The sequence below is a fragment of the Punica granatum genome, chromosome 5, assembly GCF_007655135.1.
Source record: "Punica granatum isolate Tunisia-2019 chromosome 5, ASM765513v2, whole genome shotgun sequence".
NCBI lineage: Eukaryota > Viridiplantae > Streptophyta > Magnoliopsida > Myrtales > Lythraceae > Punica > Punica granatum.
Window position 1 is genome coordinate 7578635 of NC_045131.1, and position 140236 is coordinate 7718870.

Sequence of the window (140236 nt, forward strand, 5' to 3'; positions counted from 1 at the left end):
ATATTTGGCAAGGCAAACGAACAATTATAGTTTACTATATGTATATGTATATGTGTATATATATATATGCTTTTTGATAGTGGCTATAGAAATATTTATAATTCATTTATCAATCTTGATGTTTATAAGCCAACCGGTTGATTAAAAAGAAAAAAGAAGAAGAAGAAGAAGGAGAAGAAGAATGGGCAGCCCGATAAGCAAATTTCAAAAGCGGAGGGGCACCAACTTGTGGGAGGAGCGGCCACCACCGCCTGCCTTTTTTTTTTTTTCGGTGTGAACATTGATATCCAGAAGTCCAATTGGATCCCGACTAATCCAATTAAGTCGGTTCAGCCAACTAAGCGGTAAAACTCTTCTAACATAGATTTTCTGCATTTACAAAAACTCGAATCCAAGACCTTGTTTAAGCGGAATAAGCGTCGAACTGCGTGAATCAATCAACGTTAGTTGCATTTATTTAAGTTGGGCCTCCAAATTTGTAACCAAACGCTGCGGTTGAAAACACAGAGGTGGGAAAGTGATTAATTTCCTCCTGCCACTCTGCCAAACCCAGCCATATCAAAGTCCAGCCCACCTTTCCTAGTGAATTTGATTTTTAGGCCAACGCCCCGACATCCTCCCCTGTCCTAAATTTCCCATTTTGCGGAAGTCAATTAACTACTTCTAACTGAAATGATTTTGTCGAAAATAATAGCGTGTCTGCCCTCAAACTTATCAAAAAACTTCATTTTCACCTTTTTTGGGATTTTAGAGCACATTTGAGCGGAGAAAAATTACCAAAAAATATCCACATGTCTAGAAAATACTTTTTTGGGATTTCTTAGTCTTGATCCATTTACCTATTGAATAAATTGTACAAATCAAAGGGTTTTAATCAGAGAAAATTAATGTGTCGTTTTCTATTAAAAATATGAGTAACACATTTCAAAATTCGTTTTACATGTGCATCCCTAGGGAGGAGGAAATTGCTAATTACGTTGTATTGCTTTATAAAAGGGGCACCAGTAAACGGGAAACTAATAAGTGAAACTCGAGGACCTATCTATTAAAAATTGAAGGTCCATTTTTTGGTATCTGGTCCCTCGTGAGTTTCTTGTGATTTTCCCCGCTTTCTAAAACTTGTACATGCTTAGGGGATCTTCGACTGAGCCTAGGCCAATACGAGGTGCTTACAGCTACATTTCGAGGACATGACCTGCAAGACAAGACAAATAATGATGCGGTGTGATGGACGGTTTTGCAAATGATGTTGATTGCTCATTAATTCCTGTCTAAATCTTCTGTATGCCCTTGCTCGGCATCTTTGGCCGAGCGCTTCTCCCCGATGCAACCACAACGTTGATGAACAATAGACAAAGTACAGTTAGCAGGAGATCAAATCACGTTATTTTCACTTCCTAAAATGTCCAAAAATTTCATTTTATTACCCATAATGACAGTGATCATTTCACTGGCTAAAAATCCTCTAAAAATTTCTAACGTTTTTGAAATGAAGATTGGTATTTATAATCCATCTCTTTTCGATCGATAATAATGTTGTTTTAAAATGATAATTTAAAACTCCCAATTGAGCCACGATTTCTTGACAATGGCAACACTAGCTATATATGTAATATTAATTCATGAAACTCAAATATGAATGCACGCAAAAGATTTTACTTAATACTTATCTAACATCACATGACAGAACTTCCCTGAAACGCAAAGTGGGTCAAATAACTCGAATATATACGAAAATATGTACCTTACATTCCACGATGGGCTATGGGTGGACTCATTGTAGGTCACGTTGGATGTGCCTTGAAATTTTTTGTAGGGAATTTCTTGACAAAAAAAAGACATAAAATAAATGCAAATTACATTAAACTTTCTCCAAACACAGACGTGGCCCCAACGCCAAGCTTCGCAATGTAAAGTTTCTTTAATGGGCCCTGTGATTACATTCTCTGTCAACTTTCAAACCTCCGTTCCCAACTGCAAGGCATTGGCATATCTCAACCATCGTCGTCATCATCTCTTCCAGGACCAGATAATCTGGAGTCCGGAAACTCACCAGAACAGTGAAACGAGACTCCCGACTTGACACCTTTTGAGATCTTACAGCGCTATATGGATCTCTGGAATCATCTGATCCATTACTGACAACAGCACAGCAACGCATTTCTCCAGTTCCGGCTGAATCCTTTGTCCGAATCCCGATGCCAATCGAGCCGAAACAGGCATACGACTCGGCCACTCTGGCCCCGCCCCCATCCCCAATCCCCACAGGCAAGGGATCCCGATCAGCTGCCGATGAAACCTTCGTCCGGTACCTTAACAAGTCATTTCACATACCCGATCTGACTCTACCAGATCAACCTCGCTCCCACTCTGCAGTAAACAATCCGGATCAATCACCTAGCACCGTCGATTTCCAATCGGTTACATTAAGAGATCGTGACTCGATTGGGGGGCTCATGAAATCAGCAAGAAATTTTGGTGCATTCCTAATGAGTGGCCATGGGATTCTACACAAGGAGCTGCAATCATCGCTACAAGAAGCTGAACACATTCTTGGTATCGGGGGCGGCGATGTTGAGTTCGACAGGAAGATTATGGGAGAACAAAAGGGCGGCAGAGCAGTGATCCTGAGAGGAAATTTTAGAGAAAGAACGATCAAATGGACGAGAGAACTTGCAGAGACAACAGAGCGTAAAAGGTAGAGGTCAACAGACATTATACACATTTCTCATTGCCTCAAGTATTTTCTAGTTAATTTTCGGATTTTTTTTCCCTTGATGGATTTAAATTTGTCCTGTCAAACATAGTTCTATCTGTTCTTTAGAATGTATCAGCTTCGTGTAATTATGTCACACTGTCAGTGATATCTCTCTCGCACCCCTGATTCGCAGTCAGTACATCGAGGAGGTTGGATACAAACTCGATCAAATAGCGAAGGAAGTGATTCAAGTTTTCTCACAAGGCCTGGCTGATAAGAAGTTGCCTACTGAGGAGTGGGAAGCTACACTTAGCATATTCAGATATGTTCGAGGCGATCGCTCTGAACCCGATACGGATTTGCAGAGAGATCAGAGGAACCATGGAACTGATTCTGATTACACCGTGACAGTCATACTTCCCCTGGAGCAATACACGGAATTAACTCTCAGGTCTGAGACTGAGAGAGGTCCCATGAGGTTCCATTCAAATGCAGATACAGTCGTAGTCACTTGCGGGAAGGAGCTACAGGTAAGGATGAGAATGGCCCTCTTAGAATATGTTCAGTTTGCTGTATTTTAACAACATCAAATAAAAGAATCTCCTTCAATGCCGAAAATGAGAAATTCTGGGATGATCTGCCATAAAACGTAGCGTGAGGAAGCAGATTCTTCTTCATCGCGTCATCTTGTGGTAGCATCATCCAAGACTCTCTTGGGCAAAACAACCAACGTTTTTAACTTAAAGGAAAAATCAGAATAGCCGGAATAAACTGGTTTTTCAACCATAACTTGGTTCCTTTTCATACTTGACACGTAGAATGTCAAATCAGATTCATGCCCATGCTCGGTAGCAAAACAATAATGCCATTAAACTGTAGTTGAACTTGCAGCGAATCGTAATGAGTAAATCAATCCTTGTACATTCTGCTTTCTTTGCATTGGTTCCTGTTGGGATTTGGCATGTAAAATCAATGATTTGGCTTGGGTTCGGGGAAATTTCCTGTCCGTGGAGCCATCCCAAAGACATGGACCATTCTAAAGTCCAATTTCTTGTAATCACATAATCTTTGGATTCTGAATTTTGATATTATCCCTGGCCATGAAACTTTATGAGGCAAATGTGAATGAACTGTTACTTGCGAGGCCCATGAACATGGCCTAATCTTGATGTTTAGCAAGCACTGAGTCAATGTCTTCATTGCCCGTGACAACAGGAATGGAGCCAAGTAGGAGAACTCAAGTGTGCTTCTCCACTGGAACCTGAGTTTCACCGTGGAACTTCTCTTGCCATTGAGTACAGGTGCTCGCTTCCGACACTGCACCAAACTTCAAGAAGAAACGATTGCCAGAAAGTCTCTGTATATGATCAGGTGCTGGTTGTTTTGGTCGTCACCCTTGTCCTCAAATTTCTTGGACACTTATGGTCATGGCTGGTTTGAAGTTCTTGCGTCCTGTCGGCATGGATATGCGATTCACCTCGAGTGATTCTGGATGGATAAAAAGGACGAAAACGTATACAATTTTCCGATCATCATTGTACAGCAGTGGTTGTTTGTTTTGTTAACCGTGAGTGTTTAGAGAATAAGCTCATACATCTTGGGCCCATATTTCTTGCTCCCAAGTTCGTCGAGTTTCCAAGCTAAGATCTGATTCAACATATTCTTCTTCTATCAAATGGCATTCTGTTCCATCCGCACTATGATTCTGTTCATCTTCGAAAAGATATAGAGACATTCATCACGGTAAACTGGCCCGTGATTTACGCATCTTTCACGCGAATAAATTAGCCAATGAAATATACATAACTCGATCGAAATCATGATAGCAAGTGATCACGATGTAACCTAGTGAGAGCAACTAACCCTGCTCGAAATCGGCTCCATAGAGACAAAAGCATGAGCTGGAAAATGACATCTCAAAGTTGAGACGGATTCTTTTGGAAAATAGATAAGAATATTTTTCTCCATAAGGAGAGACGAAATTTCCATTTACAGTTCCGTCTCTCTCAATAGACGGAACTGGAGAAGGAATATTCCAACTCTTATAAACAAGAGATGGATATTTCCGCCTCGTCCTCCATCTCATGTGGTCAATGAGATGAATAAGTCCATCCCTCGCTCCGTCTCTATTTTGAGACGGAATAGTAGACGGAAATTTTCGTCTCTTTAAGCTGTGAGATGGAAATTTCCGTCTCTGCATCGGTCTTTATTTGTGATACAGATACTTTTGTCTCTATGTCTCTCTCTTTCCATCTAGATATTTAAAATACATAATTATATTTTCACCAGCAACATTTTACCCAAAACTTTTTTCTCTCTTCTTTCTGTGAACCCCAACCTTTCTAGGGTTTGAAAAATCTTCAATCCCAAGTTGTGAGAGGTCCCAAAGTTCCCAAATTCAAAGGTTTATCTTCAGATCAAGAGACTCCATCATCATTTCATCCACTAATTTCTTAATATACTATATGGACAATTTCTGAATGTAATGTATAGTCAATTTCGATTATTTGTGTTATACAGGTCATCCGATCTCGAAATCAATAATTTTTTAAGATCATTTATTTTGGGGGGATGGAAAGTAAGACGAAAATTTCTCATCACTTGAAGATAAAATATATAATCAACTTGCCCAAAAATATGAAAAGCCTACCCAAAGAAATCCCTAAAACCCAAAAAAATGAAAAGCTCGCCCAGCCCTATTGCCCCTCTGCTCTTTTCCATAAATCAGAACCCTAAATTCATTTCACTCGTTTTGCCTCTTTCTCTCTCTCACTCGTTCTACCTCTCTCTATATCTCTCTTTCGCTCTCCCACAGTCATTATGCCTCTCTCTCTAACGACATCAGAACGCTCATCAGCTCCCCAACTCATCATTGCGCTTCTCAGCTCGCTAACAACGTTCCTTTTCGGCCAGCAGTGTCGCTCAACTCGCACCACTGGTTGCGCTATTTCACCGTCTCTTTTAGGAGCTACCTTCTTGGAGGGATAAACTACTTCGGCACAACTTAGACATCATGCATATCGAGAAGAACATCTTCCATAACATATTCAACACGACAATGGATGTAAAGGGAAAGACGAAGGATAACAAGAAATCATGGTTGGATTTGCAGGTTCATTGCAGAAGACTTGAGTTGGATTTGCAGGTTCATTGCAGAAGACCTGAGTTGCATTTGCAACTAATGCATAATCAAGATGGGTGAAGTACATTGTCACCTGTGCAAAAGAAAGTTGTAAGCTAGTGGATTGGGGGTCTTCACCTGCCAAACGGGTATTCGTCAAATCTCGCTCGTTGTGTCAACCCTTTCAACGGGATATTTTACGGGTAGAAGAGCCATGATTATCACGTTTTGATGGAACAGTTGCTTCTGATCACATTTAAGGAATTGCCTGACCATGTATGGAAGTCATTGGCTGAACTAAGTAAATTCTTTAAAGGTTTGTGTTCCACGATACTAAGACACAGCGACCTTGATAGAATGGAGTAGAATATCCCTATCATTCCTTGCAAGTTAGAAAGGATTTTCCTTCCTTCATTATTCGATGTGATGGAGCATCTGCCTATTCACTTAATAGAAGAGGCTCGCAATGGAGGTCCAGTTTAATTTAGATGGACATACTCATTCGAGAGGTAATATTACTTTCAATGTTGTTACAATCAAATATATATCATTATATGTTCTGGTTTTATGTGTGTGATTACATGAATTAATTTTCAAAGGCATGTATATGCTTTTTTAGGTTTCTTGGGAAGCTCAAGAGAACGGTAAGGCATGTGGAGGGATATGAACGAGCTGCACAAAGCCATTACATTTGGGAGAGCTCGTGACCATGCTGAGCATGATGGTGGAGACGATGAGGATGACCACAAATCCGATGAAGATGATGATGAAGCCAACAAGAATGAAAGTCCGGCCGAGAGTGACCATAATTGAGTTCATAAGTTATGTAACATGGTTATTTCACTACATGGTCGATTTCGAGACTTCGTGTTTAAGTTGTAGTGTACGGACAATTTCTGAATGTAATGCATGGTCAATTTAGATTATTTGTGTTATAAAGGTTGTCTTGATCTCGAAATCAGTAATTTTTTAAGATCTACTTTTTGAATATTGACGGAAAGTGAGATAGAGATTTATGTCTCATCACTTGAAATCCCTGTAACCCACTTCTACCTACCCAAAGAATTTCCCAAAACCCAAAAAAACTAAAAGCCTGCCTAAAGAAAATCCCAAAAACCCAAAAAGAATTAAAAGCTCCAACTTGTTGGATACCTGCCCGACCTTATTACTCATCTTCTATTTTCCCCCAAATTAGACCCCTTGACTCACTCACAAACCCCTATGTATGTCTCTCGTTCTGCCTCACAATGAAGCTCGCTCATGGCACTCCTCAGTCGCTCACGGCGCTCCTCAGCTCTTGCACTTTTGAACTTGCTCATGGCACTCCTTAGCTCCCTTTTGGCCAGCTCACTGCCTATCTCTCTCACGACAACTCTCTTACAGTGCTCCCTTCCAGCCAACAGTGTCGCCTCTCAGCTTGTTGCTCGAGTTCGCGCCACCTCCAGCCTCTTTCGTTCCCAGCATCCTCTGCTCCATTCAACTCGGCTATCAAGTTCGGTGAACTTTATGCGACAGCCCACGAGCTATCTGTTCCCTCATCGTTCCAACGTAGGCATTTCTCTTCTCTCCTCTGTTCTGCAAGCTCAACGACCACCTTGTTGTGGCCCCGACTTGTTGAAGTCAGACCCAAGCCCCTTTCTCCTTCGATGGCAGTAATGGTTGCGGGATCTCACCTCCTCCACCTAGATCCCAAGCCCCACCGACACCTTGAGCTGAGCCATCTTCCTCATCTTCGAGTCCCTCAAGCACAGCTCTGCCATGAGCATCCGTCGAGCTCCCCTCTTGCGAAGCTAAGTATCGTCGTCTCTCTTTCTTCATTCCCTATTTCGATCTTTTCTATTTCTAAGTCTTTTCTCTCTTTTCTCTATTGTGATTTGCAGCACACCAAAACTCTGGAGGGTCTCGTCTCAACTCAACTTTGACCCTTTCTCAGGGGCAACATCGAACCCAGCCACAAGATCCCTTCCTTGAACCTTCTACATAATCTTGGGGCTCCAACGAGCTCTCTCAAAGTCTCGACATCACCAGCTCCTCTTTCTTACCCCGACCTACAGATCGATCCTTTAGCCTTAAGCGTAACATGCGGAGCCTAGCTACTCATCTCATCTTCAACTCGATGGAGGCCCGAACCTCTACCACCACCTCAAGTCACTCCGCCCCGACCTCACCATTGATGCTGTTGAACATCCTTTCAAAAGCTAATTGATGCTCTTCCCATTCTCTGTGTTTCCCACTCTCGTTTTCCTTCTATCTCTGTCGTTGTATTTCTTCTTTGCAGCCACTTGCCTCTTCCTCTACGATGACCAGCTTTTCACGATGCTTTCGGACCCGACAAGAGCAAGTAAATTCAAAAGGGAGTCCACTATCTAGAGAGTCCACGGTAAGTGAAACCTGCAATTTCACTTAATTAATGTTATTCAAAAGGATTAGTCATTTTGATAAACCTTATTTGCTGAGAACATTTGTTAAAGTTTCAAGAGGCTAGTGGAGTGAATTTAGCATGGTCGTAATGTTAATGAGGCAACTCTTGCTATGCTTATGGTCGATATTAATCGGATTTATTAGTCACATACTCTGTCCCATTTCCTTTACTACAACTGGCTTGTGTGCTCTCGAACATTGTTAAATTTTGCTAGTTTTCACCTCCCATTCAATAATAAACTAAAGGACAAGTACAAAAATCTTTTTGTGGTTTGAGATCGAGACAAATTGCACATTGTGTTTTTGTTATGGACAATTAGCCCCCCTATTGTGTACTCCGTTAACAATAAGGGGTTACGACGTTAGTTTTTTTTCATTTTTAGTCCTTAGTCTTTAGTCTTTTAATGATTTTTGTTCTAAATTTTTTTCTTTTATCATTCATATCCTCAACTTTCTATTTTTTTCATTTTAGTCCTAAAAAGAAAATTGATAGACACCGAGGTCGTCGGCATCCTCCATGGGTACCGTACCGGCAACCTCCATGGAGAGTTTGGGGATGCCAATTGGTGGTCCCAACCCCCGAATCAACAGGGGACTCCGAGTCGGAGTTCCCAATCGATTCGCGAGCTAGGGTCACCAATCGGCAACCCCGACCCCTCCATCAAGGTCACTAGCGTCCTCCGTAGGTACCGATGACCTCTGCGAAGGGTCTGGCAATGTCGATTGGAGGCCTCAACCTACTAATCGATCTAGAACTCTGACTCAGAGTCCTCGGTCAATTTGGGGGTTGGGGTAGCTAATTGGTGGTCCCGAGCCCTCCACCGAGGTCATCGGTACCATAGAGGACCCCAACAACCTTGATTAAAAAAATGAAAAAATGGAAAGTTGAGGATATGAATGATAAATGAAAAAAGATTTAGAACTAAAATGATAAAAATGCTAAAGATTAAGGACAAAAAATTTTTTTAAAAAAAAACTAACGCCATAACCCCTTATAACCAACGGAGTACACCATAGTGGGGCTAATTGTCCCTACCAAAAATACAGGGAGAAATCTGTCATGACTCCAAACCACAAGGGGGGTTTTGTACTTTTCCCATAAACTAATCATTGGATGAGCCTTACTCAAGCTTGCTCTCCAAATTTTCAAAATTAAACGATGGAAGTGAAATGATTATACATGTGTGCTCTCTATATTGACTTTCGGGTATTTTATTGAGGATCTGCTCTACATGTGTCTTTTACATATTCTTTCTGGGAGTTGCAAAACTCTAATTTATTGGTATAAAGGCACCAAGGGTGTTGTACTTACGTGTGCCGTGAGTTAACCCATTTTTGTGGTCTTGCCATGAGAGATTAAAGAGGTGTTGTTAAAGCCCCGTTTGAATTGTAAAAGTAATTTTAGAATCATGATTTTGATTTTAACTCAACACACTACACGACAAAAATACACGTTTCCCAAGTCAAATTTATAATATTATCTCATTTGTCTTTTTCCATAATCAAAATCAAAATCAAAATCAAAATCATGATTCTAAAATCACACTAACAATTCAAACGCAGCATAAGATTCTAAATATGCTTATGTACGCTCCTTCCTATGCTCCATGTTCGTTTGTTCTGTATGGTCCTCCTTTTCCTTAATATCATGTTTGAATGCTTTATGGACCTCTTCTCCCGTTTCTTCTCTCGTTTTGGATGTCCCACTAAGCATCATTAATGGTGAGGAAGTGAGGAAGATCAAGAGAAGGAAGGAGGAAGTGAACACTATTAATGGTGAGGAATTGGGCATCATTAATGGTTAGTTTTCTTAAGTTTTATAAGTTGCAGCCTGTGAACATCCTTTGATCGAAATTGAGTTGAAATTGGTAAATTTGCTAGAAATTGAGCTGAAATTGCTAAATTTTCGTAAGTCTTATAACTTGCTTTGATCGAAATTGAGCTTAAATTGTTGAATTTGCTTGAGCTGAAGTTGTTGAATTGTTGGTCGATTTGATTTGTGCAGATGTCTCTTCGGAAGAAGGTAAAGCGCAAGTAGAAGGCCCTTTCAGCCATCCATACACCTACACCCGCCATCCAAGCTCCATCATCTGTTGCAGACTACATTTTGAAGCTTGAAGCTCAACCTTCCTCTTCAAACCCCGGTGGAACTATTGCAGCGGCATCCTTGCAAGGGGATTTCTTTATGCTTCTCAAGCCGACGATAGTGACAAAGACGATAATGGGGTTTAGGGTGACTACGATAGATCTGGTTCTGGCTCCGATGACTCCGGTGATCACTCTATGGCGGAGGATTTATTTGAGGATGAAGTTTAGATGTGTTCAGTTTACCATTAAGTTGGTGTGAGACTCAATTTATGTTTATGGATTATTGTTCTGTCATTATTTTCTATGGTGTTGGATTATGTTTGCAATGGTGTTGGATTATCGTTTTGTGGATCAAACTTGGATATGATTGGGAACGGATTTGTGGTTTTTGTGGATTTGGTGTTGGAGTTGTTGTTATGGATGAAAAGCAGGTTATGTATGTGTGGATTTGTGGTATGTATGTGGACATATATGTGGTTGTGGACATGTGAAAGCAAATTTCGGTTTCGATTCCGATTCTATATATATTAATATTTTTCCCTTCATTTCAAAAAGAGACGGAAAACTCTGTCTCTTATCTCCCTGAATCCATTCCATGGGTGAGATGGACAAGAAACAGAAAGTTATGTCTCCTATAAAATAGAGATGAATATTTCGTCTATCAATTTGAGACATAAAACTTCATCCTAGTCCATCTCTACAGTTGAAACGTCCATGGAGACGAGAAAGTCCATCTCTCTAGTAGCGAGACGGAAATGTCAGTCTTCAACATTAAGACAGAACTAGAGACGATCTCTTCTATCTCTTCCCATGAGACAGATCTGGAGATGGAAAATTTTGTCTGATGTATAGAGTTGAAATTCGCTATCTCAATTTTCCGTCTCTATCCTAGGCAAGACGGCACATTCTCTCTTCTAATTTGCAACGCAGTTTTTATAGACGGAAATTTCCGACTCTATAGACTGATAGAGATGGAATTTTCTCCATAGAGACAGATATTGGCGGTCTCTGTAGAGCCGATTTCCAGTAATGTAAAGTGGGACGCAATGTGGCTGAATGAGTCAAATATCATATGCAATAAATGGGGAGAATACTACGGCTTAATTTGCATAAATATTTATGGGCCCCAACCAACGGCTGAATCTGTCTTGTTCTCCGTCTTTGAACGGCAAAGAGGAAGAAAAGCCCAAACTGTATGAACAACGGAACATTCGCCCATGGCAGTTCTCCGACCCCATAAATTACAAACACCGACTCATTCCCGATCGAGTGAGTCCCCATCTCCTCTGAGATTCTCCATACGATTTTCTGCCTCCTATATGTGTGCACGTGCACCTAATATATTGCCCCTCCAATTCGACCATCGTCAGTTGATACTCTCATGTATCCTATTTTTCCGGTACAATTGCGAGATGTCTTCAACTATCAGCTTAATTAGACTACTCTTTGCTCAGCATCAGTATATATTTCTTAACTATAAACTGCTTTTGATGAATTTCAAACCCACATACTTTAGGTAAAGTCTGTCAACTGTGACACCGTAGTTTGTCAATCGTTGTTGGCGTGTAATTGTTTCAATGTGCAAAACCAGAATCCACGGAGTCATTGTTGGAAGTCTATCCTTCAATTTTATTCAAATCACATAAATTCAACTTTTTAATTTAATTTAATTTGGTCTGATTCTATCTTATTCAGCATATGCTTAATTTTATTTGTCTAGTCATTCCCGCAGCTCACCGACAACCTACAATTACATCCAGTGTTATTATATTGCGAGAAAAATGATAATTACTAACAAATTAAAAGAATGATTCTCCCATTTTTCAGAAAACAGGAATTATAATTGAAAAGCTAGTAACATCACTTGTCTCTCCAACATTGAGCTATCTTCCACTATTGTCCTATATCAAGCTTATCGTCATAAAAGGTCTAGCACGATAACGCGTTTTTTTTCCGTCCATCAGTCAATTATCGTCATAAAATGGCTTGATCATAACATTAGTTCAAGCAGGAAATCAGAAGTTATAAGTTTCAAAAAGCAAAAGTGAAATCTGATCGGACCGCTGGCTAGTTGTACAAGATTGGAAGATAATTGCAGCCTTTCAAGAGAAGAAAAATTATTTCAATATATATAGGAGAAGAACGTACAAGCTCTTTTTCTTTCTTTTTTTTTTTCGGGGGAACGTAGAAGCTCTTTCTATGTTAAAGTCAAAAGGCTAAAATAATTTATTTAGAAAAAAAAATCTTGAATTTCATGCATGAAAAGGTTTTAGGCATGAAATTGAAAAGGTAACAACTTTTGATTGTGGAGTACTGTCTGCTCTTTCTTGGACAAAATATCCCATGCTTGACACCATACCCATCAAATTATTAGGTACATAAAATATAATTTAATTCAAATGAGATTACTATTTCTTGGTAAGTGCCCTCAACTTTTGCGGTTTCAGTCTTTAAAAAAAAAACAAACAGTGAACGAAATTCAAACATATTGGTTCCTGCTGTTTTTTTTCCTGAACTTTTTTAGAATAATAAATGATTATTTGAAAATGATAAACAGTGAAGGAAAATTTCAAATATATTGGCTTCTCCAATTTTTTATGTTTATTTTACAATAATAGCATCATGAAATAACTGATTAATTAGTCTAAATTAATATCCCCAATTTTCTAGCTGAAATTATTGAAGACATCAGTTTTTATGGAAGAAAAAAAAAGTTGAAGATATTACAGACACTTTTGTATTTGGTATAACTAGCAGAGCGAATTCTTGTAGTCATGATTGGTGAAATCATTGGCCAGAGGTGTGTTTGGTTTTAGAGTTAAGTAGAATTGAATTTTGATTTTAATTTAGTTGTAATGATTGTGTTATTGAATTATGAGAAAAGATGTCAAAAAGTAATGAATAATTGATAAAAAGTAATGATTGTATTGTTGAATTGTGGAAAAAGTAATGGATAGTTGTGAGAATTTAATATTAAAAATTGAATTGAATGGTTAAAAAATTGAAAAAAAAAAGGAAAATGTAATAATTGTGTTGTTGATTTTTGTTGTGTAGTGAGCAGAGCTAAAGTTAAAGTTAAAATTTTTAAAATGCGATTGTAAAACCAAACAGAGTGTTAGAATTGTGTCATGTGTGGCTGCAAATCTTCATCAATTTTTAGATATGCTTAAGCATTAATTATAAGTAACTCCAAGGGCTTTTGGCCTAATGATTAAGGAATAGCTCATATACCAACTCGATTCCGAGTTCGAAACCTCTTGGAGCCACCGAGTGCCTTTGGCGTGATTACCTGCTCCGTGTGCCATTGAGAGTTCACAGAGCCCCCGAGAATTAGTCGAGCAAATCCTGGACACCCCGGGTTAGCAAAATAAAAGCATTAATTATAAGTAATCATCTAACGCTCAGGTTGCGCAGACTTTTTTGCGGTTTTTATTTTATATTGATATTATTGTTTTTATGAATTTTATAATAACAAAAAAATTGAAGTAAATAATCTCATCGAAAATATCTAATATATAAATAAATTGTGGAAATTCGGGAAAAAAATTAATTATGAAAATGTGAAAAAAAAATTTAGGTATATATTAATACATGCGAAGGATCGATCGACCACAAGCCGAGGGTTGCGAATGGAAGTGAATCATCAATCGAATAGAGAGCTCTCGTGAAAAGAGTTTTAATAATACAATGTATAGATATAGATTCCATAAGAAGAAAGTGAAATGATTGCAAAATCTTTCGGCATAAAAAAAAACGATGAATAATATTTTTAATTTTGATTATATGTTTAATTATTCTTTGGAATCAATTAACTAAATCAATCAACTTGATGAATGTATAGAGACATTTATATCTTTTTTTTCAGTGTGAGCTTTAATATCCAAAAACTCAATTGGGCTCCGACTAATCATATATTTTTTAAATTGATTTATGTTACATAATCGAGTAAATGCCCAATTCTAGATTGTTCCAGTGCAGGCTTGTCCTGAAATTGTTAATAATCAAATTAAATATATTATTTTCTCAGTTAATAATTATACTAAATTCATGAAATTTGTCCTTTTTAGCACTTCAGGAAATAAAGCAACGAAGAATTTGTCCCTTTTTCCCCAAATGCTGTCTTGTCTTAGCCAGTTAGCCTTATTATTGCCCCATTAATTTTTAAAAAAATGAAAAAAAAAAAAGGAAAAGGAAAAGGAATAGAAGATATATAATGGGGGGCTTTGTTTAGCTATCTCCATGCTAACCGCTCCATTGTCTGATTCATAAGTAATATCAAGCTTGAATACAAGTTTTGGCGGACAGATTTCAATTTCCATTAATGAGAATTCAATGAAATTATTCGTTCATATTAGACGTTCTAATCGATATATAACCATGCCCTCTTCATGTAAAATAAATTAAAACAGTACAACCTAGTTATCAAGCCCAACAGAGTTTTGATGAATGGTTAATCTTATATGCCAGGGAAATGACATATATGTATAGTTATATGCTGTGTTAAAGGGAAAATTCAGAAAATATGAGTAATGTAAAAAATTTAACAAAATCATCATAACTCTGATTTTGACTTTTATCACAGTTAGGTCACATATTTAATGTATTTAATTTCTTCTTGTTTGTCTTATTATTTGATTAATGCAGAACATGCTGAACATGCTCTCTCATTAATATAGCATGCTTTTTTTAATAGAAAATAGAGCATGCATTATTTTGATGGAAAAGAAAGCATAAATTGCAGCAAAAGCTGAATATACTGCCCAGAGAGAAGTGGAAAATCTAGGGCAAAGAAAACACTGACATATTGATCAGCATTCGTGCACTTTAAGGTACTTGTTCTTCAATTATTTTCACAATTTTGAATAAAAACATGCGGGAATTAGATTTACAAGTTGTATTTGTAGGTGGGGACCTTTTATTTATTCATGCATGCTACCTATTGCGTATTATTCAGGAAATGTCCATTGCTGCCGGTTCTGTATGTTTGTAGGGTATCAACATCAAAATATCGGATCTAATCAGTGATGAAAAAGTTCGAAAATAACGGATCTCGGCTACTTGTCCTCTGAAGATTAATAAGTGGACGATAACCTTGCAAATTTCACTGCTGACCTGACAAAAAAAATCGATTCTTCAAGATATTGTAATCAAGAAGAATGTATGAAATGGAGACAATGAAAACTCCCAGTCATCTTTCGAATCCAGCTTGATTTAACTTTTTTATCACAAATTTACCCAGTCATGATTTATCACTTACTATAAATATATTAATGAAGCAAAAGACTGTATCATTCTTTCGAAAAATAGTGTAAATAACCTTTTAACGCTTGGTCTAGGAATATTGTTATGGATGAAAAAATGCTGAGACAACATTGCCGGAAAAATAATAACAAATTTCAAAATAAGTCCAAGCGATTGAGAGATATATTACACTCCATATTGAAGAAATCACATTTGTAACTATTAAATTCAATGCAAATGATTATTTTAAAAAATCTTTACAAATACTGCTTCTACTTAAAAAGTAAAGAAAAAGTATTTGTGCAACATCCACTCCCGGACGAACTTTTTTTCACATTCATAATAGCATTGTCACGCTCTTTTTTTCCCAAAATTAATTTTCTTACATTAAAAGTATTATTTACTTTTAAAAAAATCTAGATTCAAGTAAAACTTTTAAATAGTTTTATCTGTGCCGCGGTTACAATCCTTAGAGTAAGAAGTGAACTGCACCGTAATGTTGACGCACATAGTATGATATCGAAGCATTTCTAGAATATAATTACACGCAGGCAACCGATTTTTTTTAATTTATATCTTCATATTATATAATATCAGGATTAATTTGACAACTCATTCATTGAGAACTATTTATTTGCCTTACCTCTCTGCCATGCCCCTGTGTCTTGAATTGAAATACCCAATGGTCGATCGAGCAAATGGAATCCCTTCATCCATTGTTTGGCTTAAAAAAGAAAGCAATTTAATATCTCCTTGAGGAAGAGAAACTATGGTCAACTTAATACCAAAACTCGTTTCCCATTGATAAGTGGGATCTCGACTATGCGGAACCTACAATTTCTACAACGGAACGTGAATCTGATCTTTGATTTGAAGATTCGCGTGGTGACGTGATTCTTAGTATGCTTTTTAGCACTTAATTTTTACATAGGTATAATACGTTTTTATGACAAACAAATTGAACAAACATCTCATAGCAAGCATTGCACCGGGAGCTAACCTGGCCTGTTAGCTTAACTAGTAACTCCTCGTCCATACCGAGAGGATTTTAATCCGTCGTTTAATATTCGATTATTCGAAAGGGAAACTTCTTTTGCCGATATTCAAAACATGGACATCATGCAGTAGTCGCATTCACATCACCGTAGCATGAATTCCCAACAGATGAAACTTCCTACTACACTGATAATGTGTAATTCTTCTTTTTCCAATTTTATATTTTCCTTCAAAAAAAAGATAGCGATGAATCATGAAATTGAACGAAAACATGTTGGATTGAATCCTACGACAAGAGATTGGACTGTGAAATGTATCGTGAAGGAACCAAACAGATTTTGTTTTCTCATTTTTCCTGTCTTCTTTGAAAACAGGAATAAACAAAGATGACAATTTGTAAAATTATTCCGAACACAATCGAGATTATCAGCAGAATAATTTGTCATTAAACACAGTATATATACAAATTAAGATTAGCTTAACGATTCAACATTCTCGGTAAGATCACGAGATGGCCTCAGTCTATTCGCTAAAACTAACTCTCGCTCAGTTGTAGATCACAAAGTGACTGCAGTGGATTTCGAACTATACTGCTAGTAAAAGTGCAGTTTGCCGACTGCATCATGGTTACAGCCGGATTACAATTTCATTGTAACCTAATGGCACTGAGATCAAACCAAATTTGCTTGAAAACACTGATAATGACGTCATGGTACTCATCTGAGTTGAGGGAGAGATAGCAAGCAAGAAGCTCCTCCAAGTCCTTGGATGCCCTGATGTCGTTCTCCATGATCATCTCCACCATCGACTCCCTGAAGTCCCTCTTCGGGTCGGCCGACGACTTCACGATGGCGAAACTGTCTGACACGCTCCTCCTCCTCCGGTTCCCTGACCCCGCGCTTGAGCTTGACGACGCCGAGACGCTGCTCTTCCTCTGACTGCCCTGTGTCTTCTGCCTTGGAACGATCCTCGGGGAGTTCGAGTTTATCCGTAGCCTCACGCCCGGCGAGTTTACTGCGAAGCCCCTCACGGGACTCGGTTTTAGGCTGGCGGGGGCGTGCTCTTTCACGGTGATGGTCTGTTCTTTTACAACCTTGACCGACACGGACCGGTCACGGTCAGCTTCCTCCAGCCGCCTCACATTCTTCACCATGTCGGTGAACTTCATAGGCTTTGTCACGATTGGCGGCAGCTCAATCTCAGGATCGAAAGAGCTCTTGCCGACGTCGAAGACGATGTCTTTCAAGCCGGAGTTGACTCCACAGCTGCAAGAAGTAGACCACGACACCATTTGATCAAAAGACTGAGGCAGCTGCGGTGGTTGCTCGACGGAGGAGGACTCCGAATCCGAGTGCGAGTGCGAGTAGGAGGAAGGAGAGCTGGAGAATTCCGTCTCGACGACAGAGATTGGCTCTGTTTTGGCCCAGACAGAGTCCAGAGTTGCCCTGCAGCTGCAGCCAGCAGAGACAGAGGAGCTCACGTGCCTCGGAGGCTTCTTCTTCCTGGACTTCCGGGCATTCGTTCTGCGCTGCTTTGTCGATTGTCTCGGTGTGTTCGCGATCGGGAAGTAACGGCCGTCCAAAAGCTTTGGCTCCGAGGGCGAAACTGAGTCATTGAGGGCGAGGTCTCTGGTGAAGTGGTAGGACTTTCTTGGAACAGAATGCTGATGGGATTTCTGGGCTCTGCCCTCCTGCTGCTGCTGCTCTGTTTTCTTCGGTTTCGGGTCGTGATTTCTTGACGATTTCGCCATGTGCTTGAGCTTGTAGAACCAGGAGTTGGACACCATGTCTGATAGCTTGAACCTGTAATTCCCCATTGATTTCAACTCTCTCTGCCTCTCTGTCTGGAAGTGCTCTGTTTGGTGGCTGAGAGAAACTGAGGAAGAGGGAACGGAATGCTTCTTGGCTCTGTTTGGGGGAGTGGGGAAGAGTGGGATTTTGTTCAGCAATTAAAAGGAAAGGAGAGTGGGGCCATTGAGAAAGAAAAAGGAGAGAGAGGAAGAAAATGCAAAGTTGAAAATCGACCCCATAATCGGTCTACATATTTTTATTTACGAAACATTTTAATTGGTTCTTACTCATTTAAAAGTGATGAATAATACTTGTCGAATATTTTCTCGAGAGGTTGGGGAGTGGAGCCCACTGATGTTGAAGAAACTTTGCTTTCTTGTCTTGTGATGCCTAATCACCTACCAAACAGGATACTTTGTTCCCTAATCATGGTTATTTTTTGTTGATTTTTATTTGAGGAACGCCCATTTATACCGCTAAACCCATCTGAGAGTGCAGCTTCAAATTTGCATGAGGGAAGTTTTTGGCCATAAATTTCTTGTCGGGTGCATTATAAACCTTTATTTGTCAGGACGATATGTTTGATATTACTGTTAAATAAATGATGATTTGATCATTACGATGATAATATTACTACTGTTAAACATTGATTGAGGGCCAATGAATACACTTGATTATGTTGCTTAAGGACACGTGATCAAAGGGTGGTCCTAGTAGGATTTTACCGTACTTTTTAGCAATCAGCTTTCAATAGGAAATTTTCAATTTTTAGGGTCAATTATTTGCGTAACAACGGGTTTGATCATTATAGCATCACATTGGGCTCAAATTGACAACTATTGTCTAGTGATGGCGTGTAGGTACGAATATCAGAGTCCGAGTCCGGAAATAAAAACAAAAATTACTTAATCTTGACAGAGAGCGAGAATCCTTCCTCTTATACTAGACATTCAAACGAAAGAAATGTCGATACAAGAAAATCGATTCACCGTGTCCTGAAAGATCAGATCGGCTGCACTTAGCATTCGACCCACTAGTTCGATGATTAAAGCTCTCCGGCATCACGAGCCACGGAGAATTCTTACATGTATATGACAATGTTCTTTTACTCATTCTGGGAAAGTGGAACAATCCTTGTTAAGAAATACTAGAAGGAACCGCGTTCTGTGGGCTGCTGATTATATAGCGAGTGATGATAAGACCCTTTTACCAGCTTCAATCGTCCGTTTGCTTTATAGGAATGGTCCTTCGGGAAAGAGATGTGAAGAAGGAAATGACAAAAATCTAAAGACGCTTTTCCGCGAGTGCAAGATCTTCGGGATTATATAAAATCCAACATAGAAAATTTCCCCTGGCCCCATCGATTTCCCGAATCGGACGTCACGTCTGCCGAAAATCTTGCTTCGGTTGATGAATATGTTGATTGTCGACCAGTGATTAGATTGCCGACCGTGATTAGAGTATCAGGTAATAAATTAAGAGATGTGACGCGGTTGGTAAATTTTTAATAAAAGGATTTTATAGGCAGAGCATGGTTCGAAAGTAAAGCTCATTGGAACTACGTCATGTTAGGGTAAATTGATACCCAAGTGGAAGTTTAGTTTCAACTATTAGGTGATGACACCTTATGATCTCTACCAAATAAATTTGTCGGGCAATTAAAACCATATATAAAATTATGTTTTTAGGGAGATGTCAGTACACTGTATTGATTGGGTTCATTTTATCAAGTGAATTAATTTGGCAAGATGATGAACACATGATTAATCAAAGTCTGGACTTGGGAAAGAGAAGAGAAGAAACAAAATCATATTGATGCTGGAACCTTTCAAATTTGTGCAATTAAAATTCCCTATATATGTTGCTCATACAATAATAGGACTTCAGGGAATTTTAAGGTTGCGCTTCGTTGATCGGACAAACGAGTGTCGATAATCCATGCCGAAGGATTAGTCAGGGGCATAGCGACTTTGAATATAAAGGTAGGTAGCTAGACAAGCCTAGCTAGTTAATTAAAAAATTATCAGAACAAACTTAGCTTCTTTTTCTTTCTTTTTTTGTTTTTCTCTGGTCGGATTCGAAGTGCAACCTTCCGAAATTAGTTGCAATGAAGCATCGATATCCAGAAGAACGTTATCGTCGGTCAGAGGCGAAGTAGCGAGAGCAGTCCAAATGTCTTGTGATGAACTCGAATGGGGGACCAATTCAATTGTCTGTCATGCCAAAGACAAACTAGGTTTTATGATTTTTGTCTTCGATCTAGTACAAAACGAATGCCTAGAATTTTCTATACGGAACTGCATGCATGCATATCAGGAATCAAGGACAAAATGTGTGTTATACTATGGCCAGGCGTTTGGTGCTTTCCTGGAACCTTTGGCCCGAACTGGACGGCCCTACCGAGTTCGGATTTCACTGTTATCTGCTTTGGATCCGATGCTACGAGACCCATAACGGTGTTCATCGACACTACGTGACAACATGGCCATTCGACAGGAAGAAAGGGCACGCCATTGAGTGTTTATCATGTTGCAGCATAGCTGCCCTCATCGAGATCAGGCTCCATTAGCCGCTCAAGGGCCAGGTGAAACCGAGCTATTATCCATTGCGTCGGGCGCTGATGGTTATGGAACAAGTACGCTTGATGTTCAATGACATGAACATGTTATTTATGGGAGTCCTCTCTTGATGGCATTGACGAGGACGAAGAACGGTAGAAGGAAGCGGAACAGTTAACAGTTATTTACATGAATGATCTTAAATTTTGCATGTTTGCTATCAGCTCGAAACTTAACATGATATCTCAATTATCGCCTTTAAAACCAACTGACTACTGAAAGGGACTGACTGATCATGTCATGTGTATTCATTGATGTGATAATTCTTCCAGATTTCTCAATGTATACGGAGATGAGCAAGCTGGACATACCAGTCAAGATGAGGCATGGCTCTCCAATGCCGACTCTGCAGTCAGCTTTCAACTGTTTCAACTTTTTGGGCTGCGGCCCAATAATTCCCGGCCCAAATAAAAGCCCACAATCTGGCCGTGGCCTTTTTTCGCCTTTTAACTCCTGCTTCTGTTTTCAGTCACAATGGAGGTCTATATAGACCTCATTATAATGAAATTGAAATCTTAACATCTAAAGAGATACCAGTAGTCTCATCATCACGAGAATGAAACAAGCAACATCTTGATTGATAAGCGATAGTATGTACCGCTGCGCTACACTCTCTTTCTCTTAGCCCCTTCTTTTTAAATTGACAGTGATCATTTAAGATTACAAGATAGACTCGTTTAATTTTCCTCTTAAAAGATAAATAATATATTCGTGTTTTTTGAGAGATTTTCTTGTTTTAGTTTTTGAATAAATTTCGGATTGCAATTCCCAATTTTAATCCTCGTTATTTTTCTTATGAACCCTTCTCATTTTCTTTATGCTCATTATCTCCGAAAAAAAAAGTCCTTATTTTCATAATTTTCCAAGAAAAGTGCATCGAAAAAACATAGAAAAATTTTCCCCAATTTTAGAGAAGAGCCCTATTCGAACTCTAGAGGCACTAGATGCTCACGATAAAAATACAACACATTGGATCATGCCCGAGAATAGCAAATTTGAGTCCTTCAAGCTGCCGAATGCATATCGAAATCGTCTTCCCTAGAGTAAGAACAAGATATGGAATTCTCAAGCCTCTCTTTTTTTCTTCTTCTTTTTTTTTTTTGTTAGTTTTGAAAAGAATAATAGGACTCTAATTTTTTAAAGAAATAACTAAGAAATTTTATTTTCCTATTTTTATTTCATTTATTCTCGTTTATTTAATTTTGCCACGCCATTTGAACGCGACTTTTTATGTAGCCTTATTTATAGAAAGACCCTTTTGCCAAAATGGAAAGAAATGGTCACAGTCAGAGGCAGAAGGTTCCTGGAAGCAGCCCTTCTCTGTGTTTGACATTTGACTTTTGGTAATGTTTTTTTATTAGCAAACTCCTCTTTAATCATCCATTTTATTTTTTTCGATTACAAATAAGGTGAGAATGAGACAATGGAAATTAAATAGCATGGCATGAGAGTCCTATCGGTGAGAATTAAATTTTAATAAAAGTTTTGCCAATTTGATCGGTTCATCAACTCTTCGATGGAGAATGACTGATGAATTCTTGTTGCGTTTATCTTTTCGATTGCAACATGTAATCTGAAAAGCGAATGCTAGATCATAGTATGGGCAGAATGAGCTGTAACAGAGATGCTTTTGCATTTTGCATTGAATGTAATTTGTGAATGTGGGCAAAAAAGAGCAGAAAAAAATTACAAAGAATGTGAATGTCATTTACAAATTCAATGAATCAATGTTGATTTTAACTCGGCAGCATTATTCTCGTCGAAGAGCTCACATTCGACATCAGGGTCGTGGTCGTGTACGGTTCCGATACGTCCACAGAATCCAATCCTGCAGCCCATCTCCGAAGTATCCTGAGGAGGGAGGCTGCCTTCCGTTTAGCCCTGGCAGTTCCTGTGCCCATTAGCTCCCAGATTAACCTCTCTATCCCCGGCACTGTCGCCAGCTCTGCCGCTGCCTCTGACCCGCCTTTCCGGCATATCATCACGAGGGTGGAGGCAGCGCTCTCCCTGGTCCGGTCTGACCCTTCCCTGAGCAGCGCTCCCAGTTTTCTGACAGCAGGGTAGGCGGCTGCTGCTGCCATTATGCCGCCCCTCCTAACTACCGCCTCGAGCACTGTCACCGCCTCCTCCTGCAGGGAATTGAGCAGCTGGCACACCATCTCCACCACGCCTCCCTCGATCAGCTTCCCGACTGTCTCCCTGTCACTTGCCAGATTGAGAATCGCCGCTAGGGCGTCCCTCTTTGTGTTGTTGGGACCGTCTCTCGCTAGGTCCGTCAACCCCTTAATGACGCGTATCTTCCTTCCAAGTCGCTTCACGTAGGAGTGCGCGCCGGAGAGGCTGAATATCGTGGCTGCAGCGTTCCCCTTAGCCTCCCATGTCGCCCCTGACCGTAATACCTCGATGACCCCATTGAGGACGCCTTCGGTATCCATGATCCTTGCCTTGTTCGCCTCGAGGATGGACAGGTTGAGGATCGTTGTCACAGCATTGACCTGTAAGCTCGGGTTTGCCAAGCCAACATCAGAACCTAAATACCTCACTAGCAACGGGAGTGCCCCGGCCTCAGCGATACAAGTTCGACTATCAGAGTCCGTCTTCGCCAGCACTCTGAGCTCATAAATAGCGCCATTTGCAGCCTCCGTTGATGTGGACCCGGCCAACTTGTTTATTAAGTATGAAGCAGTCATCTTTGTGGCCTCCAGCGCGGCCTTATTCGTGACCATGCTATGGGACCTACTGCCTTCACCCGGTGGTGTTGTCTCGAACGGAATTCGCTTTTCCTTGCACCACATGGCGATGAGGTTCTTCAATGCACGGTTCGGGATAAGGTCCTTATGGGCCAGTGCCTGCCCCGTCTTGGGGCATGTATTGTGGCCCGACTGAATCCATAATGATATAGAATCCCTATCATATGTCTGCCCCGTCGCTACGACCACGGGGTCCTGCATAAGGTCGAGCGTGATGGGGCATCTGAAGTCCACGGGGACCGCCAAACCGGAGGCTGATTTCCGCCTCCGGAACTCGCTACTCGGGGTAGACCCACCATACAAGACGCACTTCGCGTACCTTACGAGGCCGATCAATGCGACAACCTCGGACTTTGACCTCTCATCGACTTGATTCTGCACCTCCTCCTCCAGGCTCTCCATCTCCTCCCTGCAGCTCGAAGAGTCCCGCAGTCCTAGACGCTCGAAGACCTCTGCGAGCTTCCATTGATCGGGGATAATCTCGGCCTTAATCCTATCGAGGATGGCCACCACATCGAGCCTCAGCTTCTTGTCGGACGAGTCCACGAGCGGCCCCACCGGGGACTTAGAGGAGCACTGCCTCCTAATCAGCCCAACGAGCTCTACGATGTCCTCCCCGAGGCCGAGCTCGGCCAAGGGGAACACGTCGAGCACGGTCGAGAGCTCGGAGGTGAGCTCGCGGAAGTCGTGGGAGGCGGTCTCGGCCTGCATAAGGAGCCACATCTTGCTGCCATTGGAGCAGTCCTCGATCGAGGTCTTGATCCTCTGCAACAGTATGTACATCTCCTCGAAGCAGAGCACCGCCGAGGCGGAGAAGGCGCGGTGGCCGCTCCGCAGCAGCTCCTCGAATAGGACGGCGAGGAGCCGGACCTTGCGGATCATGGAGAGGGAGCTCCAGCGCAGGAAGTACTTGAAAGGCTTGATGTTGGAGATTTCTTGGGAGAGGAGGAGGAGGGACTGGACGAGCTCGGTGTCGGAGAACTTGGGGGAGATGAAGGCCCCGGCGGAGGGCCGGCGCTTCCGAGGCGGGAAGGCATGTGGAGTCACCGCCATGAAACGGAACACGCAAGCAAATCAAGATTCCAACCCGAATAACAAGCAGAAATGATTGAATTGGTGGAGAAGGAGAAGGAGAAGGAGAAGAAGAAGATGATGATGAAGAAGAAATTCAGGAAACGGGTTGGTGTGGTTTCATGGAAGAGTGAAGATGAAGGGACATATCATTACGAGGAGGAGGAGGAAGTTCAATGGGAATGGAATTGATTGATTATATTACAAGATAAGAAATTTGGTCTGGCATTTCTTTATTTGTCGGATCTTTATTCGGTGTTTTATTTAATTAAAATACACATTTTCGGTGTTGGGATGATGAGAGGAAGACGGAGCTGAATGATATGAAATCATTGAATTTCGGCTCTCCGTGTTGCGATTTTTTGACGTGTTTTTTGACCTTTTTTTTTTTGGTCAAATAGGAGATGTACTTGGACAATTATTGAAACTAATCCAGCCTAGTCGTAATCACAAGGTAATTATAGTGAAATTCAAACTCTACAAATGTAATTTTCTTTGCTAATTGCATTATATCTCATGATTTGATTTGTTTATTTATCAGAATGATTGTCGATCATCAATATAAATTGATTCAAACAGTTTGATATCTATTCTTATTAAGTAAAATTTCATATTAGAATATTACAAATGAAAAAAATACATGATTTGAAGAGTTTTATCTTTTCATGGGTCAACCTTGCTCGAATCGGTTTAGTCCGGATGAACTTTCAGATGAATGATTGAAAAAAAAAAAATTGCAGGGTTCATTGCCGTCTCCCGGGGGAAAAACAAGGCAGGAAGAAACAGCCAATAAGGTTAAACCATGGCGGACTATAAAATGCTACCTATATATATACATATATTTATTTATTTATTTTTCCTTTTTGGTAATTCTATTTCAACAAATGGCATGGGAAGTACACGGAAGGTGTGGAACCCACGACGTGTGGTACGAGCTCCGAACTGTTTAAGTCCTATGCTGCGCAATCATGTCTATCCAAAGGTCTGGTAAACGGATAAGAAAAAAAAAACTCGAGACCATGACATGTCACATAGGTAAACCATACCACGAGTCGGCATTCGAGCGAGATAATATAATCCTGACCGTGTAAGTGGCCTCGATGGTCTTTCGGCACGTGTAAACCGGTAAGATTACGTGCATTATCGAGATTGGATTCTGAGTAAGGAGAACACCTGAGGGATGTCAACGACTACAAGTCGTTCTGGGGGGGGGGGGGGGGGGGGGGGGGGGTTAAAGTTCGGGATGCTGGGTCGCAGTTAACGGCGGCCGGCTGCTGGATTGAGTTGGATTGGAACCTTCTCGTTGAAAAATATGATTGTTAATTATTTTTTGTATGATTTTTTTAAATGGAACAAATGCATTTTTTAATAATTAGTCTATTTAAATATTTATTGTAAGGGTGGAATAGTTGAACCATCAATGTATGAACTGGTATGCACTTCAGCACATGGGGCAGGGCCTAGATAATACACAAATGGATGGAACAGTTGGTGAGGTTGGTGACGACTCGTTCTTATCATCAGTCGGAAATTAAACCCCATTCTATTCATTTTTACTTATATTCTGCGAGGCTTTGCCCTTTTCTGCTCTCGCAATTATTTAATGGTCTTAATTCAATCTGTGGGACAAGTTATATGGTACGATAATGAGTAGAGTCTATTTATATGGAAATTCATAATCTTTTTGTTCTTTTTGGGGTACGGTGAAATTGATATAAAATCTTAAAAGAAACATAATCTTTTTTTATTACTTTTAAGCTGTAATTAATTTTATTTAATTCAGTTTTATGTATAAAGATTGCATGGCAATGACTATCCTGTACATAATCCAGCTGGAATCGATTGGATATTCCAAACTCCTTTAAGATGGATATAGTATTGAGAATTCAGAATGCCCCTCAAAAAGGCAAGAAAAATTTAATGATTTTATAAAATAATGAATACTAATTTATCGATGGAGTTTTTGGGATGGATATGAGTACAATCTCATATAAGCACAAAGAGCATTTTATGAGATTTCAAGGTTATATATCCGAGTAGACTGACACACCGTCTCAGGTCCAGTCTATTGCCGAGAGCATCCAAAGTGCACCTCATGTTTAGCCAGAGTGTAGAACATTTTAATGAGAGACTAAATATCAAAATTTATCGGCTCGAAACTTTTAATATGAATATGATTCAATTATTTATAGCCCAATAAAAACTTGACTCGTCTATAGTACATGATGTAAAGTAGAATTGGTACATTAATTATGTACTAAATGTAATAAAATAAAATAATTAAGTTTATGTTCAGTAGAAATTTAATCAATTTAAATTTTATCATCTATGAAATGATTTGTAATAAATAAAATCTTGAAATTTTTATTCAATGAATATAAAAAAGTTCTTACTATAGATCTGACATTCTAAAATATTTTAAAGAGACGAATATAGTTTTTGCTCTTATTAATAGTACATCAATTTAAATATTATATATAGTTTTTATATCAAAAATGAAATGATGAAGAAATTCATATCAGTTACAATATATTTAATCTTTCCTTTGGCTTCATTATAGAAAATTTAAAATTTTAATAATTTTAGTAGGAAATTTACATATGAAAGATTATTTGAATATCGATAGTAAGTTTCATTATAATTTCATGTAGGTATATATGAACTTATTAAAATTACATATCTATACATATCATTAAAATGTAAACGTTAATAGAGGTTAATTTCATAATAGTTTATTATGATATTTATTTTTTAAAAGATAAATTAAATAATTTATATGATAATCGGTTCAGTTATGCCGATATGCCTGACTTTCAATTGACTTTGACTTGGTAAAAGAGTTCAAAGTAATATTTTCATATTGTTTTTTCATACATGAATTTTATAACTTTAAATTATGCATGCAATTCTAAATTTTTTATTAAAATAACTAAAATACGAATTTATCAAGAAGCAATGCTTCGATTATAATATTTTTATTTTAATGTTAATTTGAATAAATTGAGTATATCACAACCCCCACATAGCACAGGGTAGTAAGCTAGTAGTACTAATCAAACTATTGCTCGATAAATAAAGAAATAAGAATATGTACTTACTCATCATCTATAACTCTGTGAAATTATAAATTTACTCATGGACACAATTAATGTCATTCAAACAATTTACTCACTTGAATTGTTGTACGGTCAGTTAATCACCCAAAGCTTTCTTTGGCCTCTACGTTAACGTTCGTACGCTTTTGGACCACCCCTCAAAGAAGGGCCTGTTTGAAGAAGACAGATCCCTTAACCATCGATTTATTTGTTATTGGTGAACATTAGAGATGTTGACCTTGACCAAAAAGTTATAGATTCAATTCTCACTTATACGATTTTTCGTGTCCCTATATTTCGTCTCTCATATTATGCACCCATCATATGTATCCTTTGTATTAAAAAAAAAAGCGTAAAAAGAAGATGGGAGTTTCCTTGAAACACCTATGAAAGAACAGGCAGTAGTTGAGCAGAACAAGATGAAAACAACTCCCTAGGAGGGAAAAAAGAAAAATGGAAACAATTCCTAGTTTTGGACAAAATTGCTGGCGGCTTCGAAATGTCTTCGACTTGTTCCCTCTCAACACATATTTACTTCTCGTTACTACCAAAAACAATGTTGTCTTCATCTTCCAACCAAAGAAATAGCACTAGAATAATATACAAATCTACATATTATAATATATAATATATATAGAGTACATATAATACACTCATTTTTATTTTACAATGAAATGGATAAAGAAAATTTCACACAGAAAAAAAAACTCAAATAATAAGATATTTCTAGTCTCGAGTTTGAATTTTTAGTTGAAGGCTGCTGAAAGTAATCCATTATTATATATAAAAGCCGAAATGCGTGATATAAATGCATTATATTTGAGCTCGATTAACAAATGCTTATTTTCACAATGATTGTCCTTATAGTTTCATTAAACGAATTTTGTCACATTTTTCATTTTTTGTTTGCTCAATAAAATGTCCATTGATGACAAAAACTGGTACAAGGAAAAATGTTTAAGAAGGTACATTATAAAGACAGAAAAAATATAGTAAATTCACCGAGATCACTGCAAATGAAAAATACACATCGAATAGACCATATAATTGTAGAAATCACAACAGTTATTGTAATCGATTATAAATCTCTTGGGACTACATTCTAGATAGACCCCAGTAAAAATCAGAAAATAGAGCATACTGCAACTCATATATAAATTGCTACTACCATGGAAACAAGAAAGCAGAGCCAATAGGAGTCTTTAACCAGTATCTAAAGCAGGAACCCTTCACAAATCTCACTTCTAAACCAATTCAATCAACCAATTCTTAAACTGCTCAATCCCTAGACATTCAAATCAATCCAACTAGGTTCCTATAATCGATTCAAACTAGCGGAAGTCTAACTAATTAATACCAGTTAGACTGTCAAATGAAAGTACCAAACTTCCTTGGTCGATTCAAACCAATGAATGAAGTCAGGGAGTCAAAACATCTCACGTTTTTTAGTTGATCAAGTTCAATGAATAGTTTTCAATTAATCCATATAATTGGTACATATTATATAATTATTATAATTAAGACTATTTTAAAAAATAAAAGATTTACTCAATAATTGTAAAAAAAAAATATTGAGATATGAAACTATTTTATTTTTTATAATTCAATTGTCTAACTACTAAAAATCCTATATATGTGCTATCATTCACGAGTTAAGTACAAATTTCTCGACTTCCCTTTTCCCCTAAAAAATATTTTATCTTCTGAGCCCCAATCCGACCTGTTCCTTTTATGTCAATGTAACACTCTCGATTCATGTCCATTCACGTAATTATTTATTTGTATATGTGTATATGTTAAATATTTATCTATATAAATACTATCATTGTTATATGTTTTATTAGATGGAATGTGTTTATTATCTTGAAGTTAAATTATATTTGATTAAGTAGACTCTCCTTTATTTTGTATAGGTTAAATCTAATCATCTTTTGTTATCTATATATCTATAATATATATATTTAAGTATTATATATTTTAAATAGATACTTCTTTAAAATTAAATATCTCCATTCTCTTTATAAGGTAAAAAAATATTATCTTGGCACTTTCAATCTTATTGATATTATTATAATTTTTTAAAATACAACTTGACTTATATTTGTACAAAATTTCTTCAATACAGCGTAGTGATTTTAGCCCGTACGGTACTACTATCTATTTTTCCCATTATTCGTGATTGATAGTATCTCTAGAAAATTAGTCCTGATCTACAACTATTAGAGTTACGTCAATAAACCGATCGAAGTGGAGAATATTTAATTAACCATCCTACTTTCTTGACGAAGTAAAGAAAATAAGGAAAACTTTCATTTATATCGAACTATGAGTAATAATACTATGTGCGTCTTATCCCCTGTTTCTCTACAATTTTGTTATGGCAAAGGGATTAATTAATCACAACTTGATTGAGAATAGCATAATTCCCAACAAGATAATGAGCGCATGCCTTATCACTACATGATCTCTAATCCCTCTTAATGATTTTTAATTAGTTAGTCTATTTTGTGAGTAAGGTTAATTTAGTTTTTTAATTAGTTAGTTAGTAAATTGGACAACTGATGGTGGTTCTGAGTTTTGGCTTTGGTCATGCATGGGCCGTTTAGCCAACCACCTCCATTATTGAAAGACCCGCCAACAACATTAATGATAAACATATAAACAAAAGAAAGTATTACAAAAGGAATCGAGCTAATGACAAAAAAAAAAAAATATATATATATATATATATATATATAAACTTTTCACATTATAACAATTTTAGCATGAACATTTTTTTTAAACTTTAAAATGTACAAATTTTCGATTTTGAGGGTTCTCCCCATTCCAACGAGTGGGGGCCTCGATTCCTGCTACCACCCCCGATTGGGGTCACCAGCGCTCTCCCCCGATTGGGGTCGTCGGCGCCCTCTGTGGCATCGATTCTGTCCAAATTAACGGAAAATTTGACGCCGTGCTAAAATTGTTATCAAATTGAAAGTTTGTATATTTTTAGATTAAGGCAAAAAGTTTTTATTAGAATTGTTAAAATGTAAAAGTTTGTGTTTTCTTTTAATTAACCCAAAGGAATAATATACGTAGTTGTTAGTACGCGTACATCTACATTATCTATAAAAATATTTGATCTCTGTGTTGTTCCTTCCTTGTACACTTCACCTACACAACAAGCAAAAGCTCTTGATATATACATATATCCTAGTCCTTGTTTATGAGTTATATATATACACAGGACCCACTGACATTGTTTTTAGAATACATTTGTTGCTCTAGGGATTCCTACCCGAACCCAAGTAGGGTTCGAGATGATGTTTAGAACGATGAATCGGGAAGATGTCTCTCCACTAATATTATTCTTACCCAAAGAATAATATTAGTAGAGCGTGTAACACATTTCAGAATCACAATTCAGATACATAATGGATGACCTCTAAGATATATATATATATATATGTATGTATGTATGTATATATCCTAAAATGTGAGTCATGCAGGCATATTATAATGTCCTAGTGGAGACTTTGAAAAATGATGTGGCCGGGCCCAAAGTCCAATAGGGCAAAAAGCAAATTCAAGATGAGCCTCAGTTGACTCCCATCGCATATCTCGTATGTGTTCTTATTCCACTTAAATTAGCCATCCATGCTCCCCACGACTATTTGTGTCCCATTCCCAAAGTTGGCCCTTCTTGACCCAAACCAATAAAGCATTACTTTCCAATAATGGAACCGGGATAGCTTTTACGTGCTCAGCGAAGCAGCGGGGGCTCGCAACATCCGATGATTCGAATCGAGAATCGTCCCTATTCCCAAGTCTTGTGTATGCGTGCCCCGAATCGAATGGTTGCTACTTTTCTTCATTCATAGGAAAGGAATAACTTGCATCCTGCAGAAGGGAAGGCCATAGGATGGAGTGGATAGATGTCCAGCTCGGAATCAAATCTTGATCGAGCCCAAACTGAAAATTCTTAATGGACCTAATATATGGAGGCCGGGCCTTAGCCTGAGCCCAAGGTTAAGCCCAAGTCGCCCAGAGTTTCCATCGGCCTCGGTCACGAGTCGGGTTCGCATGACACTTTTTTTTTTTTTTTCCATTTTTGGCGGTCCGATGGTGTCCGATGCAGCTTACGCGCACCACGGCTATCCACCTCGCCAGGTGAATCAAGGACGAACAGCCGGCCATGCGCAGTTTATAAGGGACTAGCTCGCACAGAGATAATATTTCTGGGTTAAGTCCAAAGGGGAATTTCTACATTTATTTTTTTACACAATAGAAAATTAAGGTTGTTTGTAAATCACATTCATGGAAAAACCAAGAAAACGAGATTATAAATTATTTAAAATTTTTATTATGTAAAAAAAAAATGAATTGTTGCATTGATTTCAAGTGCGAGGAAGTTGGTCAATAAAGGTATTTTGGGTGGATTATGATCTATGCTTCACATTTTCCCTTTTTACTTTGGAGAACTTTCTTTTTGGGGAAAAAAGTGAAATTATTTTCCTTAAGAGAAATGGTTAGTGTCCTACGTGCAATTTATTTATTAGATGAGTACTACTTTAAAGTGTTTTTCTAATATATATTTTGGCCACTTTCTAAGTGTCTGTTTAGGTATTAAAACTAAATTCAACTTTCCTATCTACCTAAAAAAAAATTCAACTTTCCTTTTATGGGAATAAGTCTATTTTTCTAGGTTTTTGGATAATAAAGGATAAATTGGAGGTTTCTACTCGCCCAAGGACTAAGTAAGCAAGCCAATTGTAGCCAGCGAACGAGTCTCCTGCATTGGGTGCATCTCATGATCAAGAAAAACGACCTGTTACATGATGCATGTTTGATATAGGACTTTGTTGCACTGGTTTTCGGGGCAAACACTAGCACCGGTTGTGTACCGATGCCAGATGATAATCTCAACTCCGACGTAATAACCTAGTTTTGCTTTGTCCCACACGCGATGGTCCTTGTTACTATGATATCGGCAACTATGATTCGTGGTGGGGCAGTAACCTTAGCTTATCGAGAATATCATTTCATCAAATCGATCGTAAGTACTCTCGATTGTCTTCCATTGTTCGGGGAGATAATTTTCCGAAACATAACTCGGAAAACGTAAAACCCGTTTTCCAGGAAAATGCTTCAAAACTGAGTGGATGAAGCCCTTAATTTGCTCGAGAGACAAACTGTTATTTGCATGCTTTTCGGCTTTTCTGGCGCTTACAAACATGAGACACAATATTCACGCTTATAAGTTATATACCTCTTTATCTGCTGCTCCACTTTAGGGGACTTGAAGTCAATGATTCAAGGGATTTATCATGCAAAAAGAAAAATGAGAAATATTAACAATTAAAAAAAGGAAAATAATAGAAAGCAAAAGAAAAGAGAAAATATGTAAAGGGATCGAAGAAGAGAAATAAAAAGGATAATAAATTCAAATATGAGATCTCTTTATGCGAATCCTATGGTATACTATGTCAGGAATGGCAATCCAAGGTTAATTGAATATGCCAATGATCATTTAGCAAAAAAGAATATGCCAATGATCATCAAAGGGCATGGAATTTGTTAATTGTTACGTAATTATTTAATTAGCCACATGTCCTCCACGCACACTATAGGAATGGGTATCTTGTTACATGCATTGCCTTAATGCTTTAACAAAGAATAAAGTATCCCTTTGAGTATAGGCCATATATAATATATATAAAGAATAATTTGCCAAGTAAGGACACCTCCAAACCAATTTTTGTTCTCATCTGCAAAATCCTTTTCCCTAACCTAAATTCAGCAATTAACTTTAATTTTGAAATTATTTTACCATTTTAAGTAACACATTACTGTTTGCAACTTCACTTATTATCAATAACTTATCTAAACTTTGGTTACTCAATTTTTTCAATGATGAAGACGCTTACTACCTAATTAAATGTGATTAGTAGATCTTCCAAACCGTTTTTCCTTAATCCGCTTGTCCTATCAGATTATCATCACGTCACATCATCCTATTACTACCTGGTCGTCGCACCATGTATTACACACGAAAAACCAGAGTAGATCGGAAATAATATAAAGATATATCCTTACATGGTACGCTGACTAGAATATTGAAGTCTACTGACTCAGCATGATGAAGCTCTTCCGTTCATATTCATCTATGATATTTACCGATATCATCTGTGACTTTTCAAGTGCAGATAAGTCATGTTCATAATTACTGATATGAAGAAATCCATGTTTAGGTGTTAAACCACGTTCGACGGCTCTTTGATTAGTTGGGTTAATTAGCCTGGCCGGTTCACGAACCGGTCTGGTGGTAGTTGACTCCGGTCCGAGACCCGGTTCAGTGAGTCCCCATATAAAGCTGAGATTACCCGCTGCTTCTATTTTCTTCCTTTTCTACAACCTTTCTTATCCTTTCACATTCTCTCTCAGTTTCTTTCTTCGTCAGCACGAACGAACGAACGGACCCAAATCGGCCGGCCGCCGGCGACCACAAACACTCCGTCCCGATTCCTCCGCTTCCGCATTCCGCAGCCAATTCCTCGGAAATGGGGCCTCAATCTGTAAGTCTTGGAATCCCTCAGCTCGTTTCATTGAGCCATTTCATCGCAGCTACCTGAGCTTCGTTTTCTTTTTCCAGAAGTCTTAGGGCGGATCCATGTACGAGCTCGGCATCGATGGTTGAATAGGTTTCAGTGTTAATGTCCTGGAGGATTTGTGGTGTCTCTCCATTTTAGGGTTATATAGAGCTCCGGCCTTCGCTTCAATTGGTTAGGGTTAGGGTTTTCTTTTTTCTGGATACTGTGGAAGGTTCTGGGAGGTGTTGTTGGTGGATTACAGGGCTTGTGATTTTGTTTGGGCATCTATCACGGGGAAGATAGGCGTGGGTTAGCGGATAATGTGTATACTTTGTGTGATTCAGAAGTGGTCTCGCCGGGTTGCGACTATGCTGCCTTGGTTGGTCTTGCCTTTGATAGGGTTATGGGCTCTCTCTCAGCTGTTGCCGCCCGCTTTTCGTTTTGAGATTACTTCGCCGAGGCTGGCTTGTGTGTTTGTCCTATTGGTTACCCTCTTTTGGTATGAGATTTTGATGCCTAAGCTGTCTGCGTGGCGGGCCCGTAGAAACGCTCGGCTTCGCGAGAGGAAGAGGAATGAAGCCATTGAACTGCAGAAGCTTCGGAAGACAGCTACTCGGAAGTGCCGCAACTGTTTGACTCCATACAGGGATCAAAACCCAGGTGGGGGTAAGTTTATGTGCTCATACTGTGGACATATTTCAAAAAGACCGGTGTTGGAGTTGCCAGTGCCACCTGGAATGGGGATGTCTGACTCCGGTATTTTCAAGGATTTGGTTGGAAAGGGTGGGAAACTATTGAATGGGAGGGCGTGGTCCGACCATGGATGGATGTGCAGTCAGGATTGGCGTGACAGTGGGAATTGGGCTGCTGGGTCTTTTGCATCAAAGCCCGTTAATTATAGGAAAAATGGAAATGTTCTTTTTGGAGGAGATGAAAGTTGCTTGGCAGAGAAGTCCTACTCGGGCATTGTTATCTTTGCCAGCAAGCTGCTCACTTCTTTTTTCTTGAGCATTAGGTGGCTCTGGAGAAAGATATTTAGTGGTGGCTCCTCAAGTGAAGATGCTTCATTCAATGCTGAACAAAATGGGATGTTGACCAAGAGAGGTGAGTGCGGTGGCAACTTTCAAGAGAGTAAAAGTGAGAAGGCGCGCAGAAAAGCAGAGGAGAAGAGGCAGGCAAGGCTGGAGAGGGAGCTTCTGGAGGAAGAAGAAAGGAAGCAGCGGGAGGAGGTTGCAAGGCTGGTCGAGGAGCGTAGGAAACTTAGGGATGAGAAGACAGGGACCGAGAAAGATAGTGAAAAAGTAGTATCACCTACAAAGGATAACCATAGTAAGAAAGATGCAGAAAAGAGACGTCATGAGAGAAGAAAAGATAGAGACAGGGGTTCTAGTAAGAGCAACTCCGATGCTGAAGAACTTGAGAGGAGAGTTGCTAAGGAAACTGATTGGAAACACGACTCGGACAAGAAGAGTGAGGCTGATAGTCGGGAGCATCAGAGATCTGTGATGGACAACATTAAGGGTCAGGGCAATGATCTTACCCGTGGTTCAAAGAGTGTCCCAGGTAACAATGTTAACAGGGGCAGTGCAGGAGCTAGATACCTGGATCGCATGAGGGGTACATTGATCTCTTCTTCCAAGGCATTTGGTGGAACTAGTTTCTTTGGAAGAACAGCCAACACTTCTACCACTATTCCAAAAGAAAGCAAGTCTAACAATGCTGTAAATCATGCACATACTTCTGCACCTAAGAGAGACCTGTGTACATCTGAGCGCGTGGCTGGAAAATCAACGATAAATGCGGTAAGATAACTAAATGCTCTAATAATTGCCTGTTTCTTTTCTACTTGTAGCTTGGTCTGCCATCTTTGCAGTGTCCTTACGAGTAAAAAAAAAAGCAAAGAGAAAAATGACAATCTTTTTGTGCTCATGCAAGTTATAATTCAGTCTACCTTGAATTGCTATGTAAGCCTCGATATCTGCATTTTAAGGGATGTACCATGTCTACAATAATATAATTTCTGATATGCAGAACGCTGTAGGTCGGGTGGAAGTGAAACACCAGCACTGACTTTGAGACCTAATCTGGATACACTTTTAAATGGAAATTAGGGATTTTCTTATAATAGCTGTTCAAAGCATTTGCAAAAACTTCTCTATAACTAACATTGAAGTTTTGTGTACACATCTGAAGTCGGAGATGTTTCTGTTGAATCCTCATGTCCTGGTTGTAGATTATTATTCAAGTCAAACAGTATAATCAACCCAGGCACTGATACTTGGTCCATGGGATATGGGTTTTTGGAATTTAAGAGTGTTTAAATTGGAAACCTTTCCCTGTATCGCTGATTCAAAGGATAGTTCCAGGAGTAGGAAAAATAGGAACAGTACACCTTAGAATTTTGAATTTGAATATTGAGAATTGCTAAGGCGGTAAGTGCCTGATGTTCTCCTTTTAGGTAGACCGTGGCTCCTAGAAGATTATCTTTGAATCAGTCATATTACTTGGAGCATTGTGGTTCATTTGTTTGTAAATGATTTTGAATATAATTAGAGGAGGTGACAATCTGGCAATAGCTTTTATAAGTAGTTATTAGGCAAACTAATTGATATGGTATGTGGCATTGTCGGTTGGTTATAAAAGAAATCCAAATGTAAAGGTGATAGCATGTTGTTAAATAAATGTAAAGGTGTTATTCAAATGAAGTATATAAATTATTGTAGTTAAGGCTTTATCTCAAAATGCATGCAAGCTATCTGTGTTCTATGAAGAAAAGAGGGTAACACTAATACATTATATTCTGCTAGAATTATCTTTGTATAAATTTGTAATTTTATGACATGAGCTGCTTTGCTAAGCAAGCTGCGATAACTTAATTTATTACATCTGTGCAGAATCTTAGAGGACTTGTTATAGAGTAATAATTTTAACGCCTAGACTATGATACTATGCATATCACTTTAGAATTCTTCAGTTAAACAAAAATCTGATTTTGATTCATAGTTCAGCGACAGCTAATTAAAGGTTTCAAAAGATTTTGGTTATCCTGTTTATTCAGCAAACAAGTAATTCTTTATGTTGTTGTAATGCATATGCAAGCTATTCAAACAAGGAAGAATATGCAATAGTTCAAAGGTTTTATTGCCTAAATAGGTAGTCACACAATTGGTAGGCACTGATGTGAGTTTTCTTATTTGTGTTTGTCGGGTTACATATGACTAAACCATAGGCTTAAGGAAATATATCAGGATTTGCTTTCTTTATTCTGTTGTATCTGCGCTATCGCGGACATCTTTAAGCACTCATTTTGTGTTTGCAGTTGCTGTAGTTTTGTTGAGCAAAGAAATTTCATATGTGGTATACAGGCTGATGTTTTTTCAATGATTCTAATCTTAGTTTGTCCGTATTTGGTTGAGATCTTGCAGAATTGGCTGAATTGTTGGTAATTTTTTCATGCTGCAGGTTCCTTTAGAACCGCAACCAATCCCTGCACCAAAAAAGTCGTGGCAGCAGTTGTTTACTCGGTCAACCCCTGTTCATCCATCATCTAACCCAAGTGTGATAAGCAGACCTAACACTAAAATGCCAGCTGAAGTTCGGAGCCCCCCATTACCTGGTCAAGCATTGGTGACTCAATCATTTGATAGGCCCATTAGTTTTGGTCTGCCATCTCCATTTCCTGTTTATCCAATACAAAATGTGACTCCTAGCAGTAGTTTAGGTTTCTCGCCTGCTATTGAACCGATTTTTCCTCACCTTGGAGAAAAACCGCATGAAAACATGCCTGAAGAACCGGAGCTATTTGAAGATCCATGCTATGTCCCTGATCCTGTTTCATTGCTTGGGCCTGTTTCTGAATCTCTTGAAAACTTTCAGTTGGATCTGGGGTCTGGTTTTATCTCAGATATGGAGCTGGAAAAGCCTCGCATTCCAAAGACCTCTGCTATTGCTTCTGAGATTAGCAGGCCATCACCGATCGAGTCTCCAATGTCACGACAACGGATAGTTGATGACAAGCATGGTAGTTCTATTCGTCTTCCTACCACACCAAAGTCACAGGAGAAGCATAGTTCTCTAGTGGAGGATGTGAATGATGAGAAAACATGGCAACTGTGGGGCCCTTCTCCTCTCGGTCAGGATGGTTTAAGTATCATAGGCGGTCCAGCTTGGCACTTAAACCCGGATCGTGGCAGGTTGAACAAGGAAGAGTTTGTCCGTCCTCCAATCCAGAGGACTATGGCTTCCCTTTTTACCAAGGAGGATCCAGTTCTCCCCAGTACTTATTCACCGCAGAAGGATTTTCTTGGTAGTGTTCCAAATGGTGAGACATTCAGCCCTGTTGGTATTTCAAATGATAAAGATCCTTGGTTGCAGAAAGGATTTTTCCCACCTGCAGCAGACAATGAGAAGCATTTTCCATTCAAGCGCCAGGAGGAATCTACCCAGAATGATATCTTCTTTGGGACGCCTGCTAGACCTACAGCAACTCATCCCTTTGAGCCTTCGCCAGCTAAGGGTTGGTCCAAGTGAGTACATTTTGAAGTTAATCTTGTTCCATCCTGTATGATAGATTAATTTTATCAACTAGCCTTTTGTCTTTTTGAATGCTCTCTTCTGGTTTCATTACTCAGATTGGGAGAGTAGAACATGTTGCATATCCTTACAAGCTGTCAAAACAATTTCTCAAAATATAGGTTGGGAGCGCTTTAATGCATGATCTATGAAGTGCTGAAATCTAATATTATTATTAACTTGTAAAATCTAACGAGTCGGTTATGTCTGAACCGAGATCAATTTGCTTTTTATTGAATGAATTCATAATGTTCGTATCAGTTGTATGCTTTTCTCGTTCAACATGGATGACCTTAATGTGGTAGTTATGGCTTGAGAACATCCAGCCAAAAGGTTATAGCATGATAACTCATGCATGAGCAATACGGTGTTGCTGCTTTCCATCTGAGTTCTATAAGTGGTGTTAGCTGGAGCTGTTCTTGTGCTGCCCTCCCAAGCGTTGTGATTGTGCTATGACGGTCTCCCTAGTGTTGATTAATCTTCCTCCTAAGATAGTGTCTGCTGCATTTGATTTCTTTTACTTGTGATTGTTTTTCATCTAGCAAGAGCATAGATGTGCGGCCCTCTTCCCTTGTTGATTGGGTATCTAAATGGTTTGGTTTTTTCCGTCGTCGAGAGATGCTTTGGTCAGGAGAATGTCCGATGACTAATTTGCATTAGTTTATGTATTTTTCCACTCTTCTATTTCTGTTCTCAATTGAAAATTGGATACCTTTGCAAGTACTCATGAACTTTGGATTTACCGATCTTTTCTTCCCGTGCAGTAAGGAATGGGCTGTGGCAGATACTGGAGAACTCGTGGGCAATCAATCCGTTGGTATACCGAAAATCGGGGAATTTTTCCCACCTCAGATGTATAGTCACTTTGGAACTGAAAATGGAAAGTGAGACTCTCAGAGGGGGGAAGGGAGAGACTTTTGTAATACTCCTTTTTTCTTTTTTCTTCTCAAAAGAGGCCTGGGATGATATGATGGTAGAGAGCCCTCACCTCCTAGGGACAGCTTTTTGGAATATATAATATATTGCCAAAAACGAAAGAAAGCATTGTATCTTCCTGTTTTGTTTAAGCGGGAGATTGATGTTTTTTGCTCCTGCTTTTCTCTCTTTACTTCAGTTCCGTTTAGCAGCTGTCGGGCTCGTCCCCGAATTGAAAAGTCTGATTTTCCTTGAGCGAACTCGCATACATTTGCTTGTCGATACTCCGTGCTTTGTTCCGGAGGTAGTAAAAAGGAGGTCGTCACCTTTCGGGGATTTTCACGATCTAGTATTGCAAGTCTTGTGCCTATACTCCCGAGTCCAGGAGGAACAGAGTACAACGATGGTTAATAGGTTCATTCCCTAACTACCTGCCAACATCCCTAATTGGGATAACAACATGGTATAACGTTGATGCATTATTTTTTATAGAAATGAAAACGATATGCACCAAAGGGGCACCGGACTTGCCTCTCATGTATGTATGTATATATTATGTCCTCTCTATATACATGTATGTATATGCGAGGTGTGAACTCCATGGAGCTCATGCATTACGCCCAATAGTAGGAAATATATTTATTTATTTGAAGAGTCAAAAGAATAAAAAAAAATATTATTAGAAAGAAATCCAAATTTTGTACATTACCATATTTTATTAGAATATATTTATTTAAAACTAAAGAATTCAAAAACTCCCATTTTATTAGATAATACTATCTAAAAACTTAAAAAATTGAGATTTATTAAAATCACTTGATTTTTCCTATAATCGCATCAAATTGCTCTATCTTACTAAAATTAATTAAGAGTGTTATATTTTTGTTCGTTAAGTAATAAATAGCAATATGAATGGTAAGAGTATGATGCTATTTATCGTCATTAAATTAAATTATATAATGCGCGATGGGAGTTCTTATCTCTTCACATCTTGATTGGTCTAATTGTTATATTTGGTGTTTATGCATCTCATAACTTAATCACCATAACTTTTTTAGGTCTTAACTCTCTCAATTTATTATACATAAGACATGCAAAAGATAAAAAAATAAATAACAACAATTAATACGTAATTAAATTGATATATTTATCGGTTCAAAAAAGTAAAATAAAAAACAATGGATGAACTCATTTTAACCTTCTTTATATCAATATTTTCTAATGTTTAGATTGGTCTTAACCCGTTTTCATATTTATAATGTGGTGATCGACCTAGTTTAAGATTTAATATTAAAAGTTCAAGGATTGAACTTTCAAAAACTCATCCAAATTTTATGAAATATAATAATACTGAAGCTATTCTATAAATATTTTAAAATTATTTTATAGATATAATCATTCAGTTTTTAATATTTAAATAAAATTGAAGTTATCGTTGAATAATGTTATAAACAATTTAAATATTAAAAAATCATATTTATTCATTAATAATGGATTTGAGAAAATTCCAATGACTGAGCCGTTAGGCACTTTACTTTTTGGGTCCACTTTCTTAATAAGTTGCGGGCATCACATAATGCAAATTTTTAAAGGTTAGGGACATAATAATGTATTTTACTCTTTACTATTATTATTATTATTATTATTAGAGTAAATTGACAATTCACCCATCGAGATTGATGTTATATCAAATCAGATCTTAAGAAATTTTTTATATCAAATTGAACATTGACAGATTAAGTGTATAATAACTGACCCCTTCCATTCGTCTACCATCCAATAGTAAACGAAAACATCTAATGTGACATTATTTCGTACTTTTTTACTTCAATTTTGACATTGATTTAGTAAATGTACATTATATTATCCATTCCGTCAAAGAGTTCTGTCGAATTTTTATATAGATGGAAGGAGGAATATGATGTAAATTTAATAGGTTAAAGTCAAAATTAATATATATATATTTTTATGTCAAATTTGATGTAACATTGATCCCGCAAATTGCTAATTTATTATTATTATTATTATTGTTATTGAAGTTTTATCATCTTCTCTTGTTTTGTGTTGTCAATGCCGGCGGTGTTGTATGATGAAGAAGACGACGACGAAGGCAACCACGACGACAAACAATCCAATTCGAATTCGAATTCGAATTCCAATTCCCAACGCATCTGAAATTTGATCAGTCGAGTAGCCGTATCCTCTCCACCGTAGAAAAAGACCGGAAGTACGATCATATTTTGGCAGAAGGAGACTGAAGCAGTCATTCGATTTCGATCCAGGGCGCAGTTTTCTCCCGGCGTCTGACTTACAAAGAGCATTATTAGCTGCACTTGCGGCAGAAATGGCCGACATCACCGTTATCATGGGCGTCACCGGCGCTGGAAAATCGTAAGGAACAAATCAGATGCAAAAAGCCTTCTCCTGTCTTTGTCCGTCTCTATGTTTGTGTGATGGTGATGATGCGGCGATGGCGGTGTTTGTTTCTGAACAGGACCATAGGGGAGATGCTGGCGAAATCCATGGGCTGTCCGTTCCTTGATGCGGATGATTTCCACCCTCCCTCTAATAAAGGTGAGAATCTTTTGTCTCTGCTCCTCCCCCCACGCCATTGTTTGATCGGTTCCGATTGTCATGGATGCTAGAGAAGATGCACCGGGGTATCCCTCTCTCGGACGAAGATCGGATCCCGTGGCTCGAGACGCTGCGGGACGCCCTACGCGAGTTCCTCCTCAAGGGGAATGCCGTGGTTCTTGGCTGCTCCGCTCTGCAGAAGCACTACAGGGAGATCCTTAGATCGTCCGATCCTGACTATCGGCCGGGGATGTACGGGACTTGCCGGGTGAAGCTCGTGCTGTTGGATGCCAAGCCCGAGGTCCTCACCGCTCGGCTCAAGGCGAGGGCTGCTCAAGGGACGCACTTCATGCCCGCTTCGCTGCTGCAGTCCCAGCTGGAGCTGCTCCGAATCGAGGAAGACGAAGGAATCAGGAAGGTCGATGCCAGCCAGACCCCTCAAGCTATAGTAACCAGCATTCTCCGGTCGGGGCTCTCGAATCACAGCCATGAGCTCTGAACGCCATATCTTTGCATGGAACAGGCAGAGTATAAATTTACTGAACCTACATGATTCTTTATTTTAGAAGGAGAGAATTGGCTTTGGATTTAGCCAGACCGGGTTGGTTCTATCCCGCAGTTGGCCAAGTCATTCTTGGCTTCGTTCCGACCGGAGCTCAAGCTACTGTACAAGGTGAATGCTCATAAGACAAACTGCATCGACAAGTAGAAAGGCCTTCGAACGTTCACTTCTAGTTCCGACGACGTGAATGTGAACGTTTCAGGCCACTATCAGTGCTGAGTTTTGGATAGAAGCTTCATTTAGGTAAGGTAGTGGCTCGACCGGCTAGCGAGCAGAAGCATGAATTGATGAATTAAGCATTAATTTCTGGTAATGTAGGCTCGATGCTTGGAATCACTTGAGAAATGACCCTTCGTGCTGTAACTCAGAACAAGTCAAACGAATAAATACATAACCAACGACTATATGATACAACAGAAGAGGCCTATACAGCTGAGTGTTTCCATTAAGTGCAGAATCACATCTCTTGTTGGGGATCTCCCCATTTCATATAGTCGTATGGCTCAATTAGCACAGGACGAGAGACAGCCCGTAGATATTTTAAATGAGCGCGCACACAGAAGCTGGTTTAATGCATTCGTCTATTATACTGTGACCTCAAACTTCACGAGTAAGAGAGCACCACCACCTCCTCTGTAGTGGGTAATGCAACTTCTTTGACGGTTGACAATGCAGAGAAGGCATGAACTGCAGTGCAGATATCGGTCTTGTCCAGAAATTCCTCTGCATTGGCAATGATTAGAGGGCCATACTCCAACAACATCCTCTTGCACTGCCAAAAACCGAACGATTCGAGATCAGAATAAGTGACAGTTAAATCGGCGTGCCAAGTGAATCTTCAGTCCATACATCGTAGTGGTCTTGCCCCAGTTGCCAACTACATAACAGCATTCTTATGAGATATATAGAGACAATTTGTTTAGTACTAGCACAAAAAAGCAAGTTTGAGTCCCACAAATAGAGCTACTGACTGCACAATTAACTCATGAGAGCTCCCGCTGTGATCTGATTTTGACTGAACGAGAGTCATGAGAAGATATAGCATCGTGAATCAGATTCTTTCACATGATAATTTCAGTTAATGTTTGGACACACAGCTAACATTAGTTGAGTTATCGGGGGAAGGTGACGAAGCCAGAAGCTGCAGTTTTACCTTTTTCACGTAGTTCTGCATGGAATTACAAGCCTTCAGAAGTAGCTGAATTATGTCCATCTGAGATACGAAAGAACGGTGAAGTTGATGGAAAAAGTTGCGGGGAAAATATCAGCAAACTAAGCCTTGCAGATTCTCTGGCTGTAGGTTCAGCGAACAGATTTGAACGTCTAAAATCTTAAATTCTTTTCTTGAGTAATACACATATCGGAAACAGAGCTGTAAGAAAAGTGACATATATAGTCGGATTATCATATTAACGATTAGTTGTTCATTGACGCTTAAAAGGGAGCACAAAAACGGAGCATAGAGATGGTTTCAGTTGTTAGGACCTCTAGATAGTAGAACATAATTAAATGAACTTTGGGAAAAGATGTGCTTATCTTTGCATCAAGAAATTCATTCAACATCAAAGCTCCGTGCATAAAACAGTAGATTGCCAGAATCTTAAGAGCAAACATTGAGCAAAATATTCAAGTACAAACCTGGGTATCAGGATCTTTCAACTTGTCCATTAATTCCGAAACAGTATTCTGACAAAATTCACAGCTATCCTCCTTGATTTGTGAAGATATTATTGCCACTTTTTGGCAGAGGTCCACCTTCTTACAAAACTCCCCAGGTTGAATTGAAGAGATCTCGTTGAAGAAGAGAGGAGCATAATGGTCCACCAGAATGACGCACTGTACAACAAGAAGAACAAATCGAAACTCAGAGCACTTTTTAATAGCAGATCAGCTCAGTGTTATTATAACCAAGAATCCTTGGTTGGACCCCGACGTGATCGTCAGATGCAAGTGTCTTTCCTATTGGGTGATTCATAGGGTTCTCTATATAAAAGAATATATTTGACATTTTCATAGAACAATGTAAGTATCCCAGGTGAAGATATTATAAATTGAAGAGTTTAAGTTTTACAGCTCGCACTAGCTTCATGTTCATATTCTTGGCAATCACTACATGTGTCCTTCAGGATGCTCCGTGTGTCCAATCGAAACAGCATTCGTGATAGTGCAAAATTATCTATTGACTAAACACTTGCAAGTTTCATGGGCCTGACCAACAACCAATTGGCTATAAAACGTACTATGAAGCAGAATATTAGATATAAGGGAACCATACAACGAAAGAGGAATGTCAGGGTATGCAAAAATCTGATGCAGCAGATGACAGACATGTACGTGAGAGAGAGAGAGAGTACCTCTGCCTTAAATGCATGCAGCTGCGAGCAGCTTAGGTGAAGAAGCACAATGATCTCTGTCTTGGTTTTGTTTTCGCTCAGGTAATCCAGAGCCATAGTGGCATATTCCTTGCACAAAGTGCACACCTTGTCATTCCTAACCACATAAACCTGTTCTGGGCAGTTCAATGCTGAAACATGTAGCAACATATCATTCTCTAAATGCAAGAGGAAAGAGATACAACGTCCTAAACTAAAAGCAAGAGGAAAGCGTGCGCACTGCGTACGGCACATGGAATTAGGCGATGTTATGTAATAGCCGAGTGGTTATAATAACTAAAGGATGCCAGTTTTTGGATACATGAAACATGACCTCGCTAGAACTGGTTCGTTTATCATCATTTAGAAAATATTACTAACAAAAAAGGATTGGAAAGTAACATCACCATCGAATTGAATTCCTAAAAGTACCTTCCAAATTATGGGGCAGTTGTCTCGCACTAGAGGTCCCCAGGGTACCCAAAACCACAAGAACGAAAAACCCGATCCTCACATCCATGTGACCTGTAGACATGATAATCAATCATCCAGAGAAAACATTAGACAATTGTGAAAAAGCTTCCAGACCATATATAACAACAAACCCTTTTATTAAGCAGGACACTGTATTTCTGCAAAATACATGATTCCGAATTGATGACGTAGCCAAAAGAGCGGCGTCAAGTTCCTGCTCGACCACATATTTCAGAGACACTACCCATCTCATGCTGAGAAGCCCGACATATGTAGATGCAAGCAAGGGAAAGAATTACATATTCATCAAGAATATCATAGATGAGACTAACTTACATCAAAGTCCTGCTTTACATGGACCAGAAGGTTGAATTTCACTTCAAGGGCAACATCACAAGCCAAATCAAACCGAGCTCGAGGAAGGCTTGAAACAAAGAAAACCAGATACAGCAAACTGACAGAAAGGCTACGAAATTGCTCCGACAAGAATAAGTGTCACAAACAACCCTCACAATCAGCAGCACAAACAGAAGACACTCACGCCAACAACCTTCAACCATCCCAGAGACTAGCGAAAGAAGCTAAGCTAAGCAGAAAAGGGACAAATAGAGAGACCCACAATCGAATCATCAACAGTTTGTAACAGGCGAATTTTTTGTTTATTTTCACCGTTGCCCAGACTCGGAGAAGCTCAAACAAATTTGTACGGCAGTAGCATGCAAAGGTACCATTTTTACCTTTGAAACAGGGCAACCGCTGTCTCGCGAGAGAGAGAGAGTGAGAGAGGGAGAGATACACAGAAGGAGGAGGAGGAGGAAGAGCTATGTCTGACTGTAAGCAAGGCGTTGAAGGGTAGTTGCTTCGGTTGTCGCTGCTGCAGTCCCAGCTGGAGCTGCTCCGAATCGAGGAAGACGAAGGAATCAGGAAGGTCGATGCCAGCCAGACCCCTCAAGCTATAGCAACCAGCATTCTCCGGTCGGAGGCTCTCGAACCACAGCCTTGAGCTCTGAACGCCATATCTTTGCATGGAAAGCTAGGCAGGCAGCGTATAAATGTACTGAACCTACATGATTCTTTATTTTACAAGGAGAGAAATTGGCTTTGGATTTAGGCAGCCCGGGTCGGTTCTATCCCTCGGATGGCCTAGTCATTCTTGGCTTGGTTCTGACCTGAGCTCAAGCTACCATACAAGGTGAATGCTCACAAGACAAACTGCATCGAGAAGTAGGCGGCCTCCCAACGTTCACTTCTAGTTTCGATGACGCGAATGTGATCCTTTCAGGCCACTATCAGTGCTGAGTTTTGGACAGAAGCTTCATGTTAAAGGTAAGGTAGAGGCTCGACTGGCTAGCGAGCAGAAGCATGAATTGATGAATTAAGCATTACATTTCCTGGTGGAACTCGGAACAAGTCATTCGAATAAATGATAGTTTGCTAACTAATACCCGAAAAACTATGTGATACGATAAAAGAGGCATATACAGCTGAGAGTTTCCGTTAAGTACCGAATCACATCTCTCGTTGGGAGTCTCCCGAACTCCCCAGTTCATGTAGTTGTTCGGCTAACTTAGCACTGGACAGAGAAATACAGACTGTAGATATTTTAAATGAGTGCACACGTAAAAGCCGGTTTTATGCGGTCATCTATTATACTGCAAACTCGAGCTTCACGAATCAGACAGCACCACCGCCTCCTGTGAAGTAGGCAATGCAACTTCTTTGACGGTTGACGATGCAGAGCAGGCACGGATTGCAGTGCAGATATTGGTATTCTCCAGAAATTCCTCTGCATTGTCAATAATTAGAGGGCCATACTCAAGCACCATCCTCTTGCACTGCCAAAAACCGAACGATTCAAGATCAGAGAAAGTGACAGCTAAATGTGTGTGCGAATTGAATCTTCAGTTCTTACTTCGTAGTGGTGCAGCCCCCATTTGCCAACAACATAGTGACATTCTTACGAGATTTATAGAGAGAATTTGTTTGGTACTAGCACAGAAGAGTAAGTTTGTGTCCTACAATTACAGCCACTGACTACACTATTAACTCATGGGAGCTCTGACTGTTGCCTATATTCGACCGAACGAAGCGATATGGCTTCGTAAAATCAGATTCTTAATTTAATCGGCATGATAACATCAGTAAAATGTTTGGACAGATAGCTCCGATTAGTCTTGTTATCAGAGTAAGGTGAGGAAAGACAACCTGCAGTTTTACCTTTTTCACGTAGTTTTGCATGGAATTACAAGCCTTCAGAAGCAGTTGAATTATGTCCATCTGAAACACGAAGGAATCATGAAGAACGTCTTGTAGTTGATGGAAAAAGATACTAGTAGTTGGGCAAAAAATCAGCAAACCAGCCTTTCAGATTCTCTGGCTGTAGGTCTAGTGAACAGATTTGCATGTCTAAAATCTCAAAATTATACACATATCGGAAAAATAGAGCAGTCAAAAAGTGACTTCTACCATCGGATTTTCATATTAATGATTAGTTGTACATAGATTGACGCTTCAAAGGGAGAAGAAAAATGGAGCATAGAGATGGTTTCAGTTGTTAGAACCTCTGGATAGCAGAACATAATTAAATAGATTTTTGGAAAAGACGTGCTTATCTTTGCAGAGAAATTTCTTTGACGTCAAGCTCCATGCATTAGATTGCCAGAATCTTAACAGCAAACATTGAGTAAAATATGCGAGTACGAACCTGGGTATCAGGATCTTTCAACTTGTCCATCAATTCCGAAACAGCATTCTGACAAAAGTCGCAGCTATCTTCCTTAATTTGTGAAGATATCATTGCCACTTTTTGGCAGAGGTCCACCTTCTCACAAATTTCCCCAGGTTGAAGTGAAGAGATCTCCTTGAAGAGCAGAGGAGCATAATGGTCCACCAAAGTGATGCACTACAAGTATCAGGAAGACATAGAGATCAGACTAAGATCACCTTTTGATAGCATATCAGCTCAGCATTCGGATAACCAAGAATGCTTGGATGGAAGCCAACGTGATCATCAGATGCAAGTGCTTTTCCTTATTCAGTGATTCATGCAGTTCTCTATATACAAGAATAAGTTGACATTTTCATAAAACAATGTAAGTAACACAGGTGAGAAGGTATTACGAATTGAGGAGTTCAAGTTTTAAAGCTCGCACTAGCTTCATTTTCATATTCTTGGCAATCACTACATGAATATTAGATACAAGGGACCATACAATAATAAAGGAATGCCAGGTACGCAAAACTGATTCATAATCTTGATGTTATGGAGGAGACAAAAATCGGTGTCTCATGCAGCAAATGGCAGGCATCTATGTGAGAGAGAGTACCTCTGGCTGGAATGCTTCGGGCAGCTGTGAGCAGCCCATATAAAGAAGCGCAAGGATCTCTCTCTTGGTGCTGTTTGCGGTTAGGTAATCCAATGCCATAGTGGCATATTCCTCGCACAAAGTGCATACCTTGTCATTCCTAATCCTAACCACATTTCCCGAACCTTGTTCTGGGTAGTTCAATGCTGATACAAGGAGCAGCATTTCATTCTTTAAATGCAAGAGGAAAGAGATCCGAGGTCTTAAACTAAAAGCAAGAGGAAAGTGTGCATACGGCACATGGAGTTAGGAAATGTTATGTAAGAGCTGAGTCGCTATAATTACTAAAGGATGTCAGTTTTTGGATACGTGAGACACGACTCTGCTAAAACCGATTCGTTCATCGTCATTTAGAAAATATTACTAACAGAAAAGGATGGGAAAGTACCACCATCGTATGGAATTTCTAAAAGTACCTTCCAAATTACGGGGCAGTTGTCTCGCACTAGAGGTCCCCAGGGCACCCAAAACCACAAGAACGAAAAATCCGATCCTCACGTCCATGTGACCTGAAGACATAATAATCAATCATCCCAGAGGAAACATCAGACAATTGTGAAAACCTTCCAGACCATATATAACAACAAACCCTTTTAGAGACACTGCAAAATACTTGATTCTGAACTGATGATGTAACCAAAAGAGCAGACAGAACGTCGAGTTCCGGCTCGACCACATATTTCAGAGACACTACCCATCTCATGCTGAGAAGCCCGACATATGTAGATGCAAGCAAGGGAAAGAATTACATATTCATAAAGAACATCATGGATGGGACTAGCTTACATCAAAGTCCTGCTTTACATAGATCAGAAGGTTGAATTTCACTTCAAGGGCAACATTACAAGCCAAATCAAACCGAGCTCGAGAAAGGCTTGAAACAAAGAAAACCGTGATGGGATACAGCAAACTGACAGAAAAGCTAAGAAATTGCTCCGACAAGAATAATTGTCACAAACAATCCTCACAATCAGCAGCACAAACAGAAGACACTCACGCCAACAACCTTCAACCATCCCAGAGACTAGCGAAAGAAGCTAAGCTAAGCAGAAAAGGGACAAATAGAGAGACCCACAATCAGATCATCAACAGTTTGCAACAGGCGAATTTTTGGTTTATTTTCACCGTTGCCCAGACCCGGAGAAGCTCAAACAAATTTGTGCAGTAGTAGCATGCAAAGGTACCATTTTTACCTTTGAAACCGGGCAACCGCTGTCTCGCGAGAGGGGGGGGGGGGGGGGGGGGGGGGGGAGGGGGGGAGGGGGGGGGGGGGGGGGGAGAGGGGGGGGGGGGGAGAGAGAGAGAGAGAGAGAGAGACAGAGAAGAAGGAAGAGGAGGAGGAGGAAGAAGAGCTACGTCTGACTGTAAGCAAGGCGTAGAAGGGTAGTTGCTTCGGTTGTCGCTTCCATGGCAAGGCTTCGCCTTTCCGTCAGGACTGGGGTTCAAGGGAACATTCTGTGCTCCCGGTGCGTGTAAGCCCACGGTCACAACAGCTACAAAGGAGCGTCAGTGGATTGCCTGGCAGTCTCTGAGCTTATATGCTCCGGGTGCAGGGAAGCGCTGCTCAACAAGAGAATTATGTGATAAGATTTTAGAATAGAAATTTAAATTATTTTCTAACTTAAAAAAAAAAAATTGTTCAATATAAATATACAGAACAATTTTATTTTTTGTTCGGTCGATTTTCTTTTAGTGACTTTTGCAATATAAAGATATTGTCCTAACCAATGGAGATTGGACAAGCATAGGAAGTCAGAACCACAGGAAAAATATCCCTATGGAAAATTGACCCATAAAATTGGAAATACATTGAAGATTTTTTTTGATATAGTCGATGTCGTGTCGTGTGCATCCAGCATTTAGTACTATCGATAGGTTGACAGAGGAAACGATTTCCCGATTGATGAACATGCAAAATGTTACTGTTAGTTATCCAGTTAAGTTGTATCGAAAAATCGGCAGTAAAATCACCGACGTAAATAATTTCGAACTCTTTGCTCTCTGTGAAACTGATGGAGTAGCATATGGAAAGCGCAAGTATTCGTGGTCTACTTGAAGAAACAAGAGACCACATGCTTTTCCCATCTTCATGAGGGCAGCTGGTTCGATTCCTACTTTGGTTAAGAGAATTGCGAATAGTGTTAGTGAAAGAATTCATATTTTGCCTACGGTCACGTTCAAGTTAGCGGGATCATCTTTAACTGTCAATGAAGTTGATCCTGCGTGCCATTTATTAATTTCCTATGATATTCAGTTCTATTAGGTGTTTAGTTTGGTAGTTTCGATGTTGCTCAACGAAAATAAAAAATGATTGAGGTTTGAATGAGTAAAAACCAATCAGAATGTTTATAAGTAGGGATTCGTGGACACATTGTGTGCGTCAGTTTCTTATTTTCATGCGTTTTGATTGGGTATTACACTATAAAGTGACTGACTAATAATATTTATTTATTGCTCAACCATGCTGAGAATTGAGATTTTGTCATTTCTTGGGGGACAATATTCGATTTTTTCGGTTTGGATTCAAAGACAATTGATTTTAACTTTAACTTTAACTCAACACACTACACAACAAAAATACACATTTCCCAATTCAAAAATTTTAACTTTAACTTTAACTTAACACACTATACAACAAAAACATACGTTTTCCAAGTCAAATTTATAATCACATCTCATTTATCCTTTTTCACAATCAAAATCAAAATCAAAATCAAAGTAACTTTAACTCTGAATTCAAACAGTTCCGGAACCACCTTATCAGACCAGCCAATAAAAAAAATCCATAACCAAAGGCCCAAAATTGTTTGGGCCAACGATCTCATCTTTTGCCCAGTTTTGGTTATGATTGACGAGAATAATATTTTGGGCTCTATTCATCGAAAAAGAAAAAAAAAATTTGGGCTCAGCTCAATGGAACAAATAATCACTAATATGGATTTAACAAATATCCCACAAGCACGCAGGCATCCTTGAGGAAATGCTTTCCAGCTTATAATTCTTTCTGTCATTACCAATTTGATCTCCCCCCCACCCCAAAGGAACTCGTGCTAAGGACATGTACATGTGCAACAACAGATAGGCAGTTCGGTCATCGGTTATAGCACCTGGGCGTCACTGACTGACTTACCATGGAGTCCAAAAGATCCTTCTTGAAATGATTCGATCGGTTTATGATGAAAACTTTGTAAAGACAAGATTAATGGACAATTCTCTGTCGAATTGTATTACTGATAAGAACATGTACATATAGGCCAAGTGCCAGCTATTAACTAGGAAACTATAGATAACTAGCCTAAAATATGTATATGTAAGATACTCAGAATATTCTTGCTTGATTGTCAAGAATCGTAATATATCGTAATACTCCCCCTCAAGTTGGAGCGTGAGGATTCCGAACGCCCAACTTGCTGAGGAGAAAACAGAATCTATCTCGACCTAAGGCCTTAGTGAAAATGTCCGCCGGTTGATGCTTCGTGGAGACGTGAGCGGTAGTGATGATGTTTGAGCGAATATGATCTCGAATAAAATGGCAATCAATCTCAATGTGCTTGGTCCGTTCATGGAATACCGGATTGGCAGCAATATGTAAAGCTGCTTGGTTGTCGCAAAAGAGTTTTGTAGGCCGAGATGAGTGAACATCGAGAGAAGACAGTAGACTGCGTAACCAAATTACTTCACTGACTGTAGCAGCCATTGCCCTGTATTCAGCTTCAGCAGAGGAACGAGAAACAGTGGTCTGTTTCTTTGTCTTCCAGGATATAGGACTCCCTCCAAGAGTGATGAAATAGCCAGTCAGAGACCGTCGTGTCATGGGGCAACTGGCCCAATCAGAGTCGCAGAAGGCAGAGAGCTCAAAAGAATCTGGCCGGAGAAAAATGCCTTGTCCAGGCGACTGCTTGATATTGCGTAGTATTCTAAGAGCTGCATCCCAATGATCCTGTCGAGGGTCTTGCATGAACTGAGTTAAAATTTGAACAGAATAACTAAGCTCCGGCCTTGTTATTGTGAGATAGAGAAGCCGTCCAACTAGACGGCGATAACGACCCGGATCGGAGAAAACGGCCCCTGAATCGGACGCGAGATGATGATTCTGCTCCATAGGGAAATCAGAGGGCCGTGATCCTAACATCCCGCATTCAGATAAAATATCTATGGCATACTTGCGCTGGCAGAGAAATAACCCCGAATTCATGCGAGAGACCTCAATGCCAAGGAAGTATCGCAAAAAACCTAAGTCTTTGATGCGGAAGCATGACTTGAGATATTCCTTGAATGAGGTACAATGTCTAGACGAGTTCCCAGCAATGATGAGATCATCCACATAAACAAGTACCGAAAGGAACACCGTACCTCTAGAAAAGGTGAAAAGTGAGTGATCTGCTCTAGATTGTTTGAAGCCGAAAGCATACAAAGCATCAGTAAGTTTAGAAAACCAGTTTCGAGATGCCTGGCAAAGTCCATATAGAGACTTATGCAGTCGACAAACTTGTCCTGGTTGAACAGTACCGAGACCAGGTGGAGGAGACATGTATACTTCTTCGCATAGATCACCATGAAGAAAGGCATTATGGACATCCATTTGGTGGATCTCCCATTGCTTGGCGACTGCTACAGCAAGAAAACAGCGGACTGTCACGAGTTTGGCGACTGGGGCAAAAGTTTCGTGAAAATCGATCCCTTCAACCTGTGTGAACCCTTTCGCTACAAGGCGAGCTTTGTAACGCTCAATAGATCCGTCAGCTCGCCGCTTAATCTTATAGACCCATTTACAACTGATGGGTTTCTTGCCCTGAGGTAATGAAGAAAGAGTCCATGTTCCATTTAACTCGAGTGCTCGTAGTTCCTCGTTCATTGCTGCCTGCCATCGAGGGTCTCTGACAGCATCTTGATATGTCTGAGGCTCTGTATCAGAGTCTATAGCCGCCAGAAAAGAAACATATTTATCGGTAGCACCTGAATAAGACAAATATTGCTTGATTGGATAGGACGTACCTGTGGAGTATGATGGAACAGGTGAGGCCAAGTGTTGAGGGGGGTAATGTGTGACAGTGTGGCATATAAAATCTTTAAGATGAGCCGGCGGTCGTCGAATGCGATCTGACCGTCGTACGTGTGAAGAATGAGAAGGACTGGTGATAATGGGCTCAGCTGTAGGTTGAGGCCCAGACAAAATGAAGTTTTCTAGAGCCAAAGCCGGCCCAAGTTGAGAGAAATCCACGGACTGAGGCCCAGGCGGAATAGAGATCGGGTCGCGTGTCCGTTCTGTGGGTATCGGGTCGCGCGCGAGTTCGCGGGTCGAAGCCTTGAAACCCGGGTCGCGCCTCATGTCAATGGACTCCTGATGTTGGGCCATATTTGGGCCACTGATTGGGCCGTGTATCAGCCCTGTGGGCATTTGTCTTGGTGCAGCTGGACTGGGCGACTCCCCCTGTCCAATCGCCGGCTGGTAATTTAACGAGGACGAATCAATGAAGAACGGTGTATCCCGAATTCTTACATCCTGATCATTGTCGTACTGATCAGCAAAAGGAAAGATGTCCTCATAGAATTTGACATCTCTTGACGCAAAAATTCTTCTTGCCTCCAGATCATAAACTCGCCACCCTTTCTTTCCATAAGGATAGCCAACAAAGACACACTTCCTTGCTCGTGCCTTGAATTTATCTTTGGGCATCGGTCTGATTTGTGCATAACACAGGGACCCAAAAACCCGTAAGTGCGAGTAAGTTGGAACCTTTCCAAAAATTACTTCATATGGACTATTTCCATCAAGGAGCTGTGTCGGGGTGATATTAATAAGATAGGCTGCCGTTAGGATGCACTCTCCCCAAAAATGAACTGGTAGTGATGCTTGGATCAATAGAGCCCGTGCCACATTGAGTATATGGCGATGCTTCCTTTCTACACGCCCATTTTGTTGAGGCGTATCGGTGCAAGAGGTTTGATGTATAATACCGTGTTGCGAGAAGAAATCCTGCAACTCTCGAGATAAAAACTCCGCTCCATTGTCACTACGAATGATCTTCGCGACCCGATTAAATTGATTTTTAATGAGGTTGCAGAAATTAATTAAATATCGCTTAGCTTCTGATTTCTCTCGCAATAGGTAAACCCACAATCCTCGGCTGAAATCATCAACGATCGTCAAGAAATAATAAGCCCCGGAATGAGACTGTGCTCTGTACGGTCCCCATATATCCACATGCACTAGTTGGAATAAAAAGCTAGCTTTATTCATACTATTTGGGAAATAAGATCGAGTCTGCTTAGCCTTGTGACAGACCTCACATTCTTTATTCAAAAATTCATTAACTGGTAGACCTCGAAACGGAACATGACGAGATGGATGTCCGAGCCTTCTATGCCACACATCATTCGTCTTGACAGCTGCTACTAGATCAACGTTAATCTTCGATGCCGCACATTTCATATAATAGACCCCCCCTCGGCGCTCACCGATTCCAATCATCCTCCTCGCACGGTCCTGTATGAGACACAATTCAGAATTGAATTTTATTAGACATCCCATCTCATCCGATAGTTGAGACACAGAGATTAAATTGCAAGTGAAATCTGGAATCCATAATACTCCAGACAGATTAATAGCTCCTCCAAGATGCACTCTGCCAACTCTAACGGCTTGGGTTGTCTTTCCATTTGGGATGAAAACGGGGGAACTCCCAATAATTGGAGATGCCTCAATTAAATAATCCGAGCAGCCCGTCATATGTCTAGAGGCTCCAGTATCTATAATCCATTCATTGTTGCAAATAACAAAATCATTAAATAAGTTACCAGTCTGTATTTCAGCTTCGTCATCACCGTTGTTCATTGCTAATAACCGATGAATCTGCTGAATTTGAGCCTCCGAAAAAGGGAACGTAGACTGGGCTTGTGTTCCTCCTAAATTGCTGTTTGTTGCCGTTTGGACAACGTGGGCCTGATTCGCACGGCCCGGCCCAGCAAATCTCCCGGTCTTCTTTCCTGTCTTGGGCCTATTCATCCGGTTCTCCCAATTCGTCCGGTTCTCCCAATTTCTGGGTTGCCCCTGTTCCCAGCTTCTGTTCCGCGATTCCCAGGAACTAGGGTTTTCCGCCGCTTGATGTTTGCGAGCAGAGGCGTGCTGAAGCTCTCCAGATGCCGGTCTTCCGTGAAGCTTCCAGCAGGTATTCCTCGTATGCCCGATTCTATTACAAAAATCACAGTGAGGTCGCTCGTTTCTTTCGCTTCTCTGATCTGTCACCTGCTGGATTTCTCTGCCTCCTCTCGCCATGTACGCAGCAGCCTCCGGTCCTGTCTCTTGGGCACGGATTACAATTCTTTGCCGCTCATCATGAATCACCATCTGAAATACTCGACTGAGAGAAGGAAAAATCTCGAGATTGAGTATATTTGACCGGACTGTGTTGAAATTGGAGTTCAAACCCATGAGAAATTGATGAGCTTTTTCTTTCTCTCTTTGTGCAGCTCGGGTCGCTCCAATTCCACAAATGCATGCACAAGTGCAGCCAGTTTCTTCGAGCAATTGATCGAGTTCATCCCAGAGACCCTTGAGCAATGAGTAATACTCTGAGACAGGTCTGCCATCCTGCTTCAACTGATAAATTTCGCATTTTAGTTGATAAATTCGGGTTTCATTACCTTGGGAGAACCGTTGTTTCAGGTCGTCCCAGAGAATTCTTGCATTCTCGATACAAGCGATGCTTGGTTGAAGATCTTTCTCCAACGTATTTGCAATACATGCAACAACCGTGGAGTTTGCTATCACCCATAGAGCCCTGTTCGGCTCTCCTTCTGCTGGTTCACGGAGGGTTCCATCAATGAACCCTAATTTGTTCTTCGCGCGAAGTGATATCCGCATCAACTGGGACCATGTGAGGTAATTGTCCCCGTTCAGCTTATAACTAATCAGCTGAACCCCGGTGCCATCAGACGAAGTGACGGTGTAGGGAGAAAGTAGTGCAGCCAATTGTGGCTGATTCCCTCCGCTTCCTGCAAGAGGTGCAAGTGTCTGATCACCAGACATGATGCAGAGAAGGTACGTGATGAGCTTGCCCTTAGGCCAACTGCTCTGATACCATGAAAACTTTGTAAAGACAAGATTAATGGACAATTCTCTGTCGAATTGTATTACTGATAAGAACATGTACATATAGGCCAAGTGCCAGCTATTAACTAGGAAACTATAGATAACTAGCCTAAAATATGTATATGTAAGATACTCAGAATATTCTTGCTTGATTGTCAAGAATCGTAATATATCGTAATATATGACTCGAGAAGATGAGTTCCTTTTACCTTTTCGTGCTCTCTTCTAAAATGGGTTCGACACCCAGCCCGTGTTAGTTAATTTCTCCTATTTGGTATCCAATTAGAGATTTGAAGGATTCAAATGAACAGACACGATTGATTCTCTTTATGAGTACTCACTTCCAAGTTCCACCATGAAAGTCAACTTATACCCCCATAGGAACTGAAGATATATGTCTCCAAAATGGCGTTTCTGCTCCTGATCTAGAGGACCCTTTGAGTGGGAATAAAGATCGAGTTTCCATATCCATTATTGGGAATGGCGTAGAGTCCTTTCATCAGTCACTTGCCCACTTTTGTCCAGCTTTTTTGTTTTTCACCCCTAAATTGAACAATATATGTATCTATATATATATATATATATATTGCTCTATGGCCTCTCTAGCAACACAATATAGATAGAATGTATATTTTTTTCGGTGGTCATATGGATAGAACATTTGTACAAGACTTGCAAGTCATTAGTTTTTGATATAGTATCTCACAATTCGGGGATTTGACATTAACATTAGCAAATATTGAAATTTTGCTGCGGTATTGCGATATATTGAACAGACTAAAGATGCATTACTGTTGCAACACATTTATCGTTGAGAAATTTTCCAGAATCAAAACTTAAGTGCTTACTAAATCTGCAACAATTTACAAGAGATTATAACTCACTGAAAACACCTAGCTCGTGATCAAGAGCAAACCAATATCCAAGCGGAATTAGTCTCAATAAATAAGTTGAGAATATCCAAAAACCCGAGAAAAAGATTACATAAAAAAATGACTCATGACTCAGAAATTAACGGGAATAAAGGAAAAGGATGACCTTAGCTAGGGATATATATATCTTGTGATTGAAGATCCCCTGCATGTGGATCGGAGGTTCCCTTGCTGGGCGGCGGCCTTCCCCAAAAGGCTCTCTAAATTAGTTTAGCAGGGTTCTCTTAAATTATAAAATATAAATCAATCGTTATTACAATATCATTATTATGAATTCAATAACACAATTTCACCAGCTTATTACTTCACATATAATTTAATAATAATCACCTCATTGGAACCTTTCATATAGCATATATATTTACATTAATTAGATGTCCCTGTATGTCTCTGGTGGGTCAGATGAAATCCTCCACTCTAAAAGGACATTTGTCTTTGTCTCCTCTTTAACCAAATATAGCATGAATTCATTCATCAAAAAATATATAGCAAGAATTCATGCATATATATATATATACATACACGTATATGTATATATACACAATCCCTCCCACACGCATATATATTTTCAAAAGCAGATAGATAGAGAACAAGGACCCCAAAAAAAAAAAAAGACAGAGAACTTTCTCTATATGGGAATTGGTGAAGTCTGTCCTGGACTTTTGACTTAACAAATCAGGAGACAGCATCTACAATTGATTAACCATGTATGTTACAATATGCATGTGTACTATATACTTGCATGTTGGTGGAATGATGCATCAATTAATTTACAAGAAAGTATATTTTAGGGTTTTGGAAGCTGTGTCGGTATACAGACTCGACGCAGGAATCACATCTAGACATATATATATATATATATATATATATCTTACGTTCGAGGTCTAAAATTCTTCCTAGCTACGTATACATAGCATGAAATCACAATATATATGAAACAAATGAGGGAAAAGGAACATACCCGATCTCTATATATATGCTCGAAATATAGGAATCGGATGAGGTATTTGTTATATATATAACCGGCTGGCCGGTGCATGAACTTGTTATAACCAATTATTCCATTAGCATATATAACATCACATAGTTGACCGTACGAAATGTATCAGCCATATACTAGAGGTTATATCCATATATTCGATAGTAAGTATGGAATAATTAATATAAATGATTAATGGGAATCGAGAGTGGACAGATTGCAGGCTCCATGCAGTGCTTAATTAAGCTTGATAAGCCCTCCCTTTTCTTGAAGTTATTTTATATACACATACGTAGTACATGCATATATGTGCGTGTGTATATATATATAGAATCTGTCTGAAATAGCTTAGTCAGCATACGGTATCTATATATAAATAAATATAAGTTGAGAGAAAGAGTGAGGGAGAAATTATGAATGAATTTTCACATGCAATTGCTTGCGTTTCCACTTGTAAAATTAAAATGTTGCAGAATTTCAGCTACTCAATTACATTTGGCTTGTACGCATCCTTGAGTTGAGAGTGACCCCACCCTCCCCCCCCCCCCCCGGCTGGCTTTCTCCAACTCCCATGGCACATTATTAGTATCTTAACCTCCAAGTATGCGCATGGGGAAACTTAAATTGGTAACTAATTGGAGGTTAATCAAGCATATATATGCCCGTACACGAGACTAGCTAGTCAGGACTTATTATAGGCTCATAATGTTATACGAAAGGCGAAAGAAAAGCCCGCTTCAAGTTGATGGCAGAAATCAAATTTTCATGCATTTTGAAGCCATTCGAAATTGGGTTATCCCAACAATTTGGCTGGTAAAGAAATCATCTTTCCATGCAGTCATGTAGCTTTTAGTAAACAGGCCTTTTCTTCCAGTTTAGTAAATGCAGATTAAAGTTGTTTTTATCCCGCGAGTGAAAAATCGCGGTCGAAAACAATTTTCCGATGGTCTCTTACGCTGCAATTTCTCAACCGCACGGAAAGGTCTAACTGCGGTATTAAAATCGCTAGCTATAATGAGCTCTGTTGTAGTATGTGAGGCCAGGTAATGACATGCCTCATGAGTCATGAAGTTAAAAAAAAAAACAAAATGATATGGCCTAAAATAAGAAAATAAAGTGTGTAAGGAGACCAATATATCACAATAACGCAGGTCACAGGTTTCTGTGATGGAACATTCTTAATGCATTCTCAAATGGAACTGTAAGACGTAAATTTAATTAGCCTTAATAAGTCACAAAATTGAACGATAATTCAAATAGCTATTCGGACAAACAGAATACTATCAAATTAACTTAATTTCATTAGTATAGGAACTTGGAAATTCAAACCGAAACAAAGGCGAAACCGAAAGATACGAGAGAGAGCCGAGTCCTGTGTTAGACACAAACCCCTTGAAACAGAATTGTCCCCTCCTGGGTGCTTGAGGTTATGTGGACAATCGTTTCCCAGGATAAAACGGCAACAAGCGAAGCAGCAGCACAAACAGCAACGCTTCAGCGAACTCGAAGAGAAGCGTGAACACTTTTGAGGTCGAATTTTCTTCTTGTTTTTCAATCGGCTATAGGAAGCAATGGAAGGCAGGAGACTTTTTCTCTTGTCCTCTTTCCTTTTTGCCGTGTGCCCCTTTTATAGACTATGGGTTCCATCCGTTATATGACTCTTCCTATTCTCCATTTATGGGGAATAATTCACATATATTCAATATACATGTTAATGACATTTGATTATTCATGAATGCAATCCATTCATTTCTTGTAACCGCCAAGAAAATCAAGAGTCATTAGCTCGTGAGCAATTTCCTCATTCACCCGTTAGCCATAATTTCCAACAATCCCCCACATGAATGGAAATTGTTTTGTTTCGACTCGTACATAGTGTTCACCAGTTGAACCTGTATAGGATAGGTAGGTGTCACCACCCTTGAACCTTCCCTTGTGAAAATGCATGTACTTTACTAGCAGTCCAATAGACACGATGTCCTTGAATTGTTCTGCTGTTTTGTGTAAAGATATTACACACCTCACACAAGATTCAACTGACTTCCTTCGGTTCTCATAGTTGTGTCCTTTTTTTTGCCATGGAACACCGTTCTGGTTCTGCGAGAGTTTCTGAAGAATTAAGTCCATAAAAATTCTCCTCTAAAGCGGCCTCACTTTCCTCTCACATAGGTGATTTCACATATCATTAAAGCAATTTAGATTGCTAGCCTTATCCGTTTATCACTGTTTCATCAAGGAATGGTCCAGGGATTTTCTCCCCTACAGTGATTTGATTCGGTTCTATAACTTGGTTGTCCCATTGAACTTAGATCTTGGGATCTCCAGTCAGCTAGGTTGGGTGTCCGCTATAAAACCTTTCCTCTAATGGACTTTAGACCCATTCCCTTTGACAACTTCTCAAACTGCTCTTTACTTAACCCTTTGGTTAGCGGATCCGATATATTATCCTTTGACCGCACGTAGTCAATAGATATAATTCCAGTTGAGATCAGTTGTCTAATGGTGTTGTGTCTACGACGTATATGTCTAGACTTACCATTATACATATTACTTTGTGCCCTTCCAATTGCTGTTTGACTGTCACAGTGGATACAAATTGGTGGCACAGGTTTTTCCCATTGAGGAATGCCCTCTAGAAAATGGCGTAGCCATTCAGCTTCTTCTCCACATTTATCCAGAGCAATAAACTCAGATTCCATTGTGGACCTAGCGATAATAGTTTGTTTCGAGGACTTCCATGAAACTGCTGCACCTGCTAGTGTGAACACATATCCACTAGTGGATTTTGAATCCGTTATATCAGATATCCAATTCGCATCACTGTATCCCTCTAGGACAGCTGGATATCTAGTATAGTGCAGCCCGTAATCTCGAGTGTATCTAAGGTATTTGAGTACCCTGACAATTGCCTTCCAATGGTCTCCACTCGGATTACTCGTATATCTACTGAGTCTACTAACCGAGTATGCAATATCAGGCCTAGTACAACTCATCAGATACATCAGACTTCCAATGACCTGCGAGTATTCTAACTGAGAAATACTCTCTTTTCTATTCTTTGATAGATGAAGATTATTGTCTATTGGAGTCTTTGAAATTCCAGAATCATTTTTGGTAAATTTTTCCAGAATTTTATCTATGTAGTGTGACTGACTCAAAATTAGTCCATCTGATGTTCTCATGATTTTAATTCCTAAAATCACATCAGCGAGTCCCATATCTTTCATATCAAATCTTGAATTCAACATATTCTTCGTAGATTTGATCATTCTGTCATCACTACCAACAATGAGTATGTCATCCACGTAGAGACATAAAATGACGTAACCATTTTCTGTTTCTTTAATGTATACACATTTATCACACTCATTGATTTTAAATCCTTTGGAAATCATTGCATTATCGAATTTTTCGTGCCACTGTTTTGGCGCTTGTTTTAACCCATACAATGATTTGACCAATTTACAGACTTTCCTTTCTTTTCCTGGAGCCACGAACCCCTCGGGTTGTTCCATATAGATTTCTTCATCTAAATCTCCATTTAGGAAAGCTGTTTTCACATCCATTTGATGAACTTCCAAATTACGCAATGCCGCAACTGCAAGTATCATCCTAATGGAATTTATTCTTGTCACAGGAGAATAAGTATCAAAATAGTCCAAGCCTTCCTTTTGCTTGTATCCCTTAATTACAAGCCTGGCCTTGTACTTATCAATGGATCCATCTGCTTTCATTTTCCTTTTAAAGATCCATTTGGATCCTAAGGGTTTACAACTAGTGGGGAGATCCACTAATTCCCAAGTGTGACTTCGCAGAATCGAATCAATTTCACTTTTGATTGCCTCCTTCCAAAGAGGTCCCTCAGAGGAATTTACTGCTTCAGCATAGCTTTGTGGTTCATTTTCTAACAAATATGTCAGAAAATCATTCCCGAATGATTTTTCAATTCTAGCTCTTTTGCTGCGTCTAGGTTCAATCTCTTCATCCGAACCCTGCCTTTCATGATCTACGTCATGAAGTCCATCATTCATAGTGCACGAGGTTCGTTTTGATGAACTCGATACCTCATTCAATTTACATGGAAATACATCTTCAAAGAACGATGCATTCCTTGATTCCATTATCGTGTTCTTGTGTATATCGGGAATCTTAGATTCATGCACAAGAAATCGATAAGCACTACTGTTATGTGCATAGCCAATAAAGATGCAGTCCACCGTCTTAGGACCGATCTTTACTTTCTTTGGTGCCGGAACGACTACTTTTGCCAAACACCCCCACACTCGCAAGTGGTCGTAGGATGATCTCCTACCTCTGAATAATTCATAAGGTATCTTTTCCCTTTTCTTTCGAGGCACCTTATTTAATAGGTAATTGCTTGACAATATTGCTTCACCCCACATATTTTGAGGTAATCCTGAACTTAATATCATCGCATTCATCATGTCTTTCAATGTGCGATTTTTGCGTTCAGCAACACCATTCGATTGAGGTGAATAGGGTGCAGTCACTTCGTGTATAATTCCGTATTGTGCACAGAATTCCCCGAAAGGCGTTACATATTCGCCTCCTCTGTCACTCCTCAATCTCTTGATTTTCTTGTTGAGTTGATTCTCAACTTCATTTTTTATAGAGAACAAATTTCTCTATGGCCTCATCTTTGCTTTTCAATAAATATACGTAACAGTATTTTGTACTATCATCGATAAAGGTAATAAAATAATTATTACCACCTCTTGTTGTTGCGAACTTTAAATCGCATACATCACTATGAATTAGATCTAGTGGCTCGGTGTTCCTTTCAATCGTTTGAAAGGGTGATCTTGTCAATTTTGCCTCAACACAAATTTCACATTTGTGCCGTGAATCAATTTGGAATGTAGGTATGTGATTCAAGTTAATTAATCTACGCAAAGTATTATAATTAACATGACCTAGTCTTCCATGCCACAAATCAGGAGACTCAATCAAATACGCAGAAGAACCAGAATTCTTATTGATTATGGTCATTACATTGAGCTTAAAAAGCCCGTCACATACATATCCCTTTCCTACGTACATTCCAGACTTGGACAGAATAACTTTGTCCGACTCAAAAACCATCCTGAACCCATGTTTGTTCAGCAATGACCCGGAGACTAAATTCTTCCGAATCTCAGGTACGTACAATACATTGTTCAGAGTCAACTCCTTTCCTGAAGTCATCTTTAAGACTACCTTTCCTTGACCTTCAACAGCAGAATGGGCAGAGTTTCCCATATAGATCCTTTCCCCAGTGACCGGTTCGAGCATAGAGAACAGGTCTCTATTTGAGCACACATGTCTGGTGGCACCGGTATCAAGCCACCATTCCTTTGGGTTGGACCCAATGAGGTTCACCTCTGAAACCACAGCAGATAGGTTGATGTCTGCCACATCTCGAGCCATTTCATTGACCACGTTTGCTTCATGATCCTTTTTCCTTTTTGGGAGCCTGCAGTCAGCAGATCTGTGACCTTTCTTGTCACAGTTGAAGCATTTCCCCTGAAACTTGGGCTTGAAGACTCCTCCATTCGTACCCAGCTTCTTCTTGCCTTTTTTGTTCTTAGAGCTTTGCCCTTGCTCCATGACATTTACCTTAGCAGCAGGGAGGATGAGATCCTTTCCAGAGTTTTTATTGTCTTCTTCAATTCGAAGCTTGACAACAAGATCTTCCATTGTCATCTCCTTTCGCTTATGCTTCAGATAATTCTTGAAATCCTTCCAACCAGAAGGCAGTTTCTCAATGACAACAGCCACTTGGAAGGATTCACTTAGAGCCATTCCCTCAGCCTGAATCTCATGTAAGAGCACTTGCAATTCCTGCACTTGACTCATTACGGTCCTTGAATCCACCATTTTAAAATCGAGGAATCGTCCGACGAGAAATTTCTTCGCACCGGCATCCTCTGATTTATATTTACGGTCCAAGGATTCCCATAGTTCTTTTGCCGTCTTAAACCCCTGATAGACACTATACAGGGAATCATGAAGACTATTCATGATATAATTCCGGCAGAGATAGTCGGAGTGCTTCCAAGCGTCAACCGCACTGAGAGCCTGCACATCTGACTCCCCCACAGATAGGGTTGGAGCATTTTCAGTCAAAAATCTTGCAAGGTTCAGAGTTGTGAGGTAGAATAGCATCTTTTGCTGCCACCTCTTGAAGTTCAACCCATTGAACTTCTCGGGCTTCTCGACATGGTTCACAGGGACCATCGAGGGAGCAGCCACGTTTTGGCTAACCAAATGGTTAGGCAAGATAGGAGCAGGGCCGGAGCCAGTAGTCTGGCTTCCGTTGGTCGTATCTCCATCGTTCCCCGACGCCATTCGAATCGTTCAAATAACAAAATTCTGTTTCAAGATTGTAAGACGTAAATTTAATTAGCCTTAATAAGTCACAAAATTGAACGATAATTCAAATAGCTATTCGGACAAATAGAATACTATCAAATTAACTTAATTTCATTAGTATAGGAACTTGGAAATTCAAACCGAAACAAAGGCGAAACCGAAAGATACGAGAGAGAGCCGAGTCCTGTGTTAGACACAAACCCCTTGAAACAGAATTGTCCCCTCCTGGGTGCTTGAGGTTACGTGGACAATCGTTTCCCAGGATAAAACGGCAACAAGCGAAGCAGCAGCACAAACAGCAACGCTTCAGCGAACTCGAAGAGAAGCGTGAACACTTTTGAGGTCGAATTTTCTTCTTGTTTTTCAATCGGCTATAGGAAGCAATGGAAGGCAGGAGACTTTTTCTCTTGTCCTCTTTCCTTTTTGCCGTGTGCCCCTTTTATAGACTATGGGTTCCATCCGTTATATGACTCTTCCTATTCTCCATTTATGGGGAATAATTCACATATATTCAATATACATGTTAATGACATTTGATTATTCATGAATGCAATCCATTCATTTCTTGTAACCGCCAAGAAAATCAAGAGTCATTAGCTCGTGAGCAATTTCCTCATTCACCCGTTAGCCATAATTTCCAACAGGAACACCTGCAGACAACAAATTGGAACTACTTCAAATTAATTGAACAATTTAAAAACCAAATGACCTCTCCATCGATTGGGAGCCCGTTGGGATTTTGGATAGCAGTGTACGCACCGAAAAATCAGGAACCAACTCTATGTTAGTTGCAACAATTTGTTGACCAACTAGCCCTTTTACCCAACGGATGGAAACTTGAACTTTAACAACCCTCATAACTTGTATTAATCATAGAAGTTGTACGTGTTAAAAGTAATTTCAGGTATTGACTTTCACTTAATTTCACCACCATTGGCCCATGAAATTAAAGAATCGGACTAATGGTTCCTAAGGACCACATAGGATGATCATGAGATATTTGCCCGGTATTAATTTATTACATAGGACCCCTTCGATAACGACCAAATTAATGTTATAAATGGTCCACACCCGTCATCATGCACTTGAATTAATTCATTACATTCATCAATTTCTTCTGATATGCATTTTAAATAGTCTTGAACTGCAAAGAAAACGAAGTTTTGTTAATAAATTAATAACAAATCATTTAATATTTGATGAAGAAGCGCCCCCAAATAATTAAAAAGAAAATAGCTATCTACTAGATCAGACACTTCACAGGCCAACATCATGCGTACCAAAATGTCGGGATATGCTCTTCACCGTTGATGATGGATTCATCTCAACCAACGAACTCTAATATATAATACATCTTAAATTTTAACTATAAGTAAAATAACAAAAAACTTTTGTGTTAATTATTATATAAAAATCCACGCGTTAATTACACATTATAGTCAGGACCAAAACCGACGTCGGACAGGGCCCATCTCGATCCATAAATGGTCTGATAACAAATAATTGTCGTTAAAAATAAATGTAAGGTGCCTTTTTTCATAACCAAAAATGGGGCACAATAATAAATAGAGTGACGTTTACATGCCAACCAGGTGGCAATCTTCAGTAGAATGCACGCACCCCACGCTTTGTTATTAATGTACACCTTTATATAAATCTATATGTATATGTAGGATGCATACAACTAAAAGAATCATGAATTCTTAATGCAATGGCCAATACGCAGACTCGAGATCGAGAGGTCTTGAATTCAATCATCACCAGAAGGATGTATGTGTTTTTTTATTTCGTTTAATTTCCTATCTTTGTACTAGGCTCGTAAGTCTTCCTTATAATCGAAAAAAAAAGAATCATGAATTCCAGGAAGACGATTTGGTGTAATTGCACAAGCTGCCGCTTTGAATCATGAGGTCTGGGATTCGATTATCATTAGTAGGACTTCTGTGCCCCTTTATTTAGGTTTGTTATTTCTATTCTTGTATTAGGTCATAGGCATCTCTTACAAATTTTTTTAAAAAAATCATCAATTCGAGTCAAACTCCTCCCCAACTGACTGATGAAAGAAAGTATCTTGGTGATTCCCCTCACTATAATATTTTATACGGGTATAAATTAACGTGGGACCAAATTCGATTAGTTTGTGGTCCAATTAATCTCCCACATTTGTGAATTGGGAAGCACAAAATGTAGACTCGATCCCATGGGAATAGTGTTCCACCTCTATATATGCGACGGTGGGATCCTTGATGGAGATTGATTCATAACATATATATACATATGTCTTTCGGAAGCTATGGTGATATGTCGTAGCATTAGCTCGGGTTTGAAATTTAAGAAACACGAAAACCATTAAACTCGCAAGTAAGTTGATTGTGTAGTATTTTCTTCCCTTGGCCTCTTAATTTTTCCACCTGTCTATATATTATACTAAAAAAGAAAAAAATATTCCTATCTGGAATTATTTAATAAAAAATAAGTGGTCATACATCCATAAGAAGTTAATTAATATAAGTAGATATGAGAAGGTCAGAGAACTGATTGTATATACCACCAACTGCCAAGAAGGCCATTCTATTTTAGACCTAGCCAATATCTTCAAGTCAAAAGATCAATCGTGCCTCCCAAAGGGCATAAAGAAAAGAGAGAACAAAAACCAAATTAAGATAATCAGTTGGCCAATTGTCAGCTTCAGAGACAACATTTGATATATGTCATACTGGCTTCTTCTTAACATGTGATTTAAAAAAAAAAACTATTGTACTAGTTTTTCTTTTACAATAAAATCAAACCTCGTGATCTCAAGTTTTATGCATCAAGGAGTATAGAAGGTATATGAATGATATAAAGATAGAAAAAAAAAGGGGGGAAAGAAGTGAGCCTTTAGCTAGGGCATTTAACTTATATATATACTCTCAGATGCTACTCGTCTTCGAGATGGTTATGTTTATTTAATAAAGAAGTAAATATTTGAAAGAAATTATAAAAAAAAAAAATTAAAGGTATGATGTTGTAGATCCTACATTGACATTTGGGGTAGCTCATCTTGGGCAAAGCAAGCTTTAAATTAACAATATCCCAATCCCCCAACACCACCTCCACCATATGCATGATGCCCTGTGCTCACTCCTCTTCCTTCTCCTCCTCCTCCTCTTTCCCAAACCTCTCCTCATACTCTCTCCAATATCCAATAAACCCATTCCTCTCTACAGCCATCTCCATTTCATAATCTATCCAATTACAAGCCCCATAAGAATTCCATATCATCTATAGCCATCAAATTTGAGAGCCAAAATGCCCAACCCAACAACCCCTAATGGTCACAGCCTCAATCATCCCTCTAGGAATTCCCTCCAGCTGATGATCAACCAAGAAGATGATGACAACAAGTTCGTCTCCAAACTCCTCTCAAAGGAGAGCTCCGTTGCCAACCCTTCCTTTAGGGTTTACTATGGAGGTGTTGTTGGATCTGTGCCCTTCATTTGGGAGTCTGAGCCTGGCACACCCAAGCACACATTGTTCACGACTCGTCATGACAACTTGTCTCTCCCTCCCCTCACCCCTCCTCCCTCTTCCTTCCGGAGCACCACCGGGACTAACTCCGATAAACGGCTCCCCAAGAAGGCCGTCAGGAGATCCGGCTTCCTCCACCGGGTTCTGTGGAAGATGGGGATCGTGAAGAGATCGTCCCTGATAGTTCGCTCATCTTCTTCGAGCTCATTGGGTTTCGTGTCCATCAAGCCGCTGGATTACCACCATGGGAGGAGGCGTTTCGCGAGCCAGGGGTCATTCGACTCGATCACCCCGTTCGATGATTATGATGATGAGGACAAGCACGCCAGATCAGTACCCCAGGCAGCTTCATGCTTCGGGATCGGCAGGAGGAACGGGACAGGCCCTCGTGGATGCTATGGGTGGTGACATTGCGCATATAGGCGGATCTAATGTATATCAGGTCATAATTTCATTAGAACGTGATCAGTCGATGAGTTTTTTCAGCATGAACATTGGCGTCGATCGTCTCAAATGGGCCGGAGTCTGAGAGCGCATGCGTGGTCATGAATTAGTTCCGGTTGTAAATTTAGGCGTCGGTGAACCCACCATTTTTCTTGGATAATATATAAGCATGCGGTGGCAAAGGTGCACTTCACATGCCTAATAAATTATACCACATATATGTCCTCTGTGTGTGTGTATATATATATATGGTTTTTTATTTAAAGTTCATCGCGAACAGAAAAACGTGGGGGGTTGCTTCTCGTTTAATTATAGTAAACAAAATTTCGTTTGTCACTTTTATGTTTATACGGACTTGTTTTATTTGCATACAGAGTTGATGGAAGTTTCGAAATGCGGGAAAATAAATTAGTGGATCGTGATATTCCCAATAATACACGTATAGATGAAATTGACCGTTGATTTGGGTGTCTGATCAAATTAAGTTAGATATCTGACTTTTGATAATCTCTCTGCAATCTTATTATTGTCCTCAAGCTCCTGCCAATAATTAATTGACAACATTTATTTCATCTCCTAACAATATATATACAATTAGCTAGATTTCTAACTTGATTTAAGTTTTCGTCATACGCATATTTCTTTTCTTCTTCACATAGAGCCTTTGTCCAACAGAAATATCCATCATCTTATGAATAATTATTCATTAGTTTGTTTAGTAATTTAATTTTTGTGACGATATTACTATCTTTTTGTCACTTCGACTTAGCCATTGAGGGGGAAAAATGGACATACAGCAAACTGCAGAGAAATTTTCTCTACAACTTCGTGTTCAGTTTTACGGACAAGCATGAACCGGTTTTTTTTTTCTGTTTCTGTTTCTGTTTTTTTTTTTTTTTTTTTTTTTGCGGGTGGCATGAACGGGTTTATGCCTGAACTTATATGGATTGCATGAAATCTCAATCTATATACGATGACAGTCAGAATTTCTGAGGCAATCGTTATATTTAGTTTTCATTTCTGACATGTCCCTCTGGAATGAGCTGTTAATGCATGGACTAGGAATGGACTAGGAGATAGAAGACCACTGCCTATGTTCTTCCCATGATATTTATTGTAATGGTCCGATATATTTACATGTCAAAATAAAAATAAAAATAAACAAATTTTAAAAGAATGAGAATGAATAAAAAATGGATTGATCTAAGTAGTTCGGCATTTATTCCTCTTAAATAAGATTTCGAATTCGAATCTTAATTATGAATGAAAAAGAAAAAATCCATAATAAAAATAGTTTTACATCTTAGTTGGCCGATCCGGCTTTATTAAGATTGACTGTTAGGTTCCGGATATCAGGATGTATGAAAAAAAAATGCTTTTTTTTCCCTTCATTATGCACTATGGTATCTGAAAGTCCAATGAGCCTCGACTAATTTCGTCCGAGGTCGGCTCACTAAGGAGTAAAGCTCTCTCAATGTAGATTTTCTTCATTTATATTACTCGAATTCGAGATCTTATTTAAGATAATCAAATGCCGAACTATTTGAATCAACCCTCGATAAATAACAGAATGTTTTTTTTATAATGGCCTATAACATTTATGAGCTGAGGGTGAATATTTTTGTGGCACCAACTTGTCCTTTTCACAACTTATTTAACAGCTTCAATTTCCTAATTTGTGAAAGTGGGCAATGCTAGAGCTATAGCTTTGGCCGTCCATCTTATATTAAAATCTCACCAAAAAATAAATAAAATGTCCCATTTTTTTTTCCTTTAGCGATTTATTATATAATAATATCTTTGTGTTTTTGGGTGATATATAAAGTGATATCTTATAACTTCTACATAGTAATGCATACTTAGTTGTTGGAACTTGGTATGTGTGCTTTATTTGTTATTCATCATTTTTCGTCCACACCACGCAGTGATGTTAGATGGCAGGCAGGTCCCACTGCACTTCAATTTCCTGAATTTCGAGATAATTATACTCCGTTTGGTTTCGCAGTTAAAATCATCAAAATTTTAATTTTAATTTTAACTCAACACACTACACAATCATTTGTCTTTTTCCACAATAAAAATCAAAGTTACTTTTAACTCCGAAACCAAACGCACCATTATTCCTCCTCGCAAACTCGAACCATCACAATTAGTTCTCGAGTCCGTCATTCGTCAGATATCGCATTCACACTTTCCCTTTAAGTATGCCTCATCTTGTACCTCGAAAATGTAATTCGAACTCCCGATCCTGACTGCACCTACCGTTATGTGTTTCTCTGATGATTCATATTTATCGATTACTAATTAAGTCGGCGCCTCTGACAGTATCAGGAAGATGACACACATGAAGTGCCAAACATCGTATCTAAGGTTCGCCCCTAATCTTCATTTTGCACGTGAACTGTCGGCAAGCCAGTTTTAAATGATATACAAAATATTCATCCAAAAAAAAAATGATATGCAAAATCTTAATTGGCTCCTAACCTATTAAATGATCTGATTTTTTGAAGTGTTCGGGTCCATCAAATTGAGTGAATTATCGAAAATGTATCAATAGCTTACAAATATCTATGTTTCATGTATATATACGTATAACTTTACATATCAACCGTGAGCAAAATGACGATAAGTCGATATATCAAGACATGATCGATATAAGAGCTTAAGTTGATAGGTACTGTCACCCACCTGATAGTTAATGTATCAGTGTTTAGTCTGCATCAAAGAAACATAGTAGACAGAAATGTTATTCTGATTCTGATTATAAAGTATTTTCGACTTAATGGTACGTATTCTTATCAACGTCAAGAGAAGATTCACATAATTCTATCCCCAATGCCCTGAATCGAGGCTGAGTTTACGTAAGAAATCAGCTCCGGAAAGGGGAAGCGCCGTCTGGAACCTCAAGAATCTGGCAGTGGCTAGGAAAAATGAGCCGCTAAAAGCCCGACTCACCCAGGATCTGGGACTCCTCATAACCCGAATTTGTGACTTCATGTATTGCATTTGCCAGATAGTTCACGTTGCCCGTTGTAACCCCTGCCATGCTGCAAAACATATCCAGAGCACTTGAGATGAACGATGTCGTGTGCCCATAACCTCTGTTTCCAATGTTTGTTTTAAATTTCAGCAAACCAATTTTTTACAAGGCGGTAGAAGTAGGTGGTAGGATGCCATTTGCAGTTATATATACAAGAACAGCTACAGAGCTTGCAATTATTGAGCATTATGTGATCTCCTGATTCGAGGGCATACAAACCGAGAATATTGGAAAAGAAAAAAAATGAAGAGAAACAAGAATAACCGCATCATTTGTAGAGCTTCCCGACGAAATAATACCTGATTCGGCCATCAGAGGTCATGTATACATGGAACTCCCTTACTAACCTATCTATCTGCTCCGCCTTTAGCCCAGAATAGCAGAACATCCCAACCTGCAGTAGCACTAAATTGTATTAATACAATTAAAGGTAGAAAATTTATATTAGTCCGGCCATCTTTTAAATCACAACCAAAGTAATAATGAGGTGCATCCAGCATTCAATGCCCACCCAGCAAATTAGATGCCATCTTGAAATGGAGCACCCAAATCTCACAGCACGTGGTCAGCAGCCGAATAATTTTCTACTTGCAAGACACTCAAAAAATTCAAATCCGCCTTAGTAAATACTAACCTGGCTTGTTATGTGCTCCCAGTTGAGAGGAGAACCCAATTTTTCGAGACTTTCACGAAGAGTAGCCCTCATCCCTTGAATTCGATCTGCCATAATCTAGAAGGAAATTCTGGTATCATGATACAGGTGGGAAAAGGAAATGCTATACCAAAAAGGGAATGCCCCAAAGATTTAGTTATTACTTTAATTTCTTCCGTCCAGAGCGCCTTAATAGCTTGATCTCCCAAGATTGTCGAGACCAGCAACACACCATGAACAGGGGGGCTCCCATACATTGCCCTTGCTATCTGCTGCAGTTGGCTTTTAATAGCAACTGCTTGCTTAGAATCATCACAAATAAAACTGCAAAATATATTGACTCAGAATTTGACAGTCTGAAAGAACCAGTTGCCCATTTCATACAAATGACCATGGTGGGAATCAAAATACAATTTTTTGCACACACTAATTTTGTTTCTAATATTTAATCAATGTCCTTTCCAGAGTCACTTTTCCCCTTCATAATAATCCCGGTTATCCTGAATCACCCAGTATATTGAATATTTCCAATTCCATACAATTTCTCCAGGCAAATCTCAAGTTTCACAGCAGTCCTTATGCCACTTTATAAGTTAGAGTCTCGTCAGTTCAATTAAGCCAAAATGTTCGGGCCACATAATCTCTCCCAAAAATCACATCCTCTTTTGAATCTCATAAATTCAAACATGTTGTTGGTCTAATTCAATTTGAAAAATTGAGTTAACCACAATGATTGATTGCTCTCAACACAAGGACGATTTTTGGAGAACATTGGCCAACCAGTTTATAAGAAACTTTTCCATAACAGATGTATCAGACTCTTATAGGTCTGAAATTGAACTGGAACTGTAAAATTACCTGAGACAACCAACACGATGCCCATATAGTCCCATGTTCTTTGCGAAGGACTGAGCGCAGGCAACTAAATGCCCATCTTGGAGGAAAATATGGATTGCTCTGGCATCCTTGTCCATAACTCCACTTGCAAAGCCTTGGTATGCAACATCAAAGAATGGAAAATGATTTTTCACCTGAAAAGACAATGTATGGATTAATAAGAGACAACCATAGATGCTAGACTATGACATATGTGACAAAAAAAACTACCTTTAAGTAATATGAAATTTCTCTCCACTCTTCCTCAGTAGGGTCAACGCCTGTAGGATTGTGAGCACAAGGGTGCAATAAGAAGAAGGAACCTTCTGGGGCATTCTACAATCCAAGAAATCGGAGCATCATCATCCAATTGATTGACAATTCGTTCTAATCAATTACACTGCACAACTAGAAGATACATGCAATTTATGCTTTAAAATACGACAAGATCTTTTTTTATTTTTTAATGTAAATAAAGTCAAATTTCTTTATACTATCGGAATGACGCCTTCTTTTACTAATTCATTAAATTCACGAATATTTTCCTAAAAGAAGTTGATCATGTATACAAGAGGACACTCCTGTTCCGTTGGCAGATGAGAGGATTCTTCAGTGTCTGCCATTGTGATGACTAAGAGAGTAACTCAGGAACACAGATTTTATCCCAGAAAGTTTTACAGGGGAAAATGCAACTGCAAGTTACTATGGAGGTGGGATTACCTTAATGTCATTAATTAGTCCCTCAAAGTTTAAATCCTTTGACTGGGGATCATAGTAACAAAAGTTTCTTGCAGAAACTTGGGCATCTCTCCAAATATTGTGGTGGCTGTCAAAAATTGGAGGAAAAAGAAAATTAAATATTGGTAACCAAATTATGGTACGATAATTCCATATGAACTTTCAATTCCTACACACAGTGAATCAAAAACTAAAACGTAAAAGACTTATAAGGAATAAACCTCACTTGGACCATGTGGGAGCAGGAAAATACATATGGGAATTGGGATAGAAGCGCCTTTGGAATTCTGCAAAGAGACGGCATGCACCAGTGCCAGAGAGTGCTTGAATGCCTGCAAACCTCCCCTCCATAACAGCATCCGAATCTTTTCCATAAATCAATTTACAACTCTCCTCCACCATTTTGGAGTTAACTGCAGCAGAAACTGACTCCCTGTAATGCAACTAAAGTATAAGATTCTGGATACTAAGGTAAGTGGGATTACTTCAAGAACTCCATATGCTGAAAAGATGAAATTATATTGCAAAGTGATGCATACTCTGAATGCAAATTGTCAATTCAGAGGTGAGTCATCACAGCAAGTCCGCAGTTAGAGGCACAGAGCAAAACTCAAAACGATTTGCCTAGCCCTCATACAATGTGAATTTGGGAGTCAGTAAGGAGATATCTTTTTCTTGTGCAAGGAGGAAATTCACCCAAAATCTTATAAATTGTGATTCATTAATCCTTTGGAAGGATTAAAAGAAACGGGATAATACACATCCTCAAAAACATCCCTACCATAATCTCGGCGATAAGATAGCATTACATATTGCTAACCTATTATTGTATTTGACTTTCTGGCTGTATCGCATTTGATCAAGACTTTTTCTCTTCGTATGTTGTCCTGTACAGTAACCATCTCTGTACCTCTCTCAGCCTTAAAAAAAAAACTCAAGCGTATCTCCATATAAAGAGAGCTCATAGTATCACGCCATCCAAAGGAAAAAAATCAACTCGATACGCATTTTACCAAGACATTCTTTCTTACTACCTATATGAGCTTGAGTGCATCTGCAACACAAACTGCTCAATGGCGAAGGCCAGTTTCTCTTCTATCATCAAAGCTACCCTTCAAATAGAGCACCAAATAGCAACTAACCATCGGAAAATTATGCAGTCGAGACTGAGAACTTACAGAAACTCACTCCCGGCAATCTTTGCCTCAGCGTCCCGGACGCACTGAAGCACGACGGGCCTTCCCTCGTCATCACGATAAGCTCCCTGCATTCAACAGAACCATCAGGCGCCTCAGCGGAAGCGTCCTTGACCAAGATCAAGAAACGGGATACGTGAGACTCGATTACCACGCCCAGATTGATCTTGTTCGGGCTCGGGTCGGCGAGGAAAGCTTCGGTGACGCCGGTGATGGGGTCTTTGGGAGCTGGGCTCACGTGCTCAAATCGTCGAACAATTGACATGCATCTGCTCCTCCATGCTCTGCCACTGTTACCCACCAAGTTTCTCCACATCATGTGATGTTCCTTCGCTTCTCCTCCTCTTCCACCTCCTCCTACTCCTTCTTCCGATTGAAGTGAGATCAGTTAAGGTCAGATTCAGCATAGTTATATGCGGACCAATGGAGCTGCCAAAGTCTGTTCTTGATTCGATGAATAGATTTTCTCCTCTCCACTTCCGGTGGGCCTCTCACTCGGTTTTCTCTCCTCGGATTTTGAAAAGAGCTGAGAGCGTTGACTACCTAACCTTTGTCGCCTCGGGCATTATTTTTTGTTTTTTTCTTGTCTTTACGAAATTGCACATATCCGTCCTCATAATTCTATAGTTTCGGATTTTTTTTTTTGGGTAAATGGTATAACTTCATAGATAACAAAATGAATTTACATCAGATACCAGTGCCAATTACCCCTGTACAGAGCAGTAAGCTAAAGAAACTCAAATCCCCCCCCCAAATCAACTAAGTGCAGTATCAAAATGGCGAAACATATACCCCACTAGAGTAGAATGTACAATTTTGCATGAGAAGCGGGGAAGAACGGACAACTTTGCTTGCACATCCGAGAAGATCTTTCGAATTATGACTGCCGAAGACGAGACTTGCTTTTGGTAGGTCCTGGTATTCCTCTCCCTCCAAATGCAATAAATATAATGAGTCCAAAGTAGCTTTAGGCAAATAACGTCAAGCTTCTTTCCACGGAGAGAAGAGATCCAGCAAAGTTCCGTATTCCAATCAATATTGGGTCTGTTCAAACCAACACGGGCTAATAAACTTCTCCAAATCCCTTGGGTGACCGGGCATCCAAGAAAGAGGTGATCCCGAGTCTCTAGCTCCAAGCTACAAAATTCACATTCAGCTGCAGCGAGCGAAATTCCCCAATTAAGGAGGCGATCTTTTGTACTCAGCCTATTATGTACACAAAGCCAGCTAATGAAAGAAGATCGAGGGAAATGCCCCCTCAAACCAAACAACACTCCTCCAATCCATCTTTGGACCCCTGGTTCTTAAGCATTTCCATGCGTTTGCAATAGAAAAAGTTTTAGATTTGTGAGCTGTCCATGTGACCCTATCACGATTGGAGGGTCGGATTGTTGCTGCGAGGTCATGGATTAGAGCAGCTTGCGGGTCCGAGCTTCTGGGCCAGTGCCAGCAGCCTTCGACTAGAATTGAACTAATAGTTGTGTGTTCTTTGATTGACGGAAAACACTGGAGTCCTCTAGTGCAGTAGTTGATCAAAGATCCAACCGGTAACCACGTGTCATACCAGAAGGACACATTCGTGCCAAGGCCAATTCGATAGCAAATAAAGGGAGACATCAGAGTCCTAAGCTGCAAGAGTTTTCTCCAGTTCCAAGAACAATCACCAGGTATCCTTAAAGACCAGATACTGCGGCCTTTGATTAAATACTTAGCAGCCCAAGCCACCCAAAGAGACCCTGAGCTCACAAGGAGAGTCCAGAGGTTTTTTAACACGCATACTTTATTCCACATAGTTAGGTCCTTAATGCCTAGTTTCGGATTTCATCCTCATACTTTTTTATATTCCATTATCACCCTTATCTTTGGTCCTTTCCTTTTTTTATTTATTTATTTACAGTGTTAATTAGATTAAGGGCATTGGTCTTTATAGTTGTTATGATTTCTTGATGTCGTCATGAATTATTTTAGAAATTTTCTTACTTTTGCCTTGAAATTTTTCAATTTAAATATTTTTAGTAATAACACGAGACGTTACTTTTTTGCTGATATTAATTCGTACTCTAGTACTGATTTGATTCTGACTATAAGTTTATACCACGTAAAGAATTAACTTGCGTATATCGAAAGTGAGTATTTATTACAAATGACATAGAAGAGACATCAAATTACAACTTTCAGTTACAAAAAAAAAAACAATATAAACACCCCGACTCAAAAAAAAAATCTCCCTTTCACCCAAAAGAAAAAGGACTCTTATCCAATAACAAGCTAAGAAAATATATAAGTTTTTTGTATTTTCCCTCTACCCAAAAAGTTAAACTTTTTTTTTTAAGGAAGAGAGAAAATGTCCATTGACCAGCAAGTTTTTTTTTTTTTTTTGAGGAAAGAAACAAGAAAAAGATCCAACGACCAATGATCAATTAAGTACTCTGCAGTTAGCCCTGATCTGGCCGCTGCTTCCGGTGAGGGGACTGAGGTTGCCCATCTTGATCATGGCACCGGCAAAGTCGGCCCGGAATAAGGCATAGTTGGAGGCGTAGGATGTGACCTGAGAGTCCGTGGAGCCACCGCTGAAGAGCTGCTGGTCGGAGTGGAGCAACCCCTTCTGCACCTGAAGGTTCTTGAAGTAGGCGTTGTCGAACGCGGTTGGGGTGGTGGTGTCGAGCGGCGACAGGTTGTTGTCTCCTCCTGAGCTGGGGCAGCTCGAAGTCAGTGCCGCCGCGAATGTCCCGTTTATGTCGTTGTCTGTGTAGAGGCGGCCCCTGAAGGTCAGGCACCGGGCTTGGCCTATCGTGTGAGATCCTGAAGAACGTTTCAAAAGCCTTAGGTCTGGTGAATGTATGTACTAAAACAAACTTACACAAGCCATGCAATGTGTGTTCATTATTTCATGCACAGCTCGAAGAGCTCGAATAACCTGATAGGGCCACCATCTCTTTGGTTGTGAATCCTTTGTTTTTAAATGAAGTGATGAGGTCGCTAAGGTTGAAACTCGGGGAAGGAAGATCGCTGTTAGCACCGGAAAAATTTGCGGCGGTTGAATCTCTTCTTCCAAGATTGACCGGCCAACCCGGTCCGCCTAGCTGAAGGAGAAAAGGAAAAGAACAGTTTTAGTAAATATGCCCATGCAAATATTCATCGTATATGTGTATATATTATTCATACATAAATAGGATGATATAATTTGGCGTATTGTGCATGAAAATTGGCATATAGTATACGTACAGCAACCACAGCGTCTCTAGCAGCAAGGGCCAAGATATCAGCGCAAGAAACTTTCCCCTCACAAGCTTCTTCCACCTGGGTTTTGATCGTGTCGATCACTTCGTATCCTCTCACGGAATTGGCGTTTGCACCTGCGTTCTTCTCTCCAGTGAAGTTGGTCGTGTCATCCAACAGAATCGACGCATCACAACCCTGTCACGTTAGACATATATTAACATAAGTATTATACTCTAATATACGTATACATACACACATATATATACATGTGAATGCAGGCTGTTTTTTATTTCTTTTCTCTTCAACTCAAATACGTTTACGTGGTAAAAATTATTAGCTCGTTTAGCCGATGGATCGATAGATATACTGATCAGTAACCATCATGAAATAAATAATTTGTGCCCAATATAATCTTTCTATATTAAAAGGAAGATAAAGAGGAAAGCGGAGAGAGCGCAAACTAGGGCAAACGAGACTTGCATTGACAAAGCAATCATGGAAGAAAAGGCGGAGCAAAGAGGCTCCCATGCGGGACTCGTTCTTCACCGCAGAATTCACCACGGCGTGCACAATTGAATAGACATTCGGACATGTCGTTAGATATAAGCTAGGGGACGACAACTGGGAGGACACAGTGCCACTGTGCAAAAAGAGCATAATGAACAAGAAGCAAGACATGAATGTCGCAGTGTTAGGGGAGCAAGCCATTGATGAGAACACTAATTTATTTAGGACGGGTGGTTCAATGGATTGAAGGGGAATTTGAAGGGAGAAGAAGCTATTGGAAGCAGCTTGGTTGTTGGGAGTGGCTCTTTGCCCTCGAAGTCTCAAGAGTATTTATAGAAGGTTTTCAGTGTTATGTTCCTTAAAATAATGAATAAACACCTTACCCAAAAAAAAATGAATAAACAAATGATCAAGGTCAAACTTTGTAAACAACGAATATACAAGCAAATATCGAGTAAGCAACACTCAACCATCGACTAACATCCAATAAAAATACATATAAGTGGTAAGTTCTACAATGACCTCACAGACTTCCACTTATATGTATTTTTATTGGTAGTTACACATAAACAGTATATGAGTAATATGCACTAAATATTTTTTCGAATATACAATTAAGCAAGGGGGTATAGCAGTGACACACGCTTTCGTCTAATAATTTAAAGGTCGGATTCAATTCTCGTGATGAGACTATCCCATGTCTCTTTATTATGTTTTCTATTCCATTATACTAGATTTATTCATATTTTTTGTAACCGAAAAGAAACAAGGAAAAACGTCACAAAACTAAAAGTATGACCAAGAAGAGGTATAGTGCAGCTGGAATTACTTTTCAAATGTCGTCTAAGTCGTCTGATGCAACCTTTCCTCGTCAACTCTTTGTCATGGTTGTAATGCTGCAAGTGAGTCTACCCTGCATGTTCTTCGGGATTGTAGATTTGTGAGATGCATTTGGGAAAGGCTACTCAGTAACTCTGCAAGGTTACAGTTCTTTTCACTACCCCTTCGAGAGTGGCTGCTTTCGAACTTGTGCAACCGCCCTGGATTGCAAGGCTCCCTTGATTGGCCGAGTCTCTTCGGTGTGGGATGTTGACTTTTATGGAATTGGCGGAATAAGGAGATCTTTCAGGAGGGATTTCGTAGGCCGTAAGATGCAGTTTCTCGAATAGCCGAAGCATGTCGCAATCTGTCCTTGCCCACGGTTAATCTGCCCCCTCGGTCTCTAGGACGATCATGGCAATTAATTCGGTGGCACAAACCTCCTGATGGCTTTCTCAAATTCAACACGGATGGCGCTTCACGTGGGAACCCGGGTTTAGCCGGACTGGGAGGTATTATTCGTGATGAGAAAGGTAACTGTGTAAGCGGTTTCCTGCAAAGCATAGGTATCGCTTTGTCCATGATGGCAAAACTGTGAGGCATCCTCACAGGGCTGAGTACCGCTTGGGACTCAGGTTTTCGGAAACTGGTTCTGGAGACAGACTCTTTGATTGCGTAGGACTTAATTCAGGGGAAGAAGAATTGCAACCCTTTGCTCGGGTTTTTGGTGGAGGACATTAAGAGGCTCATTAAGCTGGCATACTCTCCGTGAAGTTTGTGCATGAATTGGTTGGCTCAGCAGACCGTCTCTCTTCCTGTAGGCGTTCATCCTTTATTTTCTATTCCTAACAGCTTAGGTCACTTGTTGTTAGGAAACATCTGGGGGGTTGCTATACCCCACCTTTGCCCTGTTTGATTTTCTTTGGGCTGGACCCTATTAATCTACTGGAAAAAAAAAAAGATCAAACGAAAACACTATCAGTAAGAGGTGAAAATATATAGAATATTCTTAATTTTCCCATAATAGAGATAAAACATCACTACGTTGAACCATCATTCCGACGAGAAAAGAATGCCTTGCATACATTTTTCTCGACTTCAAAATCATTTGCCTGATCACTTATATAATAACATTTTGTAAATTTCGACAATATCCCCTATAGTTTGTAAAATGATCAGCGACACCCACTACTTTCAAAATTAGCCACATACCACCCCCCATTTCGCTGATTTCTATTTTTTTTCTTAAATCGGGTCAAATTTAGTTCGAGAAAGGAAATCAGGTAACGATGCAGTTCCGTGACATGGGATTCACGTGGCAAAGTGAATGTTCTCTTGGTGCCGCGTCAATGACAGGAGGGATGGTGTGTGACTAATTTTTGAAATAAGAGATATCGCTGGTTATTTCACAAACTATATGGGGGTATCGTCGAAATTTATCATTTTATGCATAGGTTTGTTGGATTTTTCGTCCTTATAGACGATCCTCGGTGCGTGCCCATTGTCGATATGTAGCAGAGGAAGTGCACCAAGAAATTTTGATCTTTATCTCTTGCTAAATTCACGAGCCTCTCATAGTGCCCGATTTAGCCTCGTGGATGAGCAAGCGGAGATCAGCTACCAAAGCCATGCAAGGCCACACTAGCTAGGCCTGTATTGATTATTGAATCCATGCAAGGCCGAGTAGTTTGCCCACGTCGGGCCTGGCTAGGCCTCTTTGATGATTCAGTGACATACGCACGGTGACCCATGATGGCGGAAGGTCAAGTTTTTTAGTTTTTTAATACTTATAAATAAAAATAAAAAAATATATATTGAGAATTCCAGTAATTTACTGCTGTTTAGTCAATTTTGTATTGATTGAAATTGAAAATTCAATATGGTGACATAAACTGTGAAACTAAGTTACCCCAAAAAAAAAACTGTCAAACTTAATATGCTAAATACTTAAACCTACGGGCAGATTATGCTTGTGGTTCTTAATATTTAGTCTCGATTAATAAAATGATACATCGAGATCTCACTCAAAACACGCTAGGTTTTATTTTTCTCTATGATTTTCATTTTCTTATATAGAGTTGTCATTTTGTATTAATCTAATAGAAGTCTCCATATTTTACTTAGTCCTTTTCATTTTCATATGGTTTGTACTTTTTTTTTGTTTGGATAAATATATGGTTTGTACTTTGTAGACTCAAATCGTCGCTCAATGTCAATTTCTTGCTAATATATTATATCGCAACAGTGATCAACTCGACTTATCTTTGGATCACCTAACTCACTCACGAAAGTTTTGATGTGCCGTGCATAACCACATATAATGTAGTTTTGAACATATTAATCATGTTCCTTATTTCAAAGTAAAATGTCTAATAAGACAAGGATTAATTAGCTGTACCGCAAATAAACAATCTATTGAGACTTATCCAATAAAAGCAAACAATCTACTGAGAGAGAGATATGGCATAGGAGCTAATTTTGTTTGGTATAAAAGCAATTGCAATCATAATTCTTCTCCACTTCTGCACTGAGATCGTCGTTGACAACTTAAGATGCTCCATATCAGGGGAAATTTCAAAAAAAAAAGGGGAAAAAACCTATATATATTCTTTTCACACATGGAAATAAATAGTCAACGGACGATAGAAAGGTCAAAGGCTTATTGATATTGCAAATCAACAAAAGGGGACCTCCAAAAAAGGTCAACGTGTTAAAAGAAAGTCAGAGCACATTACTTGAAATAAAGAATCCCCTTCTCCTAATACGAAGATCCCTTTCATGAAGAAATTAGTAAGAAATTTTTGTAAAGGGCCATGAGTGACGAGACAGCTAATTTAATTAGGTCGTTAGCACATACATATGCATGCGAGGAGTTTAGTTCGATTGGTCATAGTTAGCATTTGCTTCTGTCGATGTGTTAAGATCGATGTTCTGATGATTACAGATTGGAAGAATGAGAAGAGAAGAAAATTTTTTATTTTGGTGGTCATGTTCTAGTTAGTACTAAGAAATATCTGTCAATTTTGGGAAACAAAAGAAATGCTACAATTAATAATAAGAAAAAAAAAAAGATTTGATATCAACATGAGTTGATTCAAGCAGTTCAGCGCTTATTCTGCTTAAGTAATGTCTCGGGTTCGAGTACTTATGAATGCAAAAAATTCACGTTGAGAGAGCTTTATCCCTTAGTGAGCCGACCCCACTTGATTGGATTAGTCGGGGTCAAATTGAATTTCTAAATACCATGGTTGACGTCGAAAAAAAAAAAAGGATTTGATTAAATACGGATAGTGCCGCTCGAGGGAATCCGAGGCCTGCCGGTGTGAGGGAACTGATTCGAGATTATCTCAGCAATTGAGTGGGAGGCTTTGTGCACAATATCGGCTTTGCCTCTTCCGTTATTGTTGAATTATAGGGGGTTTGGTTGGGACTTGAACTAGCATGGAGTATGGGCTGCAGAAGACTAATGCTTGAAGTTAATTCAACTGCTGTTTGAGGACTCATATGGGGTCAGATCCTGGTGTCCCTATATTCCGTTTATTACTGGCAGACATAAGACAATTTCCGTCAAGAAGCTGGGATATTTTGGTGGAGCATAGGTATCGAGAAGGCAACTATTGCGTTGATTGTGTTATCCAAAAAGCTATTTATATATCTTTGGAATTGCATATTTTTACAATGGTTACCAATAGTCTAGGCCCTATATATCATATCAACTCCACCAATATTATAAGACCGATGCTGATTGAAATCAATGAAAGAGCTCATGAGGTAGGAAAAAAATGTTAAAACATTAACCATCAAAAGAGGTTATAGTGCAGTAGCGCACATCTCGCTTGTTGATCTAGATGTTGCAAGTTTGATACCTAGTGAAATTATTCGTATAAACACAAATTGTATTTCACCAATAAAAAGATCCACCGAAAAAAAAAAAAAAGACTGACGAAATAATATATATAACGAGTGATCGTGCCAACACAGCTACAAGTCCATGCCGCAGTAATTTCAAGGTAAAACAGGGGTATTTTTCCGTTAACAAATTTTCTGGGCGAATTCAGGGATCTTTATTTAACGAGATCATGCACGCATTATCATTAAGTTAAATCTTATAAAAACCAAATGGATCGTAACAAGAAATTACAGTCTTCAACAATATTATTTAAAAAAATTACGAAAAAATTGTGTAATGCACGGAATTAAATTCAACACTGCTAAGATAATTTTCCTTTTATTGAGATAACTATAGCCTACTATAAACATTATTATATTGTAATCATTCGTTAGATTTTTTGAAATATAATGGACGCGTAGCGTGTTTTTATTGAATTAAAAGTCCATCTCAGCTCTATTAATAGAAAAATTAACGTCCGGACCACGATAAATAAAAGGGTTTTTTTTTTTTTGGATAATGATTCTCTTTATTTATTTCATCTCGAAACATACAAGGCAAAAAACCACTCATCCAAAGATAAACAAAAAGCCAACGAAACGAACAGGAAGGCCTAAACACCAAAGAAGAACTCTGTAATTACTTGGAACTGAAAGATCACCCTAAGCCTCCACCTCCAACTCCAAAACACGAGCAGAGTTCGCGAACTTGTTCTTAAATCCCGGGAGGAATAGGAGTTTCATCGTTATCATATGTGTAAGATAAGAGTATTGATTCGCTTTGAGCTTTTGCTCCGATTAATCTACCGGAATGGTTACCTTCTTATCTTGAAAAACTCTGAGATTCCTCCCGATCCACATATGATAACATAATGAGTCCAAAGAAGTTTCAATATGACAATTAATGTCTAACCCTTCGTCCTTTCATTGAGCATATACGTACCCAATCAACCTCGCTTTGCCAATTTACTGCAGATTTTTGAATCCCCAATCTGCAAGTGATGCTCTTCCAAATGGCTTGAGTTACATTACAAGTGAAAAATACATGGTCTCTCGCATTTCATCCGCGTGCCTGCAAAACTCGCATTCGGTAATTGAAGATGTAATCCCCACTTGCCAAAGTTAATCCTTGGTGTTCGGTCTGTTCTACAATGCAAGCCAACAGATAAACGAAACCCGTAACACATGCCCATGAAACCAGATTTCCCTGTTCCAAGCTTCTTTAGAACCTCTCCTTCTAATTTGCTCCCAAGCACTAACGTTGTTGAGTACTTCCCTGAGCTATGATCTGATCTTGATTTGAAATGGTCGATCCGAGCAATAATTGTCGAATTTCAAGAGCTTGCGGATCCTTGCTCCTTGGCCAGTTCCATAGCCCCTCTCTCGAGACTCGACTGACCTTATCATTCCATTTGATTGTGGAAAAGCAATTCAGCACTCTCTCACAATATGTGATAAGAGGTTTAACCGGAAGCCAATTATTAAATGACAACGAGGTCTCCTTACCATCCTCAATTCTATTGGTTATCGATGGCCGAGCCACAACTCTGGGTTGTAGGATCTTTCTCTAACTCAGGCTGCTTTGTCGCCCAGAAAGGGAAATAGTGAAGACAAGAATGATAAAAATAAAAGTCTAGGACAAAAATGACAAAAGAACAAAGATTAAGGACTAAAAGTGTCTTTAAAAATTAAAATGAATATCTTTCACTAAATAATTGTCGCTGCCCCTTTGCCACCAACCAAAAAAAGGGGAGATGGTTCAAGGTTGGTTTTGAACTTCAACGTTTGCCTCTTTTTAAGTTTTGGTCCTAAACCTCTTTTTTTGGTTGAGTTTTGTCCTCAACCCTTTTTTGGGTTGAATTTTGTCCTCAACCCTTTTTTTCTTTCGGTTTATCTTTATTTTTGTTGTAATTTTTTAATCGAAAAAGTTGCTGATGTGGCATTTTGGTAGAATAAAAAATTATTTTACAAAATAAAAGAGGTAAAAAATCAATAGAGAATAGGCAATGGGCCATTGAAATTTGTAGGGAAAGAGGAGGAGGGGCACAGGGGCCTCGTCTGCGACCACCCTACTGACACCGAGGTCACTAGTGATTGCTGGGATTATCGGCAACCTCCTAGGGATAGGCTTGACCATCGGAGATCTCAATGCGGACCGAAATCTCCTGATTAGAGGGAAAGGGGGCTCGATTGGCGAACACCCATCCCCTTCGAGGTCACTGGTAGCTTCTAAGGAACCAAGATCTCTCAATTAGAGGGCGAGGCGACTCAGCCAACCGACAACCCTCCTCCTTTGAGGCCTTCGACCACCTTAAAAGCCACTATGGACCTCAATGGTAGTCGGTAAGGCCCAGTCCATCCCTTTCTTTCTCGCTATAAATTTTGAGCGCTCGTTGTAAAATAACTTTTCATTCTAAAAAAAAAACGCATCAGCATTTTCCGGTTACAATGAAGGCCATGTGCATGAAATGGAAATCTTATAAGTATTGTCATCATGAAAGAGTTTACGCTACTACGCTACACTCTCTTTGATACATCGGTATTTTTTGACTAAAACGTCACAATAGGACTAAAACTGGAATCAAACGAAATAGATCGAGGATAATATCTAACTAAAAATATTTAGGACGAAAAACGAAAAAGGGACAAAGCTTAAGGACTAAAACAAGTCTTTTCCAAAATAATAAAACTACTCATTGGCCTTTTTCTTCGTGGTGTCTAACTCCTCCCTCCCTCCGCGTTCAGCTCAAGCGATTCTGCACTCACCGCCTTCGACCTTGCCCATTAAACTTCCCTGGCGCACAATTCTACGAGCCGCCGCTTCGGAACTCACACTCCATTTCATCGATTCTCGCCCTTCCTTTCTCCCACGCGTCCGTTCATTCAAGTCCGTACTTGACGCGCACGGTATGGTACCTACTTGGTTATCTATATATACACTACAGTTGCAGGAACCGTCCGCCATGATGATCCGCAACAAGCGGCCGCTCGCCGCCGCAGATTTCTTCTTCGGCGAGTGCAAATTCGTCGTTTGCACGTTTTCCCGATAAATGTAACCTCCAGGCAATTCTCCGGCGAAGATGAATCGGGGCGGAAAAAGCGGGCGCTGGATGCGGCGACTGAAAGGCAACACCTCTGGTGGCATTTCAACTGCTGCTTCTGACAGTGTGCGCTCCGCTCTTCCTCTCTCTCTCTCTCTCTCTATAGAATGAGTTCGATTGTCTATTCATCTGAAAGTTCAATGGTCATGAACCTAATTTAGAGTCTCCAATTTCGTTGACGAAGGACAAATTGAGCAATTAGGGCAGAATCAAACCAATTGACTTCTGAGAGGGTGATTGTGGAGGGTGCTGATACTTGCTGAATGATGAATCTATTGTCTGTTGTACCTGCAATTGATGCGTGTTAGACTGAGCTGGTCTCTTGAACGCATGGTGCTTTGAACTCGTTGATGTCGCTTTTCGAATTTAATTATTCGACCAGCTCCATTTCATGAACTTGTAGAGATAATATTAACACGAAAGGTTGAAGATGCGTTCGTGATTCAATCGTTCAAACTCTTTACTTCAAGAAGAAAGGATATAATTTTTGAGATATGAATATATTAATTTTGAACCGAACTGATAGGTTGGAGGACATGGAGCGTCCTTTGGTAGTGGTGATGGGGGATATGCACATAGTAGCAATCAATGCTCTGCCGCAAAATCTATTTTCGGTGCTCCCGGATGTCGCAGACACCTGCATCTGTCAAGTAAATCCTTTGCATCTGCTTCTTCGTTGAATTGGAAGGATGGTCTCCGAGCTGGGCAAAGTGAACCCAGGAGACCTCACACACCAGTGAAAGACATTGGTTTACAACAACCTCAGTCAAGGAAGAAGTCAGTGTCTAAGCGTGACGAGGAAATTTTTCCTTTTGAGGGTGGTGGTGGTAGTAGTTCGTATGTTAGTGTTAATAGGAGGAAGACCAGGATTGACCTGAGACCAAGGTTAGAACAGAACATTATGCGGGATGATGGTACTACTTCAAAATTGGATGCTGCTAACTGTACGAGCCAGCATGATCGACACCCTGCTGATGCTTATTCTGAAACACGGGGCAGGAATAGCCATAAAAGAGAATTCAAATCTCGCAGACAGAGTATAATGGGTAACCCCAGTACGACGAGTTCAGGCTCTCCCTTGGGCTCGAATAAAGTTCTACCATTTGATATTTGTCTGCCTCAAGGAAGAAATTTGGTACTAGAAGATGCTCGAATGTCTGAAAGGGATAGGGCTGAGGAAATATTGCAGACCGCAAAAGAACTTGGGCAAGTACTGAGGCCTGGAATGGTTTTGCTCAAGAAGTATATTGCCCTCCGCGAACAGGTGCTTCTTGCAGGATTAATTTTGTTACTTGGTTCGCAAACTACTTTTGTTTTATCTCTGGGAGAATGCCTACAATAAATTAATGTCTGCAGGTTAAAATAGTAAAAATATGTCGGGAGCTTGGCGTGGGCCCTGGTGGATTTTACCAACCATCTTTCCCGGATGGGGCAAGGATGCGATTGCAGATGATGTGCCTAGGTATGAATTGGGATCCGATAACAAGAGCATATGAAGAAAAGAGACCATTTGACGGCTCGAGGCCACCTGATATACCTTATAGTTTTAGGCAGTTGGTCGAACGAGCAATTGGAGATGCACACGAGCTTGTTGTGGAGGACATGCCATTGAAAAACCCAAGACACATACTGCCAACAATTTCTCCAAACATATGCATTGTAAATTTCTATACTACCAGTGGGCGACTCGGTCTTCATCAGGTTCGTAACAGTTGTCTACTTTTCTCCTAAATTATGCATGCCTATGCGTTTATGTGTGATAATTAAGCAAAGAATCGGACTGTAACTCTCATTGTTTCCTGCATTGAAAATGTTTTAAAGTCCTCTGTGTTCCTTTTTTGGTCAATTCTGTAGGACCGTGATGAAAGCCGGGATAGCCTCGGAAGGGGTTTGCCAGTCGTGTCCCTGTCCGTGGGCGACTCAGCAGAGTTTCTGTATGGTGACACGAGGGATGTGGACGAGGCAAAGACAGTTGTACTGGAATCCGGAGATGTACTTATATTTGGAGGCAACTCTAGAATGATATATCATGGCATTTCATCGATCTACGCCAACTCCGCACCAAAGGCTCTTCAGGATGAAGCCGGGTTTCGCCCAGGACGCCTCAACCTCACATTCCGCCAGTTCTGAATGTTTCAATTTTGTATTCTCCATTTCTTATGTAGCTTGTTGCAATATAAATACATTTTTAAAAGTAAAATACAAAAGAATACTAAGTAATATGTACGATATGCGGGATAAAATACCAAATCAATTTTATATAAGATTATGTAGTTTAAGTTAAATTATAAATTTTTTTAAATTATTATTATTTAGAAGGATATAAAAATCAACTAGGAAATTCTAAAGGTGGTTAGAAATTTTCGATGTTAAAGCTGGAAAGTCATTTAAGAATAAATCTTATAAGATACATTAGTTTTTATTAATTAATTTGATTTTTCCTTATTTACTATTCTTTAAAAAAATGTTTTTAGTTTGTTTTATGCGAACTGACAAATTTAAATAAAGCGAAACTTTATAATTATAAATAAATAAATCAAACTATCAAGTTAAAAAAATGAAAATGTATTTAATTATGATCTTACGTAACATGCGGGCACGGTTGTTGTCGAACCGTTATTCAATCTATATTATTGAAGATATAAATTAGCATTTTCTTTTTTGCTAAACTAAAGTAGCATCTTTTTTTATCAAATATGTAATGACTAGTTCATTGTAACTCAAATTCTGAGAAAATTAAAATCAATTCTACTCACATCAAATGAGTTGCCAAACCATTATTTGATCCTTATTATTAAAGACATATGGAAAATATCTTTTAAAAAAAAGTATGTGTATATATTGAACCATTTTTCTGCTGATCAAAATTTTACAAGAAAGATATAAACGTATGTTGGTTCAAACAGTTCGATACTTATGTCCCTTAAATAAGATCTCGAGTTCGAGTATTGTGAATAGAGAAAATGTATGTTGGAAGAATTCTTATTCCCTGGTGAGCCGACCCAGTTCGAACTAAATTAGTCATGACGTATTGACCTTTCGGATACCAGGTACACATCGAAATTTTTTTACAAGAAAGACGAATATAAACCTCCAGAAATGAGAATCAAGACCCTCGGCACAAATCACTCTTTCTTTGTTCCATGGAACACCAATATCGGACGGAAACACCAATATCGGACGGCAAAACTAATATCGGAGACCCCAGCAACACCTATAAATGTTTGAACCCCCAAACCGAACAATTAGCACATCCATACGCCAACAAAATTAAATGCCTCTTCTTAGGAAAATTGCAGTCTTTTTTATTGGGATCCTTTTTATCATTGAATTCGCGAGGGGTAAGCCCAATATTACCTTGCAGTATGTAATTTGCAGCGGGGATACATTTCCGTACGGCGACCCTTACGGAAGAAGTTCGGATTATGTTATTGTAGATGTCCGAGTTCATACCCCAACGAGTGGTTATGACTACTACGCTACATCTCCATGGCCCGATGCGGTATCTTACGGCCATGCAGCTTGCTATGGTGGCCTTTCACCTAAAGATTGTCAGTCGTGCCTGTTTTCTGCTTACTTGAGACTATCACCAGAATGCGAGTGGCATTCTGGGGGACAGATTCAACTTCAGGATTGTAGAATTAGATATGAGAATTATCAATTCACAGAATAATCCGACAAATCAATCAGATGGATCGCAACGCGGTTAAATTCCATATCAAGCTTTCCTTTGCGTCTCTTTTTGCCGACCTTTTCGATAATTAATGCCCTGCTAATCTATCCATCAATAAAAATAAATGTATTGCTAATCTAATAGTTTGATGGGAATATAATATAAAATTATATTGTAAAACTATGAAACAATTAGAGTTCCTTGATAGTAAAGAATGTAAAGAAAACGACTCCCATATAGTTAAAATTAAGGCCTGAACTCTTATTCTATAAATCTGTCATTAATTGCAAGAGACTATGTCCTATTGCAATTCGTAAAACCAGAATTACGTTTTCGCTTCTACCGGAATATCCTTTTTTTAACTTACTATACCAGAAATATTTAACATCGTGAAAAATTGATACAAATCCGGATATAGATTTCTGCGGCAGAACTTGGGGCCAAGTACTGAGGCCTATAATGGTTTTTTTTTTTTTTTGCTAATCCGGGATATCCAGGTTTCGCCCGACTAATCCCCGAGGATCTGTGAACCCCCGGCGGCGCACAGATCGGGTAATCACGCCAAAAGCCCTCCGGTGGCCCCGATAAAATTCGAATTCGGGATCGGGTGCAAGTTTATGAGCACTTTAATCACTAGGCCAAACCCCTTAGGTCTAGAATGGTTTTGCTCAAGAAGTATAATACCCTCAGTTGCCGGATTGCTTTCTGTCAGGGTGCTTATGATAAATCTCTCCAGGTTCAAATAGTTATTAATATACTTGTGTTTTAGCCGTGGATTGCATAGAATTTTAACATGAGTTATTTTTATAATAAAAGATATTTTTTCGGTACACGCCGGAAAAAAAAAAAAAAAAGTCGAGTCAATGATTTATATACAGTTTTAATAACACATATTCTGTTAAGTTCTTTTTTTTTCATTATTGATCACGTTCTTCCAATTTCATTGAGATAATAATGATAATTACTTCACTTTTTTGCATTATACATGAATTACAATTTACTTTAGAACTAATGGAATATAATACAAACTTAATCTTATTGCAAAATATTTTGATTATTTTATTTTTTTGATGAATTGGATGAATTAAATTGCTTAATAATCAAGATGCTTTCAAAAAATAAATTCTCCATTGAGAGGTTCCTTTGCTATAAAAATGGCGGAGATATATATTTATATATTTTATTTCCTCTTATAACTACAAAATTATATTTTATTATATATACAATTATAATATACGTAGATAAGTAATAGTATAATTCTTCACAATCAAACTAACAGGTTGAATTTCTAAGTTGCTTTTTTTTTATAAAAAAAATACGTTTTTAAAATATTACATGTTTAGATTTTACATTTATTTTTTAAATAGTACAACTCTTTAAATGATATTAATAGATCGAAATTTTATATTCAAGCTCAAGTGGTTTGGATATTTCGATTTAGGTTATTTAATCAGCCACAGTTTTTTTATTAATTAAATAGTCAAATTGACCTTCCAGGCTTCATACTTTTTATTATTATTATTATTATTATAAGAGTGCAACTGTTCAAATTCTTAATCTAATAGGTATATTATATGTAATTTTTAAAATTTTCACTTATATAATAATAATAATAAATTGAAAACTAATTAATCCATAATTATTATTTTCCCATAATTAATTCATCAGGTTCGTAAATCAAAAGTAGCTACTAGCTGGTCTCCCGAATTGGGCATCTATAATTACGCGAAGAATTGGACACTGGACTGCAACTTACATCCAATCTAATCTTTTGAGTCTCATCATTTCCTTTATTGAATAGGTTTATATAGTTCGCTGTAGTTTCTTTTCAGGTCGAACTCCGTAGGATCGTGATCGTGAAAGCTGGGACAGCCTCAGACAGGGATTGAAGAGGAATCTGGGTGTTGGGACCTGAATGAGGTAGACGGTGAAGCCGGAGAGGATGAAGAGGAGACCGATGGGGATAATATATATGGTATTTTATCCCATATATATTATACAATTTACTTTGTATTCTTATTAATGTCTTTAAAAGTAAAACACATTAATAAGAATACAAAGTAAATTGTATAATATATATGGGATAAAATACCAATTAAATTTGTTTGCAGTGAAAATGTCCAAGTAAAATCAAATACTTTAGAGTGTAAATTCTAGAAGTGATTTTACTATTTTTCCCACTATAAAAGCGTCATCTAACCTAATAGTGAAATTTAAATAAAGGGTCATGCAAGTCCTAGTGACGAGGATCAAATCTGATATTTCATGATTCTCAGTCGATGACTCGTGCCTTGTACCAAGACCCTTTCTTCCCTTTAATTGTGGAAGTGATCTATAATTATATAGAAGGATACAAATAAAATGAAATAAGAAAATGTAAAGGCTGTTACCATTTCAATATTAAAGGTGAAAATCATTTTAGAATAAACTTTATTTGTTATATTACTTTTGTTTAAAATAATTTTATTTATCTAATTTTATAAATCTTGTTTACAAAATGTATACATTTAGTCTTTCTATAATTGGCCAAAAAAAAATCTTTTTATATAAATAATACGTTTATTAGAGTTAACCGACGAGTTCATTTTTATTTGTGTTCATAATTAGAAGGTTATCAAAAAATTAACTTTACAATTATAAATAAGTAGTATATCAAGTTAAATAATAAATTCTATTAATTTATGTCAGAAATGATGATCTTGCGTAACATGCGGGTGTCCTAACTATGTTATTTACTTATTTATTATAACTCATATTTAAGAGATTAATTATAAATTAAATGTGTAAATCAATTCAAATTACATCAAATAAGTTAACCACATAAATGACTCAATTTTCTTAATTCTTCCCGGAACATATACGCGCCATTAGAACTTTACTGTATATATACACATATGGATATATATACTTGTTTTTCCCTGCCGAACTTTTACAAGAAAAGACGAATATAAACCTCCATAGGATGAGAGCTCAACTTGAGACACATGACTATATTTCTTAATTCTCCATAAAAACAATGCTAAGAGGAAGACACCTATGACAGAGTTCCCAGTTTGAAGCCACAGATCAAACAATTCTCACCAATCCAGACAACACAAAATGAATGGCTCCTCCCCTTCACCAAATTGCAATTTTTATGACTGAGATCCTTTTTATTGTTGATATCATGAGAGGTAAACCCAATACAGCCCAGCGGTATATGCGTTGCAGCGACGATTCATATCTATACGGCGGCCCTTATGGTAGAAGTTCAGATTTCGTACTTGTAGATTTACGACTTCAGACTCCAGTAAACGGTTAGAACTACTATACCGCATCTCCATGGATCGATGCAATATCTTATGGCCACTCAGCTTGCTATGGTGGCCTTTCGCCCAAAGATTGTAAAGCGTGTTTAGTTTATGCTTCCACGAGTCTATTATATACATTCGAGTTGAGCTACGGGGGACAGATTCAACTTCAAGATTTTAGGATGAGATATGAACATTATCCTTTCATAGAATAGTACAATAAATCAATTAAATGGACTGCAGCGCTGCGGTTAAATTCTACCTGCAGGTTTTTCTGTGTTTATCAATCGCTCACGGTATTAATTTTCCTCGAATATCAAACAAGAGATTACAAGTTCAATTCTCATCGTTAGACTATTTATGCTCATTTAGTAATTAATTAAAATAATAATAATAATAATGTTGAAATTTGGACCATCCAATTAAAGCTGGCTTTTGCTGTAGGAGATTATTTTGATTTTTGCGGGGGAGAATCATTGAAACTCCAATTAGGTTCAAAAGTTTTCCTGCCGGCTTGATCATTAAAAAGTTAAGATCGTAAATTTTCTTTATTCACGAAATTTAAATTCGAAACATTTCTTAATTAAGAAAGAGAGGTTTCAAATTATCTAAACCATTTCACAATTAGATTCAAATGGGCCCTATTCTCCCACTCTTTGAAGTTGACAGGCATCAGGTTCTCCTAAACGGGGAGGGCTTTTCTTCCTAGCCCCATAACCAGGAGATATTTATAAAAGGAATCCAAAGCATGAATCTGTAAACATGACCAACCATCACTAGTTACTTTTACATAGCCAATTAGTGTGCTCGTCGATGAACTGGTCACCGGAAGAGAGCTGACACCGTTATTCACTAGAACATGTACATTAGCGCTGCATGCAATAAGCGGGTGAGCCTGAAACCGAATTGTTGTGGTTGTTGAAGTTCGCCGTATAGTGTGGCATTCAGCAATAGGCTAGTACACACTTGTTGCTCATCATTAGTTACATAGCACAAGATATTTAATGCATTTCCTCGGTAGACCGGATAAATTTGCCGGTCATCTTCGGGGGCATCTGATAAGAACGGGACCATATGGACCTGGCCGTTCCATCCGTTAAAACTATTGCAGTTCCGTGAAGGAAAGCAATCTCAAAAACTTTCTGGCATAATCTCCATTGAGACATATCTTGGCATGTCAGGGAGGAAGATAAGGTACAAAATTCAAGCCACGCAAGCCTTAGCATATAAATATAATTCAAATTTCTCACCATGATGATCAGATAGATGTAGATGTTTCATACCACCCATCCTCTCATCTTTTGTCTTACTACGATTTTATAATATAAATACAATTAGTGTATGTTTTCATAGTGGTAGGTGGGTGGGACCATGTTTGCTCTGCAGAGCTTTCCCCATTTAGCTTTCTAAGCTTGGCAGATCCTTAATCTTACCATTTTCGATTACGACAAAGATTCATGAAATTTGTGACTCGTCATCAAGGAATAGAATTAAGAGAATGATATTAACGTGGATTGATTCAAGCGATTCGACGTTTGTTCCGTTTAAGTAACGTCTCGGACTCGAGTCCTTATGAATGCAGAAAATTAACGTTGGAAAAGTTTTATCTATTGGATCGACCCGGCTCGACTGAATTAATTCGGACCTAATTGGACTTTCAAATGTTGGAGTTTACACCCAAAAAAAATTAAGAGGATGATGAAAAGTCATGCAGAAAATAAACAAATAAAGAATTTGTAAGAGTAAACCGTAGTTTGTCCATAACCTTTAAGTTTAGTGGCAAAATGTCCCATAACCTTTTAAAAATTGCAATACCTCCAAACCTATTAAAAACTAAGCAAAGCACCACCTTGGATACCTTTACGGCCATTTTACTAGACAAAATATAATATAATAATATCAGATTTTAAGAAATAACTTCAAAAATCGAAAATTGAGAAAAAGAAAAAGAAAATCCAAAACCAGATCAGAGAAAGAAAGGGAGTGAGAGAAAGGGGGCGATGGTTGGTCGGCCGCATCAAAGCTTCTGACTGAAAACTAAAACCACCTTTACATGGACCTCCTGAAAACTAAATTACCGGAGGTGACACTTTGCTTCGTTTTTATTAGATCAAACGGTATAATGTAATTTTTTAAAGGTCACGGGGCACTTTGCTATTTGACCCGAAAGTCGGTGACATACTACACTCAATTTGTAGTATAGGTCGAAAGGTAGTGCCAATTCACTCAACTCTATTCGCGGCGTCCAAGAGGTTTCGACCAAACAAAATGATGTACTATAAATATTATATATATATATATATATATATCAGAAATGGGAGAATATTCCTCATTGAACGATGTAATCAATGAGCCAATTATAATAATTGCTAATTTCAACGGATTACTGATGTTTGGTTGTTGCTCTCAAAGGAAGTCCCTCTAATGGTAGATGCTTTACGGATCGTCATCCAATCCAATAATGTTACATCTGATGGCGACTATGCGCTCTCAATGGCAAGCCATGCCAACCTCTGCTTAGGGGAAACCTAGCTGGCCCACTCCCCTCCTCGTCTCAAATATCCACCGATCCTTTCATTGTCGGGTTGGAGAAAACTTTCTAATAACTTCATTGATGACAAAAAATTTCATATCGGCAAATATCGGTTACGAAATAATATCCAGGGCATATCTCCTTTTGGAGGATCATTGCCTTGAGAGTCGAAGGTTTCCTTCCAAGATTTTGCATTAAAAATGAATGAAAGAAGTACATTTTGCTTAAGCTACAGCCACCTAAAAAAGGATGTGTTATTGTTTATACCTCATGTATTATTATCATCATTATAAGTAAACGAAGCCCAAAATAAAGAATGGAAGGAGGAGGTGGAAATCCTACGCGACAATCACAAGAGGGATTCAACTATTAAACAAGCTGTTCATTTGATAGGCATAGCTTTTATCTCTTGTCGAACTCAAACTTGCTGTATATAGACAAGCACCCGTACCTTATCTAAACATTATCACGCACAAATATATTTATATAAGATAAGTTATTGAATGATACTACATTACAACGTGACGTGAGGAAGTACCAATCAAATTGCATGAAATTAGGAACTTTGTGCTAATCACTCGAATAATTGTCATAATTATTCTTAATTAAATAATTTTTATTGATTCTTTCTCATCGCTTCATTTGAGCTAATATCATCTAAAATTTTCTCATTTATATATTGTATCTATCTATACTATTATGAAGGAGAAATCTTTCAATTTCCGTAATGGTCCGTATAATTTAATTTCAAAATTATAAGAGGCATAAAATTAAGAATAATATTGTGTGCGTGTTGCTATATCCTCCTAAGAATAATTAACCTAAAAATTCTCCTCATTTAGAATCTCACTCACAATAGCACGAGAGTCGTGACTTACACAATATATATGAGTAAAATTTTGAATATAGAAGATTTTTAAGCATATCTCTTAAAAGAATTTAACATTTTTATAGTAATTTATACTATCCACCCGCTTATATTCCCATAATTTCTCTCTCCTTCTCTCTCACTCCCATTAATGTGCTTTTCTTACCATCGAAAAAAAATGTGTTTTCTATTCTCTCTTCCCCCATTCTTTCTTTTCTCTCTAAAATTTGACACACCAAAAAATCAACATTGCACCAATTTAATTTAGTTGTCAGCCTTTTTTATTTTCCGTTCTTCAATTACATAATCAGCTTTTCAGCAGATTCATATTTCTTTCATTAATCTTTTGTATACATCCACTCTTAGTAGTAATTCGGCCGGTATTATAATTGCAACCATGCACGTTTGATATATGTGCGTGTAATGCGGGTAGAGCTCTCATATGTATAATTTAGAAAGAGTTCATTCCGTTCATGTGATAATACGGCCAGATAAGTATCGGACTTTTGAAGTGCCACCATAAAAATTGTAAAGAAAAACTTTGAGAATAGGAAATAATCTTTTCAATTAGATAGATATGGGTCCATTTTATCTTTATCAGCTAAGTCGATCGATGTGTTATATGTCTGTTTGTCGCAAGTGCTCCAAAGCCATACGCAGTCGCTTTACTGAGACTTTATTCTTTTCTTGGCTCGGTATGTATTATTGCTATGCTGACTCTAAATCATGGCCACAACTTTAATTAAGCTCAAACTGCAACTTCGATAAGTTTACTGTCCAGTCCTAATAATTATTATAATTTGAGTCGCTATACATACATACATAGATAATCTATATATATATATATATAATACATTTTCATACATGTATCATTCCTTAAGATAATAGCCAGCTAAAAGAGACCCACGCACTGACTTTGATGTGCAACTTCTGGTCCAAAAAAGATCACATGTATGTATATGTCTTTGTAAATAGATGTCTATAAGTGCGTGCAATTATACATGTATCGGCAGTCTTTTATCATCTTTGGGCCCACATGAATTTTGAGATGACTTAAACGTGCCATATCGCATATATTGCTACACGTTTCACATGTGGGCAGTCCTATTCATTAACCCGGTATCATCTTGTAAAGAACTACCAAAGGATATCTCAATCGTAAAATAAATATTAGTTTAATAGAATTTTTTATGAGTATATTAGTTCAATAGATATTCACATGAAAAATGTGTCCAAGTGATGATTCGCTATACATATATATATACACCCTAAGTTGACCTAACCAAGCATTAATTAAACTTCTGGGATCATTAGGGTCCTTTGAGAAATATTCAAATATATGTATGATGAGTGTGTTTAATATTTAATCGAGAATTATAGCATAGGTGCAAAAGCAAATTGTCGTTTTTCTTTTTTGTTTCGTTATCCTGAAGATAATGCATAAACAAATAGATATTTATCTCCACCGAAAATGGAAAAAGATATTTATCATTTTGCGATAGATTCATAATTAGATGATCTTAACACGATGTGAAAAAGCATCAGCAGTAAATTAGTGAAATGACGTTGAACACGCACATGATGTTAAGTAATATTTATGACATACATGGATTCCTTCGGTTTTTTTTATCACATAATTATAAAATGGAACGATTTAGAGTGCGTTTGGATTGAGAGTTGAGTTGAGTTGAGTTTTGATTTTAATTGGTTTGTAATGATTGTATGGTTGAATTATGAGAAAAAGTGTGAAAAAGTAATAAATAATTGAGAGAAAATAATGATTAAGTAATGATTGTGTTGTTAAATTGTGAAAAAGTAATGAATAGTTGAGAAAATTTAATATTAAAAATTAAATTGAATGGTTAAAAAAATTTAAAAAATAAAAAAAAATAATGATTGTGATGTTGAATTGAAAATAAGTGAAATTGAGTTGAGTTGAATATTTTTCTGAAAACAAACACACCCTTAAGATTTCAAATATTTTCTTTTAAACACGCTTTTGGGAAAATGTGATGTGTGCACTGCACGCAGAGTTCTGTGGATCCACGCGAGTTCGTCAAAGGGCTCATGATCCAAGGGAAAATAAATGAAGTCTGCATTATTATATATATCATAATACATTTTTATGTCGTCAATCAATCTCTATCGATCAATTGGTTGTATTAAATGGTATTTAGATGCAACACGGAAATGCATATTGCATACTAATTGACCCTTATTTTTGTCCAAATTGTATATTGATTATATCCATAATTCCATTTAAAAATTGGCAGATTATGGGAGCATATATCGAAATCATTATATTTTATTCTCATTGGATGTGTATGCCGATTTGGCAGAGAAAATTAATAAATTAAAATAGAGCGAGTAGAGAGAGGAAAAGAATGAGTTTGCCACTTCTGCTTCTCCATCAAATTGTAAACTGAAAGTAAACAAATAAATTTCACGAGAATTACATGGAATTTGTTTCATTTACATGACATGGAATATGTTTGGCAGTTTGCCTGCCAAATTGCCAAGCCATATGCCTCCAGAAGTTTCCATCCATCGTTCTTTTATTATTATTATTATTAAAATCAACAGGAAAAATAAGAGAGATTTATAAACTTAATACGATAATAGAAAATGTAACGCAAAGGGCGTAAGAAAGTTGTACCGATAAGTATCGAATCCTAGATTTATTAGTTTCTAATCGGTGACTTGTGCCATTCCTCTGCCCATTTCTTTTTAATTTAAGTAATTAGAGAGAAATAAAAAAGGGAAAATAGGTCATAGAACTTATTAAAATTGAAATTCTATTAACGTAGAGAATCGTATGAGAGCGCTTTGGACGAAATTATGTTGGATATTTCAACTCATATATAGATTTTTTTTATATAAATTACATAGACGTTATTTTTATAATTATGGTTTATATTTTCCTTTTTCGTTATATATAGATCACCTCTATAGCATGTTACTCGAGTCAATGAGTGAGCCATCTGATGGTCTCAATATGTTTCCCTCCATTGAATGCACTTTCTAATATCATTATTAGAAGCAAAAAAAATGTTAATGCATTCATCCATTTTCTATAAAAAAAAATTCATAAGCCTAATAACAAAGGAAGTATAAAACTAAATAATAGGTAATTGTCACATGGCAAGTCCTACTGATCCAAGAGTTGAATCTAAAATATTTTGATAGCTAAGTGAAACGAGTGTTACTATATTATACTTTTTCTTATGTTAATGCACTATTCAATTATCAATAAGAAAACTAAATAAAGCATAAAATTAGTCTAAGAACTAAAATGTCTTATTTTCCTTTTCCTTTCATTTCATCCCATGATCAAACTTGGCTAATTATTTTGGTATCCCTAGGGTTATCTAACATTACAGTATTCAATGGGATATACGCTATCCATACTAAAATTTTAAAGATACACGAGTAATTTGAGACTCAAGAAGGAGAAAAGATATAAGTTGTTATGCGAACCCAATTGTGGTAATCTGAAAATATCAAGTAATCTAAATCGTGATCTCAAGAACATACGTGTCGGTGTGTTTGGTTTTAGAGTTAAGTAGAGTTGAGTTTTGATTTTAATTGAGTTGTAATGATTGTGTTGTTGAATTATGAGAAAAAATGTGAAAAAATAATGAATAATTGAGAAAAAATAATGATTATATTGTTAAGTTGTGAAAAAAGTAATAGATAGTTGGTAGAATTTAATATTAAAAATTAAATTAAATGATTTAAAAAATTAAAGAAAAAAAGAGAAAAGTAATAATTGTATTGTTGACTTTTATTGTACGGTGAGTATGGTTAAAATTATAGTTAAAATTTTAAAAATATAATTGTAAAATTAAACGGAGTAATTTATCTGGCAAAAATCACTTTTTTTTGGTAGGATTGTCGCTGTGTTAGTAGTGGAAGATTCCACCATTGGCAAGAATGAAGACCTTTCTTTTCACGGGTTCGAATTAGTTTTCCTAGAAAAAATTACACGTGGCCTACTATGGGGGTAGTCAACTCCAATTATGGAAATAGAATTCAAAATCTTTTTCTTTTTTGGAATCCAAAATCTCACAGATTAAGGTATGCTTGTTAATAAATCTATGACAGCTCATTCGCCCAGAAAAAAAATTCCAATTCTATTTACATATTGGAAAAATTAGAAAAAAAACTAGACACATCATGTGATTTATAGAGAAAATCTTTATGTGTAACTGTGATAACACATAAGATTATGACACAAGACACATAAAAAATATTAATTTTATTAATAATAAATTATTTTTTTGTTAATAGTAAATTTTTTTCATTCTTATTTATATACTAAAAATGAAAATAATAAATTTTTATTGACTCATGATATTATTACATGACATTTATTTATATAATAAAAATCAAAATAATAAATTTTTATGACTCATAATATTATTACATGACATTTATTTATATACTAAAAATGAAAATAATAAATTTTTATTCACTCATGGTATTATTACATGACATTTATTTATATACTAAAAATTAAAATGGTAAATTTGACACATGATATTATTACATGACATTAATGCATAACATCACCGTCAAGAGTTTCTCTCTCCCCCACACGCGCAATCACATACAAACACACTGTCCTTCCCTCCCTCGCCCCTTCTCTATCATATATGTTGGCATCCTCTTCTTCAGCCATCTCATCTTTCCAAAGCAGCACTCTCTCTCTCTCTCTCTCTCTCTCTCTGAATCTTCGCAGCCTATACTGAGGAGGAGGAGGAGGAGGAGGAGGGGGGTCCTGTATTCTCGGAATCTTTGGCCTTGAAATTTCCCCGCCACGCCTCTCAGCCTCCATTTCCGTACACCCCCCTGAGGAAAAGTGATCCCTGAAAACGATGCAGAGGATCACCGCCGCGAAGAGGGCCCTGGCTGCCCAAGCCCACCGGACCTTCTCCCAGTCGGCCGCCTCCCTCCGGGAACCTGAGCTCCCCAAAATGCCGGCGTTCGATTACACCCCCCCGCCCTACTCTGGCCCCCCCGCGGCGGAGATCCTCGCCAAGAGGAAGGAGTTCCTCAGCCCCTCCCTTTTCCATTTCTACAAGAAACCCGTGAGTGTTCTTCTTCAACCACCCCCACCCATTTCCTTGGCGCCGCGTTGTCCTTCGTCCGAAGGCCGATTCTGAATCCATGATCGGCTGTTCTCCTCGAGGTTATACGAAACCATGATGAATGATGGTGGGAATCGGATCGAGAATCGAGTCGATGGTTTATTCAATAAGTTTTGTGTACGGTCGTATACACTGACACTTTCCCATTGTGACTTCATATCCTACGTGAATCATCACGACCGAGCTCGAAACAGGTTCTCCGTTGTGCCGATACTCGGATTCGAAGCACTGTTTCCGGTTCTTTATAGTCGGACCTTCGCTCTGTTCTCTGTTTTTTCGGTCACGGGCAGAGTTGCTCTGTCTCTGAAAATCCTTAGCCGAGAGCTTTCCATTTTCTGATCGATACGCCTTCATGTGCATACTAATTTGTCTCCCAAGATTGTATGGGAATTAACCATATTGCTGTGGACAGATCAACATCGTGGACGGGAAGAAGCAGTACCTGTTCGACGAGGAAGGGAGGAGGTACCTGGACGCGTTTGGCGGGATCGCCACAGTGTGCTGCGGCCACTGCCACCCCGATGTGGTCTCCGCAGTAGTCAAGCAAATGAACCGCATCCAGCACTCCACCGTGCTCTACCTGAACCATGCCATCGCCGACTTCGCCGAGGCCCTGGCATCAAAGATGCCCGGTGATCTCAAGGTTTGGGAATTACAATACCCCAAGAAGTGCTTTTTCTCGGAACTGCAGTATTTTATCATATGTTTGTTTTAGGTTGTAAAATTTGATTTCTTCAATCATATGTTGATGTATAGGTGGTTTTCTTCACGAACTCGGGGACGGAAGCAAATGAACTGGCGCTGATGATGGCGAGACTGTACACGGGATGCCAGGATATCATATCCATTAGGAACGGGTACCACGGGAACGCGGCAGGGACCATGGGAGCCACTGCCCAGAGCATCTGGAAATTCAACGTGGTTCAGGTATCTTACTGTTCTGCATATATCCTCGAATCATAGTACATGTTTATCTCTGTCAACCTTTCATTTTCATGACGGCCTCTTTGCATAATGGAACCTTAGGAGATTCCCATTTTTGTTTTTCTCTGTGCCCTTAAGACTGTGCGTGACCCCCCCGGCTTAAGTGGAGATTTTAGAGTAGCTATTAGGTGGAGATGTGGACCTGACCGATGTAACTGGCCCCATTAGTCCAGTTAATATGAACATTCTCTTTTCTTGCTTTTATGTTTTCTTTTTTCCTTTTTATGGTTCTCTGGGCCGATTCCTTCTGCAATGCCCTGACCATTTCGTGCATAAATTATGTACACGGAGGCGGACGTCTTCAGTTTCTTTAAAAGCATTGTTGAAAAGCGGCTCACAAAATCAGAATCCAGGCACGACTTCTCGAAATGATCCAAAACTATTTTCACAATACTATGTCGGATTCATCGTTGTTTGGGGCATTTCATTTGACAGCATTTCACCAATATTGGAATCAGATATGAAAAGGAAATGATGAATGGATTAGATGACTGCACAAGAGCCAAATAAAATGCCATCATTGATTTCTATGTATTGCCTCAGTTTCTCCTGCACACCGATGAACAGCGTATTGTATCGTGTATGGTGTAATTGAGTGAAATGGTTCCTTAGCTTCCTTTTCACCTGTGCGCGCAGAGCGGAGTCCACCACACCTTAAACCCAGATCCATACCGAGGAGTTTTTGGATCTGATGGAGAGAAGTACGCAAAGGACGTGCAAGATCTCATCAACTTCGGCACTTCGGGTCACGTGGCTGGCTTCATCTCCGAAGCTATACAGGTAATGTGTATAATATAAATCCACTCAACCGTTTTTCTCTCCTACTTGAAATATTTCAAAGTAAAGACTGTACTGTTCTAAACGCTGTAGGGTGTTGGAGGAATTATAGAGCTTGCCCCGGGTTATTTGCCTGCTGCATACAGCACTATCAAGAAAGCTGGAGGCCTTTGTATAGCTGATGAGGTTCAATCAGGATTCGCTCGTACAGGGAGTTTCTGGGGGTTCGAATCCCACGGGGTTGTCCCCGACATCGTAACAATGGCCAAGGTAAATTGTTTTCTTGTGTTTCTTTCATTGTAGATGTCCTAAGGAAGCATCTCCTGTCAAAAGCCCATCTCGCACATCAAGAGAAGTATGATTTTGCTGATATGAGGTCCTCCGCTCACGATTAGAATCTTTGTCGGGATAACCTTAACACAGGGCATTGGAAATGGGATCCCGCTCGGTGCAGTGGTGACGACTCCTGAGATTGCGGAGGTCCTGACTCGCCGCAGCTACTTCAACACCTTCGGTGGCAACCCAGTCTGCACTGCTGCAGGGCTGGCTGTGCTGAATGTGATCGAGAAGGAAAAGCTTCAGGAGAATGCTCATGTAGTGGGATCCTACTTGAAGGAGAGGTTGCTTTCCCTCAAGGATAAATATGAACGTATGAAAATCTCTCTCCCTCATAAATTAACCAACTGGTATTTTATCTCTCAATGTGATCATTTACGTCTAATAACTGATCCAGCTGCTGCTATTTGATACAGATCTTCTGGCATGATGATCGCTAATTTCTTTGTTTTTTTTACTATTTTAGTTGTCGGGGATGTGAGGGGCAGGGGCCTAATGCTAGGGCTCGAGCTTGTTACCGATCGCAAATTGAAAACACCTGCCAAAACTGAGATTGTACATGTGATGGAACAGATGAAAGGTTCGGATATCACTCTTTCAGTCCCAATGTTAGGCCTCTTAAAAAGTATTTTCAACCTCCTTATCAGACTCTATTGGTGCTGACAGATATGGGAGTCTTGGTCGGTAAGGGAGGGTACTATGGGAACGTGTTCCGGATAACTCCTCCTCTCTGCTTCACCAAAGAAGATGCAGGTATATAATTACATCCTTTTATCAGCATATATACATTTATACTGACGAACTAGCCGAATGCTAACATGATTGCTACTCCAAAGCTTTGATTTTGCGCAACTGACGACTGCTTTTAATGATATTGCAGATTTCCTAGTGGATGCGATGGGCTATACACTATCGAAGATGTGAAGTCTCTCCAGGATCTTAGATATCTGAAAGTGTGTGTGCAGGCTCTACTTCCGATATATCTGGCAACTGATGCGTATGAGTGCCTGCATATTTGCTCATAGCAAAATCACTCATTATAGGCATGGCTCAAGAATCTAGTGGTGAAACACAATTGAGCGATGGAGCCAACATCTCGTTGTCTCTAATTCATGGCCTATGAAATAAGTTTTTGCTGCAAATAAATCCTTTTTCACAGTTCCATGCTCTTGCTTCAGAAACAAGTTGCGCATTTTCTCAATTTCAGTCTCATTATTTTGCTCGGGTTCTTTCGGATAATAAAGCGATGGAGCCAACATCTTGTTGTCTCTAAATCATGACCTATGAAATAAGTTTTTGCTGCAAATAAATCCTTTTCACAGTTCCATGTTCTTGCTTCAGAAACAAGTTGCGCATTTTCTCAATTTCAGTCTCATTATTCTGCTCGGGTTCTCTCGGATAATAAAAACAGCTCCTCCTTTCTATTGGAAACATGCTAAACTCTTCACTGCGGCATGATTACTGACTCTGGTATGGCTCCATTCAGGTCGAGACATGCTTTGCTTGTTCTGTCCTGCTGCAATCTCCTGGTGCAACCAGAGGGTCAAGTTTTCTTACATTCGAATAGCCCAACTGGTGATTCTATCTCCGAGGGCAGTTTGTTCAATCCCGATTTTAAGCCCTGCTTTTAATTCTTAGTGAAATGGTAGTTTCATTCAAAACAAAGACAATCTGTAATGGCTTAGGAGTGACAGGGCCCAACTGGCTAGGAATGCAAACATCCATGCCGGTTGATGAGTGATCGGCAGTGGGCTGAGAGAGTTCCTGACTAATGTATCTGCTGCCCGGTTTTCCATCCCACTGCCGGAATCATCACCATCGCCACGTTACGAACACTACTTATGCTCCAATGAATCACGTCCTCTTGAATTTTTTTTATGGATTCGATGACCCCACGTAGCATCTACATGAATATCGAAACTCATATATCAGAGGATGTGGGTCCCGCGGTGCGTCTAACAATAGCAATTCGGGTAAAAAACATCGACAGGCATCTTCTTGCTATAAATCATCCATCTTCTATTAATCTCTGCTTTCAGGGAAGGCATCCCAATCATAGAAAATGTGTTGAATTTTGGACCTTGTAGGGTTGGCTATAACTATAACTTTCGTTCTCGTGTATCCATGCTTCGAGTATTTAAGCCTTCGTCTTACGTGAATTTGAGGCATCCATTAAAAGCGACTAATCAGGCTCCATAAGGATTACAGTTCATAAATTAAAAGAGTTATCCTACGAGATTCAGTGAATCTCTCCTTCTTCTTTATTTTCTTTGAGGTCGCATTGATCCTCATCATCATTCCATAAACGAGATTGGAAACTTAATGCATTTTGATGACTATTTTAAGGATTTCATCACCCCACTTGCCCCTAATCCAAACAAAAACGTCGTTCCATTAATTGATGCTTTCATCCCCGGACATTGTCAAATTAAATTAAACACGAGATCCCCTCTCATTAACCCCGCAATGGGTGGACATCGGATGAGACAGTGATTGACACGTGGACGGCTAAAACTCCTCCTTGTTCTTTTTTTAAGTCCAATTGCCTAATAATTGAGTTTTAACTTTTCTAACTAGGGTGATTAAGACCTCAATGAGGTCAGTACTTTGAACGTCACATGCCCATGTCATGTGAAATTTTTTTTTTGTTCCCTTTTTACTATGTCTTTTTAACGGTTGTAAAAGGGAATTAATTATAAACTCTGAAAAAAAGAAAAAGAAATAAAGAGTCTCGTAAAATTTTATTGATGGAAATCAAACACATGATTCTTGATTTGAAACCAAGGTATGTGGCTCTTGTTTTTATTAGTTTTCTAGCTAAAAGAAAAGAGAAGGATATTTCGTTCCCGTATTTTAGAAGTTTTCCTGTATCAAATGATGATTTAGTTGTTGTTTTGCTAAATTAGTCAGCTAAGAAAAAGGTGAAAATGCGCTCAATATAATTAGCACGTGTTCCATGTTTCAAAAAAAAAAAAAAGAAGGGAACAACAGTTCTTACTCAACTCAACTAATTAAGTTAAGCTCTCAGCTTAAGCATCCTGTGATAAGATCTTTTGATGAATAAATCCAATTTTCTAATTAAAAAGAACTAACAAAAAACCTGTATTATTAAAAATTCCACCATATTCAACCACTATCTCTTTGTAGGATTCTCACTATAAATAGAATGGTTAGGCCCTGATATATAAAGAGAATGGTTAGGCACTGATATTTTTTGCAGTCTTTAATAATATATAAATTGATTGATGTGCAATATGTTTTGTAACTTTGTAATAATTCGGGTAATTGATTATTCATTTGAAATTTTTATAGAAATATTAAATAAGAGATCTTAGCTTTTTTAAAAAAATGAAAAAGGAATATATCATGTAAAGTTGATAAATTTAATGAAGTGGAGCATGCCTTGGCCCAAATACAAAATATTGGAGCATCCCACCAAAACCCCAACCATCTCATCTCATGTCCAACAGCGAAAAGCCAAGTGGCGAAAAATGTCTACCAATAATGTCCTTTAAACCCCCTCCCCCCCCCCGCCCCCCCCCCCAAAAAAAAAAGGGTCTATCAATAATGTCCATCTCAATTAAAATATTCCAGCAATCTTTCCAATTAGGCACAGATTATTCATATTCATTTAGCATACACAAGTCCAAGCACCTTTTTCTTTAATAAGTATTTGAACAACAATGAGGAGAAAAGAGAGAAAATATGGCCGAAGTAGACCTTTACAAGTCCTCAAGTAAGAATAATTCAAACCTTCTAATTGTGAATTCGTCTATCTTTCATCCAATAAACTGTGTTGGTTGTGTGAAATTATATTTTATTATAAAATAAATAGCCATTTAACTATAAACATTGTTTTAATTTTTGTGGAACTATATTTATCTTTAAGGACATATAATAACGATGAGTTCTTGGTCTGTTGACATAATCATTATATTTTATTGAAAGACATTTTTATAGTTATAATGTTGTTCTTCTATGAATGAGGAGGCAATTTCTTCTATGTATAGGAACTAAGAAGGCAATATGACCTTAAGAAGGCGTATACATATGACGAATATTCTCTAGTTAAGACTTCCACTCCACGGATAAAATACAATACCATTACCATAAATTTTGATTATACACATACGTAAAATTATACATTATATAAAAAGTACACTATTTTTCCAATAAGTGTACATTTACATTTTCGATATATACTGGATTAGTTTTACATAATTTATATTTCCTATATACCGGGTAGTTTTACATACTTTCTCTTGAAACTAAAAGATTTTATCGTTGATTTTATCAGCGAGGCTTGCTGATTGTAATCGAAAAAAAAAGTAATAGTAAATAAGGAAATTATTATAAAAAGTAAATATACACAAGGAATTACTCAATGAATAATTAATGATCATAATTTCACCGAAAAAAATTAATAATTATATTATCTTTTGAAGTTATAATCATAATTAATTGTTATTACAAGAAATAAATACAAGGAATTTGTCAATTAATAATGAATAAATATATTGAGAAAAACAACATCGATTCTCTTCTTCCTCTCTCTCTCTCTCTCTCGACAAAATCCTAAAATCGAAGAGAGCCTTCCTTTCCTTCCTTCCTCTTTTTACAATTTTTTTTTCCTCTGCCGCCACAGTTCACACACACATACAGAAAAGCCGCCTCCACCCTCCCCTCCACCCCCGTCGCTCTCCGCCTAGGGTTTCTAGGGTTCTTCTCGGGGCTCCGACTCGCCCCGCCCTGCTCCCCGGGGGCTTCTCCGAGCTGGATTTTCTCTCCTACCTCTTGCGCATCTCCATGCGCCGCTGGTTTAGCGGCTTCGTCGATTAGCTCCCCCCCCCCCCCCCCCCCCCCCCTGCCGATCCCCCGCTCTCGGCCCCTCCCCTCTCTGCTTTCGCTGCTCATGATTTCTCCATCCGTGCAAACTCTCACACGAGCTGGCAGCTGAGACTGCTGATTTAGCTGTCCGCTTGGTATCGGTGCTTTGGTCTCTCTCTGGGAATCGTTCCTTGGAGTGGGTTTGGCGGGGAATTGGATGGCATTAGGCGATTTGATGGCGTCCAGGTTCTCGCAGTCCTCTCTGGTGGCGTTCGGGTCTAACCACATCGACCGCTATGATGCGTTCGCTTCCTCCAGCAATAGCAATGAAGACAGTGATTTGGTCCCCCACAGGAGGGATTCTGAGGTCGCGAGCAATAGCTATGCAAATGGTGGAGCTCACGCCACCACCAGCATGGCCTACTTGCCGCAGAATGCTGTGCTCTGCGATCTACGGCACGAGGCCTTTGAGGCTTGTGTGCCCTGTGGTCCCTCCGACAGCGGTCTCGTTTCAAAATGGCGGCCTAAGGACCGGGTAAGACCTCATAGTTCAGTTGTCCTGTGCTCGTGTACTGAAGCTATTACCTGCGAATGCTTGTTAACTTTCGCAGTATGAATTAGGGATTCTGATTCTAAATTTGTTCTCCTTTAGGTATGCTAATTGCATACTGCAAGATGAGATTTTGTGGAAAGGGAAGGCTAGTCTGGAACAGCTTGTTTTTAGTTAATATGAGGTCACTAGGAAAATTTATGCGCATTTTGCTCAGAAAGTTGCTGTGTGTTTCCAATCTTTCTCTTTGCGATCTTCGACGGTTGCTGTGACCAGTCTAAACTTTGGCTCTGAATTATGTTCAAACTGCAGGCTGCCTGCAGTTTGAACATTGAAAATACTGGCAATGAGCTTTTGATTGTGATATTCCTGCAGTATGTCAATCCTAGGAAAAAATTTTGGGGGATAGGATACTCATATTTCACTTTTCTGAATGAAATTGATGGCTGTACCATCGAGGATTTTGCAGTGAGCGAATGGTATCCAATCATCATAGGTAAGTTAAAATCATAGGTAAGTTAAAATAAGACCATGCGAATTGATTTCTAGTTAAAGTGCCAAAAATTGGTTTGGATAATGATAAAGAGTTCCCACCTTCAGTACTCTCCATATTAGAGGATTTTTCACAACCATGTCCTTAGAGGTGAGATGAGACAAAGGGGGATTTATCAGGGGTTAGATGCCAGTGTAATGGAAGCTACAACACTGAGCTTGAGCAGTTCATGGCTAGGAAGAGAAAGGACAGAACTTCCTTATTGGAACATAAACCTTAAGCCTGACCAATTAGTTGATCTTGGATTAAAAGTTGAAAGTTGTCATGGTTACTAGAACTCTATTCTGGAGCATCCTTGGTATGGAACTTTACTGTCCTCCAGAATCATTTTCTAGAGCAGCGTGTGTCAATTCTGTATTGGTATTTTGCATAGTGCTAGTTTTCTGGCAGCTGGTTTAGATTATTGAATCTTGGACAACTGGAAAAGTCAAGTGAATTGGGAAACACCCACTTCTTTATTCCTGAATAATGTGGGAAGATAGTACATTTTGTTTCTGTTGCTACATCATGCATATTTTTATGAATTTTCCCAGGGGAAAATATGACAGATAAAGAATAGCGAAGAGGGTAAATCTTACTTTGTTTTATAGCTATAAAATAGGCCATTTATCAAGCGGATCCTTTCTTCCCCCATGCTATGCTGGATAGATGTTTCGAAAAAAGACATCGGAAGAGTCCAAGAGTTTTCCTTTGTATGCAAGTGGAGAGAATGATATCCTATTAGAAGGAAGAGGATTCTGAGGAGGCCTTTATGGCTCTATTACCATTGAATATTTTGTTTTGGTGGGGTTGCAAGGCTCTTATGAGTACATGTCAAGGAGGCCTTTTGCTGCAGTTTCTGAATACTCTGGTCTATATCATCTTCATACTTCGATTTTATAATATTTTCGTCTGAATGCTTTGATAGGAGTTGTGGAGGAAATGTCGTGTTCCTTTTTCTTAAAGATCAGGATGTTACTATGGATAAGTTGATCTCTTTTTTTACTTTATTTTGCCTGAAGAATTTGTCTTGATGTCATGGGAATACAAAAATCAGTTAGTTGGAACTGATATTGATGATGAGTCTGCTTCTAAATGGTTTTGGTGGGAGGGAGAGAGCTTAGAAATGGGCCATGCTTTGCAATACCTATAAAAGAGAAGAATCTTGCAACTATGCTTTCCTGTATAGCTGTGTCTAATAATGTGCATTTTTTCTGCAGATGAAAACAGGATGTGTAGCTATAGTTTTGTGTTTAAACATAAGCGTTGACCCACCTGATGTAATTAAGATCTCTCCCTGTGCCAGAATGGAGTGCTGGATAGGTATATCAGTTAATTGTTAAACTGCAATTCTCTTGTACCATTTTGTATTTAAGTCACTGCATCTATTCAAATTAAATAATTTGGAATTTCAGCGCCTCTCTTTATTCCAGGAATGTTTCTATAATAAATGCCAAGGGCTTTTTCTGTAAATATTTGTATATTTTTAATTAAAACTATATAAATCCAATTGTTATTCATGAATTTTTGTTCGTTTTAATGTCAAACATTTAGCATGGCATGTTTTTACCTTCAAAATGCCTCCATTGCAAGAATCAGAGCAGGGGATGACATCTTCCGAGCTAGAGCATTAGAGAGCGGGGGGGAACAATTGTTCTGAAAGTTTTGCAATTTATGCTCGAGTCATTTAATTTCCCTTACTTAGAAAGGGGAACAAAATCACCCTTAATTTGGTAAACACACCTTCTTTGTGTTTTTGTTAAGATGGGCTTTTATTTCCCCCATTTAAATGCAGATCCATTTTCTATGGCACCTCGAAAAGCTATCGAAACAATTGGAGAAGCCTTGAAGAGACAGTATGAAAGGTGGCAACCCAAGGTAAGGTGTTTCTTGTCTTTACTGATGATTTGATCTCTTGATGTGTGTTGACTCTAACATCATCTGTCTGTTCACCATCAACTGGTCAGGCTTGCTATAAGGATAAACTCGATCCTACTGTAGATGAAGTGAAGAAGCTTTGTACAGCATGTCGCAAATATGCTAAGTCTGAGCGGGTTCTTTTTCATTATAATGGACATGGTGTACCAAAGCCGACTGCCAATGGTGAAATCTGGGTGTTCAATAAGGTCATTTATGCTGCTCCCAAATTTTTCAGCTAGTCTATTTGTTAACAGTTGCTAGTTCCTATCTGTTCCTTTTCATTTCCTAACTGAAATTGTTTTCACAGAGCTATACGCAATATATTCCCTTGCCTATCAGTGACCTTGATTCTTGGTTGAAGACACCATCTATATATGTGTTTGACTGCTCTGCTGCTGGGTTGATTGTTAATGCCTTCAGTGAGGTACTATGGGATGCTATTTTTATTTTGCATTATTTGTATGCATGTAAATGCATTGATCCTATGCCATAATAATTTGTTTGTAATTTTCCCCCCCTGAAGCTTCATGACTTAGGCTCTTCTAGCTCCGTTGGATCTGCAAGAGATTGCATTCTTCTTGCAGCTTGTGAAGCACATGAGACTCTTCCACAAAGTGCAGAATTTCCTGCTGATATATTTACTTCATGCCTCACTACACCAATTAAGATGGCTTTAAGATGGTAAAAAGTAGCTCCTTATATGTCATTTCTTAAGTAAGCTTGTTTCTTTTAACAGTTTAGTATTAGTATTTAAGGGTGATGCACTTTTCTTTCTGGTTACTTCTCTCCCCCACCAATTTAGCTTGCATTCTTCAGTTCTCGTGGTTATCCATTTGCTAAGTATATGCTGTCTGTTCGAGAGTTGGGTTTATCCTCTGACGGCTAAGTTCTTAGGTTCCTTATTCTTTTATAATTCTTCACTTCTAATTGTCCCTTGAGTTACTCCCCACAATTTGCTTTCTGTAATATCTAATTCTGAGAAATCGTGTATCAGGTTTTGTGCTCGGTCATTACTCCGCGAATCTCTTGATTATTCACTTATAGATAAAATTCCTGGTCGTCCAAATGATCGGAAGACACTTCTGGGCGAATTGAACTGGATATTTACTGCAGTAACAGACACAATTGCCTGGAATGTTTTACCTCATGGTAATGCTGTTTCTTCAATATTTGATCATTGATGCTATTTTCCTGTCTGTAATAATTACTCAAATTTTGGGTTCAGATCTGTTTCGGAGATTGTTCAGACAAGATCTATTAGTTGCCAGTCTGTTTCGGAATTTTTTACTCGCTGAGAGGATCATGCGGTCAGCAAATTGTTCCCCAATTTCTCATCCCATGTTGCCTCCAACCCATCAGCACCATATGTGGTAATGCCAGATTTTCTTAGAAGTCTGATTTAAGTCAAGTGGGGTAAACTTGCTTGGGTTAATTGTACCTGTTGTTTTCACTCCAGGGATGCCTGGGACATGGCTGCTGAAATCTGCCTCTCTCAGCTCCCAGCTTTGATTGAGGATCCTACAGCAGAATTTCAGGTTTGTTCTCCAAACCATTCTCATCGAGCATGCTTTATATGTTGTCCTGTTCTTAATAATGTCAATGTTTTCTGTCATTCTTTCAGCCAAGCCCCTTCTTTACGGAACAACTAACAGCTTTTGAGGTGTGGCTTGATCATGGAAATGAGCAGAAGAAACCACCAGAGCAGTTACCTATAGTTCTTCAGGTGTGAAAATTTTCTATTTCCTGAGCTTAAGCTGATGATCTAATTACTGTTCTGTTGTGTTGCAGTCTTTATTTATTTATTTATTTGTGTGATGCATAATCTGGTGAACTGTATATAAACTTCGGTAGTCTGGTTAGGCCTTTCTTTTTTTTTTTTTTAAAACGATTATGTCCTATATACCTTCGCTACTTATCCGTATCATCTTTCGAAATGTTTATTTTGTTGACTTGTCCGAAGACATGTGCCCCTTTGTATGAGCTGATGTGGCTGGATGAGTATATAATGGTTTAGTAATATTTAAGCATCACAGAGATAATTGCAGCAGCTGCACCTTCATTGTAAAAGTTCAAGAGTTTCTAGGTCTAATGATTGACGAAGAAAGCACAATCCATTTGGTTGACATTATGCTTGTTACAGTTGTAAGAAGAATGGACCGTAGATTACATATGATATCTCACCATTATGCAACTGTTGTTTCAGGTTCTGCTCAGTCAAAGCCATCGATTTCGAGCACTTGTTCTGCTTGGAAGATTTCTAGACATGGGATCCTGGGCTGTGGATCTGGTAATAGTTGCTGACCTGGGTGTTGTATTCTCTCAGTATATGCTATCCTTACAGTTTTACCATTGTTAACGGATTAACAGATGTATTCTTCTCTTGCAGGCCTTGTCTGTTGGAATATTTCCTTATGTTCTTAAGCTGTTGCAAACAACGACACCTGAACTTCGGCAGATTCTGGTATTCATATGGACCAAAATTCTTGCACTTGACAAGGTAAAGTTTAATATACTGTCTCGCATATTGTAGCAGTATGTGGAAACCTTGGATGGTAGCAAATATTGTCCAAATATACAATGGATATATTATACAGGATATATAACTATCTGAAAAGTTTAATTTTATTACATTTGGTGCGTGCCAATTCATTGTATCAGCATTATGTCATTTTGACAGAAGAATGAAAGGGGCAAGACATATACATAAGTTCTGGTTGAAGATGTTTATTTTCAATGCTCTTTTTGCATTTCCCTATTTCTTCGTTATGATTATCTTTATTTGACTCTGGAATTCTTGTAATATAGTCATGTCAGGTGGATTTGGTAAAGGATGGGGGACACACATACTTCATCAGGTTTCTTGATAGCATTGAAGCATTCCCAGAGCAGCGTGCAATGGCTGCATTTGTTTTGGCGGTCATTGTTGATGGCCACAGGAGGGGTCAAGAAGCCTGTATTGAAGCTGGTCTGATCCACGTCTGTTTGAGGCACCTACAGAGTTCAAATCCAAATGATGTGCAAACCGAGCCTTTATTTCTTCAGTGGCTTTGTCTCTGTCTGGGAAAGGTTTGGGAGGATTTTACAGAGGCTCAAATGATTGGTTTGCAGGCTGATGCCCCTGCCATATTTGGCCCTCTATTGTCTGAGCCCCAGCCCGAGGTAATATCATGTAGCTTTATCGATTTGTCTTCGGTCTTTCATTTTCCGTCGTCTTGTACTACCTTGATTCTGAAATCTGTTCCAATTCAGGTAAGGGCTGCTTCTGTTTTTGCACTGGGTACGCTGCTTGATGTTGGCTTTGACTCGAGCAGAGATGGTGGTGGAGGAGATGATGAATATGATGACGATGAAAAGATTAGGACTGAAATTAGCATTGTTAGAAACCTTCTAAATGTCGTATCAGATGGCAGCCCACTGGTGAGGGCAGAGGTTGCTGTGGGTATGCTATCTACTTATTAACCATGGTTTCATTTCTGGCTGTTGCTTCAGTAATATGACAAACATCTAACAGCTCTAGCTGTTGTACATACAAATTTTAGACTTAATTTTTTAGGGGAACAAGGAGTACCTTATATTTGGACAATACTGACTATATCCCTTTTCTTTTGGATACTTTGTTTTCCACAACAGCTCTTGCACGGTTTGCTTTTGGCCACAACAAGCACCTTAAAGCAGTTGCTGCTTCATACTGGAAGCCGCACTCTAGTTTGCTGACATCTTTGCCTTCACTTGCTCAAATTAAAGCCCCAAGTAGTGGTTATACCACGCCTGGGAGTATTGTGGGACCATTGCTACGGGTAGGTGCTGACAACTCATCAGTGCGAGATGGAAGGATCTCCTCTAGCAGCCCTCTGGCATCTTCTGGAATTATGCATGGATCTCCATTGTCTGATGATTCATCTCAACATTCTGATTCTGCAACGGTTAATGATGGCATGAGCAATGGTGTCACCAATAATTGCAGGCCAAAACCACTAGATAGTACTATGTACTCCCATTGTGTAGCAGCTATGTGTACTTTAGCTAAAGATCCTTCGCCACGTGTTGCAAACCTGGGTAGGCGGGTACTTGCTATTATCGGAATTGAACAAGTCGTGACTAAACCTTTGAAAGCTGGCTCTATCATACGGCCAGCCGAACCTGCAAAGGGAACTGCCCTTGCTGGACTGGCTCGTTCATCTTCATGGTTTGAGATGCATGCATCAGGTATTAACAATTCGGTCCTCTATTCACCCCCTTCTTTTCACCATCAATCCAGTAAATATCTAAAACGTAACAGTTTCTACTTGAACGTGACAATTTCCCCCCTTTCTTCAGGTCATTTGCCATTGACATTTAGGACGCCTCCAGTTAGTCCTCCTCGACAAAGTTACTTGTCTGGAATGCGAAGAGTTTGCTCTTTGGAGTTCAGGCCCTACCTTATGAGTTCTCCAGATTCTGGTCTGGCCGATCCACTTTTGGGTTCAGGGGGAACAGAACGCAGTTTTCTTCCACAATCAATTATCTATAACTGGAGCTGTGGCCACTTCTCCAAGCCAGTTCTTGGTGGAGCGGATGATGGTGATGAGCTGCAGATTAGAAGAGAAGAGAGGGAGAAATATGCACTGGACCACATAGCAAAATGCCAGCACTCATGTGAGGCCCTTTCCATTGATTTGTCACCTTGGATTTAATGGTGAAATTGGTGCTTGTGCTCATAGTTCCAAATACTTATGATTTCTTTTTTGAATTCAGCTGTAAGCAAGCTCAACTATCAAATTGCTAGCTGGGATACCAAATTTGAAACAGGCACCAAAACAGCATTGATGCAGCCTTTCTCTCCAATTGTGATTGCTGCAGATGAAAATGAGCGGATCAGGTATTTTGGAATTTATTAGTTTATGCTTAGTCTTTACTTAATGGTGTTTTAGACGTACAAATAAAAAGATGGGACAACTATGGAAGCTGCTAGTTTTGGGGTAATAATTTAAGCCCAGCAGTTTCCACCCAGACATAAGATGGGATTCATGTGTACGAATCCCTTTGTTGAGTAATGTCATAATTGGCCTTGTTTGTTTCTAGTGGTTTCATTTTTATATGGCTGCAGCCCCAACCTTTATATATGAACAAATGCTAAGAGTTGAGACATGCCAATGCAAGCACCAGATAATAGAAGTAATACCAGGAGATGCGACTTTTCACTACTTGCAGATTGAAAATGGATGTCTTACTTTGAGTTTGTGATGTCTAATTTGATGAAGTTGGTAGAAGATCAGGCTTTCTCTCTCTCTCTCTCTCTATTGCTGGCCGATTTCAAATTTATTACCGTTTGCTGTGTGCATTTCATTTCTTGGCAGGGTCTGGAACTATGAAGAAGCCACACCTCTGAATGGCTTTGATAATCATGATTTTCCAGATAAAGGAATTTCTAATCTCTGCCTTATCAATGAGCTTGATGAGAGCTTGCTCCTTGTTGCATCATGTAATAAGCTCAATTCATCTTCTATACTTGGTTGCCTATGGTTTTAGGAAGACTTATCTTGACGATGAGTTGTTGAATATGATTTACGATCTTTGCAGGTGATGGGAATATCCGAATTTGGAGAGATTATACTATTAGAGGCCAACAAAAACTTGTCACAGCATTCTCATCTATCCAGGGACATAAGCCTGGTGTGCGGAGTTTGAATACTGTGGTGGACTGGCAACAACAGTCAGGCTATTTGGTAGGTTCTTCTAAATTTGTATCTTAAAATATCATGAGCCTGGTGTATTTGAACTTTTTCTCTCTCCTTTTTGGCATGAATTCGAATTGTTTACATTAAACCAATATTTTTATTTCCAGTATGCTTCTGATGAGATATCTTCCATCATGGTCTGGGATCTTGATAAGGAGATGTTGGTTCATTCTATTGCATCTGGCTCAGATTGCAGTGTTTCTGCCCTGGTGAGCCTTTCTACCAATATTTTTGCGATTTGAACTTTTGACTTCGTTTCATGGATTGGAGAATGATATTTACTTTTAGGTTCATGATTTGGTTCACATGTTCCCCTTGAATTGAAGTTGGTCCAACTAAATAAAAAATGCTATCTACATGTGATTTTGTATGTGTGGTTCCCAATTCCTCTGTATTTCTATGGTAAACAATATCTACACTTTTTTTGTCCAAATCCTGGAGGTGGTGGTTAGATCATAATGCGTTTGATGAGAACTGACTTGATGATACTATTGGGGATTGTGCGTGTGCAGTCTGCTTCCCAAGTCCATGGAGGTCTGCATGCCGCTGGTTTTTCAGATGGTTCTGTTAGACTGTATGATGTCCGAACACCTGAAATGTATGTTTATTACTCCTCTCTCTCTCTCTCTCTCTCTCTCTCTCAGAGGTCAATCTTTTGCTTTGGCTCAGCTGCATTTCTATTTCCAATGTTAAGTATTGCATGCATTGCCATGCTACTAGTCATAGACCTGCCAAATCGAAGTTTTGAGATATCAGAAGTATAGCCATAGTGTTGCTAATAATACTTTATTTCCAGCTCTTCTTGTCTTCTGCTCCCTGTGGGTGAGCTCTCTCTCTCCCCCCCCCCCCCCCCCCCATTTTTGTTTGTTTGTTGGGAAAAGTCTGTATAAGTTGTGAAGGCGATTGTTTCTCCAATGTTGGGTAGCAAACCATTCTGAAAATCTTACATAATGGAAAGAGTAGGACATTTGATGTTGTAAATATGCAAAATTCTGGAACCAACCTGTATTTCAAATTGGTGATATTTTCAGGCTTGTCTGTTCAATGTGGCCTCACAAGAAAAAGGAGAAGGTTGTCGGTATTGGCTTTCAACCTGGACTAGATCCGGCTAAGGTAACTGTTCCTGCATTGGATAATGTACGCAAACATGTAGATACATGAATTTACTGGGAAAGTTACCTAATATTGCGCACTTTGAAATTGAGGTTAAATCAGCTGCCAAATTTTGTTGCCAACTGTGTTTTTAAAAAACTAAAAAATAAAAAAAATTCGGGTGACAGTGGTAACTGCTTTCTATTAAGCACTCATTGTGAACTCATTATGCTGATGTATGGCTTTTCCTTATCAGGTCGTCAGTGCTACACAAGCCGGAGACATTCAGTTCCTCGATATAAGAAATAACATGGGCACTTATCTAACAATTGATGCCCACCGGGGATCTCTCACTGCCCTAGCCATCCACCGGCATGCACCCATTATAGCCAGCGGGTCAGCGAAGCAGCTCATCAAAGTTTTCAGCCTCGAGGGCAAACAGCTCAGCACAATTCGCTACACCCCGACTTTCATGGCCCACAAGATTGGTTCCGTCAGCTGCCTCACGTTCCACCCCTACCAGCTGCTCCTTGCTGCTGGATCTGCAGATCCATTTGTGTCTATATACACCGACGAAAATTCGGAGGCATGATACGACTGGTAACCAGGTTCCTTTCATTATTTCGATATCTTTGGGAGCCTCTCTTTCACTAGAGAGCATCACAATTGTGTGCTCAAGCATTCACCAAAGAAGGTTGTAGATCCTCTGCTCCGTCTCTGGCACACGCAAGCATTTCTCCTCACTGATCAGGGTCCTGATCCATCTCTCTCAAGATGCGTGGGATATTACTGGGTTTGGATGTCATATTGTGGGAAGTATTCATTAGCCTCCTCTAGCCATAGAAGGGCTTCCGAGATCTGTCAATATTTATGCACCTTTACCGGGGGCTGTGGCAAATAATCTGTTATACAGGTAAATGCTTGTAAATAGTTTTTTTTTTCCCCTTGTTTATTATTATTATTATTATTATTATTTTCGCCCTTTCTTTCGTGTGTTAATTGTTTCCTCCCTCATCCCTTTGTGCAAAATATGTAAAAGCGAAATGGTGTCCATCATAATTATTGATTATTCTAAAAAATCAGATGTTTACTGTCATGCGTGAGTGATTGATCCTTCCCTGTGACGTTGTTCGTTCTGTTTGCTATAGGAATATTGTATATGACAAAGAAGCCAATATATACATCAGGCAATTAGAGAAGTTGTCGACAACAAACAATGATGTGAACAGATTGTTGTCCAGCAATAGAATTGTTTGTCCACCAGAATAGAGAACATTCTCAAATTTTCCGACCATTAAAGAAAAAAGTTACCAAGAGCAGTTTTGGTCGGCAACAAAAGAAACATTGTGGACAACAAAAGCCAATCGCCAATGCAACAAATCGATGGATCAAGTGCTCCACAAATCGTAAATGTCTGGATTTTGTGCAGCGAAACCATCCGAACGTATCAGAGCAAATCATTTACAGCTGTCACTTGGGGGAGTTCAATTCATTATAGCATGGGCTGGCTATCAGGAGACGCATTCTGGTCAACAATCCTTCAAACCCTATCTTCTGCTTCTGCCGAAGCTCCAGCTTTTAACAGAATTGGGATTCAATTTTTGTACACATTCCTACGCAATCAGAAGAGGTAACTTTCTGCCTGTTTCACCTCCACCCACCAACCCTATTTTGCCCAGAAATGCCTGACAAGCTCGAGGTTGATGTACCATTTCCCGTCTTATTTCCTTTGTCTCCATTACCGAGCACGTTGAGATCTTCAAACAACCTGTATGAAGGAACGTAGGGTTTTTGACCTGTTGAAGATGGGGCAGACGCAGGACCTGCAGTAACACTTGTCCTGTTATTTACTAGAGGCGGGTTGATGTTTGGAAAAGGTCTCCCCCCTTCAATTGAGGTTTGAGACGACCCCTGCCCTCCAGCAAATCCAAATGGACGAGCTGACATGGGCAGAGACTGCTGATTATCCAAAGAGCTCAAACTGGATGCCCATGGTGGAGGAGGGTACCCATAATTGTTCTGAGGATACTGAGGTTGCATGCGTGTCTGCTCCAAAGGTAGCGCCCGTGGTTGCATTTGTTGCTGAGCCCACGGGGCAATGTAACTGCTATAAGCAGCCTGTCCGGGAATATCAAAATTTGGCTGGGAACTGTATGGATTTGCCTGCCCGTTTGAGGAATTGGGTATAGTGTGCACACTTTGGTTGGAAGGGGGAGTACTAGGAGGATCCTGAGAAGAGACGGAGGTAGTTGTGAGGGCAAGACTTAGAAGGTCAATCATGTCCTGCTCCTTTGTAGTCCTAACAGGTGGAGGCAGATCTGTCAAAACCAAGGCCTTTGAGGTGGCAGTAGTTGGGGCATCTGGCGTCGGAATACGAATTTGATCGGCTGTTTCAGTTGATGTGGGACTCATAACGCTTCCAGTGAATGTACCTGGGGAAGCAGGTGATCTCGAATGCCTACATTAAAAGGGAAGAGTCCTCGTCAAGGAGGAAGAGAAAATGAAACTCCGAAAAAAGATGGTTTTATAGAACATGAGGGCATAAACTGATTGGTTATACGGTCAATATCCAATGTTGGTGCAAAGGAATCTGTTACTGACCTTCGAGCTAGCTGTGCAAAGTCATCGTCCTCTTCCTCCTCATCGACGAATCCCCTTGAGAAAGTGGCAGCAGGGGACTGGGGACTAACATTAGTTCTCGGGCTGATGTCTCTTTTGGTTTCACTCGGTTGGCTCCTCTTTTCAGCTGCTGGAGGGCTCAAACTCGTAGATTGACTCGACACTGTAGATTCAGAGGCAATATCTGTAGCCTGACTTGGAACCACAGAGCCATTGGCTATAGCATCATGCTTTGCGAGAGAGTTCTGCATAACATCAAGCAACTCGAGGCCTCGACCAAGAAGTTCCTCGTCCCTGCACCATGTCAAAATGTTATGACCAGTGCTTGAAACTTGTTAAATTACACTTAAGGAAAGAAAGTACTTGGGATTAGAGATTTACTCGGTTGTGGTAAGCATTTGCATTAGCTTCTTTTGGTTTGCACGACAGCGGTCAATAAGATCAACTACAATATCATCCTTCACAGCCTACAACCACAATTTATGAGTCAAAAACTACAGTGAATGCACGGAAAGGACTAACCATCTCAGGGCACCTACCGCTGCGTCACCGGGATTCATAGCCTGAAGCATGTCACTTAAGAGCTCCACAATATTCTGCATGGATTCCAATGTTGATGCACTACAGAGAATGTCAAAGAAAATGTCGAGATTGTATGTTTGACGTAACATGCATAAGGGAAATAACACCAATACATTGGGAAAGGCTGATAAAAAAAGCAGTGTCTACAGAATAAATCCTAACCTCAGTCTGTCTTTATCTGCTGCCATAGCTTCATCAAGTCTTCTCGACGAATTGGTTGGCATTCCATAACCTCCTTGAGCATGTGCGATAGGATGAGCAACAGGAGGCGTAAATATAGGAGCCACAGGTGATAAGCGTCTTGGGAATGTTACTCCAGAACGCTGTAAAAGAATGATCCTCCAATGAATATTGATGATGAACAAGCAACGAAAATACTGTTGTCTTGACATTTAAAAATTTTCCATCTTCCTAATAGTGTGTCATGAGTCATTCCATCTCAGATGCTACTACATAAGGAGAAAGGGCAGAATTGGGGTATCAACAAATGAAGGCTAACCTAAAGGAATGGCGCTCAGATCCGGATCCTAATTTTAAGCATTATTGCTGAAATTGAAATTAAGTAGGCTGCTGAAAGAGATTTCCCTCCTCCCCCACTTTCTTTCTTTTAATCAAGCCGAAAGAGATTGCACTGGCAATGTTTCACTTAAGGCACAAATTAATTCTTAATTGTGTCTATTGGCAAAATTAACGGAGAAAGTATAGAGATGTCATCAGTGTGCTTACTCTTAATTCATCGTATGCATAGTAATATTGAGGATATTTTCCTCCTTGCCCGCCAAAAGCTTCCTGCCAAATATCTAATAGTGACAGAGTTTTATCCTGCACACTCATCTCTCTCTGCAACATAAGTTCAACAAGGTAACATGGCCATGAGAAGATTTCTCACATTCAACATAAAACGCTCTCAGGAGAAATTGCTCATCGGTCGCTAGATTTTTTAAACGTATAGTCTAGTATTTCAAGTTGATAGAACCAGCAGAACTAACCATAATACTCTCCAACATTTTCAGTTTCAGCAACATGATATGTAATGGTTTTTTTTTTTTTCCGTGACTTGAATTGTTGACAACATAGGTATGAGCAATATTACTTTTATAGGGATTCATTCTGATAAAAGTAATATGTTTGCTAGATGCTAACAGCAAAGCAGTAAACAGGAAGAATTTCTCAAGTACTCACCTTTTTCTTTACAATTTTGACCATTTCCTCGAGTATATTCCTCTCCACAATTTGAAAATGGATATAATCACCACAGTTATTCACCATGGCCTCCAAAAGCTGCAGAAAAGATGCTTCTCTTTCAGGATAATAAACTGTGTAGTGGCTCATTTGAAAATGAACCCGGTTCTTCCCACACTGAATATTTGCAATATATGCATGACAAAGAATAAGATAAACGGCAGAACACTATCTAGTCATGTCTCTCAAACAAGCACCTATATTTCCAACTCGCAAGCTTGTAAATCAGAATTACATAGGTGGTATCTGGTTTGATCAATTATTCATTCGGAAACTACGAATGAGACCCATAGATTCATTGCATATTAATCAACTGAAGCCCAAAAGAGAAAAGTCATCGAAAGTACCGTCAGAGCAAGGAATTGAACTCTAGGATTCTTATGCTGTAGCCTTTTCTTCACTGCTTTTAAGACATCTCTAGCCTGCCTGAGCAATGGGAAGGTGTACACATCAGGACCGTAATTCGAAAGCAAAATTGAAGCAACCGGCAAAAATCTCTCTTTAATAATACAGAAGCAGATTGAGAGCAGACTGCGGAGAGTTTCGTCTCCCTCAGCAAATGAGGAAATTAATGACAGAAAATTTCAATCAACAAATTATGGCATGAACATCAAACGCTCGAAGATGCACATAATTCAGCAAAAAACATAATCATCAATGGATAAATTCAACGTCGAGCAGAGCTGACAGTCCAATACATGCAAAACCTAGAAGCTCCTCTCCTCGTGATGGAACCGGGAACGGCACTCGAGTAAGGAAAACGGCTCGGATTACCCGGGATAAGTGTTGACGAAATCGCATATGTCGATGTTCATAGTCCAGTCAGGGTTGATCAGAAGGTCGCTCGTCGCCTTCTCCACTCGGACCGTAGCTGAGGAAGACGAAGCTGACAACATCCTTTCTCAGGAGACTGCTCCACTTCCGCCGGAGTTCAGCTCCTTGGCTTCTCCGTCCAGCCGAAACCCTAGCGAGAGAGAGAGAGAGAGGGAAGAGTGGGAGAAAGGCCTTCGGAGTTATATGCTGAATTGCAGTCAACCGCAAGCTGCCTTCATCCAAAACGAATCATCCCCTCCCTCCTTTTCACCGCCCCCCGCTCTCTCTCTCTCTCTCTCTCTCTCTCTCTCTCTCTTCCCTTTTCTGCTATGATATGACTCCTTTTCAACGAAACCCCACGCGCCTCCCGCTATTTTTGAGTGCCACGCGCCGCCCGGACGGCCGGTCGCCGGATTTCTTTCTATTATCTATCTGCAAGGAAAATAAAAAAATTCGCCTAAAATTATATTCATATTCATATTCATTCAGATTAAATTAAATTTAATACACTATTTTAACTTATTGAAACATGCTACATATGATTGTTCCTAATATATCTACGCTAATATTCCGCCTTCAATCAAATATGTGAACTATATAATATTTCAGGATTAAATGACGTTTAATAAACCAAAAATATTTTTGAAAAACAGATATAAAATTAAAGAAAATGTGAAATTTGTTAGGGAATATAAAATTGGACCTACTCACAGGTCAATTCAGCATCTTAGGCCTACCTTGATACACCAAATCGGTAACACAATCTTGATGATATATTCCATCCATAATTATGAATACAAATATCTAGATACATGTTTCCTACGATCTTTATAAATACCCTAAAAATTAAGCCTCTACTCAATAAAATAATTTATTATTTTAAAATCTCTATAAAATTATATAGGAAAGTTTATGAAGAAACGAAGAAACCAAAAAAAAAAACTAATCAATAATTTAACACATCGAGCAAAGGAGATTCCGAACTCTCTTTTAGCTTATTAAAAATATAGCATATAGTATGGATATAAATATAGATATATAAAGATAGTAATGATGTAGATATAGATACAACGTAATGTCACTTTTTTTTGGGGGGGGGGGTTTGTTTTACAATATAATGTAGTCTTTTATATTATATTCTACTAATATTAATTATTATATACTATTGATAACTTCTTATGCAAGTTAATATATATGGATAACTGAATTAAACCGAAAATAAGAACAACAGAAGGCGGAATGAAAAGAAAGACGCTCGAACGCTGTGATTTTGATAATTAAACTGCATATTGATATTATATATATATATATATATATAGATAAAGTCCTAACCCAAGAGATTATAAAAGAAAAAGAATTGCAATTTTAGGATAAAGAAAGAAAGATAAGCACGGAACATGAAGAAATTGTCATAATTCAGTCAGTATAAGAGTTCGATTATGACTATACGATAAATTGGGATTACCTGCCGGAAGGGACGATGGATGTCAATGTCAGGTCCCGCGCCAGCAATTTTTTCTTTGTTTTGTTATTATGCCTTCCACTCCACTCATGCCCTAAGCATAATAAGAAACTAGTTTTCTATCCCGTGTGTCCCACGGGTTCGCTTTCATATATTCCTATATCATTTTGTATTGTAATTATTTACATGCATAAAGTTTTCTGATAAAAAATAATAAAAATTTTCAATTATTAATTATAATAAAATGTTTATCTTAACATCTCTTTGTTAACAATTAGAGTAAATTAATAATTTTTTTTGCCACATAGCGAGTTAATTATTATTATAATAATATTTTGAAACTACTTATTTCAATTGGTATGCATCATCATATTTTTGTTAATTATCAATATAGATTGACATATATTAAGTTTAGTAATTAGAATAAACTTCATTTTACTCTTTTTTTAAACAACATTTATGATTTTATTATTTTTAAAATTTTATTTTATTTATGAGTTTAAACTCATAGCGCTATATCATAATATTTTTCGTATATAAGACCATAACTTTTTTAAAAATCATATTTTTATTTATGACCTTAAGACATTTATATATAATTAAATGATCAAATTACATCAATTTTGCATGGTTCAATATATATTTTGCAACAAATAGTTCCAATTAGTAAGCATTATATTATGTGTTTTTTTAATAGTAAGTATATTAAAAAGATTTGTTGTAGATGATGGTAAGTTCATATATATATATATATATATATATTTACTTCATTATCCATTTTTAAATGTGCAAATATTTTGGCATCTTTTGTTTGATTTTTTTTATATTATCATAAATTCATAAACAATAATAAAATCCTTAATCTTATATAGAAATTAGGTTAACATACATACAATTAAATAAATGAAATTCTCTTAAATTTTTAAAATTATGTTCACTAATGAAAAATCATTTATTAATATATGAGTCAATTTTAATTCTATGACCAAAAGTTCGTAGAACTAGTGATTTGTTGTTATTTTTTAGATATATATATATATATATATATGAAAAACTATTTATTTTTTAGTGTTCTATTTTTGTATTTTACGGATTCCATCTTTTCATACATTTATTTCATTTATATAATAATTATATATATTTTTAAAAAATTTGATTATTAAGAATCATAAAAATATCAACAATAGTTTAAAATTTTACACAATAATTTTTGAATAATAACCTTTGATGAAGTTGGACTAATTAATTTATTCAGATTTTTTTGAAATTTCTCTTACAAATTTGATTTATACATTTTTATACTCAATTTTATATATTTTAATTTCTTTCACACGCCAATAGTATATGATTTAGTCTTATATGATCGATTAATTGTTTTTTTCAATATAAGTTATATAATAATATCCCATTAAATATTTTACTATTATATAATTACAAATTGACAATTTTAACCTTACTAACTATGATCCTATTTAATGTAAAATGAAATGAATTTTACTATATATATATATATATATATATAAAATATGGATGGATATGGATTAGATAAGCGTAATCGGATGCCAATGAGCGATGAACCTCACGCTTGTCATATCCGATACCGATGGGAAAAGATGATACCATGTTTTGGCGGACCACCACCGACTGACTACCCGATGCGAGATTTTGTTGGTATCGCTTCATCGTTAGCATGGGATTGAGTTCTGACAATACGAAGTATGTTCTGAATGAATGACATTAAAGTAATAAAAGCAAATCTGTGGGTCACATCCCTTTCTAGTAGTCGGATCAGAAAAGCAGAGAGAATGTTTACGATTATCAACTATCAATATGGATTGATTCAAATATCTCGATGTTTAAATAAGATCAAATAAGATCTCGAGTTAGAGTTTTATGAATGGAAAAAATCTATAATTGGAAGTGTTTTAGCCCTTAATGGGCCGATATAACTCGAATTCGTTAGGTTTCTTGACACTAAAATATACACCGAAAAATTTATTGCACTACAGACCTAATGAGTACATCGTCATTACAATATGTTTTACGACTTCCAAGGTGATGTACATTATCTTTTCTATATGATATAATTCTGAGTCGAAAGGTTCGTTGGAGAAACGAAACAAAAATACGAGCGACGTGACCTGATGGAAAATTCTACCTTCCGTCTTGAATATAATCCAGAGGCAACATTTTCCTCCTCGATCATTCGGGAAGAAAGTACACATTAGCTGTCACTAATAATCACGTGCACTTCACAATCATACCATCAATGAATCCGCGGGACCATCATTGACATTCCGGTATTCCAATGATTCATCACTAATCCCGATTATTCGTCTTAAGGACGGACGAGTCACGATGGAGTAGGGTAGGGTACAGGGTCGGCTGCTCCTACTGTCCATTCAGGGGACCGATCATAGAAGGTTGATCGGTTAGTCGCAGAATATGCGTGGACGAGGAAATTTCTGTATCATGTCTTGTGAAGTGTATCTTTTTTCAAGTTCTCTCTCTAGCAGAAGAGAAACATGGAATGCTGGAAAACCGGAAAAGGGGAAACTAAAGACATTCAATGCAGAAAAAGAGAAGATCGCATAGTTCAATATTATATTTCTTGGGAGACATTATCCTGGAAAATCAAACTCCAGAGCATATTAAGCAAGAATACATGGACCTAATCTCGACCGATCTGGAGAAGCTTACAAGTGCACGAGCCACCTCATATTATCAAGCAGGATAAGCTAAGCAGATTCTCTTCTTCCCTGTATAGTCTCAGATGGCACGGGGTACAACTTATGCCAAAAAAGAAACAAAGAAAAAAAGAAAAAGAATAAGAAAAATCAATGTTATACCACAACTTAAGAAGGAAATTTTACCCGTTAAGAACTTTAATCATCGTTGTCCTTGTCCTCATTGATCTCTTCAAGAATCACGATCAGTGCAGTGATGAAGGCACGGTCGATGTTAGGGTATACTGTCACAGAGAAGGTATCCTTCCCGAGGACAACCTTCTGCACCGTGTGTTTTGTATGCATCTGCATAATTCAATTTCAATAAGAGAATCAAGGGAGAACTTCTACAGAAGATGGAAAACCAAGGGAAACAAATGGGTGAAAAAGAGAATATTGGTCGCTCCTTTTTAATTTCAAATTATACAAGGGCTATCTTTAAAAAACAATGAATTCTTCGCTCTTGCAAGGTCTCATTTAGCAAAGAGACTTCAAAAGACTATATTGGCGGATGCCGGATCACTGTATCCAACTTTAATGTTCAGTCATTGGAAGTGGGCTGCTATGCGAACAGGACTGAACTGGCTGCCACACGAACTATTCCAAATTGAACGTCCATTGAACCAACTGGACCCAAATCACATGATTGTATAAATCCTAGATTTCTGATATAAATAGTGAGATCGTTCCAAACATATAAATTTCTCCAATTGATTAGACCCATAGCAATGCCTGGAAGACTAAAGCCTATCCAGATGTCTGATCCCTCTACTTTTGGGTCTTTAATAGTTGGGACTGATTGTGATCTTAAGGACTATATTTACCTGAGCAATGACCATGGAACTGTCCCCAGCATATATGGTGCATGATCTCTCTAACCAGCTCCCTTCAACCTTAAAGTTGGGAACATCTTCTTTCGTGTTAGCAGCAAGGAACACATCTAACTCGGTCTTGTACTGGATTAAGGATGATTTCTTGGCACTGAAAAGCAAATCCTCAGAGTCCGAGCTTTCTCCCCTGAAAACTTGCCATCGCCGGTGTGCTGTTAATTTCTGAATCAGAAAAATACAAGCAACATTTATTTCTTAACGAGGTTTGTAGATACTTGTTATTCAGATCAGACAAGAAACTACAAACAACTTTCATAATATATATGGGACTGACTAATCACCAAAACTCAAGCAGCAAATTCCCTATTTGTAATGGAAGTATGAGCTATCAGTTATCATTAATTGCATTGTATTATATGCATGTGTTCCAGCACAAAATGAAGGCACACATACTCTGAAGAATATCATATAGGTTCATGAATCTCATTTAGCAACAGGTTGTGTAAAGCCAGTCCAAGGCCGTACTTGGCTCTGTTCGTGAATTTGTAGATGGCAAGCGATGATCCCATACACATAGTCATAACTGGTGTGTTAAAACGAAGTTGTCGCTTTCTTTTCTAACAATGATCTAAGATTACGATTTGGCTGCAGAATAATCAAGTTCAACAACTGAAGATAGTTACATCTCCAACGACCCTCATTACCCATAGAAGGTATAAAGAGATCTGGAGTTTTAACCAATGCATGCCACTATGAATATATTTTTCTTTTCATCAGCAAAAGAAAGAAAAGTACAGTGGTTGCTCCAGGATTTAATTAGTTCAGGCACGAAACTGCAACTCTCCCCTCTTAAATCAAAGCAAAAAGTAGCAAAAGAAGCATAGTTGCCTCACTGAAGAAACATTGCATCGATTGCGTGACTTAGAGAACGAAACAACGAAAATGAACTTGTAAATATCAGTTTCTGCACATTCTGCCATTGAAATGATATCATTCTCATCAGTATATCCACCATTTAATGTTCCCACATCTCTTTACGCTAATGTTCATGGCTCGAAACAACTCCTTCCATTAGCCAAGTTTGTAAGCACATTTTTGGAGTAATTTAAACTGGAGATATACACCCATTAGATCCACAGACAGAGTAGACACGAACAGCCAAGCAAAAAGAGTTCACAAGGGTACAGAATCTCCCCAGATACAGAAAAATGTTTGTTTATTTTAGGGAAAAAAAAAAACCTACGAAAGAGCTAATCGTGGGGCCGGTTCCAAAAGGCTCGGAACTGTTGGATGGGGGACTATTCCCCCTCCAGGCCTCCTGACTGGTCCGACCTTAGGACCATAAGATTTCCTGGTAAAAAGCTTCCGGAACTGCGACTAGAACCGATGGATGGTATCGGTAATTTGTGGAAAGCGACTCCTCAATGAATTTCATTTGTTTATTTATTAATGACAAATGAAAAATGCTTGATACCATTTGAAGATACATATGTCTTTTTCAAGGTGGTCTTGTCCTGTTCTAACACGCTCTGTCCCAAAGGTTTGGCTCCCCACTTCCCTTAATATGATTCATTCATTCCGACATCGAGTAAACTAAACTTGCAGCATTACACCATCTGCTTAATCCTTATGATCTAATGAAATGCAAAAATAGAATTGGAAATCTCAAAAGCACTGCAAGCCATTACAAACGCATTAGACGACAGAGCAGAACTTATCTATATAAGCAATGAGTGGAGGATGAGGGAGGCGTTGGGGACGGGGTGTCGGGATACCTTCTGGCGAAGAGTGGCGACGGGGTGGCCGGCGGCGTCGAGCAGGACGCGCCGGTCGTGGAAGCTGAAGTGAGCGCCCCGCACTCTGAAGACAGTGTTGTCGTCGACGTCTGTAACGAGGAAATTGCCGTCGGTGACAGCGATGAGCTTCCGGACGATGGTGAGATCCACCACGTAGGGGACGCAGAAGGCGGAGCTGACAACCGCCACCGGCCGGGCCATCGCCGGGTAGCTCGACTCCGCCGCCATCATCAGAGACTTGGCCATCCGCGATCGCCGCAATGCGACAGCCAGCCCAGCTGAGAGAGTGGCTCAAACTTACTTTACGGATGGGGATTTTGAGCTGATTTCGTTGACTTCTGGGATTGACTTTGTACACGTGGAGGGCCCATAACGTGCCACGAGTGCATGGACCCACCCAACCCAATCTACTTGATCATGGATCCGACTACTCTTCTATCGTGCATGATAGGAAGTCGCATCGCGTTCGTCTAATTAATGGCCTGTATTTGATAATTTTAAGGGCTTCAGGTTCTTGTCTCATCCGTGACAACATCAACGTATGACTTTCACACTTGCTTGTACATATCCGTGTACTTAAACATTCGTCTTCAATGAATCATATATTCTTTTGCTCATGCAAAGGAGAAAAAATAAATTGACGATGAGGTTTGGACTTCCGCACTCTGAGTCTACTACTAAATACGAGTTCACACTTGGATTTTCACTAGTATATATGAGTATGCATAGACGTGTAAGACCCGCTCTATTATAATATTAAACTTCTCATTGCACCGAAAAGTGATTTGGACATGCTACACTCAAATTTAAAACTCGGTTAAAAATTTAAAAGATCCAATTTGTGGAGCTGCTCTTGTTAGATACGAATGCCTCTTAGAACGGCAAATTCCGCGAGGACTTTCAGGAGAGCTTTGGTGGTTAGGGTTGTTATCGATCGAAGTGTCTCCACACATACTTGTATCTTCTATTGACTATAGTGAAGAAGATCCGTTGTGCCTCTTTTGCCCATGGACATACAACATATGCCACATTGCCAACATGAACAACGTACATCTCACATGTTCATCTCCTATCCCTCCTCTTTGTTTGTGAATCAGATTTATTCGTTCACTTTCTGGACACTTATAATATGGCGAATCCAACTATCTTATATACTTAGAATTTTTGTATGGGTTTTCCGACATATGAATCCAACTCTAAGCAGTCGGCTCCATCCTCCGATACCTGGGTGGGTTGGCTGCAGAGGGTGCCCAAGCGTGCGGTGGCCGGCAGCGACCCGAACCCTAGGCACCCCAGTTTCCTATTAAATATTTTTTATTTGTCCTTTTAATTTCTTAATGTGCAATGCGCATGTCATTTTTAATAATAGGCTATGACTAATTCAGGTCGAGAACTGGATCAGTCCCATTAAGGAATAAAATAATCGAGGAGCTCTAGAAGCATGCATACAAGCTCGTAATGAGGGACGTGATCTTGCTCGTGAAGGTAATGAAATTATCCGTGAAGCTAACAAATGGAGTCCTAAACTAGCTGTTGCTTGTGAAGTAATGAAAGAGATCAATTTTGAGTTTGAAGCAATGATTACTTTGTAATCCATTAATTTTCGTCCATTCTCTTAATTGAATTGTAATTCAACCAAATGCAATCTTTTACTAAAAGGATTTAGCCGAATACAAAGATGCTATTATAGATATGAGATGAAAGCAGAGATGATCGAGGGGTCTGGGGGTGACACTACCCCTTAAAATTTTGACATTATATGCTATCATAAGTTTTTCTTCTATATTCGTCCCCCCAACACGGGATAGTTTCTTTTAGTTATTTAATTTCTCTTTGATAGATCAAATGTATGATAGAAATCCTAATAATTAATAAAGTAGTACGGGTAATCTGACAATAAGTATTAAATCTGAAACATCTTGATTATTATGTGAAAGCGTGCGTTACTGCGCTACATCTTCTTTGATTAATTACAATACTCGAACCCAAGATTTGATTAAGGGAAGATGTGTTAAATTATCTAAACTAACTCACCCTGGCGCTAATTTTCATCATATATAGCTGAAGGGGTTATCTTATTTCTGGTCAAAGCTGTAGGGGTTCTCTTATTCATTGGAAAAATGAAAAACAAACGGAAAAACGAAAACACAAATTAAGGCACAGACAAGGTACAAGATATATTAGTTAATATAAGTCATATGGCTGCGACAGCCAAACCGTATATACCTTAACTTCTTCCTTCTCTGTGTAAATCTTTCGACAAAGTCCCACACAACGAGATTACAACTGAAAATATTCCCACGCAACTCCAGCTGCGTTTTGCGCCACTTCACGATCATTACCGATCTACCAAAAATGCCCTCGATTTGGAGAGCTTGAGAGAAGAAAAAGGGCGGCCAAAAAGGAGATTTTGTTCCGTGAGCCCCACATAAATTCTAGCTCGTGCAAAATACACGGACATGTCAGCACTCTGTTAGCCACTGTATCTCCGTCAATTTGCCATGTCAGATTCTTGGATGGAATCATGGATGGATGATAAATTGCGTGATATAATGAAAGTTGTGTATTTTACAAATAAAATTTTAGTTTGTGATAAAAAGTGGAAAATATGTAAAGCTTGTGATTTATTAGGTCATTTTCCCTAATGTTAATAGCTGCCTGGTCGGTATGTCTAGATGCGAGACATCCTAAACATAGTATGCTATTCGGGTTTTGCTTTGCATATATCTTCCCCAAAAGTTAAGCTAAGATACAGATATAGTAAGATATCAGTTGGTAAATGATCTTTAGGATGCGGTTATGGCATTGTTGTTCGGTCGGGGCTGATGATCGATAATTTCAGATGATGTTGTGCTAAGAGGATTAACAATGTCTAATTACCACTTTTATAAACCGATCCCAAATATTGAGGGCCGCCTCTATGAATTTCCAAGTATCCAATAATCTCATCGAACAAGATTTTCTTTTTCTTTTCTTTTTTTTTCTTTTTTCAATCATAGGGTATATATGGTCGTGTCTCATCACGTAATACCATAGGCATGAATATGCAAGAGCTAGAAAACTAAAGATTGATTGAGACCGGGGGACCACGGCCGCCATTGGGATAAGTCGTCTTCATTATTCAGATTATAGAATTGATATCACTCGTTTTCCGACATTGAAAATTCATAAGGCAAGTTGATGATCTATTGCTTGGCTCCCAAAGTAAAAGCCCCCACGGAAACTAGACTTTTTTTCCAGCTCATTTTTCTCCCCAGTACGTAAGATTTTCTACCGAAAACTACAATTCTGAAAATAAATGAAATAATTCGGCAGAAATATTATACGTACGCTAGATTTTAATTTGGAGTTTTTAATGAATCAGTTTGAATATATCAAATCTAAAATCTTTAGTCCAATATACACATTTAGCTCAAACCGCTCCATTTTCCGTTAGGTCCTTTTTTTTTTTTTTGGCCACCGTTAGGTCTGTTTATCGGGTGATAACATGGACATAATGAAAAAATGGCTAGTTTGGATGAAATGTATATAACGGACTAAATGTTTTAAAATCGATGTAACCAAATCGATTCATTTAGGACTCGAATTCAGAGTTTAGCGTACTTTATATGACTTTCGTTGTAATTATCGCTCCAGCGAATTAATAAACCTGCATAAGATATATAATATGATAAGTGTATTGTGTATAACTAAAATAATGGTTCAACTTTATTGTAATCTCATATACACATACCAATTGCTCATGACTCATAGGCACGCCCCGGATCCTTCTAGCTACGACAGCATATAATGTAAAGCCGAGAGAGAATCGATGAATAAGGTGCGAGGGTCACGATGGGGAAGAAGGGCACATGCACAAGATAAAATAATAACACCCAATTCATATGTTCCTAGAATGTGTAGATTTTCATGAAAACTGTTGCATACACATCCACAATAGCTCGATATAGCTGGTGCTAACATTAGAAATATATAAGGGATTATTTCATTCTTTCATCATCATAAAAAAAAAAGAAAAAAGAATAAATAGTATTTGTGAAAATATGAGAGGTTTTAATCAAAGAGAGGAAGTTGATCAGGATGAAGGGAAGTGAGAAAAAGGAGTTTTCTAGTTCCTACAAAAATGATCGAAATGATTGATCAAATGGGGGTATATATATATATATAATGTAAAATTAAATTTTACAAATAGAAATAGATTGTTAAATTACCATATGATGAAGTAATGTACTATTATGTAGATATATGCACGTGCCCTGCTTCTCCAGCGTGCTCTCTTCACACACCTTCTGTTCTTGTTCTTCTTATGATGAATATGATCATCAGTTCAAGCTCAGAACTCCGCAAGCTTGAACTGATAAGTATATATGCTATATGTCGTGATTAATGAAGCCTTGGCTGGCTTTTATATATGGAGGAGAGAAGAAATTGACGAGTACTCCCCCAGCCAACCAGAGCCAGTGTTTTTTTCTTTTTCTTTTTCCTTTTCGGATTTCCACCATATATGGTATTCGAAAGCCTAATAGATACTAAATGATCTATGTTCGAGCTGGATCATGCCCACTAAAGGATAAGCTATTTATATCGTGGATTTTCTCCATTCAAAAATTCACCCGAGATTTTGCTTGAGGAGAAGAGGCGTTGAACTATCTGAACTAATTCACGTTTTTTTTTTTTCCCTTTTGTTGGGCAATAAGGACCTTCTACGGTCATACATGCAGTAGATCGATCTATTAAATGGACAGAGCAAGAAGGATATCTATTATAACCTTGAAAAAGGAATAAAGATATAGTCGTAATGTAGACTTCGATTGACGATGTTAACTCGAATTCGGATCATTGATTGTCATCCCTCGTTGGGAACGTCACACATTATTTTCTTGGCACGATCCAAACTTTTGTTTATCTGTGGGTTTATAAATAATTTGGTTCAATCGACAGTAATTGGATGACTGATTGTCATTTTTACTAGACCCGGACATGCTCATATTGTCATTTCGAGTGAGTCTAGTTAGATGCTTTTCGACGAGGATCTTATGATTCTTGTCCCATAATCTTACCTTTCCCCTATCCAAATTTCACTTTTGGAAGACAAATCAATGCGAGTGTTTTAGACGCAAATCCAGTTGAAAAACTCTTACATTTGACTGTGCCTTGATGGCTATACGGGGATCTAGATCATGATTAATTAACTGATTAAATCATGCTTTAGTTCTAGTCAACAAAATCTTGTTTTTGTGAGTAACAAATCAAAGGTCAATTTTCATCAGGTAAAACTGAAAATTTCTAAGGACGGATGTGCCAGTCATGGTTGTTAGAATCGCGATTCGAATCGTAGAATCTTACGATTCTACGATGCAAGGGGTGGTTACCGATTCCGATTCCATGGCATGAATCGGAAAGATAGAATCGTGACTGAATCGCGATTCGAATTGCAGAATCGTAGAATCAGACCGATTCTACGATTCTAGTTTCAACCCAAAGTCATATGCCCCCTCTCTCTCCCCCTCATCTTTCTCATTGTGCAACAATATTGCTCATCGGTTCTCTTATTTTATGAAAAGTTTAAAACTTGTCTCCTGACTGTAAGTGATAGGGATTTTGAAATTTTCTGGAACTGTTTCGAATTGAGTTCCGGCCAATTCCTGATTGTCGTATGGTTTGAGATGATTTAGGCTGAAATTTTTTTGACTTTTTTAGATGCAAAGATGATTACAAGAAGGAATAGACCAAGAAGAAGTTAGGGAGAAAAAACAACTTCGCCTATAATATCCGTGACCACGGTACTATGTCAATTTTCATTTGAGGTTTATCATCGTAATAAAAAAATTTCATTTGAGGTTATTGTAGTGGGAGCGCTCTCTCGTGAAAACTAAGCACCATCTGATTTTGACGAACGAAATAGAAAGCAACAAGATTTATCATTTGATTTGGTGTGTATATATATATATATGTTGTTTTTTTAATTTTAGGTAGAATCTTACGATTCACGATTCGATTCTACGATTTACGATTCCACGACTCTCAACCGATTCTAGGTAGAATCGCGATTCTGACAACCTTGGTGCCAGTCATATAGTCGAATGATGGCAATATCGCGGCCTTCTGAGACCATCTTCCATTCTTTTATTATGTAACGCCTCTCTTTGGTGCGACTAGCATATATAAGCACTAATAAAATCTCCATTTGGTTTTGTAACCTCAGATAAACATCCATATTTTTATGTGAGGAAGTTAGCACGCCAACAGCGGGACTACTCGAGCTATATCATGCCCTACATCTGCCGCATCCAGACATGAGATGCACAATAACATTAACATTGCAACTAGCAAAAAAAAAAAAATTGTCTAAGTAGTGTGTAACAATTTTTGGCCCTCCTACTTAATCGCGTCGACACTCGTATGGAGGCAACATATTATCGAACTTTTAATTTTCCAATGACTATGCCTATCAACATTCCTAACGTTTGAAACAACAATTTGTTTGTGCGGCTCGTTGACAGGGCTTCCACTTATTTACACTGATGGCGACGTAACCAACAAAAAGCCAATTAAGTAATTTGAATCTAATTGGAAAGGTCAAATCAAATGAGCTGTACGATCTCCTTTTGAGATATCATCACAAACTCGACTTACAATTCCTCCAGATGTAGTGTCAAATATAGAAGGTTAGTCGGCATCATCACTTTTTGATTTACAAGTGAAAAAAAGGAAATAATTGACCCGAGATGTGGTACAATTGCAAATTGCACGCTCCATATGGCCGGTATTACTTGCAATGCAGGGAGTGCTAAATTCACTGGCCAGAGCCAGCCCGAGTCGATATATACCTAAACTAATAATAGTCTTGCTTTATAAGTTGAAAATATCTAGTGATCTAATTACCGAAAAATAAGTATTAGAATATAAGAAATTAATTGCTTCATTACACATATTGAAAGTAGAAAAAGACTTTAGTGGTAGTGGCTAATGAGGCGATCATCCAGCATAATTTTTTTGGAGCTGGTAAAGTTGCCATTAGACTGCAATTCTTAATGCAAAGGAACAAACCAGATAGAAGCAAAATCCATGACAGTAACTAAAGAAGATTTTTCTCTTATTTAAATTGGTTTTTATATGACAATCATGTATACTGTTTACTCCAATCACATCATAGATAATTTATATACATAACATACACATTTCATATAGCCTTCACCTCATATATATTGAAACCACAAATTAATGTCCAAAAAACTCGAGACTCTAGTTAAATTAATTCGGTGAATACTTGTGCTACTTAACATTTACATCTTATAAAAGTGACTTCTCAGCTAACCATATGCAAACCATGTCCATCGAGAGTTCCGATTATCATGGTACTACTACTGCTCGAATAATCTATGACCCGTAATGAGGAGAAACTAACTAATCTGTCTCTCTCCAAACTTCATCTTAATAATGTTTCACTACGTGACCTTGTAATATCCATATCAACTAAGAGTATATGCCATTCTTGATTTTTATGAAAAAGATGAGACATATCAATTCAGTGGGAAAGCATAGAGGGAATGTATGATTAATTTATTAATTATGATATGATTAAATTTTTAATTGTTATAATTGGTGAGTTGTCTCATCAGTGGAAAATCATAGAGGGAAAGATCACAATGGATGTGCTTATACATTTGTCTCACCTCTCCTGGGGATTATAATGTAGACTGCAGATTTCTCAAATAGGTAACTACTCGACTTTACGAATATCTAATGATATGTATGGCCCTAATTTTAAGTTTGATTAGATGCTTCCTCAGTCCATTATTAGGCCTATTTTGATGTTGATCCTTTCATCCCGTGACACAACTTGTCGGGAATCCAATCGGATGCACAAATAATAATGTAGGTTAATTAATTTATATGTGAACAATGGGTTCTGTGACCTAGACGTTCCGATTCCTTATAAGGGGAAAAAAATTAATTCTGGATGTGAAATATTTCACATGATGTGGTCTAGGTCGATTTACATTGAACAAAAATCTCTTTGTCGATCTTGTTGAGTAGCAATAGCAAGAAGGTTCACACAAGAGATTATTTTTCGAACATCTACGAAACTAGACTGACTATAGTGTTCCTTCCCCTTCAGTGTACACGTGCTTATGAGTTACGCTAACAAATATAGCTTTTGACATTTTGTTCGATCGAGCTGGATCAGGTCAGTGTACTTTGTCAGCCCTTTCAAATTTTTGTTCTTCGTATAGCTTGGTCTACGATCCGG

The 140236-nt window shown here is 38.7% G+C and overlaps 15 protein-coding genes across 23 annotated transcripts; 7 read left to right on the forward strand and 8 right to left on the reverse strand.

The window, feature by feature from the left end:
• Positions 1-1887: 1887 nt before the first annotated feature.
• On the forward strand, positions 1888-4374 carry LOC116207173. Its single transcript, XM_031540053.1, has 3 exons — positions 1888-2698; positions 2892-3228; positions 3914-4374. Exons 1-3 carry the CDS (start codon positions 2199-2201, stop codon positions 4136-4138), a joined length of 1062 nt encoding a protein of 353 aa, XP_031395913.1. The 5' UTR covers positions 1888-2198; the 3' UTR covers positions 4139-4374.
• Positions 4375-16988: 12614 nt separating this feature from the next.
• LOC116209492 (transcription repressor OFP1-like) lies at positions 16989-18533 on the reverse strand. The gene has a single exon (XM_031543143.1). The coding sequence runs from the start codon at positions 18379-18381 to the stop codon at positions 17212-17214; it is 1170 nt and encodes a 389-aa protein (XP_031399003.1). The 5' UTR covers positions 18382-18533; the 3' UTR covers positions 16989-17211.
• A 4049-nt stretch (positions 18534-22582) lies between these two features.
• Positions 22583-25035, reverse strand: LOC116208554 (U-box domain-containing protein 16). The gene has a single exon (XM_031542050.1). The coding sequence runs from the start codon at positions 24774-24776 to the stop codon at positions 22710-22712; it is 2067 nt and encodes a 688-aa protein (XP_031397910.1). The 5' UTR covers positions 24777-25035; the 3' UTR covers positions 22583-22709.
• Positions 25036-34259: 9224 nt separating this feature from the next.
• LOC116207611 (stress response protein nst1) lies at positions 34260-40159 on the forward strand. The gene is made up of 4 exons (XM_031540637.1): positions 34260-34446; positions 34524-36263; positions 37924-38987; positions 39798-40159. The coding sequence occupies exons 2-4, from the start codon at positions 34782-34784 to the stop codon at positions 39919-39921; spliced, it is 2670 nt and encodes an 889-aa protein (XP_031396497.1). The 5' UTR covers positions 34260-34446; positions 34524-34781; the 3' UTR covers positions 39922-40159.
• Positions 40160-41986: 1827 nt separating this feature from the next.
• Positions 41987-43397, forward strand: LOC116207400 (gluconokinase). 2 transcript variants are annotated; one of them, XM_031540318.1, is made up of 3 exons: positions 41987-42339; positions 42443-42522; positions 42599-43397. In XM_031540318.1, exons 2-3 carry the CDS (start codon positions 42490-42492, stop codon positions 43019-43021), a joined length of 456 nt encoding a protein of 151 aa, XP_031396178.1. In that variant the 5' UTR covers positions 41987-42339; positions 42443-42489; the 3' UTR covers positions 43022-43397. The 2 variants fall into 2 exon arrangements, with proteins under 2 accessions (XP_031396178.1, XP_031396177.1); XM_031540317.1 differs by having other exon boundaries at positions 41993-42339; positions 42594-43397.
• Positions 43398-43421: 24 nt separating this feature from the next.
• Positions 43422-47031, reverse strand: LOC116207399 (proactivator polypeptide-like 1). 3 transcript variants are annotated; one of them, XM_031540315.1, is made up of 7 exons: positions 46668-47010; positions 46267-46354; positions 45889-45981; positions 45439-45608; positions 44723-44920; positions 44238-44297; positions 43422-43856 (listed from the first exon to the last, which is right to left on the reverse strand). In XM_031540315.1, exons 3-7 carry the CDS (start codon positions 45974-45976, stop codon positions 43689-43691), a joined length of 684 nt encoding a protein of 227 aa, XP_031396175.1. In that variant the 5' UTR covers positions 45977-45981; positions 46267-46354; positions 46668-47010; the 3' UTR covers positions 43422-43688. The 3 variants fall into 3 exon arrangements, with proteins under 3 accessions (XP_031396175.1, XP_031396174.1, XP_031396176.1); XM_031540314.1 differs by lacking the exon at positions 46267-46354 and having other exon boundaries at positions 46668-47006; XM_031540316.1 differs by lacking the exon at positions 46267-46354 and having other exon boundaries at positions 43805-43961; positions 46668-47031.
• Positions 47032-47297: 266 nt separating this feature from the next.
• On the reverse strand, positions 47298-50801 carry LOC116207401 (proactivator polypeptide-like 1). Its single transcript, XM_031540319.1, has 7 exons — positions 50590-50801; positions 50489-50532; positions 49712-49804; positions 49257-49441; positions 48635-48832; positions 48136-48207; positions 47298-47765 (listed from the first exon to the last, which is right to left on the reverse strand). Exons 3-7 carry the CDS (start codon positions 49797-49799, stop codon positions 47598-47600), a joined length of 711 nt encoding a protein of 236 aa, XP_031396179.1. The 5' UTR covers positions 49800-49804; positions 50489-50532; positions 50590-50801; the 3' UTR covers positions 47298-47597.
• Positions 50802-68621: 17820 nt separating this feature from the next.
• Positions 68622-69995, forward strand: LOC116206947. Its single transcript, XM_031539786.1, has one exon. The coding sequence runs from the start codon at positions 68962-68964 to the stop codon at positions 69586-69588; it is 627 nt and encodes a 208-aa protein (XP_031395646.1). The 5' UTR covers positions 68622-68961; the 3' UTR covers positions 69589-69995.
• A 2242-nt stretch (positions 69996-72237) lies between these two features.
• On the reverse strand, positions 72238-76648 carry LOC116206613 (aspartate aminotransferase, mitochondrial-like). Its single transcript, XM_031539388.1, has 10 exons — positions 76278-76648; positions 76109-76194; positions 75157-75363; positions 74913-75018; positions 74424-74528; positions 74175-74347; positions 73481-73640; positions 73299-73394; positions 72964-73058; positions 72238-72671 (listed from the first exon to the last, which is right to left on the reverse strand). Exons 1-10 carry the CDS (start codon positions 76443-76445, stop codon positions 72563-72565), a joined length of 1305 nt encoding a protein of 434 aa, XP_031395248.1. The 5' UTR covers positions 76446-76648; the 3' UTR covers positions 72238-72562.
• A 1245-nt stretch (positions 76649-77893) lies between these two features.
• LOC116208759 (cationic peroxidase 1-like) lies at positions 77894-80122 on the reverse strand. The gene is made up of 4 exons (XM_031542310.1): positions 79829-80122; positions 79352-79543; positions 79044-79209; positions 77894-78928 (listed from the first exon to the last, which is right to left on the reverse strand). The coding sequence occupies exons 1-4, from the start codon at positions 80054-80056 to the stop codon at positions 78543-78545; spliced, it is 972 nt and encodes a 323-aa protein (XP_031398170.1). The 5' UTR covers positions 80057-80122; the 3' UTR covers positions 77894-78542.
• A 7154-nt stretch (positions 80123-87276) lies between these two features.
• Positions 87277-89927, forward strand: LOC116208819. Its single transcript, XM_031542381.1, has 4 exons — positions 87277-87729; positions 88190-88927; positions 89020-89364; positions 89518-89927. Exons 1-4 carry the CDS (start codon positions 87643-87645, stop codon positions 89791-89793), a joined length of 1446 nt encoding a protein of 481 aa, XP_031398241.1. The 5' UTR covers positions 87277-87642; the 3' UTR covers positions 89794-89927.
• Positions 89928-102703: 12776 nt separating this feature from the next.
• Positions 102704-107156, forward strand: LOC116208488 (alanine--glyoxylate aminotransferase 2 homolog 2, mitochondrial-like). 3 transcript variants are annotated; one of them, XM_031541964.1, is made up of 10 exons: positions 102704-103117; positions 103590-103820; positions 103934-104104; positions 104798-104941; positions 105032-105208; positions 105362-105587; positions 105741-105854; positions 105941-106027; positions 106155-106227; positions 106761-107156. In XM_031541964.1, the coding sequence occupies exons 1-9, from the start codon at positions 102905-102907 to the stop codon at positions 106196-106198; spliced, it is 1407 nt and encodes a 468-aa protein (XP_031397824.1). In that variant the 5' UTR covers positions 102704-102904; the 3' UTR covers positions 106199-106227; positions 106761-107156. The 3 variants fall into 3 exon arrangements, with proteins under 3 accessions (XP_031397824.1, XP_031397823.1, XP_031397825.1); XM_031541963.1 differs by lacking the exon at positions 106761-107156 and having other exon boundaries at positions 106155-106584; XM_031541965.1 differs by lacking the exons at positions 102704-103117; positions 106761-107156 and adding an exon at positions 103154-103294 and having other exon boundaries at positions 106155-106584.
• A 2686-nt stretch (positions 107157-109842) lies between these two features.
• Positions 109843-121006, forward strand: LOC116208542 (regulatory-associated protein of TOR 1). 2 transcript variants are annotated; one of them, XM_031542033.1, is made up of 23 exons: positions 109846-110636; positions 112404-112506; positions 112979-113061; positions 113151-113309; positions 113411-113527; positions 113627-113784; positions 114098-114252; positions 114329-114473; positions 114560-114638; positions 114725-114826; positions 115307-115390; positions 115490-115600; positions 115909-116262; positions 116353-116542; positions 116734-117309; positions 117421-117738; positions 117838-117961; positions 118440-118564; positions 118663-118808; positions 118928-119029; positions 119333-119418; positions 119852-119933; positions 120169-121006. In XM_031542033.1, exons 1-23 carry the CDS (start codon positions 110319-110321, stop codon positions 120502-120504), a joined length of 4053 nt encoding a protein of 1350 aa, XP_031397893.1. In that variant the 5' UTR covers positions 109846-110318; the 3' UTR covers positions 120505-121006. The 2 variants fall into 2 exon arrangements, with proteins under 2 accessions (XP_031397894.1, XP_031397893.1); XM_031542034.1 differs by lacking the exons at positions 119852-119933; positions 120169-121006 and having other exon boundaries at positions 109843-110636; positions 119262-119396.
• A 172-nt stretch (positions 121007-121178) lies between these two features.
• Positions 121179-125450, reverse strand: LOC116208543 (TOM1-like protein 6). Of its 2 annotated transcripts, none has more exons than XM_031542036.1 (9): positions 125130-125450; positions 124703-124777; positions 124296-124394; positions 123840-123953; positions 123276-123436; positions 123071-123152; positions 122913-122998; positions 122514-122825; positions 121179-122370 (listed from the first exon to the last, which is right to left on the reverse strand). In XM_031542036.1, exons 1-9 carry the CDS (start codon positions 125154-125156, stop codon positions 121560-121562), a joined length of 1767 nt encoding a protein of 588 aa, XP_031397896.1. In that variant the 5' UTR covers positions 125157-125450; the 3' UTR covers positions 121179-121559. The 2 variants fall into 2 exon arrangements, with proteins under 2 accessions (XP_031397896.1, XP_031397895.1); XM_031542035.1 differs by having other exon boundaries at positions 124703-124781.
• Positions 125451-129200: 3750 nt separating this feature from the next.
• Positions 129201-136417, reverse strand: LOC116207685 (protein LURP-one-related 15-like). 2 transcript variants are annotated; one of them, XM_031540750.1, is made up of 3 exons: positions 131962-132464; positions 130181-130408; positions 129201-129662 (listed from the first exon to the last, which is right to left on the reverse strand). In XM_031540750.1, exons 1-3 carry the CDS (start codon positions 132226-132228, stop codon positions 129516-129518), a joined length of 642 nt encoding a protein of 213 aa, XP_031396610.1. In that variant the 5' UTR covers positions 132229-132464; the 3' UTR covers positions 129201-129515. The 2 variants fall into 2 exon arrangements, 1 of the variants encoding a protein (XP_031396610.1); XR_004156958.1 differs by lacking the exons at positions 129201-129662; positions 131962-132464 and adding exons at positions 135586-135631; positions 135716-136417 and having other exon boundaries at positions 130271-130408.
• Between the last annotated feature and the right edge of the window lie 3819 nt (positions 136418-140236).

Excerpts from the sequence above, each read along its gene's own strand:
- LOC116207173 (XM_031540053.1), top strand. The coding sequence starts at position 2,199 with ATGCCAATCGAGCCGAAACAGGCATACGACTCGGCCACTCTGGCCCCG. Across the intron at positions 2,699-2,891 it reads GAGACAACAGAGCGTAAAAG|TCAGTACATCGAGGAGGTTG; the intron begins GTAGAGGTCAAC and ends CCTGATTCGCAG. Across the intron at positions 3,229-3,913 it reads CTTGCGGGAAGGAGCTACAG|GAATGGAGCCAAGTAGGAGA; the intron begins GTAAGGATGAGA and ends CCGTGACAACAG.
- LOC116207399 (XM_031540315.1), bottom strand. The coding sequence starts at position 45,976 with ATGGATGTGAGGATCGGGTTTTTCGTTCTTGTGGTTTTGGGTACCCTG. Across the intron at positions 44,921-45,438 it reads TGCATGCATTTAAGGCAGAG|TGCGTCATTCTGGTGGACCA; the intron begins GTACTCTCTCTC and ends CTTGTTGTACAG. Across the intron at positions 43,857-44,237 it reads TGCAGAACTACGTGAAAAAG|TGCAAGAGGATGTTGTTGGA; the intron begins GTAAAACTGCAG and ends GGTTTTTGGCAG.
- LOC116206613 (XM_031539388.1), bottom strand. The coding sequence starts at position 76,445 with ATGATGTGGAGAAACTTGGTGGGTAACAGTGGCAGAGCATGGAGGAGC. Across the intron at positions 76,195-76,277 it reads ACAAGATCAATCTGGGCGTG|GGAGCTTATCGTGATGACGA; the intron begins GTAATCGAGTCT and ends TGTTGAATGCAG. Across the intron at positions 75,364-76,108 it reads ATTGCCGGGAGTGAGTTTCT|GGAGTCAGTTTCTGCTGCAG; the intron begins GTAAGTTCTCAG and ends GTTGCATTACAG.
- LOC116208542 (XM_031542033.1), top strand. The coding sequence starts at position 110,319 with ATGGCATTAGGCGATTTGATGGCGTCCAGGTTCTCGCAGTCCTCTCTG. Across the intron at positions 110,637-112,403 it reads AATGGCGGCCTAAGGACCGG|ATGAAAACAGGATGTGTAGC; the intron begins GTAAGACCTCAT and ends TTTTTTCTGCAG. Across the intron at positions 114,253-114,328 it reads CTGGAATGTTTTACCTCATG|ATCTGTTTCGGAGATTGTTC; the intron begins GTAATGCTGTTT and ends TTTTGGGTTCAG.
- LOC116208488 (XM_031541964.1), top strand. The coding sequence starts at position 102,905 with ATGCAGAGGATCACCGCCGCGAAGAGGGCCCTGGCTGCCCAAGCCCAC. Across the intron at positions 103,821-103,933 it reads AGATGCCCGGTGATCTCAAG|GTGGTTTTCTTCACGAACTC; the intron begins GTTTGGGAATTA and ends GTTGATGTATAG. Across the intron at positions 104,105-104,797 it reads GGAAATTCAACGTGGTTCAG|AGCGGAGTCCACCACACCTT; the intron begins GTATCTTACTGT and ends CTGTGCGCGCAG.
- LOC116206947 (XM_031539786.1), top strand. The coding sequence starts at position 68,962 with ATGCCCAACCCAACAACCCCTAATGGTCACAGCCTCAATCATCCCTCT.
- LOC116207401 (XM_031540319.1), bottom strand. The coding sequence starts at position 49,799 with ATGGACGTGAGGATCGGATTTTTCGTTCTTGTGGTTTTGGGTGCCCTG. Across the intron at positions 48,833-49,256 it reads CCGAAGCATTCCAGCCAGAG|TGCATCACTTTGGTGGACCA; the intron begins GTACTCTCTCTC and ends TGATACTTGTAG. Across the intron at positions 47,766-48,135 it reads TGAAAAAGGTAAAACTGCAG|TGCAAGAGGATGGTGCTTGA; the intron begins GTTGTCTTTCCT and ends GGTTTTTGGCAG.
- LOC116207400 (XM_031540317.1), top strand. The coding sequence starts at position 42,293 with ATGGCCGACATCACCGTTATCATGGGCGTCACCGGCGCTGGAAAATC. Across the intron at positions 42,340-42,442 it reads GTCACCGGCGCTGGAAAATC|GACCATAGGGGAGATGCTGG; the intron begins GTAAGGAACAAA and ends GTTTCTGAACAG. Across the intron at positions 42,523-42,593 it reads CCACCCTCCCTCTAATAAAG|AGAAGATGCACCGGGGTATC; the intron begins GTGAGAATCTTT and ends CATGGATGCTAG.
- LOC116208759 (XM_031542310.1), bottom strand. The coding sequence starts at position 80,056 with ATGGCTTGCTCCCCTAACACTGCGACATTCATGTCTTGCTTCTTGTTC. Across the intron at positions 79,544-79,828 it reads TCCATGATTGCTTTGTCAAT|GGTTGTGATGCGTCGATTCT; the intron begins GCAAGTCTCGTT and ends CTAACGTGACAG. Across the intron at positions 78,929-79,043 it reads AGAGATGGTGGCCCTATCAG|GATCTCACACGATAGGCCAA; the intron begins GTTATTCGAGCT and ends AACGTTCTTCAG.
- LOC116209492 (XM_031543143.1), bottom strand. The coding sequence starts at position 18,381 with ATGGGGAATTACAGGTTCAAGCTATCAGACATGGTGTCCAACTCCTGG.
- LOC116208554 (XM_031542050.1), bottom strand. The coding sequence starts at position 24,776 with ATGGCGGTGACTCCACATGCCTTCCCGCCTCGGAAGCGCCGGCCCTCC.
- LOC116208819 (XM_031542381.1), top strand. The coding sequence starts at position 87,643 with ATGAATCGGGGCGGAAAAAGCGGGCGCTGGATGCGGCGACTGAAAGGC. Across the intron at positions 87,730-88,189 it reads CAACTGCTGCTTCTGACAGT|GTTGGAGGACATGGAGCGTC; the intron begins GTGCGCTCCGCT and ends CCGAACTGATAG. Across the intron at positions 88,928-89,019 it reads ATATTGCCCTCCGCGAACAG|GTTAAAATAGTAAAAATATG; the intron begins GTGCTTCTTGCA and ends TAATGTCTGCAG.
- LOC116208543 (XM_031542035.1), bottom strand. The coding sequence starts at position 125,251 with ATGTTGTCAGCTTCGTCTTCCTCAGCTACGGTCCGAGTGGAGAAGGCG. Across the intron at positions 122,999-123,070 it reads TGAATCCCGGTGACGCAGCG|GCTGTGAAGGATGATATTGT; the intron begins GTAGGTGCCCTG and ends TTGTGGTTGTAG. Across the intron at positions 122,826-122,912 it reads CAAATGCTTACCACAACCGA|GGACGAGGAACTTCTTGGTC; the intron begins GTAAATCTCTAA and ends GACATGGTGCAG.
- LOC116207685 (XM_031540750.1), bottom strand. The coding sequence starts at position 132,228 with ATGGCCAAGTCTCTGATGATGGCGGCGGAGTCGAGCTACCCGGCGATG. Across the intron at positions 130,409-131,961 it reads TCGCCACTCTTCGCCAGAAG|AAATTAACAGCACACCGGCG; the intron begins GTATCCCGACAC and ends TTTCTGATTCAG. Across the intron at positions 129,663-130,180 it reads GTTCCATGGTCATTGCTCAG|ATGCATACAAAACACACGGT; the intron begins GTAAATATAGTC and ends TGAATTATGCAG.
- LOC116207611 (XM_031540637.1), top strand. The coding sequence starts at position 34,782 with ATGTGTATACTTTGTGTGATTCAGAAGTGGTCTCGCCGGGTTGCGACT. Across the intron at positions 36,264-37,923 it reads GAAAATCAACGATAAATGCG|GTTCCTTTAGAACCGCAACC; the intron begins GTAAGATAACTA and ends TTCATGCTGCAG. Across the intron at positions 38,988-39,797 it reads CCAGCTAAGGGTTGGTCCAA|TAAGGAATGGGCTGTGGCAG; the intron begins GTGAGTACATTT and ends CTTCCCGTGCAG.